Raw genomic sequence first — 120429 nt, 5'->3', positions numbered from 1 at the left:
AGGGGCTGATAAAATCGGGTTTTCACTGTATTCAGAAGAACAAAATATTTGTTTTGTGGTTCCTACAATCAGTAATATCTTAGCAAATAGTTCATGCGATGTATAAAAAATAATTCCGTTCGAAAACAAATATTTCTGTCATGTTTCGATTTAACATAAAATTCGATTCAACGTACATATTTGGATCGGGAAATGTATATTAAATCGAGGTACCTGTAAAACGGAACAACCTAATTTGGAACGTAAGCAAACTGAAACTGACAACCACAGCAAAAAGTTCATAATGCTCTAATCCAGCATCACACAAGGACAACTGTCCTTGCCGATTTAGAGCCCAGAGTCGTACGAAATACTAGATTATACACTGCTATAGAGAGACTCTCAATACCCCAAATTTTCTAGATCATAGAACAGTTGTCTCCAGTGGGGGTATTAAAAACGTCATATATCACGGCGTCTTGTGTTTTACCATCTTTTGACATCAAGGTGACCTAGGGTTTGGAATTTTGCTATCATTATCCTCCAATCTCAGTTTTTCAAGAAGCAATTTAATCGTAATCATGATACTAAAACTTGAAAATTGTCTGAAGACTATATATTTGATATATATAAAGCAATTATCGCAGATCAAAAATTTCGCCAATTCCAACAACCAGAGTTAAAAGTTTTAGTTCATGTTCATGTTTGCATAAATATTGTTTCATTAAACTTCACTTGTGCATTCTCGTGATATTGTTTTTATTCCCGCCAAAACCCAGTGCATGCGCATTGCATGCTCATAGCTGCAAAACTATGGAAATACAAAGCCCTAAACATTTAGACTTATTACAAATAACATTTTATATTCATCATCCTCAATTGTTGCGATACAAATATTTAATAAAATGCAACCAACGCTGGATAAAACTACAACCATCGCAACAAACCATTCCACCCGGAATCGCTCCCCATCAATCGATTTATCCAGCTTGTCCCGCTTCAAGAACCTCTCACTCTCCGGACTGCGAACGTCGGACGAAAGTTCACTGCAGCAAAACTCCGACAACCCGAAGGACAGTGGCAATGAAAGTGAAAACGAAATCGAACTAGTAGGTTACCGCCGGATCCGGACCGTGGGGCAGGGTTCCTTCGGGATGGCTGTTCTCTACGAACGCTTGCTCGACGGTCAGTTGGTGGTCATGAAACAAATCAACCTGTCGGATTTAACCAAAACCGAACGGGATCTGGCGATGAACGAGGTTGACATTTTCTCCAAACTACATCATCCGAACATCATTGCGTACTTTGGAAGTTTCACTCGAGGTGACTGTCTGTTCATTGAAATGGAGTACGCTGATGGAGGGACACTTTCGCAAGTACTCATCGAGAAGAGCCACGGCGAGCGGCTACCGGAACGGTTTATATTGAATATGCTCGAACAGATCGCGAGTGCCATCAACTATATGCACTCGCAGAATATTTTACATCGAGATTTAAAGACGGCCAATGTGTTTCTGAATAAACGGGGCATCGTCAAGATTGGTGATTTTGGAATTTCAAAGATCATGAGCACGCGGAATCAGGCACAAACTGTTCTAGGGACACCGTACTATTTTAGCCCAGAAATGGTAACAAAGATTGTTTAGTTCATGGTTAGTACATCAATCAATTCTTCTTTCAGTGCGAGGGAAAACAATATGACGAAAAGAGTGATGTGTGGGCTTTGGGGTGTATTTTGGGTGAAATGTGCTGTTTCAAGAAGGCGTTTTCAGCTTCTAATTTGTCTGAGTTAGTTTCCAAGATTATATCGGCAAAATATGCTCCCATCCCTGAAGGTTACTCAGATGCCCTCAAACACTTGTTGAGTCTAATGTTACAGATTGATCCCCATAATAGACCCTCAGCGTCGGAGATTATGCAGTATTGGATTCCTCTAATCTACAGAAATTTAGGAAAGAACGATGGGTGAGTTCCGTTTATCAAAATGCAACAAATTTATGATTAATTCAAATCTTAACAGGTTTAAATATATCTCAAATGATCCAAATGAAGGATTGGCATCCTATGATAAACAATCGGTAGCCAGTACGACGATTGGAACAGCTACTAGAAACTACATGGAAGCCTCAACTGCCACTACAAACAATCTGCCATTGACAGAACGTTCCGTTCTGTATCAACTCAAATCATTCGGATCATCGACGAATTTGAGTCCCTTGCAATTGCCTCCAACGGCTAGGATAAGACAGCTGGCTACAAGCGGAACACACTTCGTTGTGGTGATGTACGGTAAGAATTTGTTTAAGTTAATATGTTACTATGTTTCAATTCCCGAAAGGTTCTACTATATCGATTTTGTTGGCTATTTTCGGAAAATTTAAGACTAGGAGAAACGAAAACAATGAAATTGAAAGATGAATAGGAATTCTAGGGCGAATCAGTTATAAACTTAGAACGAAAAACTAAAACTAACCTCGACAGTGAAACATGATGATGATTTATGTTCTATCAACGACTTGGGTGAAAAGGTTTGAAATGTTCAAGGCAAAAATTGTTGGGTTCGATTTATTCAAAACCCGAACCCGACCCGTACCCGATAATGCCAAACTCGAAAAACCCAAAATTTCTAAAACCCGAACCCGACCCAAACCCGAGAATTTTAAATTTGTAAAAACGCTGACCCGACCCGAATCCAAGAATTTTAAATTAAAAGCACTAAAACCCGACCGGAAAACCACTGGGTTGGGGCCGGATCTGGGTTTCGGATCCAAAAACTCGAACCTAACCTTGGCCATGGCGGAAAGTTTTGCTATGGAAAACAACAAGCTATACGTCGTTGAGCAGGACAATGTTGAAATGAAGATACCCGTTTATATGCACGATGATAAGATTGATGTGCATCTGCACGATCTATCTCCGCGTATCACCGATAAATTCATTACAACCATCATGTTGCAATACGGAGCGGTGAAATCCGGTAATTTTGAAGCATGGAGAAATTTTCAACGCCGTCCATGTCAGGGCCGTCTTAAGAACAGTCGAGGCCCCTGGGCACAACTGAGCTGAGGGGCCCCTATAATTGAACAGGTATAAACTGCTGTAGAGTAGGAATACTAAAAAATGATCCCCAGCATCAGGAAGCCATTTCTGCTACTTAAAGATTTTTTTTAATTTAAGCCAAATCGTTCAACCATGTGAAAGTATTGAAAGGTTTGTTTGAATCAAAATGGAATGATGATTTTGAATGATCTTAAAGATCGTGACCAATCTGACCGAAAGTGGCAAAGGGCCTAACACACTATATGCGGTTGTGGGAGTTCAGGTAGGCTGTGTACAGTAAAATGGACTTATCAAGCGCAGCTATTCCCTCCCCGTATGATATAGTCTATCTTCATAGTTGTAAGACATTGTTTGCGGCCGAAGCGTGTATCCGTCAATAATGAGAAAGAATGGTGTAAGGCGGCTTTAACATCCACTCTGCAATGTCGACGATTCATTCAATAATTATCCTTACGCTATGACAATATAGGAAAAATATTTAGCAATATGCCAATAATACTTGTTAATAGATGACGACTACGTGATTTACAAAAGTTTTATTAATTCGTACAATGTTGTTCTTGATTTCTTACTGTTCCTGATATGATGAAACTGGAAAAGGCCAATTTCCAGTTTTAAAAAAGCCAAATTTTTTTCAATCATAATTTAACTAGATTTACAGATGACAATATTGAATATTGCAACCATAGAAATCAATCGATATTGAGTCGAATATAAGTGCGCGATGCGAGGTTCATTCATTTTAGATAATCGCATTTTTCGTAGCAGGAATGGAATAATTCTTTGAAATCGTGTCTCTTCATGTACAAATTGTTGGTTTGGAGGATTTTGGTTATATAGTCTGGCAGAAGTTTTGTGTTTTCTTTTATAGTGAACGGTTCGGAGAGGTGAAGATAGCAAGCAAGTGCATTATAAGTTAATATTTTCATATTCAATGAATTAGTATCTGAAAGACTGTGCCGGTAGTTAAGTGGCAAGTCTGGGGCCGTACACTAATTACGTAAGGCTTTTTTAGAGCTTTTCAACCTCCCCCTCCCCCCAGATAAGAGTTCGTAAGATTTTGGTGAACTCCCCTTCCCCCTACATAAGATCTTATCATGATTATCGTAATTAAAAAATCGAATTGTTAATTCATCAAATAATAAGATAGCGAAACCGATATGCATAGAATTATTACAAGAAAACTCATGATTAAATTTAACTGTAATCATCTGCAGAATTTTAATTGCATGCCAATCTCGCCTGTAGAAAGAATAACTGTTGTCAGATATTCAGTAACTCCAATTTGGTCCACATGCTCTGCTTTACTTTATTCCAGTTCCTTTGAATCTATTTTCTTGTGATGTAGAATTTAAGAGAGTTTATAACCTCTTCTGGCATGAATTTATTCTGAGTTCCAGCTGTGACGCTTATCGTACGCATAGCCCCGAGTCAACCATCTTCGAATTTTCTTGAATTAAAATACAGTTCACACTCTGGAAATATTCGACATTCAAGATCTTTGACAATCGCATGTTACAATATTTTCCAGATACCTTGCGGGTTTGAATCGAACGTTTGAAAAGAACAAAGTCGGTCTAACAACACGAGGGTATCAACACTTCTTAACTTGTAAGGTATATTGTGACTCCCGACAGAACAATGTACAACCAAGAGCCAAAAAATCACTCATATTGTTTGATATACAAGGATTATATGGTACAAATGAAAATAGTTCCCTTTTCTTATTAAAAAGAATATTTTCCTTATGAATTTAATTTTTTAAACTCATTATGATATTACGTAAGAAAGGACAAACCCTCCCTCCCCCTCAGATAAGAATTTGTAAGATATTTTGAAACTCCCCCTCCCCCCATATGCCCTTACGTAATTAGTGTATGATTCTGATTCATTGTTATGTAAACAAACATTTTCACTTACAGTGATAATACAATACATGCAGTTCCACCTAGCGACAAAAATGCGAGTTAGTAGGTTTTCTCCATGTAAATTGTTCAAAAATCCCATACAAACTTCAGGCACGTTGATCCGGTATTGCTTCAAATTTGATGCAAGTACTCTTGGTGGGACTAGGAATCGAATCAGGTGTGGGCCGATTGCGTTGTCAAAAATTCATTATTTTTCTGGGCAGTCTACTGCAATATTTTACAAAATGTAAACCCAAACATAAATGAATAAAAATTTAAGTTAAAAAAATTTATTTCAATACCAGTCATGTAAAACAGTCGAAATAGGAAAGACATCGAATGCTGCCGTGAGGCATAAATCCTCGACTACCTACGAGATACGTTCTATTTGAACCAGTATATTCTGATTTCTAATTCTGACAGACTAAATATTTTTGTAAGACGGGTTGTCGCACAAAAATAGTATAATTTTTTCTGTTCCATACTACGACGGCATAGTGGAAAATGCCTAATATGGCCACGAAAGTATCGTGAGACCTCAAGGTGTCCAAGAGTCATTTTTAGAGGTTTTTATGTAGATTTGTCCATTCACAATCCCTGATGTGATGAAAAAATGAAAATTTTCCACATGTGCGGATCGCTTGCCAAACAAGGATTGTGAACCGAATTTCGATATCTTCTTCTTCCACTTTCTGTACAGCTTGCTTGTGCAAATATTGCCACATTGTTGGTTGTCGCTCCTGCTTGGTGCCTTTCGAACCTTCAATGCGTGTTATAGAAAACATTTTATTGTTTTTGCTCGAAATGAATTGAAACTTGAATCGAAATGTGGGATTGACGTTCGAATTGGTCCAATACCATCCTGATTATGTTGTGCCTTGTTTCCTACTGCTACAATCACTTCGCTTGATTTTCTGATACTCTTTAACCCTCCGGAAGTCGCGCGACTTTGGCCTACCGAACGAGTAGCCGCCGGTGCCCTCAGACGATTTCGCTAGGTTTTCAGAGCAGCGTGCAGTCAGTGCACTAGCGCGACTGCCAGAAGGTTAAGCGTCACATGGGATAAGGTGCAATGTGTGAATACGAACAACTGATCCATTGCTACCTACACAATAGGGTGGCACTATTTTTTGGAACAAAGTTTTCAGAATGATTCTATATTCATCCAAAGTTTGAGGCCCCTAAAAGCCCGAGGCCCCTGGCACTGGCCCAGTGTGCCTATGCGTAAAGACGGTACTGGTCCATGTTGTAAGAATGCGACAGATGAAACCTATTCCTTGTAACCTGAACTTTCAATACGGAACAGAAGGCGTCACCAAATCTCAAATCCCGCTGTGCACATATGAAGGACAGACCCCTGCTTGCCAGTTCTGTAACAAGAAGACGCACTACTGTAAACCATGCACAAAACCTCTAACTAAACAACATTAACTGCAAGCAAACACAACGTACAGCCCTCATCAACAGCAACTTAATCACAAACAAGCGGGGTTGTTGCTCAGGCACCAACGAATGCTGGAACAACAGAACCTACGCGCAGCGCGTCCAAGCATTGTGATACGACTGCTACTTCCAAAGTGCGCATGTGTGCGAGATGAACTACTTCCAAAGAAACTGAAAGTACCACCGACCATAAAGTAAATATCAAAAAATACGGACACGATCGTGACCCGTAGGACGAATCAAAATCCAAACCAGTTAATCATGTACGCATCAATAGTGAGGGTAGCGTGGATGAAAACGATAAACCGAGAAAAAGCGAACTAAGTGACTCCCAAGCAACAGCAGGCGACGCAGCTAATGGATCTTCAACAAGACAGAACTTTAAACGAAATAACAAATCGCGTAAACAAGATCCGATAATTATATTCGACTTAAAAGATCCACGGCTCAGTTAAGCTAGTACACTAAGGACCGATTTCTTCACCCTCGCTTAACTTTTATACTAGGTTCACCAGTACGTTTAAACCTAGCTTAAGCGTTAAGCAAGGGGGAAGAAATCGGCCCTAAGTCGTATCAAATAAGCAAAAAAAAAGTTTCATGCTGCAGCATTAGCTTTTTTTGTATCTCGTCGATTACTTTGAAAGTAATTAGACGTTATATTGAAAAAATACTCGAAAAGTATTTTAAATTTACGTTGAAACGGCCAGGCTTACGTCAATAGCATCTTCAAAATATATATTGCAAATGCCAAGCCCTTTAATTTGGTGCTGTGTTATCAGTGATTAATCCCCTTTAAAGTGGTATTTTTAAATGAATTTTTAAACAGATATAATGAGTCAACTTCTTCAGCAATGCCGTGGAGATTTCTTTTGCAAACAACTTTGCAGAAGACACCAAATCTTGTCTATGTCTTCGATCTTATTGTTTCATATGTGTGTATCAGAAAAACTGTTCGCAAAAACAAGCTCTGCGACGTTGATTAATTTGTTTACAATTGTTTATCCTACATTAAAGTTCTTTTTCAATAATTACTCCAAAATTTCAGATGGATCTGTCTATACCTGGGGCGAAGGTAACAAAGGTCAACTCGGTCATAATGCACTGGAAACATGGCGCCATTATCCTACTAAAGTCGAGGCAATACGGAACTATAACATCGTTGGGTTTGTACATTTTTACCAAAACTTGTGAACGGGATGAACAATCTGAAATACCACAATTTCAGAGCTGCCACCGGAGCTGGTTTCACTGTATTCTACACAAGTCTAGGGGTGGTCCTAAGCTGCGGTGATAACAGTGAGGGGTGTTTAGGACATGGCGATAGAAATTCACTGCTAGTGCCTAAAATAGTTCAAAGTTTGAACAATATCACGATAGTACAAATCGCTTGTGGAGAGCACCACGTGGTGGCACTTTCGAACGAAGGAGATTTGTACACCTGGGGTTCAAGTGCTGAAGGAGCACTAGGTCATGGAAAGCAGGCGGTGACCAGTACCGAACCCAGAAGATTGATAATTTCACGCATGATTCCCGATATCAATGCAATACACTGTGGGCCAGATTGTACCGTAGTTTTGACCGAAAGTGGGTTGTGTTACTGCTGTGGCAGTAATAGTTTCAACAAACTTGGGTTTGGCTTGAAAGTGACGCAATTGTTCGGCTTACAGAAATTAGCGTATATTAGGCATAGAATTGTAGGCGTAAGTATTTCACAATCGTGGGTAGCTTTTTTGATCGAGGGTGGATACGTCGTGACATCCGGGGACAACTCCAATGGCCAGCGTGGGCTTGGTCACACAAACCAACATGTGGAACCTTCTGTACTGAAAAGTATGACCTCGCGTTTTATCACGGTCAGTTCGTGGGATTCATGGCGAGTTTATATGATTTTATACTTTTTTATTATTATTCAGAGCATCAAATGCTTTCCTACATATGCCGTTGCAACTACAGACGACAACTGCGTGGTGTTCTGGGGCACGAGACTAGGAATCCCTGAAACAGATATCAACGTATCGTCTAATCCAAACTCAAGCAATAGGGTAAACTGTTGAACTTCAGATCACAGTAACAGCCATATGAATTTATGTTCATTGCTTTTGTTTGCAGGTAACGGAAAACACCTCTATCGGTAACAGTACAGCTGCCTTCACTAATTTTCTGACGTCAGTGCATAGATACGAGTCGATATTGGACCCAATCGATATATTGGCGTATGACCACAGATCATTACGATTGAAATAAAACATTAAATAAGTTGACTTTAATTTTAGGTTGCATTCGTCGAAGGAACAACAAGCGAAGGGAAGCTTCGTCAAATTAGCTTGTATACAGCCACTTCTACATAGCGTTTTAATCGTTGTCGACACAACATGTTCACTGGTTTGAGTAAAAATCAGAGTAAAATTATTTTTAAAGTATATTTCCATAAAATGAAACAGGAAGAACTGCTTTATTCCAATACAACTCATTTAATAAATATTTACAGCTCAACTCGAAATCAAGTCAGTTCATAGGGTTAAAGCTTACATCTGGAAGCACTTTCCACCGCCAAAATTCCACTAAAGATCCTCATTGGACTTCTTATTTCGCTGTCGTCTTTTGGATTTGATCTTACTAAGTACTTCATAAGCCTGCTGAATTTCCATGAACTTCTCCTGAGCTGCTCGACGCAACGATTCATCTTTCACTTTATCCGGGTGATTCTCACGTGACAACTTCCTCCAAACAGAGGTGATCTCTGTTTGGGAAGCTGTTGGACTTACTCCTAAAACCTTGTATGCATTCTGCTCCCCATCGGCATCCATCGAATCTATGATCTGCTTCCATACCTCGGCCCATCCGTTATGTTTAGCAAATTGGATCGTGTCGGATATGGTTTGCTTCAGGTCGGTCCACCACGGGGATTTGATAAAATTGTGGATTGCCTCGTGCACTGGCACCTCATCGCCATCTGAATCAGTAATCGTTCCATTAAAATAGAAGAAACATCCCCACAACGATAGATACAGCAGGACACAGGGTACGATGATCGCTGCACGTCTGTGAATAAAACCTCTTAGTAAAAGCTCTAAATCGTATCGTTCCTATACCTACTTCAAAGGTTTCTCGCGCTTCGGAACGTCCAGATTCCACTCCTTAGAAAAGTGGTCGAAAGCAAACGCCGAAGCAAATGCCATCAGTGTAAACCAGTAAGCCTCGTCCATCACAAAGTATCGCAGCGGGTACGAAATGTAAGCTCCAACTAGACTGTGCCAGAACACCCCCTTCTCGCGACCAGTATTACCAACCGTCCACACACCTGCAAATACAAAACCATTTATCGCCTCTACCAAAACAAACTTTTGAGAAACGCTTACCGATCGCTACGCCTAGCGGAATACACCAATGCAAGAAACTCCAATCAACCCCGGCAAACACTTCCTGCGGTATCGAAATCATAATCACCTGACCGAACAGAAACCCAACCATGATGGCCATCAGGAATCGAGACGTTGAAAACGGTGGCTTCTTGTGCACACGTATCTTCTCCCGAAACTCCTCGACAAACCTTGGATCTTCGTTACAATCCCGTACCATCGCCGGAATTTGGTAGATCTCGGACAGCCATCCTACGCCAAAGTATCCTCCCAGTGTACACCACCACACGAAAGCTCGACGATCCTGGTGCAGGTATAGGTGGTGCAGCCCGAAGAACCCACCAAACAGCCACAGCACGTATGCCACTACAACGGATTTCTGCTCCGGACGTTGAACCCCTCCGACGAACTGAGGTGGAGGTGAACCGAACAATTGGTTTAGCTTTTCCTCCCTACTTTTGCGCTTCGGTGGGGTCTTCTCTTTGGCTGGTTTCTGACCATTCTGTTTGCCAGGGGATGTCCTCCGGGGTGCGGTAGATGTAGATGGGGATATTTTTTCGCCCATTGTTCACTAAAAATAAATAAGATAGATGGTATGGGTAATGCATTTACAGCTGTTAATATTGTCTGGAAGGGAATAACCGGTATCACATCACTATGCGCTGTGTCTAAACTGTTTGAACTTGTAATCGTAGAGCATTTTTTACACATTACAAAACTACCTGAGCAATGACCAACGCCGTTTCATGCCCGAATACTCGTCTACTATAAATTTACTATGTCTTTTGTCATGCATAACTGAGGGCATGGTAAAACAAAATCAAATGGATGTTATGTACACTGATGATGTTGCAACGTTGCTGAGACTAGGACCACATGATTTGTTCCTAAATGGGACCAACTGTTATATTAAAGATCAGTGTACATTATTCCGGAATGAAAATTTAGCGAGAATTTTACGTTTAGCTTAACCTAGATAGAATGCCCGTAATTACAATACGTGATTGACTGAATGAGTTAAAATACACAATGAACCAAAATACTTAACACTTGAACATACCCAACACTTTCATAAAATGGTCAATAATGACACCGTCCACGACCAATGCTGTTTTACTGGGGAAGGCAAGGAATGTTAGTTTGACACTCGCTGTTGATAGAGACCGAGACTACCTATGCATCTCCACGAGCATCACGGGAAAGAAATTGTGTTAGTTGTAAAGGGAAAAGATCAGGAGGTATGTCTTGGTAGACAATATGATCTTAGCAATGTGTACGAAAGTCGTTCGCGATCAATTTCCGGCAATTTTAAACGAGCAACTTGAGCTCCGGACAGCCGGCCATCGGGAGTGTTGTTTCTTATTTACACTTCAATGATCATTTCAAGTTTTTTTTAAATTTCGTTAAGCTTGAGCTTGAACTTCACGTTAAATAGCGAGAAAATGTCTTGAAACACACTAAATTGATATTTTTTAAATATTTTTCACAGAGGGAAAACTAACAAAGAAAAAGAAGGAAATAGTCTCGAAAAATGTATCAAGAGTAGTAAACTAAGTGAAGCTACAACAGAAAACTCGATTTTATTTGTGAAGAGAATATGAAATAAGTTTGAGCGGCCCAAAATGAGCATTAATTGTACTGAAAGCTTTACTTTGTAAGTTCAAATACATTAACAGTTTCATGCATCGTTTGTTCCCCTTCCCTGTCAGCATACGACACACGAATCTTCACTAATGCAGCCAAGGATGCAAAATGCCCACCTTTTCTGCGGCTGTAATTTTTCTGCCTACATTCTCATTTCTCTTTCGACGCTGCTGTCGTTCGCTAGTGCAGGACGCCCAGCGCTGTACGGCAGTCTATAAGCAAAGCAGTAACATGACAAAAAATACTGTCCCCAGTACAGCCACCAGACGCGAGCGGTACAGCTTCTCTTTCCTTATTTTACACTTTTTAATATGTTTAATCTATTCAATATTTTTAATCACAAACGACGACAACGAATGCGGTTCGTTTACGCCACGACCGGCATCAACGCTTTCGTGTGCGGGCCTCCCTTTGACTACGCAGAGAAAAGTGTACAAAGCGAGAGAACAAACTTTACTACGCCACACTCTCACCGAGCAGTCCTAGCACAGCAGCAAAACAAAAATGTATTCTACTACTGTACGGCAAAATGTACTCGGTATGGCTACCGTTCTGGCAAGAGCTGTAGTGATGCGTCACTGTAGCGGGCTGTACGGCTTGTGCAAATGTAAATATACCGAAAAATAGTTTATCATTACCTTTGGCATCCCTGAATGTAGCTCCCGCCCGAAGCGAAACTGAGTCAGGCTACAACCCCAACAGCTGTCAAATTGTATGAACTGACAGCGGTTGCGGCTAGAAGTCGACCCAGCCCAGGGTCCAAGCAAAAACGGCTTTAGGTAGGTCGTACCCCGGTTGGTACCGCGGGAAGGTATGGGATTAGACGTTCTGTATCAGAGGTGAATGGCGCCATAGTTTGGCCTCATGTTGCACAAGAATACAGTTTTGCCAACCATATTTCTTGCGGGGGTCACCCTTGACTACGGGTCTGCTCAGGAACACAAATGGTGTCTCCGTTTTTTGAAACTACACACCAAAAAAATATGAATTTTATCGTTGACGTAATTGCAAGCATGATACAATTTAACAAACCGTAATTCACGAAATGACGAAATATAACCGTGCTCCGTTCAGTTTTACATGGAACATATACATTACATGCGCAATGACATAAAATTACACTTACTGCCAACAACCGTTATATGTGGAGTAAAGTTACGTGATTTACAAAATTCAACGTCATGTAAAATTAAAATCAAACTTAAAAGTAAGTAATTTTTGATGCTCGTATATGCCAGGGTCAGAAGACGTAAATTTATACGATTTTTTCTAGGTGTATAGCCAAAGATAAACTCAAGATAGAATGGTCATGACTATTCCATGTACCACTCAAATGTGACCCCTCGATGATTCTGGTTCACTGTCGAATTGACAGCGCGATATTTCAATAATCAGCGTCTTTTGAAGCGTCGTAGACATGACAACTGCCAATTGTTAGCATATAAAGATTACACAAAATGTATCTCGATTCACAATAATTTTCTATGCGTGAAAATTTTCATGTATAGAATTACTGCCTAGAATTTCGTCTACGTAATAAAGAAAACCGAAAAACTATTTTAATCAGCGTCGTTAATAAACGGTTGAATCATTTGATGAACTACTGTCTCCATTTCGCGGTTCAATTTACGAGATCTTATATCAAATTGAGTACTTACGTTTGTAAAACAACATTACGGATATGTTTCCTTACACAATAGATTTGCCCAGATATTTCACCACAGTTGAGTAAACTTTCAAACGCGTACACGTTCTGAAAGAAATCAGTTTTGAGAACATGAATATTCGGTCGAATACCGGGAATGTTTATTGTTTATGCATGGTTTGCTAGTATCCATGGCGTTTCTATGTAGATGTAAAGGCGTTCGAATCCAAGGGGCAAGCAAAAGCACACTATTAATTGGTTCACCGGTTCACAGTGCATGAACCATACATCATAGCTGTTTTATAAGGGACATAGTAATCTTGAGTTTATCTTTGGTATAGCGTCAATCCGACGCTAGATTAGTCCTGTCATTAACTTAGTGTCGGATTCTGATGAGACGAAGTCAAAACGAAAATTCCATATCTAATTTGGGTATTTAAAGTTTTTACGAAAATTAAACAACTTGGCCGTATTGTCTTTCGTAAAGTTATCGTAGTTTGCGGGTAGTTTTTTTACTGATCGCTTATATAAACAATATAAAAAATAAGAAACACTACTTTAAATCCATTGTATAACGTGTTGGGTTACTTCAGATTTTCTAATTATCTTGCGGCTCCAAATCAGTAACAAAAATTTAAAATCTTTTTAGACCTACTAAAACAAAAAGATTAGATTCACAACCTTTTGAAAAACACTGAATCTGCTTTAGCATAACTCAATTTCCTTGCCTACCGTCAACTATAACCTATATTCGAAATATACAGGGTGTTTGGTTCATGAGTAAGAATCTCTCGGGGGGTGATTTACTGTCATATTTGGAGCAAAAACTTGTTCTACACATACCATCAAATCTCAACCGCTACAGAGTTATTGAACTTTTTGTGTAAAAAACTTAAAACACCTCTAACTCAAAAAGTATACCTCGTATTTTAAATCTTTTAGTGCCATTGGAAAGGTGAGAAAATTTTCTATTGAATAATGTCCTCATATCTTTCAGATAATAGTTCTAATTACCTTTTAGTTGTAAAGTAGTTAAAAGTTAGTGTTTTTGATGAGGTTTTTGGTAATTTTCTCAAAATAATGAATTAAGATTATGGCAATATCTATTATCCAAAAGTTGAGTTTGAGGACGATTCATAATTTTTTCTTCAACATAATATTCCTATCTCTTCTCGTTTCCTTGTAATTTGACTTCTAAACTTTTCCTGTAATTGACTTGCAAGTTCTTAAAAGACTCTAATCTAAAAAATATGCTTTATATCGCTATTACCAGGACTTCATTGGAAAGCTGAGAAAATTTCCTTTCGATGTATGAACAGATATCTTTTAGTTAAGTGTACTACATGACTTTTTACTAGTAAAATAACTCAAAATTTGCGTTTTTTGGTGATATTTGTTATTATTCTAATTATTATTCAACTAAATTTATAGTCACTATTGTTCATTTGGTGCCCCTTAATATTATCTACAACTTGTTATTTGACACTTTAGCCCTATCGCTTTTCATTTCGCTGCAATTTAATAGTTAACACAGGATGGCCTCATCACAAATGCAGTGGTTTCGAAATCGTTGTTTTTGTATATGAAACGAGAGGATAAAAATGATTTTGCTTCGAAACTAAAAGAGATAATTGAATGAAGTCAAAGGAAGAATTGTAGAACTTGCTGAGATGCATTAATTCCATGATAATAATGGTGAAGTTTATTATTTACTATTTTAAGAAAATAACGAAAATGCTAATAATAACACTAACTTTAAACTAATTCACTTCTAAAAGAATACTAAATTCACTTAACTGAAATGTATTAATACATTTTTCTCTGCAAAGTTTTCCTGGCTTTCGAATAAAAATAAGAAAAGGTACAATAAGTGCCATACTTTTTCAATAAGAGCTAGTATTAGTGAATATGAGATAAAATATCCAAGTTCAATAACCCAAACCCATGAAAACTAAGATAAGATAAGTGTATCATGTCAAAGAACAAATTATACAACTTTTCAAGACTAACAATTTGAATTATTAATATAGTGATGATAACTATTAAGATTTTCGCGAAGTGAAAGAAAAATCGATTAAAATTGTTAAATTTCAAATAAATTACTGTGAAAAGATTACTTAACCTAATTAGCTGAAACATTTGAGGACATTTTTCAGTGGAAAATTTTCTCACCTATCCAATGGATCTAAAATATTTGAAATACAAAGTATATTTTTTGAGTTAGAGATATTTTAAGACAACTAAGTGTTTAACACAAAAAGTTCAATAACTTAGAAACGGTTGAGATTTCATGGTATGTGTAGAACGATTTTTTCTCCAAATACGACAGTCAATCCTCCCTCGAGAGGTTCTTAACCATGAACCAAACACCCTGTATGTCTGTAACATGTCTGTCAATAGGCTTATTACCCTACGTGCCTACAAACCGTCGAAAACATATTGGCAAGACACTAGATAAGGCCATCATTTTCATTTCCGATGGGTGGCATACACACACGAAAAGCCGATTTTAAATCATCTGACCGAAGCTCGTTCGTGATTGGTTCCCGCTAATTTCATGCATCGAGCCGCAAATCTTGAACAGAAAGAATAATGATTTCAATTGGATTCGGCAAGCCAACCAATCTTGTCAGATGTTCGGAGACTGTCTGTCAACACCGGGAGAGACGGTGATTATTAGGATTCGTCTCCGTGGATTAGTTTGTGCAGCTCCGTGATAGTAACCAGGGCCATTTCGAACAAAATACTCCCATCCGGAGTATATCTTCTTTGGCAAACAAATTACCCCGTAACAGTTCTATCAAACCACTCAAAGCAATTAAATTTGAAAATCTTTTTCTTCGCTAACTATTGTTTTTATTTTCGATGAGTGGAAAGAAGCATACATATGGGAAAAAACCCTTCACTTCACCAAATATTATCGTTTTGATTCGCCTTGAACTGAATGAACAAATGTCTGCGCTGTCTGATTGGAAAACAAAGTTTTAACTAATTCCGTAGAATGTACAATTATTGAAAATAACGGAAATAATAGTTTTGGTGAAAGAATTTATTATCTATCTATCGATCAACGGACCACGCGACAAAACTAGTTTTCGTTCGAAGCTCACCTCTTTGACGATGAAAGTGGCATCATTCGTATGTTACACTCGTGCTACACTACACATACGCTCGATATGCCTGGAAGCGGTAAAAAGGAAGGTTTAAGGGAAAACCAAAATCTCGCTCGTTTCGTGTCGGTCTCCAGTTGCCTGTCGGTCGAATCCACCGGCTGTTGAGAAAGGCCTACTATGCCGAGTGTGTCGGTGCCGGAGAATCCGTCTAGTTGGCGGCCGTAATGGAATATCTCTCCGCCAAAATATTGGAGCTGACAGAAAGCGCAGCTTTTTGGAAACAAAAAGACCTGAGTTATCCCCCTCAGCTGCAGCTGGCTATTCGAAATTGCGAAGAGCTACACAATATGTCAAAGACATTACCCATCCAGCCTTTATTAATTATTTTTCTCTACAAACATAAGATTTGGGCGTATAAGCAAACTGTCAAAATTTACTTTGAGTGGGTATTCCAGTCAAACCATTACTCATCAATCACAGATGTAGGTAGTAAACAAAAGAGAAGTTTTCTCTTTCATTATCTGTTGTAAACTATGTTCGACCAGGAATGGGTTGTCCGGAATTTCCTTTCATAGAGAATTTTGACAGTTTTTCGCCGTAATCATATGTTTGTCGAGAATTATAAATATTTAAAAGACACACTGCTCCGTTAAGCTCAGTGAGCCATGCCAAATAAATTAATTATAAAAAAACAAGTTTACAGGTTCGTTTTGAACTGACACAGATTTTGCCTATTAAGCAAACATGTTTTTATTTTAAGAAATTTTGCGTGAAATTTTGTTGGAATATTTTTCCATAATTTATTTGCATCAACTAAATTTGATTGAGGTATTTTATATAAAACATTGTGGAAACAGCAATAACCATAATATTTGTTATTCTAACATTCTTTGTGGAAAAAATACTAATATGAATTTTTATCCAGCTCACCTCTTCGTTCCCATGTTCTTCATAAACAACATTTTTAAACAGTTATAAATTTTGGACATTTACAAATATGATCACAATAACTTAAGTCATTGCAATTAGTCTGATTGTACCCACTGATGCAGTGCTGACAGATACAGTTGTAGTTAACGGTGAAAAATAATGTTTTTTGCATCTTTGTTGTCCAAATTTGTTTATGTGTCTTTATTGAAAAGAAAACCTATAAAAGCTATCAAATAAATTATAGAATTGTACTGAGCATCGAAATAGACAGCTTCTAGTACTTTTTTAAGAAAACATACATTCTTCAAATATGTTGAAGTTACGCTAATAGTATAGCCTTGAAAGCCAATGGTTTAGTACTTATAAATATGAAGAAAGGAAAGAAACTCGTTTACTAATTAAAAGCAACAATAATTTGATATATGTTATAACAGATCTAGTACAACAGAAAAGGAAGAAAGGACTACTTTTCTTACCTCTTCCGCAATGCACAGTGGTCCAGAATGCAAATTTAGCGGGAATTTTGAGATTTTACTAAAACTAAACAACTTAACCTTATTAAGTCTTTGGAGAAGTTTTCGTAGTTTATGAGCCCTCTATTTTTGTTAAAACAACAGTTATGGTGGTTCTAATTTTACCAAGATCAAAAAATTAACTTAACTAGCTAGAGCTAAACGACCTTCAGCGAAGTTGTATAACGACAAAAATTTGGAAAAGTTTGCTGAAGACATGTAAGCTCTATCTGTCATACTTTTTATTTTACAACAAATTTAAAGTCGGAGCTTAGGGTGTTTCTTCGAAATACAGTTTCATTCCAATAACTTTTGCTGTATTCATTTAAAACTGAAGTAGTCTTCGGACAACTTTAAGATTGTTTCAAGGCGAATAATTTGTTTCATGGCACCGTATATCTAGCTATTTCCGTTGAAAAGTTATGAGCACTTTTTCGCCAAAAATGGGGTTGTTTGGAATAACTTTATCACTCATTTGGGGTAAATAAAAGATAATTCTTTTTGAACTATTAATGAGGTCATGATTAGAGTTATAATTGAGCAAAAAATAGCGAATACGATATTTTTTTAAATTTCATAAAATTGATTTAAAAAAATATATTTTTGAAAGATTAAGTGCTTATATCTTTTGGACAATAAAAGCTAGAGTTTTGATGTATTAGAAAAAAAGGTTCGTCTTCAAAAACTGAAAAACATCTGAAGGATAGGTTGGAAAAACATGAAAACTGAAAAAGTTATATTAAAAATTTGGTTTTTCATGAATTGACTCTTTGTAGTATGTTTAAATTACTTTCACGGTGAACAAAATAGTAGTTTCGTTTTCATGATAAAATATTGCACTTTACAATACTTTTCTATTATTTTAAATAGTGGGTAGGGTGGTTCAAATTTTTTTAAAATCAGAAAATTAACTTTTTAATGGTTCGAGATAGTTTCACTGTCTTCCACAAAATTGAAGAAAATTTAATTTAAAAAACTTTGTCAAAGACGCTGAAACTCTATGTCGTGTACTTTTCATTTTACAATAATTTACCAAAAAAATTTAGGGTGTTTCTTAAAAAAACTGTTTTCTTTGTATAACTTTTGCAGTTTTGATTTTTCATTAAGTTCACTTTAGAAATACTTTCAGATATTTTGAAGGAGAAGAATTTGTCTTAATATATTGAACATCTAGCTTCGCTTGTTAGAAAATTATATATACTTTTTACTAAAAATAAACTACTTTTTGAATAAATATTGCAAGATATAAAACAATCGTATTTGCCATTTTTTGGTGATCTATACTACAAAGCATGCTATTTCATATGAAAGCATCATTATTTAATGTTCAGTGCCCGAATCGAAGATATTTCTATTTGAAAAAGTTATATTTTTTATATAAAAGTTCTTATAACTTTAAAACGAAAAAAGCTAAGTAGTTGGTGTTTTAAAGCAAATTATGCGCCCTAAAATAATCTTCAAGTTGTCCAAAGGGTACTTTAACGTAAAATAAAAACGTCAAAAGTTAGAAAAAAACGTTTTTAAAGAACACCCTAAAGCTTATATTTTAATTTCTCGTACAATGGAAAATATATAAGCTAGAGCTTGTATGTCTTCAGCAAATTTGTCTAAAATATGTTGCTCTACAACTTCATCGAAGACAATAAAGCTCTATCTCAAATCGTTAAAAAGTTCTATTTTAAATATTGCTAAATTTGGAACCCCCTAGCATCGGTTTAAACAAAAAGAAGGGCCTAGCAGTCATTTAATTTTAGCAAAAAGTTAAAATTCCTGCTAAATTCGCATTCTCTGTGCAAGGGAAGCGGGAGCTATAGTAATATCAAGCACACCTAGTGGACTCCAGCGCCTATGAATGCATGGAAAGGTCCAAATTACGTGCCAAGCAAATATGTAGGTATAAATAAATGTGTTAAAATCTAGTTTTAAATAGTCAAACATTGACAACGAAAAACGATGAAATACTTGCGGTTAAAAATGCATTAATTAACAAAAACACAACGGCTCTTTTACACTCAATGCACCAATGCATCTTGGCATAAAACGTTCTTCAAACACCTGGAGTACCGCAAGTCACAACTTACGACGTTGTCACACATGCATCGTCGCAACTTTCACTTATGTCTCGAAACTGTGTCAGCGTGGTGCCCCATATCCCTATGGCGTACTTGTTCAATTGATTGATGATTTTCATCGAAATCTTTTCAGTCACCAGCTAGCTTAGATAAACCGACTTATAAAGTTTCAACGCAAAACAATCCATTCCACCATTTTAGGTACCAAGACATTCTTTCTACCCGAGTGATTCAATAAATTGCAGAAGGAATTGCAAGGCAAAAGCGAAGGAATACCGTTAGGTTCACTTTTTCATTCATAACATTATTTGCGACTTACCTGCTTTTTCTGAGTGAACTAGCGATGGCGATATTAAAACTTTCGTTACAGAAGAATTCGTTCTACTTATTTTTTTAATCGCAAATCATCCGAATATCAAAGTCGATGCCAATTTTCTCCAACGAACCTTTCCTCGATAAGAAAGTAGTTCAAACGATCCTACACGCTTCGTTTTCTGACTGGTACTGATCTTCAGCAATGTCAATGCCAGAGAGCGACGGAGAGCATCCGAGCCAACTCTCCGATTGAGTGTGCGTGAGACGGCGGTGATCGAGCAATGATCGCTCGCGAATCCCGACAGCCAACCGCCGGAGACTACGTCATGTTTTATGTTTCTCAGCCACCAGTACAAAACAATCGAATTAAAAACATAAAATCTACGCTCTTGCAGGTACTGAACTTCACCGGTTTTATTTTGGTTTGTTCCTTCGTGTACGCGGCTGAAAATATAAAGATACGGGTGGAAGAAGTGAAATGTCAGAAGACCCGTTGTTATAGTGCAGTTCGTTGTGAATGTAATTCAGGCGGGTTTCGTGCTTACTGAAGAATCGAAGTCTCTATATCAAACGCTCGTTCGTCTTTTGTTTTACTAATGCTGGTTTCGTTTTTGGTTTTGTGTTAGGGTAGGTTCGCTTGAAGCAATCAGTTTTTAATACTTTCGAGCGAACCTATTCTGACTCGGATCATCCAAAATCGAAATCAATATAAAATTTATGTCCAACTACATAGAATGACTACACAACCGCATTCCTCCAGTTTTCACCGTTAAGTAAAAAAGAGGTAAATAATACAAACGCCAGTTTTGGTACATTACCACGATATTTATTTTGAAATACTTGAAACTACTAATCAGATTGTAGTTCCACTTCTTTCTCCTAGTTTAATACGCATGTTGCTCTCGATTTTCTAACCTTTGTTTTCGTTTTCAAAATCTAAATTTAAACCTTTTTAGAAGTTATATGACAAACGCATGTTTTGTTTGGAAAACGTACAATTGTCTCTTTTAAAATTTCATTTATACTGCTTATCCGTCTATTATGGTTCGATGGATTGGTGAGAAAACGTTGTTGATTGTTTGCGAAAATAATACCAAACGCTTCGTAACATTGAACACTTTGCTAAACAAATCGGACAGATCAATAAACCGAAACCCGTGTTTCAATATCCTTGGAATAAGTTGCTTTTGGGACTGAAGAAGCCTTTTGGCAGTGCTGGCAAATATTTATTTTTCGTACACAAGCCTGCCAATCATCTATTTTGTGAACATCAGTGTGTGCAGCACAGTATAACCAAAGGCTTCAAGTCTTCTAAACCTGATAACAACATGCTAAGCGGTTGAAGATCAGTATTATCTAATTATTTTCCTTTTTCGAACGGAGCTATTTTAAATGCGCAGCCAACAAGCGAACAAATGCGGCTGCTGAAAGACAGTATAATGTTCAGTTTTTTTTGTTTGCGGAAAACTATGTACTTACTTGTTAAGAACGTTATGCTAAGTTAAGATTTACGATTTTGGTAATAGACACGTATCCCTAATGTGCTATTGAAATTCGTTATGAGAATTGAAAATCGGTTCTAACCAATGCGTTTAACTGATCGAAATCTACTACACTATGATGAAATATTGTATAGGTAAATATGACCAATTGGCCAAAGGACAAAAACAATGTATGTAATACAAATCCAACCATTTCGGCACCAGTAGAGGTAACCCAAGTCGTAAAAGTAAGTTGGATAAATTATGTAATTGTACTTCGAAGCCACTTGATCTTGACTAATATTTTAACCTAACACATTTGGTATACAAAAACACTAAAGCAAGGGTCGCAATGTAGAACAGATTGGGTGAACTTTTTATAAATTAGAGCTATGAATTCTATATCTTCATTTAGTATTCTTTGCTACTTTATATGATATGAGAACTTTCCCCTCATTACCACACTAAACTGGCCACTACAGAGACTTCTCTTATAAAATGATTCAATCTGTGTAAATTTGTGCACTTGCCAGCTGCATCCGCATAGTTTTCATCACATAAATTATGAACCGATAACCGTTTAGTAATTCGTTCTAACAAATGATACTCATTACAAACGGAAACGTGGGTATATCTGTGTTAAAAAGTTTGAGTCTTTTCATGCTATGTCTTTTTTATTCCGTTTCGTAGCTATTGAGGACAGATCCGTCAACATCTTAGCAGGAACATCGACCTCCCTCGCCTCCGCTGCCTAACGTGAACGGTCCCAGCCCATTCGAGCCGGGTCCGTTCTTGATCATATCCTGGAGGCCCTTCTGGCGGTCACCATCGTCGAAGTTTTCACCCTGCAAAAAGATATGGGATCAGTAAAGTACGGGTAGGAATATATGGGTATTTCAGCTTAAAAAAAACATACTCGATGTTCTCGTTGTTCACGTATTTTTCGAGCCAGTGTCAGGAACGCATCTTCTATGTTGATGTTCTGCTTGCAGGACACTTCGAAGAATGGCATGTCGAAATTTTCTGCAATCTGAGAAGGAAAGAAATAGCATTTTAGTTTCATTAGATAGCAGTTTAACTGAAAATATATAGTTTAAAAATCATCGTAACGAAACTTCAAAATATGCTGGTAAAATACATTGTTTAAAATATATAATAAAGTAATTCGGTTTAAATGATTATTTCGGAAAAAAAAATTATAAACAAATAATGCCATCTGGATTTTCAACGCTGTTTCGTCATTATTTCATATAGAGATTGTGAATGTAGAACTAAAAAATTGTACCTTTTTGGGGCATTTTTACGCCAAAAGGAAGTTCTTTTACTCCTTCAAATTATTGCTTGGTTCTTGGCGAGAGCCTGCCGCCTGCGAGTAAGTCTAAAGTTCTTTACCACATTGGATAAGGAACTTTAGTATGTCTCTGAGTATCAGTCGTCCAAGCACGGTGTCGTCTATGTAAGAACGACCGAAAACTCCGTAGTCGGATTCACAAAGATCAGATGAGAATGACTCGGCGCGCTGAATAGTTACAATGTAATGATTGTATTTGCAATGGAGCTTCGAAAAATGTAAATTTTTCGAAATCACTGGGCACAGTTGTTATACGAATGCCTTTGTTTGGCGACACGTTTGTAGATTTCTCCAATAATTGCGGAGCTCGTACAAAACCCAGGGCCGTCCAGCTTGTCGAAATCGGCAGGACGGACATAGGGCAAACGAAATCAATCGCTGCACATGCCCTGGCCAATTCGTCAGCCCATTCATTTCCAGTAATACTGGAATGTCCGGACACCCAGACAAGGTACGGTAAAGTGTCTATTTTCGCCATATTAAGGGCAGTGCTTCACTAATTCATCAATTACTCGGGCTACAATTAATGATTAATGAAGATATTAACACAAATGCCCTGATCACGGTGAAATACTCGTGTTTAAGCGCAATGAGCACTCGAATCAAGTACTCCGATCGTTGCGCCACCATTTGACTCATTACGTTGAACAAAGATGGCAACAACCAATGGCTTAAAATGGGTAGAGTGATGATAGAAACATGGCGAAAATAGCCTCATCACCCTAGAGAGAATTGACAATGCTTAGTTCTTCGATTTGGGTTCGGCACGCGAACACTAGCTTCCTGAGCAAATTATCATGGCCTCAGACGCCTTACGACCCCTTGAACAGGCCACGATCATGCCAAGTTTCTCAACCACCAAAACACCATACCTCAATAACCCATAAATAGATCAAAATATGGTTTTTATATGGGATCTACCGAATTACTTTTAGGGTTTTTTCATGGATTGAAAATTTCTGCTTGGAATATCGTACAGTATCTAACTAGCGAGTGAGATTGCTCCAATCTCACTTCACGATAGTAGACACCAGCCTCAGTACGTCCCTTAATTTTACTGTAAATTACTACTAAAAATTCACGATTATTTTCCTATGTTCAAAAAATGTTTCCATGAAATTTAGTCGCAAAGTTAGATTTAGGAATACGATATGTTTCTACATTGAGGGATTTATGGTTTATGATCTATTAGAAACGGTTCAGTTCCATTTGGAACCTGTCAGTTTTCCAAGTTTATGCGAAATTCTTTCAGAGCAAAGCGTTATGTCTAACACCTCCTCTCTCCCAGACCTCGCAAAAGTTGGTCGGTTTCCCACATTCAGAATATAGAGATTTGTACTAAGTGTAAGTATCTACTCCCTCAGTTCAAAGCCTCTCAGATTAATGTCTGAGCTGTCTCAAATGATGTGCATCACTGCTAAGCATTGCGTTTATCCGACTTGAGATACATGTAGATACCCCATGACACAGTGTGAAAAGCGCCCTCAATATATACAAATACACCCGCACATCGGGTTGGATGTTTTTCCACAACACATATAATAAGTGGCCGTTCTGAACTGTTTCACCTGATTGTACAAAATACATTTGTAAAAAAAAAGATTTTGCTATCAACCCGCTTAAGACATATTTGTAAAAATAAAACACACTTAAAATCAAATTTGGCAAACATGTTAAAATTATCAACAAAGTTATTCAAATGCCCTGTTAAATTAAACTAGTTGTGCTCAAAACGGATTAAAATTGAAAGAGCAACATGTTTTTGAAGTGATGATAGTGTGATTTCGAAAATGAATTTCATTTGAATTTTTTGGCACAGTGACGTTTAAATTGCTATTAAAAATCAAATTCTCACTCGGCGGTCACAAAATTTGGAGAATATGTCATTCAATACATAAGAAACCTAGGAAAAATAAAAAATATCAATATTTGAAACATAGGTTTTGTTTAGCTTCCGGGCACTGTGCGCCAACGAGTCCGAATCATCAGAATGAGATCTGTGAACATTGTACAGAAGAGGCAGATGACCATAAGGTTAAAACCTCTATAATCAAAATTAAAAAAAAAAAACATTGTTCAGCTCCGGATCGATACAACCTGAAAAGTGTGCGTCGAAGAGACAATCAAAAGCATCTTAAATTAAGTTTTATTTTTTGTGTTTCAAATTAATCTCGTCAGTAACTAGCACCATCTGGGTGTCTAGTTAGACGATGTATCTAAACTAGTACCCAAATTAGCACTAGTACCCAGATGGTGCTAGTTACTGATGAGATGAATTCGAAACACGAAAAATAAAACTTAATTGAAGTTGGGTTTTGTGCCCTTAATGCACAAAGTGATTCAGTCCAATTTTCCCTTATGGGAATTTAAGATTGCGTAAAAGCATTTCTTTGTCCGTCACATAAACACCATCTCTGGTTTGAAAATTCATTTGAAAATCTTGATATTGAGAGAATTTTATTAATCCTCCTAACTCATTCAGACCAGAGGCATTAATGCATAGGTTTTGCCGGCCAGCCCACTCTGCAGATCTAAAACATTTCTTATATTCCCTACTAGCTGACCTGAAAGCCATGGACTCATCACCCTGACGCCGGTTCAAAACTCTTCTCATGTCCTTCTTTCAAGCTCAGACCTCCACCAAGGGGTTAGTCGATTTAACAGTACAAAGTGGACAAGCTTCTTCGTAGGATGCTACTATGAACGAATTTGTCGTATCCACGATGTCATCGAAGTCGTCCAGTTGAATTATTGTTGGAAAATATCCAATTTCAATAAGAGGTCCTAGTTTGTAGATTTAGGATTACGATACGTTACTACATTGAGGGTGACATCTAGATGATTGAAAAATGTATATTTATGATCGGTTAGAAATGGTTTGGTTTCTTTCATTTCAGTTTCTTTCAGAGCAAAGCGTTATGTCTAACACCTCCTCTCTCCCAGACCTCGCAAAAGTTGGTCGGTTTCCCACATTCAGAATATAGAGATTTATACTACTTATGTACTCCCTCAGTTCAAAGCCTCTCAGACTAATGTCTGAGCTGTCCCAAATGACTGCTGATAATGAGCGGAAGCCCATTTCTGTTACAATATGATAAAACGGTTTTGAAATCGTCAGAAAGAGATGAACCATTGTTGATTTAAAACTGTATATTTCATTTCCAACCAGTGTTTCAAAAATCACTCCAATCAGCATGCGTTGAAAAAACCATAGTTTGACAAATCATTAAAATCCATGATTTCGTCACTCATGGTTTTTTTGGCTCCTGAGGAGTGAAAACCGCCAAGGAGTGAAAACAGGTTACTATACTATAATTGCAGCATACAGTTTAAAAGCCCGAGCTCAATTTAGCTTTTCAATTTTCATTTTATCGAGCACAAAAGCAAAACAGATCCTTGGTACAGTTCATGACGAAAGCTTCTTTTCGATAGACCTCGAAGATCAGCATTTAATGGTTAGCGTACTAGGCTAGGCTTAGGCCATTACAGTAATAAATAGTACACCTGTTTTACATCCTTCCACTATGCATTTGAACTTTTGGATTTCATCACTTCAGCCGAAACATTTTTGCACCGGATTTGAGATTTGCCCGTGATAATTGTTAGAAATATATATTTGTTAAAGAAAATTAAATTGAAAACAAATGACTTGCTTCAATATATACGAGGTGCGCCATCGCGATGTATCCTATTTCAACATTGAACAACTCCGCCATTTTCCAGCCGATTTTGACAGATGAAAAAAATTCTGAAACCATTTTGGGTATAAGTCGATTACACCAAAACAACGCGCTGAAATCGTAGCGCTTTACATTGAAAACGATTGTTCAATAGTGAAAACTGCGTGCTTATCGTAAAAAATATGGCAGGCCCGCTTCACCCTTTCCGGCGGAGTAAATTGTAGAATTTGGGGGACACAGAATCCACACGTCATACATCAAACACCACTGCACGACCAGAATGTAACTGTTTGGGCCGGAGTGTGCTCCAAAACAATCATTGGTCCTTATTTTTTAAAGAGAGAGAGAGACCATCGACATCGCACGCTACCGCTGGATTTTAGCGCACTTTGTCTGTCCACAAATGCAGAAAAAAGGTCTGAAAAACTTCTATTTTCAACAAGACGGGGCATCTTGCCACACCGCAATCAAGTTCTTGCAGAGCAAATTCCCAGGATGCGCTGTTTCAAAAAATGGTGATTTGGAATGGCCTCCTCGTTCTCCGGATTTAACGGTGCCAGACTTTTTCTGTAGGGTTACTTGAAAAGTAAAGTGTATTCTAGCAAACCTAAGTACCTTGACGAACTCAAACCTAATATACGAGCTGAAATTGCAGCGATTATGCCCAAAATGTTATCCAATGTCATGCAAAATGGCCGCAAAAGAGCTGCTTTTTGTGTTTCAAATGGGGGTGGTGATTTAATCAACGTTATTTTCTAAACCTGGCTTATAATAAATGGCATAAAATATCCTAAAAAGACTTGTTTACTTGTGAAAACGGCTAAAAATGGCGGAGTTGTTCAATGTTGAAAAAGGATACATCCAGCTGGCGCACCCTGTACCTTCTGCTGGGATAATTGAGGAATTAAGCATACAAATTTTGAAGACCTGTTATCAAAGTTTGTAATTAAATTCGATCTATAAGAGGCGACAGAACAAGAATCACAAACCGGAGTGGACAGGAGGAGCCAAAACCAGGAGTGAAAACCTAAGAGTCAAAACCCACTTTGATTGCTTTGATTGTTATACTCACTCCCAGAAACGTGCATAACAATGATTGGTTTCCACCGCTCCTTTGGAAACAGGCTCCTTGGTGTGAAATGTGTGGTTTATTTGAAACACTGTTTCCAACACATATTGCACAACAACTATAGAAAACCAAGCATATTGGAATGTAAAAGCGTGTAACGGGCCATATTAGGTTTAAATGGGTCACAATCATTTGATTCCCACAATTTGCGAAGAAAATAACGGTCCGCTATGTCAGAGATTCGCAAAACACAGTAAAGGCCAAACCCAAAATGCTCCGTGCGCGACTTCGTCGAATGATGCCGCTCTTGCATACGAGCCCTGGCTTTGCACTTGATTCAATTTATTGTTCGAAGCCAAAGAGCCGGCCGTCGAACAAAAATAGTTTATTTTCATCGTCAAAGAGGTGGAGCTTCGAACGAAAACTAGTCTGGCTCGCTTGTAATCGAATTGTACGGACCAATCATGGTGCATATAATAACAGCTTTGACAAAATCCATTACTTCCGTTACTTTTAGTAATTGTAATTTTTACAGAATTAGTTACAAAATACGTATTTTCAATCATATAGCATATTCTAAACCGCCAAAATTCTACTTCTACCTGAGTCAGAGCAAACAGAGCTGGAGATGAAAATGGAGCTTAGGCTTAGGAAAGTCACATATCTTCATCACCATCACCTCCGCAATGCAGTACTGATATCATTTAACAGTCAGTCTAAGCCGAAAGCTTTGCTTTGCAACACAGCTTTAAATACGTGGTTGAACGTGACAAACGTTGGATAAATATTCCCGTGTATATGCAAAATTACGGTATACAGGCAAGGCTATGTGATGCAAGAAAATCAGTAAACCGTTCGCGAAAGAATTTTTTTCACCCGCATGCAAATCGTATCGCGTCATAGAAAAACTGATGCATATACATACATCATTCGACCGTCTCAACGGATCTCCTAAGGTTCCTGGAAAACGATTTTTACCGTTATAAAGACAGCACGATCAAAAACAGTTCTTTTGGACTAATTTGGCGTCATGCAACTATTTCAAAATCGTACAGGAGCGGTATACGGATAATTCGGTGGATTTTGTGGCATGAACCTACCAAACTATCCTGAACTCCATCCGATCGAAACCTGCTGGTCATGATTAGGCGTAAGCTTCGAAAGACCAAAGAAATGGCGAAGTACGTCAATCACAAATGTCCAGCATTCTACTCAACCTCATTCTAAAGTTCAATGAACGTATATAAGCAGAAATTAATGTATATATATATATATATATATATATATATATATATATATATATATATATATATATATATATATATATATATATATATATATATATATATATATATATATATATATATATATATATATATATATATATATATATATATATATATATATATATATATATATATATATATATATGAATCACCCTTTATTAGTGGTTCGCGATCATATGGTCCTAATTGCTTCTTGCATTTACAGGTTATGAGTGTGAACCCGTCAAGTTTCATAAATGATCCCTCATTTATGATGCGTGCTGTTGATGTTGAGGTACTGCATGCGGCTTTTGCGGTCATTATGGCCTGAACGAGTTTTTCTTAACGGTATCTGAACATGGTTGTGCCATCTGATTACACAATTGGTACTTACGTAATACATTGTATTCTAAATGTGCAAAGAGTTGTCTGTCTAACGGTACCACATTGTGTTTTTTTTCCTGGATCACGTAGGATGGAATATAATCCAGAATACGTTTTCCAAAAATAGTAACTTGCGAGGATTGTTTTTATAAAACTGCCATCATGATTTTAAGTTAAAAGGGTTAAATTTATCGTGAAAAATTATCGTTTCTATCAACACTGCAAATGTTCGAGTACCCAGTAAGTTCAGCCAGAATTTTGGCTGGATCTAGTTAGTATTCTGGTTCCAGCGACACAAACGATTCTAATTGGAATCGATTGTGTCACTAGAGCCAGAATACTAATTTTGCTTGATAACAGCTACCTTTCAACCCTAAATATCACTGTAAATAGTTTGTTCATAGCAGAAAGTTGAAATATTCGAAAGAGCTTTTCAGAATGATTTTTTGAATTATATAAACGTAGTTGGGAAATCGAAAAACTTATATACTTCATCTAATAGTGAGATTGAATCATTCTGATACTCATTCATTGCGTATGTTACTTCCATTTGATCAATCAATTACCATGATCTGTTGATACTAGTCCCATAAATAAGCAATTAACACGTTAATCATTTTTATGAAAAGCCTAAATGCTTCTAATACTTCAAATCCTTTCTTATCCAGTTCGACACTTTCATTTGTCCCGTAATGCCGCCAAGAAATCGTTTTTGGGCTCATTATCTTGTTAGCTGTAGTCTAGTGCTAGTTCATAGTTATTAAGATTGTGCTGTTAGTTTTAACTGTAGTTGTAAGTGTCGAATTTTGGATATTTGTTATCTGTTGATATGCCTGTTGATAAGATGAGGAGGTTTTATGCCTGTTGGATTCAGCTCCAGCGGGCTTTTCCCTGCTCCCAAATAAATAAACCAAAAAATAAATGAATAAACAAATGACAGCTTATTTACGTGTCTTGTATCTCCAGCCAATTCGTGCTAAATTATACCCGAATGGTGCAATTTCAATGTTTCATGGTGAATTTAATCGGTTTCTAGCGCTACGTCCAATAGATTCAGAAAATTTTTCTGAAAAATTCATTTGAAGACACCAAGTCTCTGCGATGATCATAAAATCAAAGGTATTCACAACATTAGTTCAAATTTCAGGAATTTATATAATTCGTTCCAATTATTAAATTTTTTCTATGAGGTAAATGAATATAAATATATTAAAAATGTTGTTTTTTTCGCTTGAGGTTTTTAAATGTTTCTTCAATCTCCGCACACATATATTTTTATTATCAGGTAAACATGTTGAGGTCGCGGGCCCGGGATCAGTTATCCGCTGACTCCCCTCCCCCTTTCTCGTTGGGCCTGCTATCAAGCATACGACGCTATGAACCCATGGGAGCTAATTCCTACGTGCATGTACCACTGATAACTATACATACAAGTCAAGTTTTCAATGTGTGTAAGAAAAATAACTGTCGTGTTCAAATAACAGCAGCAAGTAGATACTTGCCGCTAGTCGGCGCTACGATCGGTCAGCAGACTTCCAGCAATCGGTATACGGACCTTGCGTGCAAACTTGGATACGATGGTTATTCACGTATGCGAAATTGTGTACAATGGTGATTTGTAACGTATTTTCATTCGAATGTTTACGAATTGTTGTGCATATACTGTGATCAAACAGCACACCATGGACAACCTTACACAGAAGATGTAGAGGATAATGCATCTCAACCGACTTCCTACCCACCAACGGGAAACCAATACAAAGCAAAGCATTCAATATAAATACCCGAATTACAAACGATTGTCAAATTTGTGGCAACTATTCAGGCCATGATGACAACAGCAAAAGCAGCATCTAGCACCCCAAAATCAACTGATAGCATCATCGACGAGGAAAATAATAACATGAAGAAGGGTTCACACTGGCCACCGGCAAGTGCAAGAAGCAAAGAAAAACAGTTGACCACGGGTACCAAAACAAATTTTACGATGATGGCCTTGACGTGAAAGTGATGCAGTAGGTGAGCTGTCAAATCTTTCCCCGTCGCGAAAGAAGATCTCCACGCGCAATAGAAATTTGTTTTTTGGTCTAGTTACTCCGCGCTTTTTTGGTCTAGTTACTCCGTCAATTCTATTATCTGCCACCGTTCGATGCGCTTCAATGAATCGTGTACCTCTCTTAGAATATCAAGAAGCTAATTTGTAAATAACCTAAGTAAAGAAATGCCTTGGGTACACTACAGCCCATAGTATTTCCGAGTCACCAAGCAATGCACTCATTCTACCAGCCAAAGCTAACCGTATAACGCCAGCGTTAGGTTGACGCAAAGAAAATTTTACAAAAATGTTCATTCGCCGCCGTTATAGAAATCAAAGCTTCATAAATATTCCGTGCGTCGCCTGTTTGTCTGGAGAAATATTCATTCCGTACAATGCATTGGACAGAAAAGTGGGTTACCAGTAATATTCCACCTCAATACACAACGTGTATTGATTTCAAGCTTCACGCCATATTTCCAGAAATGTTAAAATTGTAGCAACACACATTTCAAAATAATCGTATATGTGTGCATTTATAGAATTACGCTTGCCATTGAAGAAAAGTGGCAATCATTTAGGTTGGCGACTAGCAGTCGTGCTATGCATTTATGTATGCATTAATTTAAAATGGACTCCAGCAATTATGACGATTCGCCGCGTAGTTGTTTTTATTTCATGACTGCCTTTTTCCACAACAACAACCTAAAGCTTGATGCTTACCTTGTCTCCCCGTTCTTTGTCCACCGCTCGCTGGGGTGGATTGCACTCGCATTTGTTACCCGCCAGTACCTTTACCACGTCCGGTGCAGCGTTCTGCGGAAGTAATAATTTTAGCAATTATATTTTCGTCTTAACATAAAAGACCACAAAATCACTCATATACATACCTCCTGAATGTTCCGTAGCCAGTAGGACAGATTGTTGAACGATTCCAGACTGGTTACATCGTACATTAGCAGGATACCCATGGCACCCCGGTAGTAGGCAGTGGTCAGTGTGCGAAACCGTTCCTGGCCGGCGGTGTCCCAGATTTGCAGCTTGATTGGCACTCCGTCCAGGTTGATTAACTTCTGCTTAAAATCTATGCCTGTTGATGGAGATATGGTTATGGAATTAGGAGAGAAGTTATATAAATTATTAGGTACGATGCGCATGAATAATTGTGTGGATAATCAATTTAGGGGCCATTGTTGTTTAAGTCTTGATTCCATTTTCACTAATGTCCCACATTATTCAAAGCTAGCCCAAAATTACCCAAACTGATGTAAAACTCGTATTAGTAGAACCGCCGATGCTCCACTAGAAGCTTAATGTACAAAAAAAAACGATTTTTTCTTTCGACAAGTTCTGACAGCATTACTTTGTCTCTTGGACGAATGAAAAGGAGACTAGAAGTAACACCGAAACTAAAAATTTCTTATTCTGAATTTTGAATTGCGTTTCCAATTTATAATTTTATGGCAATAAATGTAGAATGCCAAATCTCCTCTTCGAATTCGTGAAACACAAATTGCTTGCCTCAAAAATCTGAATGATTTAAACAGAGCTTTTTATTCCGGTCAGGAACCGAACAAATGGAACATTCTTTTAGAAACCAAAAAAACTACGCCACATCCACCGTATATATACGATCAGTTTTACCATCACAAGCAGTACTCCCAGGCAACGAGTTCAGACTGTTATTTATTTTATTACAGTTCTTTTTCCCACAGCTCGAAATGCCCGATTAAAATGTTTACATTTGAGTCACCAAACTGGTAGAAGACAGCAACAGCAGCAGAATTTACCAGCCAGCAGCGAAATCGTGTAGCTCACATTTTCCCTATATTTACGACAATTTTCATTGCTTTTCCTTCTCCTGCTGGTTTCAACCAGCAGCCAACGGCGCAGCTCAGCATTTGCCGGTGCCAGCCGATGATGGTCCAGCCCAATCATCATGTCCTACCATAAATTTGTCGTGTCTGATGTGAATTTTTTGTACCGGAGGATGTGGCCGCATGGTGTCGCGTATGAAAAATAGGAGATCATAAAACAGGGTGGAACATCAAACGGAAGGAAATGGTGATTCAGCCATGTTCAATGTGCTATAGGTAGCTTTAATGTGAAACTTGAAATTATGCATTCGTGGATATAGGAAAGTTCTCAGTAATGTATACAATTAATGCGCGAAAAAAGGCTACGTATCAGGAGGGGACGAGTCTTGCGTTAATGGCTGTCTGAGTGGTTTTCTGCGTTCTGGCTGCAAATTCGAGTTGGAATTATCAACAACAAGTGCATGCATTATACAGCGAGTGATTATAAGAGGACCATGAAAGGGAAATTGTAGCCTGCTGAACTATATGAAAATGCTGTTTTTTTCTGAGACACGGACATGTTTGAATTTCACTTCACAAAACGTTCACAGTATCTTAGATTTCAACAGCAGAATAGTACAGGAAAGTCAAATATTAAAATTATAGTAAATCAAAACAATATTGAAATCTCAATTTGACTTCAGTTTAAGATTGCTAAATATCAAATTTTGTTTTTATTTCGATAAGCTTACAATGCATTCCATAAATATTTGTATTTGTTTTCATTTGCTTGATTTTAATATCAAATCGAATGCTTGTTTTGTTAGCAACCAGAAATTATCCAGTATTTGTAGAAAAAATATGCTCCCCGTCAGAATCACTCACTACAATTGCAGACGAGACGAGAAATACCACCCACTAAAACACTGCTTAACACCTTCATGCCCGTGTTGTTTGTGGACAACAACGTTTTTAAACAGCTATAACTTTTGATTGAGGCAACAAAGTAATAAATGTGACTATTGCCTTTCATTTGAGTATTAACAGTTACAATGATCTGCTATAGAACTGAAGTTATTGCAATTAGTCTGATTGGATTCCGATGGAGCAATGCTGCCAGGGACAGTTTACGTTGACGACGGAAAACGAATTTTTCATATTCCTTTGGTATGCTGCATTATTACTAGAAACTGATAAAACTTTAGACTGTCTTTAGCTACGTTTTCCACTATTGTAAATATTCTAGGAGAATTGTATTGAGCATTGGAAAGTTAAAATTGAGCAGCTTCAAACACTGCGAGGGAAGCACCTATATTTACGAAAAAAGGCGTGTTCCTTGACCCCACCGTTTTCAAAGAAAAAAATTTATGAAACCCTACATGCACTAGAAAGAAGTTGGGCATGAAAGGGTTTAGGTCAATTGCAGCGGGCCGTGATTCTGAATGTGCTATTCATTGGAAGAACTTAACGATTGCGTGTATCATCGCGAAGAGCTCAAGCGTATGTACGTCCATCGCGTATGCTAACGTGAATGTATATAAATTCGATTTTATACCCATGTGTCCATTCGCATATTCGCGTGTGTTCGTGTATGGTCGAGTGCGGATCGTGAACCTGATACTTAGTTTTGTACGGTTCAGATACTAGAAGAGAGAGTGATCAGTATTAGTATTAGTGGTACCCGGCAGAACAGAGAGCGGCACAAGTAAGCAAGAGGAGCCGAAAAAAGAATTCACCGCAGAAAGAAAAAGCAGTATTAGGAGAACGTCATTACTGAAGCATTATGCGGAAATTTTATTAAACTGTCAATGGCGTAAGGAGAAAAACAGCGCCGTCTCCCGTCATGTGCAATGACCGTGAAGGTAACTTGCTGACAGATAAAACTATGGTAGCAGTCAGGTGGAGAGAGCACTTTGAGATATTGTTGGATGGAGAGAATGTTAGCGCGTCAACGAACAGAATAAGTAAAAGTGACGATGGATAAGCTGTGTAGCCTCCGACGCTAGAAGAGGTGAAAATGGCAATCAAAGAGCTGAAAAACTGTAAGGCTACTGGAAAGGACGAGCTCTCTGCGGAATTTTTGAAGGTATCGGAAGAAGAAGAACTACCTTCTGCCTGGCTAGAGGGCCTCATTTGTCCCTTATACAAAAAAGAACACAGACTGGAGTGCGCCAATTATGGAGGAATATCGCTCCTCAATTCGGCGTACAAAATTATGTCACGTATTCTGTTCAACAGATTGAGGCCGTTGAAGGAGTCTTTCGTCCGCGAATATCAAGGTGGTTTTCATTAAGGCCGATCAACAACGGATCAAATGTTTACCCTTCGACAGATCTAGATAAGTTCCGGGAAGGGTCTACTTTCTACTTCTGCCCAAGTCAGACGTACAATCGAACCAAGTGAACAACAACTAGCAACCTGTCGATCTAGTGTGCATTGTCTCGAGAACAAAGGAAACTTTTAATTTATTCTTGCCATCATGAGTAAAGTTGACGAAAAATCTCTGCTCCGACCCAACACAGTTGTCGTTGACTTTAAATTCTGTTCAATAAGATTGAGTTTTCGTGAAGTGGAATATCTGCTGAAGGTGAAGATGCAGCTAAAACTCAAGGAGGTTATGTATCTACAGTATCATCATCTTCGCAATGTAGTGCTCATATCATTCAACACGTTAGCACAAGCCGAACGTTTCGTTTTGCAGAACAACTTGAAGCACGTGGCTGAAAGTGAAAAAGTTGGAATTAAGATTCCCGTTTATATAGAAAAAGACTATGTAGATGTAAAATTACATGACCTATCACCACGTATCCCTCCTGATCTAATCGCAAAATACATGTCGCAATACGGAGAAGTAGAATCCGTTACACGTGATACGTGGAGAAATTTCTTCCCGGGTACACCTAACGGTGTTCTTGTGGTGAGGATGCGGATCGAAAGACCTATCCCCTCCCACTTGACTATAAAACTCAAAACCCACGAAGCTACTATTAATCAAACTACGTTATGCACCCATGAAGGGAAAACTCCTACGTGCAAGTATTGTAATCAGACAGCGCACCACGGACAACCTTGCGCGGAAGATACAGAGGAGAATGCATCTCTACCGATTACCAACGCATCCACTGCAAACCAACCCAAAAAAGAATTTTCAATACCAATACCTGAACAACTGCCAAAGCAGCATCCAGCACCCCTGAAACAACTGTAAGTAACATCGGTGATGAAAATAATAAGAATGACGACGGATTTACATTGGTCACCCGTAAGTGCAAGAAGCAGGAAAGAACATCTGGTCGCGAGCACCAAGTCACTTTTAACGATGATGACCTTGATGTGAAGGACAGGAGAGAATTGAACGGTCTCCATGACGCAGTAGGCGAGCCGCGAAAGAAGGTCTCCGCTCGCAATAAAAAGTTGCGCGCACGAGATCCAATGGATAATCAATAATATTTGTTTTTATTTTTATTTTTATTTTTTACATTTTGTAAACACATGAAAGATCCACGGCTCCGTTAAGCTACCGCTATGAGCCGTGTCAAATAAACGAAATAATAAAAAAAATCCGGGAATACAGCTTGCAGACACACCATCTGTTTATTGATTTCAAAGCGGCGTACGATTCAGTGAAAAGAAACGAGTTATGGCAGATAATGGTAGAACGTGGTTTTCCGACGAAACTGATTAGGCTGATTCGTGCAACTCTGGATGGATCGAAATCAAGTGTTCGGGTTGCGGATGAGATTTCGACGTCCTTCGTAACCTTAGACGGATTGAAGCACGGTGATGAGCTATCAAACTTGCTGTTCAACATTGCTCTTGAAGGTGCCATCAGGAGAGCAGGCGTGCAAAGGAACGGTACCATCGTCACTCGGTCGCATATGCTCCTAAGGATTTGCGGACGATATTGATATCATTGGAATCGACCGCCGAGCCGTGGAAGAGGCATTCGTGCCTTTTAAAAGAGAGACAGCAAGAATTGGCCTCACAATCAACACCAGCAAGACAAAGTCCATGATAGCTGGAAGAATACGTGGGTCCAAAAGTGATGTTAGTGGTGAAATGGTGTTAGGTGGTGATAAATTTGAAGTAGTGGAAGAATTTGTGTACCTTGGAACTCTAGTGACGTGCGATAATGATGTTACCCGCGAGGTGAAAAGGCGCTTCGCAGCTGCATATAGGGCTTTTTACAGACTTCGTAGCCAGCTGAAGTCCCGTAGTTTGCAGACGAAGACAAAATTCGCGTTGTACAAGACATTGAGAGTTCCGGTTGCCTTGTACGGCCATGAAATGTGGACGTTAAAGGTAGTTCATCGTAGATCGTTTGGTGTCTTCGAACGTAAGGTGCTGCGAACAATACTCGGTGGTAAAGAAGAAAATGGCGTCTGGCGGCGTCGCATGAATCACGAGTTATACCAGGTATGTAAAGGAGTGGATATTGTCAAGCTATTAAAAAATGGCAGGCTGAGGTGGCCTGGTCATGTGGCACGAATGCCGGAAGAACGACAGGCGAAGATAATATTCAGTAGAGAACCGGGAACAGGCCGACGACTCAGTGGCAGGCCGCGTACGCGATGGCTGTTTACAGTGGAAGAGGACCTAAACGCACTCAATGTCCAGGGTGACTGGAAGAGATTGGCCCAGGACCGGGTCCAGTGGAGGAGACCGGGTCCAGTGCAGGAGCATTCTTCTGTCAGCGTGAATTCAACGAAGCGAATTGTTGCCCATCAAGTATCAAGTAAGTATCCCGGATTCCATTTAAAATAACTACTTCGGGCGGAGGGAGGGCGGTCCTCGTGGACTTCACTTGCTTCCAGGTCTAACTGATCGTGCTAGTTCGCTGGTCTCATTACCGCCATATCAGTCCTGCGCGGCATGATATTGTACATGCGCTACTCTCTGCATTGACCAGTTAGATCACGTGGTCGATCCAGAAATTCCGGTTGGAGCATGGCTTCCGGTTTACTGATGCCCCGACGACCCTATACGGGTAGTTTGTCGCGTTCAGTACTACTCGGCGAAGTCCCCAACGGTAGAGCAAGCCTACCTCAGCGAAGACTTTCCCCGACGAAAGTATGTCTCCCAAAACCGTTGACGGACGCGTTATTCTTCCTTCGATGCAATCAAGCAGAATGCCGCGGTCTGTCCAACGATTCCGGATGGAAGATTTGTGTCCGGTTCACTGATGCCCCGATGATTCAAGCCGGCAATTTGCTAAGGACTACTGCAAATACTCCCCGACGGTGGATCTTTTCTACTCCGACGAAGATTTCCCCTGCAGTGGAAGATCTTCCGAAACCGATGCTACCCGGGCAGATGCCGAAGTCGGTCCTGCGATTGTAGGTGGATGGTGACTTCCAATTGAAAGGCACCCGACGACCATTTGCCGGTACTACTTTACAATCTACTCGTACTAATCCCCGGCGGTGAGCCTAGTCTACTCCGACGGAGATATTTATTGACGTCGAAACCGTAATCTCAATACTGGTCGGTTAAATGCCGAGCTCAGTCCTGCGATTTCAGGGGGAGGATGACTTAAAGTTCTCAGGTGCCCCGACGACTTACGATGCGTGCGCTCAGTCTAGTCCCCGGCAGTGGATCTAGCTTACTCCGCTCGCGCCCACTGGTCTCATTTATCTCTCTTCAGCAGACTGACTTGTCGAGATACAAGATCAGTACGGCGATTCCAGTTGGAGTGTTCATCGGTGCCTTGACGACCCAAAGCCCCGTCCGGCTACGTTGCTGGTCGTTACTCCTCTCGCCATCTTCATTGCAACGCTGACATGATCTAAACGATTGTTCTGTTCATCGCGCCCCATTTTTCTTTGTCAGTACACATTCTTTGGACGATACTGTTCAAGTTGACGCCCTCACCAACAATGATTCTCATTTCGTTTTGCTCGAGCTCGAATTGTGAGCACTTGAAGACCACGTGCTCAGGTGTTTCCTCTGCACCACCGCATGCGATCTAGAACGGCAATCCCGCTTGGTCAAACCCGTTTGGATACTTCTTGAAACAGCCATAACCAGACAAGAACTGCACCATGTGGAAGTTCACTGCACCGTGCGCTCTATTCACCGACACCGACAGGCACGGAATTAGTCGATGGGTCCATCTACGGTTTACTTACAGCGTTATCCCACTGATGTTGCCACTTGCTGAAGGTATCAGATCGGGCTCGTTTACGGACTCCTCTCGTGCCTCGATCTCTATAACACTTGTTATCTTCTTCGAGTAGAAGGTTTATGGGAATCATACCACACACCTAGAAAAAATCGTGTAAAATTACATCTTCTGACCCTGACATATACGAGCATCAAAAATGACTTAGTTTTACGTTTGATTCCAATTTTACATGACGTTGAATTTCGTAAAGCACGTAATTTTACTTCATATGTGGCGTATGTTCTGAATGATAGTAAGTGTAATTTTATTTCATTGAGCATGTAAAATATGTTTCATGTAAAATTAAGCGGAACACGGTTATTTTTCGTTAATTAGTGAATTACTTGTTAAATTGTGTCATGTTTGAAATTACGTCAACGATAAAATTCAGAATTTTTTGGTATGCAGCTATCACGAAGGCTGCCTCTGATGAGATAGTTCGATACGCGCTGGACACCCGCATGACCATCAACCTGAACGTGCTGTTCATCTGAGATGTGTTCCTCTTCGTCTGCGTCACCCATGCAGGTCCTGCGTATCTGAGCACTGATGTGGAGACATTCACCAGTAGTCTCCTTCCTTCCTACTGCTTCTGATCGCCGAATTTTTGGGCATGATGTGAGATGGTATTACTTCCACATGCGTGATCGATGTGGCTATCAAAATTCGTCGAATTCCACCAGAAGATTCGCACGCTCTTACTAATGCCGTTATCACTTCATCCGCAGTAAAATACAGGCCCTGACTCTCTTCTCGAACTTCGTTGTTTTACTCGTCCGCTCGTTTGTTGGGTCACACGCACTTCCGACTTGTATACCGGACCCTCGCACACTCTCCGATTCAATCTTTCTGCCAGCTCAAGGCTGCAAAAGGTTCCGTCAATAACTGATTCTCGATCTTCCCGGCGGTAGGTGCTGGTTGTACCGTCGCTGGCAACATCTACGTTCACCTTTGCAAAGGTCTCAAGTAGACTACTCCCCCTTGAGTTAATAAAGCGATTGCCCAAGTGTTGAAATTGCCGGCAATAACGACTGGTCTCCGATCAATAAACTTATCAAGCATGTCTATGAATCGATCGAACGTCCACCGCAGAGGTGCGTAGCAGCTGCAGAAGAAGACTCAATTAGTTTTGACGATTACAAAGTCTTCATCTGCGCGATAAACCACAAATTGAAATGGATATCTTTCCGTCGTCTAAATCGCCACTGATTTTGCGTTATCTGATATCCAGTTTCCATCGCTGGCCGGGATACGGTATGGCTCCAACATGATAGCTACCTCGCACTTGGTCTTCGCTACAGATTGCCGCAGCAAAGGTTGCGCTGTGTCACAGTGGTTGAGGTTGATTTGCGTTAGCTCTACTGTAACTTCGTTACAGTCGTCTGTTTGACGCCAGGACATTGAGGTCCTCCTGTAACGTGGTTGTTACCTTCTTTGCTTGTACAGATCAGACATCTCTTCTGATGTATGTATGTATGTGTCAAATGATCTCACCCATTTTTCTCAAAACTGTCTGGGCCAATTTTAACAATTTTATATTAAAATGAAAGGTGTAACATCACCATATTGCTATTGAATCATAGGCTGTGTAATTCTGTAGCTCACTCCCAATTAAACCCTCTTTGGTGACTTTGGCCACCAATGATGGAACTAGAAGCATCGAGAAAGTGACAAAGTCCCTGAAATAAAGGGACACTGTTTTCTCCAGCGTGGCCAACTCACAAACTTAGTTTCAAATGAAAGATATGGCATCCTTATCAACTGCTGTCGAATTTCATTTAATCGAAGTTCTAGTTCAGGAGTTATGAGTAGAAGAGTCCCGTTACCTTTTTTAACCATTCGACTCAGTTCGTCGAGATCAGAAAACATATGTATGTGTGTGCGTGTGTATATGTGGATTTATGTGAGTATGTGACAAATAATCTCACTCATTTCACTCAGAAATAGCTAGGCCGATTTTAACAACATAAAAATGAAAATAAAAAGTCGTCGCCCTAATTTTATTTGGATTAGAGCTCTGGTCCGGAGTTACGCGTTAAAGAGTGCGATCACACATCAAATGCCAATATAAACCGGTATAACTATCTAAATGATGCAAAAATTTTAAAAAATATTTTATAAATTGTTGGGATTTGTAATTCTGGCTCAATGACGTCAAATTAAACTTTTTTTGACCCCGTTAGTCACTTACAACGGAGCCGGATGCTTCGAGGATGTGACAAAGTCCCTGAGTTTAATACACATCTCTTGCTTATCGACGGCTAACTATATTTTCATAAACTTTATTTTCAAACAAAAGGTATAATCTCTTCATTGACTACAGAGCTGATTGTCATTTGCTATTCGATTCAATTGAAACTTAGTTCCCAATATACGTTATACCGCTCCCATAGTCTGATTTTGAATTTTTAGTTGTTCGGATTTCGGTTCCAGAGTTACGGGTTGAAGTCACATAGCAAATTCTTATATAAACTGGCACCACCATGATGTCCAAATAATGCAATACATATTAAAATGAATGTAACATTTCTTAGATTTCCGGGTCTAGATCACTAATGACCAATCAAAGTAGATTTGGCCACCTTGGCTCCCTATGACGGTTTTATTTTCACAAACTTGATTTCAAATACAAGGTACAAAACTCTCATTGACTGTTATTGAATTTCATACAGATCTGATTTTTGGTCTCGAAGATTATTACTGTGATCACATAGGAATTATCAATATAAAATTCCATATATTTATTTGGACATCAAATTACTTCGATTTGCTAGTCTACATAACTGACAGCCAACTAACAAACAAACAAGTGCACACTCAACAAATTTTTTTTTAAATGTATTAAGGTTCAATAAAGCTTGCCAGAGAAACTACACCAAATAAAATGATACTAGTCGGAAAATCTCAGGAAAGTAATGGGATTGGTTTCATTTTATGCAGAAGAGTGGAAGTGGAAGATTCACAACCTTAAGTGCAAATAACTACAAAACTGCTCAAGATATCAATAAATAATAACTAGAACTTTGTTTATTTTAACTAAATCATTCAAGTAATCAACGTGTATGGCTCTTAAAATGACCGAATAGTATTTATTGACAGTTCCAGAACAATAAAATGGCCAGGGATAGTATTTCGAAATCATCAATAATTTATTTAAAACTTCCTTCAACTTGATTTTTCAGATACTGTTACAAATGCTTTCTCTTGCATTGCGAATATAGAATATTTACAACTAAATAATTCAGTTTAACGACCCACAATTCCCAACACAAAATACCAATATCCAAATTCCAACTCAGGATTTTTTCCCCAATCCGACCCGATTCCTATTGACTATAGCTGTAAATTTTCCCCCCTACGCACCGGGAACATACGTACTTACCTATAGTGGAAATGTATGTGTCATAATATCTTTCATCACAATAACGATGCACAATGCAAGTTTTGCCAACGTTGGAATCGCCCAACACCAGCACTTTGTATGTCGCCGCAAAATCCAAAGCCATTCTGTATCGTCCCTTCGTGCAGCTCAGCCAAGCTTCAGAGATATTTTCCTGATTGAAATAAACGAAGGATGTTTTCTCGTTTTTTTCACCCTCGTATCGAGTATCCTTTTAAAAAAATCTTTTGCGTCTATATACTGCTCCTTCAATTCGTGCCAACAGAAAGACTAATTGAATCACAATTGGCTGGATCTTTGTTTGATTCCAGATTTTTTTTATATCACTAACTGCAAAATCGATAGCCAAACTCCAATGATTGGCAATCTGCCAGATAATACGGCTTCAATATCAGCAACACTTTGTGAGTCACAATTTTTCACTTTTCACTAACAAAACTTGCAAATTTTTCCGATTCTCTTGGTTACATGTTGCTACTCTTTTCCTTTATCCCAGCTATGATAACTGCACTAGGTACGCACTTTCCAACGGGTGCAATTCTTTCCGAAGTGATGCTGTCTGTTAAAGATGGTGAAACGCAAAAGATTCCGACTGGCAAATTTGTCGTCAGGTGAGACTCGGAGGTTTTCAAATGACCTGAGCACAACCAGACACCAGTCTGAGTCTCGGCTAGCTCCGCTCCTGACAATGCAATAACACGGAAGGGTATGATTCAACAAACAACTTACAGGAAAAATCGATACCTATTGGGCGCATGCGTTACATCATCTGTTTGGCTGCTGTTTGCTAACAGCCTTTTATTTCTGCGAATATTGCCTCCCACACAGTGTGGGTGGCAAAACAAACCTTTTGTGTAAGACTTTTCGTGTGTTTTTATTTTTTTATGGAGAACCTAAATTCCGAAATATTGTGAAAATAAAGTGTCATTTAATTATTTGTTTCTTCTGGGACTTGTCGCAGTTAAGATTATGTTATCACCAACCAACCATCGTATGTTAAGCGGACCCTACACGAGCAGAAATGTTGACAATAAATCATATGTTGATCAATATATTGATGGTGTAAGGTGATCTTGAAAATATTGATTCTGTAGAATTTAAATGGGATTGATGGATTGAAGCAGTCTTGTCAATATATTTATTGACAATATTGCTGTATCGTGTAGGGTCCGCTTTATAAGTCTAAGCCCCAAGGGTCTGTAAGATCGTTGTACTAACTAGCGCTGGCTCCAGTTAGGGGAACCAGACCAGAAGCTGTTTTGGTAAAAAGATATTTGCATTTCCCTACTTCAATACGTTAATATTTTAGAAGCGATCAACAAGGTGATCGATTTGTTTTTGCCTTTCTCATAATAAAGAAAGGCTATGCAATCACTGAAAAAGTCGACTGTTCAACCGAGGCCCGGAGGGCTGATTGTCATATACCATTCGATTCAGTTCGTCGAGATCGGAGAATGTTTGTATGTATGTATAAATGTGTGTATGTGTGTGTCATTTAAACTCACACAATTTTCTCAGAGATGGCTAAACCGATTTTCACAAACTTAGTTTCATCTGAAAGGTTTTACGCTCCCATAAGCTGCTATTGAATTTTTAGTTGATCCGACTTCCGGCTCCGGAGTTACGGGTTGAAGAGTGCAGTCACACAGCAAATTCTCTTATATACTGGTTCAATCATGATGTTCAAATGATGTAAAACATATTAGAATAGGTGCAACATGACTCTAGTTTGCGGGTCTGGATCACTAATGATTAATCAAAGCAGCTTTGACCACATTGGCCACTTATGACGGTTCATAATGCCTCCGGGGAACTCACCAAATTCCTACGCTACTATCACACCTATTCCCCAGCGAATTCTCGACCGATTTTTACAAACTTTATTTCAAATGAAAGATACAGTAATACCATTGACTGCTGCTGAATTTTATTTGGTTCTGACTCTTGGTTTCGAAATTACAGGTTGGTTAGTAAGGTTACACTGGAATTTGCCATTTAGAAGAACATGGGGAGACTTGACTAAGGGCAAAATTCTATTATTTGCTATGACGTGTTCTATTAGGCTCTTAAAATTTTTTCAAGAATATTTTTATACTTAATTAAGTTTTGTTTTTTTTTGTGTTTCGAATTCATCTCGTCAGTAACTAGCACCATCTGGGTGTCTAGTTAGACGATGTATCTAAACTAGTACCCAAATTAGCACTAGTTAGACACAAAAAATTCCAAACAGTTCTCACGACATATGTGAACGCCTAAAGCCACATATCCCGAGTGATGTCCCGGGAAGCAAATATAGCTCTGGTTTGCTGATGAGAAAGCGAAGACGAACTCTTGTCTTTTGGTTCAAGAAACCAAACGCCTGGTATTATGCAATAAAAATTGGACTAAACCGTTTTGCGCGTTAAGGGCACAAGACCTAATTTTAATTAAGTTTTGTTTTTTTTTGTGTTTCGAATTCATCTCGTCAGTAACTAGCACCATCTGGGTGTCTAGTTAGACGATGTATCTAAACTAGTACCCAAATTAGCACTAGTTAGACACAAAAAAATGGGGGACATCACTCGGGACATGTGGCTTTAGGCGTTCACATATGTAGTGAGAACTGTTTGGAATTTTTTGTGTCTAACTAGTGCTAATTTGGGTACTAGTTTAGATACATCGTCTAACTAGACACCCAGATGGTGCTAGTTACTGACGAGATGAATTCGAAACACAAAAAAAAACAAAACTTAATTAAAATTAGGTCTTGTGCCCTTAACGCGCAAAACGGTTTAGTCCAATTTTTATTGCATAATTTTTATACTTGTTTCGACCCCTTAAGGTAGTTTTAAAAGTTTGGAATGAAAAATACTTTCCTTAAAGAAAATATTCCGTAATTAATAAATTTGTGTTAAATGATGTAATTTTTTATCAAACTTTGCATGGACAGGACATATCTACTCGACTAATAATTACATTTTAAATACTCATATATCATCTTATTCCTTATGAAGTGATGAAATGGTTTTGCATAAATCGGAACATTGGAGTAGTTATTACTAACATTTGCACGACTTTTTACGCAATAACTAATGTTGGGGAGACTTGACCACGATTTTATAGGGAGTCTTGACCAAGTGGAAATAAGCTGAAGCAGCTGAAGCTCTAAATTTCTGATATTTGCTGTGCTGTGGTACTTACAGTTAGTGTTAAACACGTCACAAAAAAATCCCACCTCAAACATCAGTCTATATCTTTTAGTACTAGTAAACAAAGTTAGCTGTAATATGGCTGATTTCGTGACGTATAAACATGCAATGTAAGCAGGACAGTTAATCCTTAGAAGGAAATGCATAAAAAATCGAAATATTTGAAATGCAATCCTTTTATATTTTTTACTGCTACTTAAGGATCTCGACAACATGTAAAAATATGAAGACAGCATGTTTTAATTTATTATTTTGATTTTACAAAATTCTCTTGGTCAAGTTTCCCCAGGCCTTGGTCAAGTCTCCCCACGGTGGGGAGACTTCACCAAAAAAACTTGTCTCTGAAAAACTTTTATCACTTTGGAATAGGTAAACCAAAAATTCTGCAAAAAATTATGAATATGCACAATACTGCTGCGCATTAAATTTAAATGAGTGTTGAAGGATTGAAAACATTTTTAGACATTTACGTAGGTGCAACTGAAAACCTGGTCAAGTCTCCCCATGTTCCCCTGAATCGGTACATTCGTAATACCGCAGAGGCTGAAAACTATTGAAATGGTCGCCAAATTACTTTGATTCGCACGTCTAGATCACTGATTGCCAATCAAACATTCTTTGGATATATTGTCCACTATCGACGATTCCGGAAGTCTCGGATTCCGGGCATATTCCACAATTAAAGTCACATCGGTTCTTCGGTGATGACTGAACCGATTTTCTCAAACCAAGCTTCAAATGAAAGGCAACATTTGCAGTTGAGTATTGCGTCTACACCCCCCCCCCCCCCGCGCCGTTGCCCTCACACCTCCCTCCATCATCACTCCTCTCCCCTTGGACCACCCTCACATCCGCATTTTCTTCATCACCCCACCCGTACACCGAAATAAGATGAAGGATTTTTTATGCATCCCCCACTCCCACTCTACTAAATCCCCACCCCCTCCACTTCCAAACCCATTCCACCAACATTTCAAATTATAATCACATGAAGATAACATTGAAGTCATGCTGATTAAGCTAATTAAATATTTGGGGAACCCGTTGTTGCCGGTTGGGGTAAGTTGGTGGAATCCTCTTTGCTCCGTTTCTAATAGACATATACTGCCGTTCTACGCATAATTATCCCATGTATATAGGAAATCCTATAGAACATGGGACAAATATGCTTGTAACGGCAGTATAGCACTACCTCTCATCTTGTACCTCGAGTTATGTAAAACCCATTATCCAATGTGTTTTTGTTAAAAACATTTTGTTTTGTAGAAGTTGTGGGCGATATTGTGTTTTCGAGCATTCCAAGTAAAATATCTAAATTTTAAGTACTTTGTGTTATTGGGTGATTTTCAATCTATTTCCCAATTGATTATATTTTTCGATAGTGCGTAAAAGAGCTTTTAGTATCCGTATAGATATTAAATCTATCCATGAATTAAAGTTATTTAAAGCTTTTTTTGTAAAATATGCGGTTGGGGCAAGTTAGCGGCACTATTTACAGTGCGAATATAGACATAAAATATTTTTATTTTTGGAATTCACTCCAAAGTAAAACTTTGTGTATCTCGGCAATGCAGGGGATATTTACTTCGGCCAACGCCTGAAAAATTTCGAAAATATGCTTTTGGATATGGAATACGCGTCAAAGTAAAATGCCAGGGTATTGAGACTGAAATATATTGGCATTTGTCGGTTAATAACCAATTTTATTGAAAAGACATTCAGCACGTGTGTAATTAAATCGCCATTTTCTGGCGAATTCATACCGGGGCCGGGGTAAATTGGCGGGTTTCCCGCGTCACACATTTTTGTCAATAAAAACAAAGACAATGCAACAAACACTTTGATAAAATGCAGGCATGTTGCCAACAGTCTGCTCTTTCATGCCACATGTTCTATTTTGCAAGATCTATCTACACCAAAGTGGTAAAAAAAGGAAACTGAAAACACCGCAAACTAACCCCGGTCTCCCCCATCCTTTTTTATTTAAAGTGAGTCAGCGTCTACTTTCGTGGTAGTCGTGGGATACGTGCTAAGTGAAATAAGAACGTAATAGGCATTTCCACAATTTTATTGAACAAAACCAGCTAATGAATCATAGTTTGAATAAATGAGAAAAGCGCAATTACACCACTAGGTGGATTGACAGGTTTTTTAGTTAATAATACCAAAACTATTGAAAAAAAAACAGATTTTAGTTTGTGTCTTTTTAAGACAGTAACATATCCAAACCCATTGAGTTCTTGTCGCTCGGTCTCACGAACACTTCTGCAGCTTCCTGGTTGAAAACAATCCCATTTGATTTTGCCGTCTTTGTTTATTATTTTACACCAGCTAGTGATGTAGTGTTTGTGTCATGTGACGTGTACGTACGTGAGCCGTAGAAAAGTCTATGAGACTAGTACGACTTTATAGGTATAGAGTACTTGACAATCTGTAACTGTATTAGTGTGTTCAACGATTTGTTTTCCTCCACCTGTCATAATTTCTGATAGCTGGAAGAAAAATCGAAAAAAGCTTTTCGGTCGGACTATTTGCATGGTGGATCAAACCCAAGCGGTATTGTAGTCTCCGGAATAAGTTTCACGGTGACACAGAGCATTTAAACACTATTATAAAAACTTTAGGCAAGCAATTTAAAACGTTTAAATTGATTGAAAGCTTTACATATGACAGCTGGCGGAAAACAAACCCCCAAGTAGTGTGAGTAAAATCATTTGTATAGAACTCTATAACCTCACCAGATCTACTACTGTTAACTAAATGCACAGACTAACAGACATAACACTATTAGGAAATTCTAATAAAAAAATACCGATTCGACAATTTTCTCAGCACACTAGCTTCACCTTTTATACACGGTCCTAAACAATAATTTTTTGAAGGGTTACCCCTCAAGCTTGGGAACAATTTTACGCTAGTGGTCTATCCCTCGCATTCTTATTCAGATGACAGTGGCGCCCTCATTGCGGTCAAAGCCCCAACTACAAATACATATATTTAAAATGACCATTAAAGCGGGCGAAGCTTTGTTCTCGAGTATTATGTCAGATAGTCTGTGGTAAAGCGTTATTAGTCCAGGACGACAATGCATTATGCTGCTATTACACCGTAGAAATTTACACAATCCCACAATTGGAAATGTATTCATGAATTCAACTTTATCAGAGTATTAAAACAATCCTGTACTAATACATGCTGTTCTTCAAGGATGCATAATTTATATATGGTGTTGGGCGTGAACTAAATTATGCTAATAACCTGAATATATACTTTTTGTTTTTTTTTTCCTTTTATATTTCTATTATTGTAGCCATAGTACTCAAGTGAGAGCAAGGATGTTAAATATACAGATCGGAATCCTACAAGTGGCAGGGTAATAAGAAACAGACCTAAAATCTTACGGACTAATCTTTTGCCTTCTGCTGGCAGGAGTCGAGCTTAGGCAGCATGTCTCACGGCAAAGACACACTTGTCCCTTTTTACCATGAGAACCGACAAAAGAGAAGTCACGTATGATAACCACTGAAAAACTGTCGACGATTCACACCATCAAAAAAAATGCTTCTGTTCATCTCTGCTTTTGGAATGCCGCGGTAGATTTCTATTACGCTATTGAAAAATCCGCAAATCTGCAAAAAATTGGGACAACATACATGTTTTACAAATTTGCGCAAGACTTTCCCTAACACAGACTTCATCTCGACACATTTCATCGCTTGAAATAGAAGGAATGTTTCTGACCGAATGTCTTCATTACCATGTTTACTCTGCTATTACTTTTTACAAAATCTTCCTGAATGTGTTGGCTTTGCGGCTTTCGGTCGCTTGTTCAATTCAGGTGTTCTTTAGGATATGTTTTCTTGTATCTTCATTGTATGTTGATTTATAAATACTAGGTATCGTCATCGTATGATGTACATTAGACGATGATTATACAGTTGTTGCTGATTGTTCAACATAGCATTTAAAAGTGATGCAAATGAACGAAACCATTATTCAGAGACCTCATGTGCTTCTATGCTTCGCGTACCGCTTTAACATCATTGGAGTCGATCGCAGAGCTGTGGAAGTGAAGCCCTGATACTACATTGCGCTACGAAACATAACCTTCTGTTTCGATAGAGTTCGCATTTTCGGCATTGGAAATGAAAAAACCGGTAAACACCAGTATTTTGAGGAAAAAAAGAATAAGAAAAACAAGTGGTATTCACAACGCGGTCATATTAAAGGGGGAAGTATTCACCATTTGAGGGCCATTGATACGTGTCGCATGCCAGAACTCCCAATTTGCTATATCTGTGCAGTCTTACTCTGACTGTTGGTAACACATATAGGAAGTATACCTTCTGATGCTTTCAAAAGCGTTGTATCATATAGGACCTTCGCTGATCATGGGTAGTGATGTGAGTGCTCATCACATCATTTGGAGCAGTTCAGATATCAATCTGAGAGGCTCTGAGCTGATGGAGTATACAAATAGTACAAATCTACATATTCCCACTTTTGCGAGGTCCGATTATCCTGAAGGCATGGTGAGAAATAGCTGTTAGATTTATTACCAAAGTTGATCGCTCTATGAAGAAGCAGATTGTTAGGCCTGGCAACTTAAGCTCATTACTCCTAAAATTTTGGATCGGATAGTCGATCATCACATCGAGAACATTAACATAGTTGAGTATTCGAACTAAGACGTATATCTCTAAAACCGTTACTGCAACATTAATTTCTTGCCCAAATAATTCATCTCATTTAAATGACTAGGATTTATTTACACTTCAAATTATTTTATGTTTTAACTACGTTTTACTTTTTCTATCTCCGCATTTTTTACTTCTTGGAGGTGGTAGTTCTGCATTTGGATCAAACATGACATTGTCCAGTTTCTTCGTATCGTCAGTGATTATGGCGTCTAAAAACATAACAAATATTTTAAACAAAATATACGAGATAAATTTTTAATTCTTATACTGACGGTAGACATTTTTCTCGATTTGAACGGCTTGTACTACGGAGCTACGAAGTTCGATATCTACGTCTTTAGCTATATTAATTTTCTGAAATGGGCAAACAGCAATTTAAACCTTATTATCAAACTTACGTGATATGGAAAAAGTAAACTCACCTCTTTGATATCTTTCTCGTCGGATAGATCTTTATTTTTCAAAAATTCGTCTCGGATTCTTTGCCGTGCAGCCTCAATGGTTGTTCGATCGCCGGCAAACACTTTGTCCTTGGTGCGCTGAAGAGTTTTGAACCACATCAACGCCTGAAATGGTGGCCAGGTTTAGTTTAGAAAACGACATATATTTTTTAATTCTACCTCCCGTCGTAGTGTGCTCATTATTGCAGGATTTGAAAACTAGGAAACTAATCTCACGGTGCTTACAAAATATGAATTTAACTTCCGATAATTTGAGATGTTTTGGTTTTTACATTGTTTTGTTATTGCATAACTGTCAAAAGTAATCTCAGAAAGCAAGCGGGCTAACATAGGGCAAAGCTACCAATTGTATTGTACAGATTTTTAGTGCAAATACTGAATTATTATAATTTTTTTAAACATATTAATCAGAATTCATTAAGAAAAAGGCAACTTTTTGACGGACCCTTCCCCCAGCCATTTTCAAATGAATTATGCTGTTTTCGGTTTTAGAATCGAGTCGCCCTAGGTTCGCTCTAATGTTTACAATATCAATACAAAAGTGACAGTTCCGAGCGAACCTAGAGCAACTCTGATCTAAAAACGAAATCAGCATTAGAAGAATGAATTGAATAAGAACGTAAGTAATATAGAAAGAAACTAGTCTCAAAAATAACGCAGTAACGTGATGTAGCTATGAGACCATTTTCGTAAAACAATTACAATTGCAATTTTCGTAAAAGTTAATAAAGTGTTGATTTGAGCCTTTAAGTGTTTAAAATAATCATTTATAAATAATTAAAAATATATATAGTATTTTAGTTCAGAACCGATATTCTGCTTCGATTTATGATCGACAATATGAAGTTCAAGAATTTATGTGGTTTGCCAGCCAATAGTCGGGGGTACTTTCTGGAAAACCTCCTCTTTCCCCGTTATATTCCGCACCACAATAAATAGATGTTTCAGCATCCAATGAAGGTTTTCGTTGGACCACGCCAAACAGACGTTCGCAGATTCCTATTATATTTGTCTTGTGCACACTTCATTGAGCTATTGATATCTCGGTAAAATAATATATACTTACTGAATTGCATCAAAATATCTTCCGAGTCTCAGCAAACAATATTATATCTATTACAGGAGACAGGGATATTGTCAATAAAAATATTGGCAAAACTGTTTCAATAAGCGAACCCTACATGATGCAAGAATATTGTCGATAAAAATGTTTACAAAACTACTTCAATATGTCAATCCCATTTGATTTCTACATGAACAATATTTTCAAGATGCCCTTGCACAATGAATATATTGATCAATAATCGATTTATTGACAATATTTCTGCTCGTGTAGGGTCCTCTATACGTCAACCCCATTTGAATTCGATAGAATCAATATTTTCAAAATGACCTTAACCATCAATATGTAGATCAATATTAGGTTTATTGACAATATTCTGGTTGCAGTTGAAAATCGAAATAGTGAACTTGCGCCTTTTGGTTTTTCTCCTCTTTTCAGCGTACGCAACTGAAGCGCAACTGGTGTAGACTATGCGCAACTTGATTCTCTAAAGCGGACCCTACACCTACAGAAATATTGTCAATAAATCGATTATTGATCAATATATTGATCGTGTAAGGGTATCTTGAAAATATTGATCATGTGGAAATCAAATGGGATTGACGTATTGAAACAGTCTTGACAATACTTTTATTGACAATATTCTCGTCCCGTGTAGGGTCCGCTTAACATGTACACATGATGCACATTAGTTGCCCACTAGGGTGACAGATAAAAATGACCCCCATCGGCCCACCCCTGAGTCGATTCCTAGTCCCACCAGGAGTGTCTGCTCCAAATTTGAGCCAAATCGTCTAGCTATCGGACCAACGTTCCTGAAATTCGTATGGGATTTTTCGACAATTTACATGGAGAAAACCCACTTTCGCACATTTTCCCCGCTAGGTGGCACTTCGAATGATTCATAAAAGATTATACGGTGGTTGTATCCGTTCTCATCAACTTTCTTCCAAAAACTGAAGCTTGATAATCTGTCACCGCAACCACGGCCTGCTCATCTATGATCGTTCATAATATTTGATTCCATAACATCTATAAAATTACAGGACGCAGATTAAGGAAATTTTTGTATGGAATGCTACAAGTATGCTACAAAGCATACAGATCAATATGTTATTATTATATTTATTTTTTTCTACTCGCCTATCTGCTATATACACCCCAACAAGCGATTCCAAAATAGATTTCTAAAAAAACAAATTATTCGGAGTAATTACCAAAGATGGTAACTCAGTATTCAGAAAATGGGTAATCAAGTTTTGCAATTTTTTGAGTGAAATTCATTTTGGTTACTTTCGATAATCGGGATATGGCGGGATTCGATTTACTACACCGTCCACTCCCCCGTCACATGAAAAAGTCACATCTGTCAATCTGTTCGCCGTGCTTCTTGCAGTGTGGGAATTCTGGATACATAAAATAATTTACAGAATTTCTCGTAAATTTCCTTAATTTTCACTAGTAAAATGGCAGATTTGGGCGCTCCTGTACGCGTATCTCCACTGATCAAGGTAAGAGTATGACCATTTTTACTTATTTCGCTACACAACGGTGAAATATGGTATCTGGCCAGCATTATGTAATGTTGGCTCATTAATCTCAATTCTGGAACACTTTTCGATGGAACCCTTCAACCAACAGGTCCATTCAGATTATTAAAATGAACACCCTAGTTCTAATGTAACGTTCTTTTCGATGCAGTTCGGACGCTGGTCCTTCCTGGCCGTTGGGGTCGCGTACGGTGCCTACCATCAGCAGCGCTTGGCCAAGCGGGAAGTCGGCATCCGGGAAATTGAAGCCCAACAGAAGGCCATCCGAGACGCTAAACTGGCCGAGGAGAAGAAACGTAGCTCAGAAGGTACGCTTTAGGGTTAGCTTATCATTGGAACAACATTAACTTTTTTATTGTGTTCTTTCAGCCGAAAACAAAGCTTTGGCCGAATTGTCTGGCCCGGCGAAGAAGTGAGCAGTTGAATAGTTTGCTTAGTCCTTTCTTTTTTAATTCTAACAAATTAATCAGTTGTAAATTATTCGGTCGTTCTACCAAGATCCAAAAGTCGTACATCATGGAATAAAGAAATTTTTGGTGACCATATTTTTAGTCAAATCTGGGAGAAAGTTGATCAGCTATCTTGAATGAAAGACATCATAAAATCACTAGTATTTATTGGGCCTTTAAGGTTCAAGTTACCTTTTTTGAGAAGGTGTTAGATTTGAACGCTGTGTAGTATGGGTGGGAAAAATTGTTTTCAGCTTTGCCACCAGATTATCCATTTAAATCTTTTCAAAACTCTAAAAGAAGAATATCAACCGATTTATTAGATCACAACGATTCAAATCATACAAAATAGCTGCTGGAAAAATTGTCACACTACCACACCGTGCTGGGGTACGCAACACAACTGCGCAATGAAAAAATCACAGCCACTTTTTCAAAAGCTCCATTCAGCTAAGCCGATGGTTTTTCCAGCAGATATTTTGCATGAATTGATTCGTGATGATCTAATAAATCGACTGATATTCTTCTTTTAGAGTTTTGAAAAGGATTAAATGGATAATCTGGCGGCAAAACTGAACACAATTTTTCTTACGCACACTACCAAGCCTTGGGGTAACTTGAGCCTTAACCTCGATGGGTCATTCACCCTTACAAAAGAGATTATAGCTACTAGAGGTCGCAGTTCGCTGTTAATTAGGCAATCCATGTGACGTTTCTGATCAGCTGATTATTTCTTGTTTACTAGTTTCTGACGTTACTCCGAGGGGTGTGACGACCGAAAATATCGTTGATACGGTCCAACATCAAACGAATCGGACTAACGAAAGATGCTTGTCGGACGAGTTTTACTGTTCGCAGGAGTAGTTGACAGAACCCACCGCTGAATTGTCAAACAAACGTCTAATGGATTGCCTAATACGGATAATTTATCATCTCGCTCTTACATATTCTAGGCCCATTAGTTTAACGCATATTGCCCCCTAAGAGTTGCCCCAGGTACACACATGTCAAAGTAATGGGATACAATATGGTAGAGCGAGACCCCATGTTTCAGTCTGTGAATACATGGAGACAGTAGCGCTTTGCTCGCTCTAGTAGTTATAATCTCTTTTGCCCTCCCGGATAGAATTTTACAATGGCATTTACCCTACAAACAATCATAAAACAATAAATATTATTGTTATTACTGTTTCAACATTGTTCGATGTCAAGTTCTCACAGTAGATTTACAATAAAATTTCATGTAACAATAAATTTCACTGTTCAGCAAAAACTGATACAGTGCATTCACATTAAATTTTACTGTTTTCGAGAAAAAAAATGTATGGAGAAAAATTGATTTTTTAAATGTTAAGATACATAAGTCTATTTTACATTGAAATTTACTGTAAAAATGTTAAAGTTTATTGTCTTTGTATTGTAGCATAGCACTAAAACTTACTGTAAATTATTGTAAAATTACTGTACTGTCACAGTGAAAATCATGGTTTTGTTACTGTACATTTCTATTCGGGCTAACATCAGTAGTAGTTCCACTGAAAGAAAGCGATAGACAAGACGCTGGGGGAGGACGGACGTATGATTATTCCAACTGCATTGGCTAATGCTATTAGCAGTGCATTCTTCGAGGTTATTCATCTACAAGATTTCTCCCAATTCAAAGCAATATGGATGCCTTCTCCACCTTACCAAAAAATTCTGGGAAATGGTTATTGTAGCGTTGACATTAGTGCTGGTTGCCATCTGCTGATGCCAGCATGCTGGAAACCAGCATGCTACCAGCAAAATGTAAACGTATGCCATCTGCTGGTACCAGCTGCTGACAAGCCTTGACATTATTGCCCAGTTTACATTATAAACACTCATAGTAATAGACTCGCGGATGTAAAAACCGCAAAACTGGCAACTAGAAAAACAAGCATGTTAAACTGGCATCACCCAAAAATGTGCAAGCTCGAACGTGCTCGACTGTATTCGATCATCTGTTTTTATCAAAATAATTTTTCAAGTGGTTCAATATATGAATCAAAAGAGAAGTTCTATGTTTGATACTGAGCAACAAGAAATTGAGAAAAGAAAGAAAAAATCCAATTTCTTCAGAAACACAAAATTGATGAAAAAGAGCATAAGTAAAATGCTTTTTATGTAGTTATATTGAACACAATAAATATCTTTCTAAATAACATTGTGAAATACTAATACGAACACGAAAAGTGAAGCCTACTGTGAATAACAAAATATATTTTTTTAAATATAATCGCAATACTTGTTCTGCTTGTTTGCATTGAGTGACGTCATGCTCGTTTGGCTCCGGATTTTGACAGTTCGTTTGGCTCGATAAAAGTACCTTCGCTGGTCTATTACTATGAGTGTCTATAGTTTACATTAGTGCTGGTTGCCATCCGCTGGTGTCAGCATGCTGGCAACCAGCATGCTAGCAGCATAATGTCAACGCTTGTCAGCAGCTGGTACCAGCATAATGTCAACGCTTGTCAGCAGCTGGTAGCGTACTGGTTGCCAGTATGCTGGCACCAGCAGATGGCAACCAGCACTAATGTAAACGCTTGCCAGCAGCTGGCACCAGCAGATGGCATGCGTTTACATTATGCTGGTAGCATGCTGGTTGCCAGCATACTGGCATCAGCAGATGGCAACTAGCACTAATGTCAACGCTACATAATGTAAACTGGGCATATATGTGGGGATTGAACTTCTGCACGGATACGAAAAACTACCAAAAGTTGAGCTCTTTTGACTCAATCTCGGGGTATCGTGGAATAAGGTAAAATTAGCTAAACCGTGTTGAAGGTAGTTTCCCTTTAACCACGGCAAAAACCACAACTCAACTGAGTATAAAAAAACCTGTCAACCACAATTGACAGGTTTTTTTATACTCAACCTTGAGTTAAATATGCCTTAATTTAAGTTGAATTTACCTAATTTTGAGTATACTTCAAACAACTCAAAAGTACCTTATTCCATGGAAGGCCTCGACTGAGTCGAATCTCTGTATGTTTTTGACAACACTAATAAGTGCGAAAGCGACGCAAGACTCAAAACTACCTATATTTAAGTTAGAAGAACTTATTCTTCGGGTTGTTTTATTTTTCCGTGTGGGCATTAGTTCATTCCGGGTAAAGCTTTTCTGGAAAAGCGTACATGCTGGAATATTGTTTTCTAGGAATTGGTGCTTTTGAGGAAATGGTTTTCAGGAGAAAAAACTTCGGTGTTTTAGTTTCTGGGTAATATACATATATTCCTTGTTTTGGCGTGTCATGTTTTGCCTTTTTTTTAATGTTTTAGGAACGTGTCCTATGGGAAATAAACAGAGAGAGGATGAGCGAAACGGTGACAAGTAGAATCATGTAAATGTTAGGAAACGTCAAAAAACAATAATTCAAACTGGAATGTTCATAGAAATGCGTTATCTTTCGATAAAAAATAAGAAAACGGGGGGCTAGGTCTGACGAGAAAGGTCTATTCACTTGTTATCTAATTTTAGCTCCAGTGGATCATGTTCAGATTTGTGATATTATCACTGTATGCTTCCCATTAGCTATCTCAGTCACCGCCAGACTTATAGGGAATGATTTTCAGAGAATGTCGTAGAACCCTCGAAAACATTATTAATCCAATAAATTCGCGTTCCACAGCTCTACTCATAGCAACTTGTTTTAGTACCATAGCTGCATTGGAATGTACCAAAAACAGATTATGGCCGCAATGCTGTTATGTAAATTTGTTTCAAAATGACAAGTCGTCGGATAATAGGGAACTTTAATTTGGAAAAATTGTCAGTTTTTCATATGTACTGATAGCGGGTGTTCTTATGAATACACTCACATCATTTTTAAACCTTAATTATTCTTTTCTGATTTTTAAATCAAGAAAAAACAAAATTAAATTCAGCCAGCAAACTGACAGTTGTCCTACTAAATGACGTATCTGCAAATAACTCGTTCGCCTCATTGTTAACCGGGACAACACCCCACACAGCATGAACTGGTACTTTTGCAATCCGATAGCAGCCTTCCATCCAAAATTTTATCTGCAAGCTATGGTAGATCTGATGAGGCAGCCTATAGAATCGTGTAAGTAGCATGGGTTTGGATGTGATATTGTCCTAAAAGGAAACAAACTAATTTTTTTTTTCAATAGTTTCAGGTTTAAAAATAGAAAAAAAAATTGAGATATTAACTCACGGTGCCAATCTGCATCAGAAAATGTCTTAACCCGCACACCCCTAAAGATCCCTATTTGGACATCGTAGGATTTAAGAGCCTAACGACCTGTTCAGTGTATCATCCAAACAATAAGTGGAATCGTTGCACTATATGGGTTATAATTCGCGTATAATTTAATAGGATGACCCGATAGGGTAAACACACGGGACGCCCCTCTTAATCCATTTTTGTTATTATTAGTGATGTCTTTTTTACTCGATTAACGCAAATAATCGATTAATTTCCAAAATAATCGAAAAATCAATAATCGTTTACAAGCTTTCGGTATAATCGAGCAAATCGAGTAGCTGCTATCAATTAATCGAGAGCATAATTAATGAAGGGTGGCATTGAAAATGAAGGTCGCAGAGCAAAAACAATATGACCAGACTTCTCCAAATTTTTCAAAATATGTCGAGCGACCTTTTTTTTTTGGTTGACAAATTAGGATTTACTAAGTAATCGATTATTGATTTTAATAAATTATCTTGTTCGATTAATCGAATGAATTCCATATTAAATTTGCAAAAGGGCGAATAAGATTTGTAAACAAACTTATTTTGATGGTTTCTCTTAATTTACAATTTCGAAGCAGAAAACAATTGAAATTACTTCTACGAAGGGTAAAAATTTACATAACCGCATATTTTTCATGAAATTCCACTCTGCAGCAGACTAATGAGCGAAACAAGTTTGTTTACAAAAAACAATTTCGCCCTTTTGACGAATTAATATTGAATTAATCATGCTCCCAAAAATTACTCGATTAAAGGATAATCGATTATTTGCACACATCACTACCCACTGAGACGTCCAAAAAATTGTTTCAAAATCGTTCAACACGGGTCCAACGATGGACGTTCGTTGAACGGTTATTTGGACGATGTCAACGTCCTTCATTGAACGATTTTGAAACCAACCGTTCTTAGAGGGTAGTTATTGTTTAGCTCTAGTTTAGGCCCACCCATTTATACCATCATTGCACAGAGACAGCTGTCAAATAACGACCGTTGGATTTTTCTCTCTTCCCCGCCAGGAGCTTGTGACATATTCGAGAGAGGGAGAGTATATACGAACGCCATCAAACGTCCCGCACACCGACAAAGCAAGCGTCGTTCCGCACTCAGCACCAGCTGCACATCAAGTTTACCTCACAGCCAGCAGTTTAGTGTTTACTCCGTCGTGGCTAAAATCGATTGCTGTTTTGTCTTGTTGTGTGTGCAGTAAAACGTACTTAAATCTATTGTCAGATTGAATCAATTTTAATACAATTCGTCGCATATCACAATTATTAAAAGCATCGCAGTAATGATAGTGTGAAAATTCTGAATGCAGTTTAGTGCGTTTCAAATTTAGTGCTGGTCAAATTAATGCTCTCGGGTAGTAAGCCAAGGAAGAGTAGGCAAAGCCACAGAAGAGCAAATATTTTGGGTGCCTGAAATATTTGGAGTGAAAGTGTAGTGCAGAAATAATACACAGGCGTGCATATAATCCTTGCCTGTTCCGTCGTTGCTGGGAAGAGAAAGGCACCAGTTACAACATTATGTGAATTTACAGCGAAAGTAGATTCAGTGGAAAATAATTCATTGCAAGTGCCGAACCGAAAGGAGCCACAATTTTTCTCGACACAAACCACCCGGCAGCCTCGTTGTTTCTCCCGGTTGCCGAAATGGATGAGGAGGAGGAAGTAGCCGACATTCGGGAGCAGATATTTCACAATACGGTTCGGGAGCATATCGTAAGTTTCGATTTTCTGCGCGATGCATTCAAATCACATCAATCCAATTCAGCACACGGTGTGTGTGTGTAGAGATAGAGGGGTCGTTTATCGCTTAAAATAGGTTACCGGGTCTTGGTAGTGTTACCATTGCGATTTCTCCCCTTTGGCTCTTCGTTTGTTTCACCACGGTGCATAATTCCTAATAGAATGCATTTGTATCGACCTATTTGGAATTCTTTCAGATTTACGCAAGCTGTCATTATTATTCAGTAACTTGGTTGAAGAAAGCATCAACAGTTATAGCATGGACTTGTCCTCGTTTTGTTTTACTCACGAAGAATAGTAAAACGTTCCAAAACTTGTCATTACCTGGGTCATTATCTAACATTTTTTTCATTCGTGAAAAAATTCAAAGATTGGATTTGTTAAACTTGTTCCTCTTTTCAGAAGTAGAATATATTATAGTCATTAACGAACAATCCAGGTAATTCGAATCATGACCGAAATGATTTTAGGTTTCAAAGAGTGAAAAATTAATACGGTACAAAATATGTCATAATTACAGTGAATGCACGTTTTGCATGCCTCCGATTTTGTTAGGAAACAACTCAAATAAAAATGCGTCTTATCTTTGGTCCTATCGTTTAAATGCGCGATTAAAGCAGTGCAATGAACACAAATACATAACTCAATATAATTTTCATCAAAGCAACCGTTAGTTGACAAAGCAAGTCAAAATCGATTGAATCCTTACTTGACCTTATCTAGAATTAATTAAATATAATGTTATATAAATATATGTTCAAACATCAATTCAATGCATGCACGACATTGAAGGAAATCATTTTATCGTCAGGTGCTTGTTCTGGATATTGCACGCGACTAGACTCTGATGCGTAATAAGGGTCGCATTGTTATTCGATTCTCCCCAGCCCGCTGGCATGCGTTCAAGCAACCCATCCCTATAACCACTCATTGCTGTGCACTATACATAATTACATACGGAAAGCGTCTGCCTAGAGTTGCTGTTCAGCTCAGATCAACTTACGAGTACACTAGTATCGTTCTATAGACTACCGTGTATACGAATGCGGCAATGGTGACAGCACAATCGGCATAATAGCTTGAACGACCTGTAATCAAGTTTTGTTTCATGGTTTGCCCCAGCAAAACGCGGCCACAGCTGCAGCCTCTGCCGGAGATGAGATCTAGTTTGTGGTTAATGCATATAGTTTATGGGAAGTACTTGTATTTGTTATTCTCGTACATGTATTCCTATACCCGCACTTATCTAGCGTTTTATTGTTACAAACCAAGTGGCCCAAATACTGTGCCATACTAACAGATAAGCGCGGAGGCAACCAATTACGGATACGTGTCCATTCGGGACTGGGCGTAACGATCGGTGTTGCTTTCGAAGTGCATCTCGAGAAGGGGCAATGAATTAAAGTAACGCACGTGAAGATAAGCATCGGGTTGCGGGTGTTCTTTTTCTTATCGAGTACTTTGTGTTGCAATGTTTAATCTGAACCCAAGCAGATTACATTTAAGACTTGAACTAGCACTGATAATATTGTTCGAAATGAGTACAGTAGGATTCCGTTTTTGGCAACATTTTTTTTCAGTTGCCAAAACTGGAACCGTGCCAAAAATAGAACCTTAAAAAGCTTTTATTTTGATTTTATGACATCATAGATATTACAAGAACAATAATTATATAAGAATGTGTGAAATGGAATGTAATTATAGAAAAATCAGTTAATTTAATTTTATTTGCTTTGCCCGCTCGCATAAAATATAGTAAATATGACTCTCATGTTTGGAAATAAAGTAAAAAAATATCAATTGTAACAATAAAATGTATATTGAGCATTTTTGTATATATTTACTATGTACAACAACAATGTGCCAAAAACAGAACTTTTTTGTTGTCAAAAATGGAGCATGCCAAAAACGGAATCTTACTGTTTAATATCTGTGCGATTATACTTGAATGGTGTAATGAATTTCTGAGGTTCAGGAATTAATGGTTGTGTACGAAAATATCATTTAGATAGCCGGGATTTTTTTTTTCATCTGTATGATGTTCTTTGTCGTTTAATTTCGTTTTCAAATATTTTAAATAACAAATAAAGATACGAAACGCCAACACGCATGACTCAGTTGACGTTTAAAACGGCTCAAGTAACTAGTGTTAACAGTCATTGATGTCACATTTTATAACTGATCATTGTTGCATTCTAAATTCATTAATTACTTAAACTACAAAATGCAAACAAAAAGTACCGCAAAGCGGAGAGTTGGGAATTGGGACTTATACGAGCTATAACTACATGAAACAAATACAGCCTATTAATGTTTGCACTACAACGTCTGAATACAATAACTGGCAAAAGCGATTTGTAGAATATTTCTTCGTTATTCATCTTCGTTTCGAAAATATTGGGGAACGCGTAAAAGGTATTGCAGACTCGATTATCCGGGGATTCGATTATCCGAGAAAAATGATTCGATTATCCGGGTGTCATTGCAGTCAACAACACTTTTTTCGGGGGTCTAGGGTTATTCTTCTCACAATTTTTGGCCCACCTCAAAAATAGCTTATATATGGGTTATTCCGCACAAAGTGACCAAAAACACCACTGGAACACTCCTAATTTCAACAAATTGTTTTAAAAATTATTGTTCTTCGGATTATAAATTATCTCTCTGATTGGTTCTACTGTAAACAACACTAGAACCAATCAGAGAGATGATTTTTGAAGGATTTGTACAATGAATCTGGAAAAATGCTAGTTTTTGCGGCAGAGTTGCCAAATATGCAAACTTTTAAGTTTTAAACTTAAAGTGCATTTTTCTCGTTATACACATATAGGTTACTGCAGGCCTTTTTTACCTATAAATTGTGATTATACTTACTCGGTCGGTTTCTGGCACTCTCTTGGAATAATGGTGACATACTTTTCAGGATTTTGCTTGAATTCCTTCTATGATCCTGATCGAAGTTTTCTTAGCATTCCTATGGAATCTATTTCAAAATTTCGATTGAATCCTTATCCGCATTTCTATGGTTTTATCTCTGAACTATCGTAAACCGGGATGACTTTGATAACCTGCATGTTCACCCACATTAGGGGCCATACACAAATGACGTAGCTTTTTTCTGGCGATTTTCGACCCCTCCCTCCCCCCTTGTAGCATTTGGTCACAAAATTCTAACCTCCCCCTTGTAAATGACGTAGGATATCTCTAACCCCCCCCCCCCCCCCCACGCAACGTGACCGGGAGATGAAAAAATTACATATGTTTTTCAATTCTTTTAAATATATGTCCTTACAAAATGTTTGACGACTTTTATCAACATTTTCATTATAACAGCAAATTGCCTACAAAAGAAGCCCATGTCATGACAAATATAGTGTGGATAGTTTTGTTTAGAATTTTACATGTCATAAAGCCTGAAGAAAAGTTCACAATCCGGCAGCTGCCAACGATTTTAGGAAGCATAAGCTCAACTAAATTACTAAATTTTCTTTGATTGAATCCGAAAGAAAATTTAATTCTACTACCAAAATAAGTCTACTAGTTAGCAATATTAGCTAACTAATGTGGAAATTTAAATCCGCATGAAAAATCTATCCTTTTCTTTGCGAGCCTGCCATTCCGCGAACAGTAAAATTTACAAAATGAAAAACCGCGTGAAAATCAACTTAGGAATGGAGTAACATTAAATTGTCTTCTCTAATTAATGGGTTTTGATGCCCGCCAAAAAATATAAACTTAATGCTACGTCGCACAACTTCTGACCCTACCCTCCCCCTCGTCACACTTCGTCACAAATTTGGTGTACTCCCCCTACCCCCTAAAATGCTACGTCATTTATGCATGACCCCTTAAATTATTGATGTCAATGTTTTTCATTATTTGAATGAACTATGTTTAAACTAATTCTGGAAAGATACTCATTGTTAAATAGATGTTAATTGGTATTATACAAAGTATTTCAATATGCTGTAAAATTCGAGTAAGCAAAATCCGTATAATTTGTATCCAACTAGAATAAAAGATTCTGAAAACCTTCAAAACTGCTAAAATTGTATTGAGTGCTTTATCAATGTACAAAAAGTTTCATCCATTTTTACACGTTGGACTATTGAACGATAAAAAATATTGCGAATTTTAGCTTGAAATAATTGTCAACTAGTTTCACAAAAAAATTGTGTTTAAAATAAGCAAACTATTAAAAATAAATTTGGCATATCCCACTCTAAAGGAAAATAAAAACTCGCTTGTAATTTATTACTCTTGCTCAAATCTGAGATTTATTTTATAAAAAATAGACACTTTACGAAGCTTCATAAAAATAACGTAAAGTCAAATTTCGATTTTTTGTAGCTTTTGTACCCAAAAACTGAACAATATACTCAAAAAGTATAACAAATCAGTATTTTATAAGTTTAGAGTAAAAATCAATTCAAATTCAAAAAATTCTATGGACTATTCTGGTTCAATAAGCGATCTACGAAAAAAGTTTCAAGTGATCAAAGTCACCCCGATGATCAAAGTCACCCCGGTTTACGGTACTATACAGGAGTCTAGAGAAAAGTTTCTCAAAGGTCTGGTAGAATCCTGCTCAAAATAGCATTCTGCTGAAGATTATGATTTTTTCTTAGATGCTGATAAAATCATGTTCCTATTTTCAGTGAAATCCGGTGTAAAATTCTGATGAATATCCTGCTCTGGGTTCCAGTGTACCTTGACACAATATTGCTCTTCTTCCATTATCCCTTTCAAGAATTGACTCCTGCTTAGAATTCCAATGGCATCTTTAACCTTTTATAAGGCGGTGGCAACTATATTGCAACCTTTTCGTTTCGTTTATAACGCAGGAATACGAAGGGAGAAGTGTTCCAATCTTATGAAATCTACTTGTTAGGAGTCAACTCTTCTTATTAGCTTATAAAATTAGCTCGATTTTGAAAAAAAATTCTACAAGTTGGTGATGCAAATTTGTAAAAACAACTATTTTTAATCCGAAAATTTGGTTTATGAGTGGTAAAAATAGCAAAGAAAAAAATAAAATTAATAAATGAATGTCTGTAATCCGTGGTCTACTTTTTTAGTTTATCCTCAGAATCAGGGATGCTAAGTGTTTTTCCAAAAAATCTGTAATATTTTTTTAAAAAGTCTGGATTTGTCTGGATGACCCAAATTCTTTAGGAAAAAAGATGCATTCCTCACCGATGGGCTATATTTGTTACGTTTTACTAATGAAACATGTTTGTGTATTGGTAAATATATCGGCTTACTAAAAATTCAGTGAATGCGCTGCCAATCTGGAAATGTCCAATGCTTGATTTTCAGCATAGAGCACATTGATTAAATTTGAATCTCAGAGTTTCCAGAATCTTGGACTGCTGGAACTTCTAGATGATACAATTCGCCAAAAAAATTGTTGACTTTCAGCGAAAAAACTGTGTTATGTTGTGTTCCCAGCTTTCTCTATAAGTAGCTTATGAATCAAGGAAGAGTTCTTGAAACTTATTTTGTTATTTTTCAAAATGTCTGGATAAATCTGGACAAATTCCCTGAAATCTGGATCAGACAAACATAAATCTGTATGTCTGGACGTGGCTTGAAAATCCAATAAATCTGGAAGGCTGGCACCCCTGCTTAGAATCCAGGGGTTATTTACTGTTAATCAGGTAATAACCAGTATCCCACCTTAATTTCTTTCTGAATTTCTGATCCAGCTCGATTTGCACCAATCTCGTTGCAAATACATCAAGTATATTTTCAAAACAGTTTTTATTGCGAAATAAATGTAAATATATTCTAAACTAAGTGAAAGAACCGCGTGTCTATTAATATAACTTTCTTTAATAGCCCCAAATTCTGAGCCTTATAAAGGGTTAACCCATTCATGCTGATGTTGTTGATAAATAACCACGTTTTTAAACCACTATAACTTTTGGTTAACACAACGTATGTTTACAACGACAAGTAAGGCTAATAACTGGGAATAACATCCTTCATTCGAGCTCTAACAGTTATAAATATTATGAGTAGAACAGAAATTATTACAATTAATCTGATTGGGTTCCGCTGAAACTAATATATGTAAATATTATTGAAAACTAATAACTTTCTAACTTAGACTGCCTTCAACTACCTTTTTCAAGAAATTGGGCTTGATCGGAAGGTAAATATTGAGCAGCTTGTAGCCAACGACGTTGTTCTAGCACTGCGAAAAAAAAACACCTATCTTTATTAAACCAGGGTTTTCGTGATGCCAACAGTTCTACGAAAAAATAGTTTAGGAACATTATTTTCGGTAGAAAAAGGTGGTCGAGAAATGGTTAACAAGATTCTGATAAGGGACCCGGCAGTCACTGGAGGCGATTTCGATTCTTGGGAAGCTCCAGCAAAAATGGATGATGTCAGTACTGCTCGCTGAGACCGCCGGGAACTCATCATGTACGTAACCTTTTGTAGTTCCTCGCCGGTGACAAACATGAGTGGGAGAGTTTGCGAAGACTACATACGTGGTTATCACCTGACAATCCGCTACGACATTGGTCAATTCAATGATGCAAATTCCCATGTGGGAAAATTTTGGACAATAACAATTTTTTTCTGCATAAGGACACGATACCTTACGTAAGGTATGGCTTTTGATTTAGTGTTTCGGATTCTCCTCGTCAGTAACTAGCACCAACTGCGTGTCTAGTTAGACGATGTATCTAAACTAGTGCCCAAATTAGCACTAGTTAGACACTAAAATCCAAAAAGTCTAAACACTAAACAACTGACTTATACCGAATGATATGATATAGTAAGCACAGAAGTTCTGTTTGCCGACGAAGAATATGAACCGAAACTGTTCTATGGTTTGAAGACCCAAACGCCTGGAATTATGCAAATTCCTAAATGGGCGTTTGGGTCTGTGTTTTAAGTGGAGGTAAGCGGTGAGCGGTTAATTCAGAATAAAATTTCCTAGCGGGTCCGAAATTTCGATTTCGAAATGAACACAATACGTGATACGTAATAACCGCATTCAATAAAAACCAGTAGAAATTTGGTTTGAAATGATTTTTAGTTTAAAACTACTTTAAAATTTAAACTAAATTAAAATTTCTTAACAGGTTGAAATTTTTTGGCGAAGTCCTGACTATCCCCCTGGCTGATTTCGAGTTTTTCGGCGTCGACACATAGCATCTCAACTTCGTGGCACATTTCCACCATTATATTGAACATAACTAGCCATGGGATTGTAGTTTGGACAAATAAGAAAGGCACAATTGCACCACTAGGTGGCTTAAAACAGATTTTCTCATATTGTGTTAAGAGCAGGTTTCCTCCCTTGGGTTGATGGGTTTGACGGTATTGTAAAAAGCATCATGCATAGTTCCTGCATCAGTTTAAAAAAAACATCTGACAGACAATTGCGTTAAACTGGTTATTGCATTACGCTTCGATTGTGGTGCATCGAGGAGACCGTGAGGGCTTATGGGCCTTTTTTTGTTTTGTGTTTTTTCATACTCTGCACCAGCTCTTACTAACGCTTAACCATTAGCCTGTGCGTGCTAGCGTCGCCGACTGGCGGGAAAATGTGTATTGCCTTTTCTGTGGGCTGTAATTGCAAACATTATTCAACAGCTTAATGGTAGTGTTTGTGCACACGGATCGCAATGGGAGTCATTGTGCGCAGATTTATCGGTCGACGTGCAAATTCGTACAAATGATTTGCACGTGTCACCGTGCAAAGGCAAATTAAGAGAGGAGTACTGTTCATGATCGCTAATCAGCCCCAAAAATATAGAAAATGGGACAAATATGCGATCATGGGCAGTATAGGGATAGAAGCCTGTTAGTGGTTGTGTGATAATATTTGTAGTTTTTAGTACAAGTGTGCAATTGTTATGCGGTAATTTCGTGCAAAAAACGTCAAAACGAAGTGAATTTCGCGTGAATTAACAATATAATAATTTAAGGTGCTGTTGAAATAAACGAAAAAGAGAAGGAAATAAAATACTCAGATGCCCAATAAAAATGCTCAGATGCCCAAAACTTGATCCTAGAGATGCAGCGGATTCCTTGGTCTCTAGTAGCCATATGTATTGGACTAACATTCCTTCCCTACCCAGCAGATCTACGTTCGGACGTGGCCGGCGTCGGTATTGATCAGCATGTCATATGTCATGGTATTCCCAAGCATGTTGTTCTTAAGAACATTTTGCAATCTCAGTAGTAGGGCGGGAATAAAGTCTGGATTCACCTTGATACGTGACACGTGCAGCTCTCAGAAGTGTTATTATTTAACGCTTTGGGCAGCCGGCTGCCAAAAAATGATGACAGATTTATCTTTTGTTGTATTAGATCGGCCATTTTTAGTTTGTCAAAAATGCAATAACAACTCTAGACAACCGACATATTGTAGAAAATCCCAAACACGATTGTTTATATAAACAAAATTTACACAATTACTCCAATAATCGGCTTTTCAACCGTAGTCCAGTAGGGCCAAAATTTATATACCATTCGATTCAATTTGTCATGATCGGAAAATGTCTGTGTGTATGTATGTATATTTTGGTCATTTAAACTCACACAAATTTCCTAGAGATGGTTGAACCGATTTACGCAAACTTATTTTTAAATGAACGGTATTACGCCTCCATTTTCTGCTATTGAGTTTTTAGTTGATAAAATTTCCGGGTCCAGAGTTGTGGGTTGTAGAGTGCGGTCACACAGCGAACCCTAAATAAACTGGTACCCCCACAGTGTCCAAATGATGTAATATATCTTAAAATGCGGGCAACATTAATTGCGGGTCTTAATCACTAATGATCTTTCAAATGGGCTATGACCACATTGGCCACCTATAACGGTTCCTGATGCCCCCTGATGGGGACTTGCCAAGCTCCTAAGTTAATATCACACCTACCTTTCAGCGAATTTTTGACCGATATTTACGTACTTGATTTCAAATGAAAGTACTTCTATTGATTGCTATTGAATTTTATTCAGATCTGAGTTTTGGTTCCGGAGTTACAGGTTGGTTATTGCGGTCGCATAGGAATTTCCCGTTTAAACCAGTACAATCGTAACTTTTCAAAGGTAGAAAATGGATTTCAGATTACTTCGATTTGCAGGTTTAGATCATTCATGGGTAATCAAAGATTATTTGGTTCCCCGGGTTTTGGGCATATTTCAGAACTAAAGTCATATCGATTCTTCGGTGATGACGGAACTAATTTTCACTAATCTAATTTCAAATGGATGATATAATATATATGGTTGGGTATTGTACAATTTATACACGCGAAGTTACATACACGCAACCACACGCGACATAATTGCCTGTAACATGGTAGGTGGAACATCAAACATACAATATGTAATATGCAATGATACTGTGAATAAAAAACTGTATCAGGTAAATCAGTATCTGTATTTACCGATTCCCCCGTCTCCAATTGACATTCTGTTATTGTGGAGAATAACGGAATCGACATAAAATCCAACCACATATTAGCCCTTCGCCACAAACTTCGCCAAAAATAACGCAGGAGAAAGAGAGTCAACTAACTACATGTAAAACTTGTTTTGGCTAAATGATACGCAATACATTCCAGTTTGTTTTCTCTTCCTTCTTTTTTCGGTAACCGGCCGTTTCGGTGTTCGCCCTAGTATTATGAGAACTCAGATAGTGTTCCAATGCTATCAACATAAAGTGAAATGCTTAAAAATCAGTTGACTCTACCATAAGCCACGGTAATTTCATCAGTCACAGAAGATACCATAGCACATGTCATGAATAACAATCAATAACATACTTATAGTTGTTAGCTGATGAATCAAACTATGACTTTGGACACTTTGTATCTACCCTGTTGAATATCATATTTTAATTAATGATTAATCTTCAGCATTTTGTTTTCCTCGCTATACTGGTCTCAAAGATAATTCATTTTACCACCGATGCTATCGCTCCAAACCAGCAATTGCGCTTGAAGAGTAATTATCGTATTCCATCCAAATTCGCCCCATTTGTAATGGCTATTGCTATGAACAAATTAGGAAAATTGAAAAGATAGTGAAAAATATACCCACTCAAATAATTAGGGTAAAATGTATTTATTTGGTTTTCTATGTCGAGTATTGGTGTATTGCTTTGGTTTGAATGCAGCCAAGCATCATAAATACATATTTTACCTTACGATAATTCTGAACTATAATTCCTATACCCGGTGGTAGCATATGTGTATCTTCAAGCAGCAACCAAATTTAAATGACCTTCACCAGAAGATTGATCCATTACGACCGGGATCTGTTTCTTGTCTTTCTTTTTCTTCTGTTCATTTTGGTTAAAAAATCCCATTTTTACTTCACTGCTTCAGGTATCGAATTGACCATATTTTTCCACTGATTCTTCCATCCGCAAATGCCACACCTTTCCCCCACCCATTGCGCAAATCATTAATTAAAAAATGCCTGCAAACCAGTCAATAGAAGTGCATCGCAAAAAAGTAGCAAAACATCTGCTGTTCTGCAACTTCCCTTCTAAACACGTTGACCCGCTAGCTTTTTCCTGTCCATGTAGGTTGCGAAGAATGTGCGTTTCGTTTGTGCTGCACGTTCGTTAACTACATGTATCATACTGCAGTAGATATCTAATTGCAGTAGCTTGTTGCTTTTAAGATAAGGCCCCCTCGTATGCCAATGCCATTCGTGTTCCGACCACGGCTGTAGCTATCGTTCCACTTTATGTTGCAAGCAAGCGTTGCCCATACCCAACTAACTGCAATCTTCTTGTAATGTGTTCTATTTGTCACAGATTATTCCGAACAAATACAACGTTTAGATTTGCCGAAGTGTTTGTGTGGATGTGTATGCAGAGATACAGTGCACGCTGTACAGTAGAATGCTACTAATGGGACATTGTCGATCGCCGCCGACCGGTAATCAATCTTTTTTTCGAACTTTCCTTATCTGTTTGTTTTCGTTTCTTCGCGCTTAGCTACGTCGTAGTACATGTTTCAGTAAATCTTACTAACTATGCATGCTACCAGTTATCATTCCATGAGAAAGTTCATTTCAACAAATTATCACGAAATAAGAGGTTGAACTATAAGACTTTTTCAACGATGTGCTATATCATTTTTTTTAAAACATCGTACCTGTAAATGAGAGCCTCTCTGTGTTTAATTTCTCTTCCTTTGGTAACTAGATTGCTTCTGCGTTTACTGCACAACTTTTGCATAATATACTACCAAACGATAGTCTTCCGATGTTGTTTCATAAAAAATGCATTCATTTTAGATATTTATTTCTACTTATGAGTGCCATCAGATGGCATTTCATGAAATTTTTTCCGCGTTTTTCTTTTTTTTTCGAAAAAAACGTCTTTCTTCGAAAAATTGAGGAACATGGGTCGCGCAAAGTAACCGACAAAATGAACCTACCTTTACGGATTTGAGCCAACTTTGGAGAAATTGTTCATCTAAGGCTAATATATAAAAATCCAAAATTCTATGTTGATTGAACCACCCATCGACCCATGGGAGTACTTCCCGTTTTGACAAATTGTCGATAACTTTGATTTGATAATATCTTTACAGTAGTATCGACTCCGGTACAATCCGCTAGATGATTTTTGAATGGATTTTTGAAGGAATCTAGAAAAAAACATTAATTTTTAGCGACAGTGCATAATGGTCCAGGAAGTGAAATAGAAGTAAACAATTGTTCACGCTTTTATCTTTAGATTTGATGTTATAGAAACTTTTATTGTGCGTGATAATCTGCTTCCTTTGACTGAAACAGTTTGAAGGTGAAAGGTTGAGAACCGCTGTTCTAGAGGAATCAATTCTGAATTATTTTGTTGAAGATATCAAATTTGTATTTCAAATCGTTCTCATTTTAGACTAATATCCAAAACATTACATAGGGTGCTTCTCAAAACACAGCTTTTTCCGTACAGATTTTTAATGTGATTTTTTCCCTAAATGTTATTGTCTGATCATCTCAAGAGCGTAATTAAGGGCAACTTTTGCCGAAAGAAAAAATAAATTTTATATTAACGACATAAGTTTATAGGCAAAATGTTAAATTTGATTTGAAAAAGATAAAAAAAATTAATACATTAAAGACAAAAGTACACCTATAAAAAAATTAAATCAAAATTATCCGTTTTCGTTTGCCCTCTTTTGAGATATCATTTGAAAAGAGTGTATTTTCAGTGGAAATCATGTATAACTTTTGAACCAGACACGATAAAAAATTCTTCTTCTAGAAAAAGTTTCCCCTAATTACACTCGTGAATTGCTCAGAACATCACTTTTATGAGAAAAATAACATTAAAAAACCGTGCGGAAAAACTGTTCTTTTGATATGCACCCTTTGTTAAGTTTTAGAAATCACTCTAAAATTAGAACGATTTGAGATACAAATTTGACACCTTCGACGAAGTTGTTCAGAATTGATTGTTCATTGAATTCATTGCCGGAAAAAGTATCGTTCTGTTTCAACTAAAGTTTGAAATAATTTTTGAAACTGATTTTTAGGACCAATATAAATAAATAAATAAAATAAATCGAAGCTCCAAATCCAAAGATAAAAGAATGAACAATAGTTTCCTGCTAATATCGCTTCCTGGACCACTATGCAGTGCTGCCAAATATGCGATTTTTTGCAGTTAAAAATCAGAGGTTTACACCAGAGATAATGTTTATAGAGATGCGCGAAGACTGAAACCAGAAGTTCCAATCGAACCCAAAACAACGGTTCCAAACGAGCAATGTAAACAAATATATGAAGGCGGATATATGAAGTAGAGCGTGGATAGTACTGTGATTGAATTAAAACGAAATTCTTGTGCAAACTTTTTATACATACATACTAAATGATTTTCATGATGCAAATAAAATACGAGTAAATTTAAACACATTAAAAATTACAAAGTCGATTGACTATCTAGTCCCTCATTTTGTATAGCTGGTAGATGCAAATTCTGAACTTTAAAATTTATCGACTAATTTTCTTCTAATATTGTGTCTTTATATTTAAAGTATCGCCTTTGGTTTACACCACTGTAGATCACAAAAAGAGTCATATTTCGTAATGTTTCGCAGTAAAGAGAAGAATCACGATGTGATGAAATAAGATTTTTGCCCTTTGATGCCAATACAGTGAAGACCCGTTTTTATCAGCACCTTGGCGAATTTTGAGCTGATAAAACAGTGACATTGATAAAATGGGGACATATATTTTTTCTGTCTTTTTAATAAACCGAATCTCTTAAAATATTCTTCTTTAGTCCTTAGATATAGCCTCGCAACTTCGTCTGATTATTTACTTTACGTTCCCCTTAAGGGGGGCTGAAAGCGCAGAATTAAAAAAATAATTGTTTTTGCATTTTTCGGATCTCTAAGATAAATATATGTACAAGAAAGGATTTACTCGAATTCAACTTGGTTCGTCTGCTAGAGCCCATCAAACTACCAACTATAAATTTTCATATGAAGCTGATAAAATCTAGTTGAAAAGCTGATAAAATCGGGTCTTCGCTGTAGTGAAACACATAAAATATTTACATGTTTAATTTATTAGAACATGGCGGTCATACAGCATTTTCTGTCTCCTAAGCTGAATGGATTGACGGTATCAAAAATATCTTCAAGCAATATTACATTTATTATTTTGAATAACCTGCACTAATCAATTACACGATACTACAGTGTTTTTGTACATTTCAAGTGACCTAGTATAGGTTTCAGATCTCATTAAATGCAACGCAAAACAATATTTGAAAAATGCTGTATACCCTAAAAATATTGATTTGGACAGAACACGGTTTTTTTGAGTTCTTAGCTGTGGAATTTATTGTTTTAGTTACAGGTTTTGTGCTCTTCATGCGGAAATATGGCTTTATCCAATTTTCTCTTTAGTGAACAAAGATTGGTTTTCACCCAAATTTGTCTCTAGAGAGAAATATAACATGTAACATACAAACGCTCGAGCGTTCCGCGATAATACAAACCCGGTATCAAACGCGATAATTTACGCATACCATGATCTTGCATGATGTTTATACCATGCGATTGAGTCAATGTGTTAGCACGTACGAATATATAATCGCTGTTTCAAGCGCCAACATACAAACGCCTACTCTCACAAGTACTTGTCCGGGAGTCTATTTTTAAATACGGAACTTCTATACACTAGAGAACGATTCTCAGGGTACCATAGTTGGAAAAATAAGCTGGTGGAGCTAACTTTCTTCCTTCAATTAAACCATACACTCAAAATTAAATAATGACGGCCGGCGCATACAGCATACAAATGCCCACGCGAATATACAAACGACTACACAGTTATATAAACGACTTCAAATAAGCTTTCATATGAAAATGTTTATGCGATCAAAAACATTAACACAGTGCCACTTGTGCCCTTCGCGGTAATAGAAATCTGATCACCCATGCGAACATACAATTGCGCACAGCTACGCCCGCGATCTCCCATGCATAAAAATATACAATTATATTGATAATGTCAATATAATAGAAGTAACGAAGTTATAAACGCGGTCTCAAGTGCGACTATTCAAACGAACGTTTCCAATCACGATCCTAAATCAATCACGTCCATAAACTCCTACTATTGAACCTTGCAGCCTAGTTTATATGCGCTGAAGTCTCTATGCGCCATGATCGAATACTCTAGTGATATAGAACTAGTGATGTAGAACTCATTCTCTTCTAGATCTGGGACGAAATTATGGAACCAATTCGAATTGACTTTTTCATGCAAGCTTGCATACAATAAACCTTTCGTTTCGAGATGCACAATGCCACCCCTGGTTCATGCACTCAAAACCGCGTTTCCCACGAATACTTTAGAGCCGCCCACGTCATCAAACCTCCGCAAGTCGCGCAAATGGCTCACTGAACGAGCAGCCGCAGCTGCTCTAAGACGATTTCGCTAGATTTTCAGAGCAACGTGCACTCAGTGCAGTAGCGCGACTTCCGGAAGGTTAAGTAAGCAATTTGGCACCTATAAATTTATAAACATGATCTCAAACGCGAACATATAAACGCTCATTCCCACGCGATCATGACGCCTTCGCGCCACCACATCTGAACCGTACACTCAATCACGGCCCGCTGCATGTAGCTTTAAGGGGGGAGTAAGGGCTTCAACGTGAAAAAAACACTGCGAATTTCTTTGGAACTTTGCGTGAAGCGAATTGATCAAAACTTTGGTACATTATAGTGTATCATTTCAATAACACGCTGTAATTTTTCTATGCAAAAATATCGGCAAACGACCTGGTGACGAAGCTTTTTGTAGAACGTCTCTGGAAAAACATGATTTGCGGTGTTACCTGCTATTCCTAAACTACTTAACCGATTTCCTTCAAACTTTGCATACACATTCTAAGTAAAAAAATACGCAAAAACTACGCGCTACGTAGTTTTTGAGATAAATATTCAATCTAGGAGTTTTTTTTAAACATCTTACATAAAATTACTATTTTTCACACAAAATTCCGCCTTTTATGAGTAAACACCCCCTTAAATAAAAAAATTATCTCAAAAACTCAACGTAGGGGTTGGGTATTTTTAACATAGAATGCGTATGCTAAGTTTGAAAGAAATCGGTTAAGTAGTTTTTGAATGGCAGGTAACATTGCAAATCATGTATTTCCAGAGACATTCTACAAAAAGCTACATCACCGAGTGGTCTATCTATATTTTTGCATTGAAAAATTACAGCGTATAACACGATAGATACATTATAATGTACAAAAGCTTTGATAAATTTGCTTAACGCAAAATTCTAAATAAATTCTCCAAAAAAGTGTTTTTTTTTCGCGCTGAAGCCCTTTGACTTTTTTTCGGAACAAAATATGAACTTTTTCCGATAGTTCTAGCTCACCCACAAAAGGTATGAAGTTTCTATAATAATATATATGAAAACTCGGAAATAAAAACATAAAATTACATAAAAATTCCACAGTAACCTGCATACTGCATACCTCAAATATTTTGGCCACGTAGCTTATTTTATAGCGAACAGCTTTGTTGAAGGTTGCATATTGATTGAAGGTTCCCCGAAAAAGTTATTTAACTTCGAAGACCAACCGATTTTTTTAAAATTGCCTATTCTAAGCATGTACGAGAAAGACAAGCACATAATTTTTTATGAAAATATCTTTTTACTGCAGAATCGGATCAATTTGCAGTCTTCGGCAATGTTGATCCTTACACCTTAAGCTATATATCTGCAGATTATGGGATACACAAGATGATACTGGCATTTTTTAATGAATTTGTTTTTGCCTATTTTTTATATATATATATTACCATACAAACTTGAAAACTCTTATGAGTGCACTAGAGTTTCCAGAAAAAGCTCATATTTGACAAATGGTATGTGAAGCCCGTTTGATTTAACTGTGATTCGAAAAAAGTTCCCGTTTGATTTAGCTGTGTTCCGAAAAAAAAGTCAAAATTGTTGCCGGTCTAATACACAAACATTTACCGAACTCGATGAAGTAAGTCGAATGAAATAAGAACTTCGGCCTTCTCTGAAAATTCGGTTTTCAGGATGATTGCATAACCTTTTTCCACAAGAAAGGCAAAAAGGTTTATATAGGAAAGACACGTATGATCGGATTCTTTTACACATAACTCTGGAACCAATATTTCGTTCAATTGAAAATCGGTAGCAATCAATGTGAGTACTATAACCTTCGTTTAATACTAAGTTGGTAAGAATCGAGTCAGCAATATATGAGAAACAGGTGTAAATCTAATTTCAGGATATAGTCATTCCCTCGCATCTTCCGGAATTCTCAACAGTGCTCAATGTGGTCAAAGAGTCTTTGATTTGCAGTTATTGATCAGAATCAACAATTTTAAGCAATTTTGAACTCATTTCAACTAGTTTTGCATCATATAGTTATTATGATCATACCGGTTTATATGGGAAATTCGCATGTGACCGCATACTTCAACCCGTACCACAGGAACCAGAACTCCGATTCCAATGGAATTTAATAGCAGTCAACAGGGATGCTGTAGCTTTCATTTGAGACTGATTTATGAACATCGAGACAGACATTTCTGAGAAGCAGATGTGAATTCAATTCAGGAACTCCAACCACTTTCCCTAAGCTTCCTGATCCGCCAAAGATGCCCAAAATGGTCAACGCGGGTTCGATTGGGCACCAGTAGGCTGATTCTATTTTTACCATTTTTTTGTTAACCATTTTTGTTAACGACCTATTGAGTCAATTTGTCAACAGTTTTTTCGGCATTTAATTAGCAAGGGACTGGAAGGTGAAGTATATTTTTCTTAGAGCTCACCGGCGACTTAACCTTTTGTCTGCTACCGTAGGAGTCAGGGTCTTTTGGCATTAAAAATGCGAATCACCTGAGTCTACGGCATGTCAGGACAAGCGTAAAGCAACTTGTTACTTCATGCTGTCGGTTCCGACAGCATGAAGTAACAAGTTACTTTACGCTTGTCCGGACATGCCGTAGACTCAGGTGGTTCGCATTTCTAATGCCAAAAGACCCTGACTCCTACGGTAGCAGACAAAAGGTTAAGTCGCCGGTGAGCTCTAAGCTTGCATATATGATCCTTCCACGCTTTTCTAAACTTTCTCCCTTCAACACCTTGCTCTCCCTTGAGTACTATGGCTCTAAATATTGAAAAATATACTTCACCTTCCAGTCCCTTGCTAATTAAATGCCGAAAAAACTGTTGACAGTAGGCTGAAGCTATAAATCCAAGTAATCTAGAACACATTTTATGAAGTTTAGATAACACATTGATTCCGATTTATATGGGAATATCAGGCGTGGTCGCACTCTACAATTCGTTATTTCGGAACTGGAAGTCGGAATTAAATGAAATTCAATAGCAGTTTATGGGAGCGCTGTACCTGTCCTTTGATAGCTTTGATAGAATCGGTTCGGCCATTTCCGAGTGACCGGCGTGCATTTGTTGGTCACATACACGCACACACAGGCATTTGTCGAACTCGACGAACTGTGTCGAATAGTATACGAGACGCAGCCCTCTGGGCCTCGGTTATAAGGTTGATTTTCAGAGTAGTTGCATAGCTTTTCTATAGGAAAAAGTTAAAAATTAGCCACACAAGACTGTGGCCTCAAATGTTTCCTTGGGATGAGTATATACTTGCTCCCAATGATCTTACCCTTACATGTAGTTTTCTCTTTGAAACTTCCAATGTGGGAATTTCTCCTGTCGAGGAATGGTTGTCTGGCTGTATGGAGCGACAACTTGACGAACACTTAGTTTGTTACACTGGCGGTTCTTTGTTGAAGGGTCGAGCAGGTGCTGGTGTTTATTGTCGTGAAATGAGATTCGACCAATCTCATTCACTTGGTAGATACTGTTCCGTATTCCAAGTAGAAATCTGCGATTCTGTGTAGCGTACAATCGGCAGTTCAACAGGGAATTTGGGGTTAAAGTTTCTATTTTTGTTCTGATATTCCTAAGAGCACTTAGTTCGGCAGATTTAAAATCGAAATTAGTAATCACATGTCGACCTCAAATCGAAGAACGTAGCAATTCAAATGCTATCTACCTTTTAGGGATCATTCCGGTATTACTGAAAATGAATGGGTGGACGAATTGGCTAGAGCGGGCGCTACGACTTACTTCGTTGATCCAGAACCGGACATGACAACCATTACAAACTTGCGCTCAAACAAAAACTTTCTGTCGGATGTCAATCCGAAAAAGTCAAAAAATTGCTGCATTTTTCCAAGCACACTTGCAGTATTTTGTCAGTGCACTGACTGGACATTGCAAACTCAATCATCACATCGCTACTATTCAGCCTACTGAGTATTATTCATGTGATCTTTGTGATTCCGATTACGGAATTTCATATTTTTTGATATGCAACTGCCTTGCAGTAATGTAATTGCGTATCCGCATAATTGGTTCTCCATACATAGATAAAGCTGTACATGGAGCTGAAACTCAAGAAGATGATTTTGTTCCTTACCCCGCTGGTAAAAAGCTATAGGTTTTATCAGTAAGGCTCATTATTCCTTCGGGAGTGAAGAATTCAGGCTGTTGCTTGTTTTGTGTTGTTGTAATTGTATTGTGTTGCTATTTTCTATATCCCCACTTCCCTTTCCCTTTCCATTAGGACAGTGAAGAGATGACATAGCAAGGCACAAATCTCGGAATAACATAGGGAACGTGTCAATCGAGCTAATATATTCTGATGGACATTCAACAATTTCGCCAACTTGGTGGACGAGCAGTCGGATTTTCGCGATGCTCGAGCAAAATTTTACTTCTTTTCTCCTCTTGCTTCGAAGCCTTTTGCACAACTGAAAAGCAATTGTCAAAATCAAAAGTAACATAATGGTACCCACACATATTTAAGATGTAGTAAAGAACATTCAATGTTTTATCCTCAGTTTCTACACAGTAGCACGAGAATCAGGTATCTCCTATCGTCTACTGCGATGTGCTTGCAAATTTCCGCGATGTTATCATCATAAACCGAATACCTTTTGCTTTCCGAAGATGTTATGAAACAACCTGCTATACGGACAACAAATGTGCATTCACGGTGTTCCTAAAACCGTTATTAACTAAAAAAATGACCATAAATTTGGCATACGGCATTCGAAAGATACAGTATCCAAGCATCTTCTCAGTGAATTTCAAAATGATCCATCGAGGGATTCGAGAGATATGATGATTTGAAGTTTTATGATCCGTTTCATAAGGCTACCAGCAAACACCCACGGGTTTGGTCCAATCTCTATAAACAAAAAAATATTTGTCTACTTATTTAATACATTCGAAAAATATAGTAATCAAGTATATCCCTTGCAAGTTTGAAAATATTTCATTGACGGAATCGAAAGTTATAACGGTTTGGATGTGGTCATAAATGGGTTTTCTACCAGACTTCAAGCGTGAATCCATGTTTGTCCATTGACTATTTAGATCGTTTATACGTGTTGCGATTTTTAAAGGAAACCCTTGCGATTTAATTACATAAATATAATGTACAAATGGTGTTATTTATATGGTGCACTGAAAAAATATGAAAATAGGGTTGTCTACCAATCGTTAAGTATAATGTGTAAATTAAAAAAAAAATAGATGAAAGTTGGAATGTTTACTTCAAAAGGCCATATCTCAATGGTATGTTGACTGATTCTAATTATTTTTTCATTATTGAACAAGTAGACGTTTCATCGTTAATTTTCATCAAGAAGAATATAAAATAGAGTTGTCTGCATAAATAAATAGACAATATAATTGGTCTCAACTATATGTATTATAATTATTTAGTGATTATATTTGTATTAAAAATAGCGGCCTATCAATTTTTTTATACTAGTTGATTGCAATTGCTGTTTACTACAAATTATGGATATATGAAATATTAAAACTAACACAGTCGTGATTCGCTGGTCGTTCAATTTTTAACAGGAGCCGCTTTTTAGTTGGACCTCCGCTAGTTGGTCCATTGTCGACATCAGAATGTCAAATTCTCATGTAAAATTCAATTCGACAATAAAACTGACAATAGTTAGAGATATGAGCAGATGAACTTGTACTAATAACATCCCCTTTGATCCCCCTACTAATAACATCCCCCAGTTTTAACATCTGTCAACCCAACCAGCGAATCACGATTGTACAAAATTTCCAACAAAAACCGTATCATAACATAAATTGATCTGAATCAGCAAATACCTTCATATTTTTGAATATATGTATTGAATTCATGGTTTTATTTTTCCACGATTTGTAGTTTGCGTTCATTGCATTCAACTAATATATAGAAATTGATAGGTCGTCGTTTTGAATATAAAGATATTTACTAAATAATGATAATACATATAGTTGAGGATAATTAAGTTGTCTATTGTTTGAAGTAGCCAACTCTATTTTATATTCCTCTTGATGAAAATTAACGATGAAACGTCTACCTGTTCAATAATGAAAAAATAATTAGAATCAGTCAACATACCATTGAGATATGGCCTTTTGAAGTAAACATTCAAACTTTCATCTATTTTTTAAATTACACATTATATTTAACGTTTGGTAGACAACCCTATTTTCATATTTTTTCGGTACACCATATAAATAACACCTTTTGTACATTATATTTATGTAATTAAAAGGTAAGGTTTTCCTTTAAAAACCGCGACACGTATAAACGATCTAAATCGTCAATGGACAAACATGGATTCACGCTTGAAGTCTGGTAGAAAACCCATCTATGACCGCATACCACATCCAAACCGTTATAACTTTCGATTCCGTCAATGAAATATTTCCAAACTTGCAGGGAATATACTTGATTACTATATCTTTTCAATGCCATGTACTAAATAAGTAGACAAATATTTTTTGTTTATAGAGATTGGACCAAACCCGTGGGTGTTTGCTGGTAGCCTTATGAAACGTATCATAAAACTTCAAATCACCATATCTCTCGAATCCCTCGATGGATCATTTTGAAATTCACTGAGAAGATGCTTGGATACTGTATCTTTCGAATGCCGTATGCCAAATTTATGGTCATTTTTTTTAGTTAATAACGGTTTTAGGAACACCGTGCATTTGTTCCTTCATTTTCATCGCATCAAAAGGAATGCAATAGAGGTGTGTCGTCAATGGCAATTGAAAATTTTAAACATTCCTCGTTTGAACGCCTCTAAACATGTTAATGAACCACAAACACCCACAGCTAAGATGATGGATCAGGTAGATGTAGCAAATACCTACTTGAAAATATTTATTATAAACAATCCACCCTGTTGCGCCAGATGCAAAGACACACCCCTGTCGCACTAGCTTTGTTTGCAGTCCACTATCCTACTTTCAAGGCGGAGAAGCGGAAGGTAAACGATTCGTCTTATTTTCACTAATCGAACTGCTGAAACACGTACGTCAACGAACGGTTGACCACGACACGAGCATAAACAATTGATCGTTGGTAATGAGAAGGTGGTATCCGGTTTTTTCGGTTAATGGATTTCTTCGGCGTGTAGACAGAACGGGTATAACGAAATGAAAAGTGTGAGAGAGAAATTTTTCAAGCGCATGGTGGATAAAATTAGTTTCAGATAAATGCTAAATTTACGTTAGGACGCCTACGATGCGGCTATTTTTGAACGACCAAGTAGCAAAAACCATGAAAGATTTCTGTCAACAGTTACTTGGAGACGACAGTGTACGCACAGTTAACAAGTAAACATGAAGAAAAATAGACTGTAAAATGACCTGTCTTGTTTGCTTTATTTTTTATGGACGAGGTAACCTATTTGGTAGATTATTTCATTCGACCTGGACTCAATCCCCAACATATGTAAACTAAGATCATTGTGTTCCGAAAAATGAACGAATCGTTATGATTTTCAAGCCTTTGTAGTAAAGAAAAAATGAAATCATCGTTTCAAACCGATAAAATATCACTATACACTTTTAATTGGTTACCGACCGACAAACGTTCCATAAAAATCTTCAATCTTCCTGACAAAAGTAAAGACTCGAAAAGCAACAGATCACCTTGGTTTGCTTTGTGAATTTTAAGAGCAAATACAATACGGCTCGCACATTAGTGCTGTTAATAGATTGTTTATTTGGCTGGTAACATGTGTTCCCCGGTGGAAGTTTGCCGATGATGTTGGAAATGCATTTCGATCTTTCTGAAAAGTTAACATGAACTGAAGGTGCACAAAAGAGAAATGTTCGTGTCTGTTCCAACAACGCAAGATTCCAACGGTCGTCACGAGAGAAATTTTGCGAACTGAAAGTCACACAGAAAGTAGCTACTTTTTTGCTTGAAGGGAAAAGCACTTATCCGGTTGCTGTATTTTTGTTGGCCCACATTTGCAGTGCAGAGCGATTCGTTTTCTGAATGTGTCAAACATGCATATAATAGATAATATTATTATGTGATAAATTCCAAAATCAATTTTCTATTCAAACAAAGAAGCATTGTGCATACTGAAATTGCTATTCATCTTACTAGAAATTCCCTTCGAATTCAGAGGAATAAAAAGTCAGCTACTGCAATGGGTTGTTTACTACACCCAAGAAGAACTGCATAAGCGTATATTTAGTTCTTTATTTGGAAACTAAGTTTAAGCGTACCTATACAACTGAACGCTAATTCCTGTTTGGTTTTGGTTTTAAAAATAAATAATAGTGACACTACTATTCTACAATTTTCAGAAAACACGTTAATTAACGCGTCTGTTTTAATGTTGCATGACATGCTGTTCTGTGCAATTTTTACAACTCTTCGGTGCGGCTTTTTACAAATCATCGTCATACAGGGTGCTCTGCCTGTTTTGACTAAATTACGGAGAGTATCAAACTATTTCGATTAGTAACTCGGACTACAATCAATTGAACGTATATAATTTGGTAGACACATCTTTACTTCGTTCCTTAAGATGCTTTATGCGAAGCAAAAATTGCGAATCCAGAACCCTTGCTTTGAACCCACTATTCTAACTAGTGTGTTGACCAAAAATGGCAAACGCAGCTCTAACCAATGGCTTCCAATGAAAAGAATCATCAATAGTATGAACATGGGCTCAACACACTACATATTTTCACAAACCATTTACCGTAAGTTCAAAACCGGCGTCTACAGCCAGGGGAGATGAACGAAGCAAGTTACCCAGCGTGAATACGTGATGTTGAGCAGATGAATTTAATTACCGCTGTACAGTGGGCTGAGGTGGAACATATTTGTTGCTGTATTGTTTTTTTTTAATTAAGATTAATTGACAACTGAGTTGACACATTGTCGTCATTTTTTTGCTTCAGTTTTTATTGCCATTTCATCATGCGAAAATTTATGCTTGAGTAACGCCTTAGAATTTTGCAATTTTACATAAAAAATTAGCGTTTGGTCCTAATAATCATTTGTCCATCTTTCTTTTTTGGGTATGGAAACAAACAAAGTGGTTTGTTAGGTGTGATGAATAACCGTAGATTTTAGGGACTCCATTGCATCCAAACAAGGAACTGTATGGTGCGGTTTGTTGGCGAATGGTATCCTTGTCCCATTTTTCTTAAAATACTTAAATCATACTGAATTTATTTTTGAATTAAATTGCGTGTCATTCGTTATCAAAATAAACAAAACAATTGAATTTGCTCTAATTTAAAAAATGTTTAGAAAACACCCTTTATAAAAAAAAAGTCCTCTTGCGAAAACAGGTTTATAGCGTATAGATGGGCAAGTGAATCACGAATCGATCAAAAGAATCGAATCTAGAAAAAAGAGAGAGTGAGCCACGATTCATTTTTGAAAAGTTGTGATTCTTATAAAAACAATAAAAATAAAAATCTGCTTTTGAGGGGAATGTATAATTACAACATTTAGAACAGAATAATTTATGTAAAAGTTGCTAATTTCTGGGTGCATTTACGGAAGTCAGCATTCAGTTTCAACGCCACCTTCATTTATTCACTTCCAAGCTTGCTGAAGTTTCACACAGAATCGAAAGCCTTCAGTTCAGAGGAAATATAAATTAATTCAAAACCAAAAGCATTTATTAGTTATATGTGAAGGAAGAACGTGATATCTTGTAAATTTTAGAGCATAAGAGAACTGTCGTAACGTAAACCTTATCTGAGGCATTTTTGCTCGATAATCCCACTTAGAACCAGTACAGAATCAAAATACAGTTTGACACTGAAATTAAATTTGAACCGAAAATAACTGAATGAATGCGCTACACCGAACTTATGAAGCACGATAAGCTTAGTTTTAGCTTAGCTTAGTTGAGCGCCCATGAGTTTCCCGAGATTGATAAAAGCCTGTTGAGATTGCATATTGAACTAATTGTATGATACTTGGGAGTAGTACACCATACTCAACGTGCAACCTAAAGAGACTAAGACTATAGTATGACTAATAACGTAGATGGTTACGCCCATGCAGGACAATTGTGGGATGGGAAGGAATGTTAGTTCAACACTTGTGACTATCATGACCGAGGAATTCTCTACATCATCCACAAGTGTCGCTGGGTAGGATTGGTGTTAGTATGTAGGGAAATGAATCAGGATATATCTTGGAAGATATTGTGATTTAGCTAAGTACTCACGCGCTTTGTCTTTTCATTTTAGATAAATATTTTCAGTTGCGCGACCTCCAGTAGAAATATAAATGCCGTTCGAATAGGCATTTGAGTAATTATTCTTCCGCGCGACGTTACACAAAAGGATAAAGCCGCGTGGAAAATAATAGGGATATTTATTCATCTATAGACACTATGATCTTAACAATATGTACGAAAGTCACTCGCGATCAATTTCCGATAATGCGAAACGAGCAATTTGAACTCCGAACAGCCGGCCAATCGGGAGTATTGCTACTTATTAACACTTCAATGATTATTTCCAAAGTTTGCAGTACAAAGCAAGCACACAAAAAGTGTAAAAGATATCCCAAATGAATGTGAAGAAATTCACTGCGAAATGTTAATGACAAGTTGGCATCTCCATTCTCCTTATCAGACACGTTTCCATTATTGGGTTAAATCCCAAATTGCAAACGACATGCGTAGTAAATATAATAAACACAACGACAACTTTTAATCCATCGGCGGCCCAGAAGACTGGATGCCCGAGCAAATACTCATGGGTTCAAACACCATACAGCCCCTGGAAAAGACCATGAACATGGTCCATGCCCACTTTCACAACCATTAAAACACCATAAAATGGTATCAAAAACCCATAAATATACCAACGTATGGTTTTGCCTTTCTCATATAGAAAGGTTATGCAATCACTCTAAAAATTGTCAACCTAATCCCTGCCCGGAGGGCCGAATGTCATATGCCATTCGACTCAGTTCGTCGAGATCGGAAAATGTCTGTGTGTGTATGTATGTGTGTGTGCGTATGTGTGTATGTGGAAAAAATGTCACCTCTGTTTCTCAGAGATGGCTGGACCGATTTGCACAAATGAAAGGTACAACCTTCCCATCGGCTGCTACTGAATTTTTTATTGATTGGACTTCTGGTTCCGGAATTAAGGGTTGAAGAGTGCGACCACACAGCATATTCCCATATAAACTGGATTGAAAAATTCTCATGGGAAAATGGGAAAATTTCCAAATCGAATTTGTATTTTCGATGCCAAATGTCTTTAAAATGCATGAAACGTCGAGATTTGATGTAATATCGAAAAAAAATTTTTTGTCGAAGATTGACTTTTTTGGACTTTGGCACCTTTTGCCTTTCTCATATAGAAAGGTTATGCAATCACTCTAAAAATCGTCAACCTAATTCCGATTTTGTTTTGACTTATTTAGGCGTAGGTAGGAGTATCCAGTGAGGGGTTGCTACTTTAAAACTGAAACTAGTGTCGACATATAGCCTCTCAAGATCGTGGCTGTCGATCCATTGTAGGTATGTGCAAATCGTACTGAATATGTAATATACATTTCCACCGTTGTATTGAACATAACCAGCCATGGAATCGTAGTTTGGACAAATGAGAAAGGCACAATTGCACCACTAGGTGGATTAAAACAGGTTTTTCTATGGGATCTACCGGACCATGACGATGGTGTTTTCGTGGGTTGAACCCATTTCAAACACCCATGCCCAACCCCATGAGTATGGGGGTATTATGGACTTTACGTTTGCTCGGGTGGGAGAAGAGCAATAGTGGCAAAGACCGACTACCATATGAGCGGTTCAAACTCGAAAGAGTGATGCACGGGATGATTTTGAAGAAAGAAGCAGGAGTGCAATTTTACGAAGTTTTAGCTTCCGATGGCCCTACATTTTCTGACAAAGTGAAGTTCTGGAGTGTTCAAATATTTACCACTGTTTAGGAAAGCAAAAGTAGTACAAAGCTTCATGAGACCTCAAGAAGTCTCTTTTGGAGATACTGTGAAGACCCGTTTTTATCGGCCTCTTGGTGAATTTTAGGCTGATAAAATGGAGACATAGATAAAATCGGGACATATATTTTTCTTTCTTTTTAAGAAACCGAAGCTCTTAAAATATTCTTCGTTAATCCCTAGATATAGCCTCATAACCTTTCCTGATTATTTAGCTTAAACTTCCCTTAAGAGGGTCTGACAGCGCAAAATTTAAAAAAAAATGTTCTGCATGTTTCGGATCTCTAAGAGAAGAAAAATATGCTCAAGCAAGGATTTACACGAATTCAACTTGGTTTGTCTGCTAGAGCCTATCAAACTACCAACTATCAATTTTCATAGCTGATAAAATCGGGAGTAGATGAAATCGGGGGCTGATAAAATTGGGTGCTGATAAAAATCGGGTCTTCACTGTACTCGTCAATGTAGATCGGTAGACGGTTCCAGATTAAAAAAAACTAGCTTATTTTGACAAATTTACAGATCGCTTTCCACATAAAAAACGTGTTGTGTAATTCAACAGCTTCATCTTAGGCCAATTCAAAAAAAAATCCTACTTGAAAGCTTGCCTTTTTAAAATACGATTTTTAAACCAAAGTTTTGAAATTTATACCTTGGCGTGGAAAAGTCGGTATATTAATACATGCTGTTACTTAGTGTAGCATTGTACTTCATCATTTACGGATATTGTACAACCGCCAGAAGAAATCTAAAATGTTTGTAAACATCAGAAAAGGTGACTATATGTCAGTGATTCACTCAATATAGAATGGATAAAGGCTATGACGCAAAACTTTAAGGTCCGTCTAGGTTAAGTCTTCGGTACGGATCAATATCTTGACCTAGGAACTCCTAACATGTTGTTAGTCGCCTCTATTCTTGGCTAAAATAATGCAAAAACAATTTTAGCCAGCAGGACACCACACGGTTTCACCAATGGTAAAGACCTAACGTAACTCAAACTGATATCAGCTTGAAGAATGGGTATGATATTTTACACGGAGAAATATTCTGAAGAACACTTGGAGAAACTTGGAAGTTAACGTTCTCATAGACGATTACAGACACACAGGTAACTGAACCATGTATAAGCACACAACAAACAAAGCACGACACGGTGGAGATAACCTGAAGGCAAATATTGAAGTGGTTGTGGGTTGTGTTGCCTTTCTGAAAGACGAAAGTGTCAGACTAAATTAAAGCAATAATACACAAGGTGATCGAAATTAACTGAAAACAAGACAAATAACACAAAATATCTACTCTAGATCCAAATTAAACAGATATTTTTTTTTAATCTTCCCAAATAAATGACTGAACCGATCAAGAGTCCATTATTTTTTTTTCGACCGAATCGGACTCGATTCGCTCACTAAACTGAATCGGTTTGTACATCTATTATAACGGGTGTTCGATAAAAAATGAGAATGATTTCAATACCTTTCTGTAATTAAAGTAAAAAGCGTAAATTTTTTTCACCAAACGAATTGCTCTATGGACACCCTAGAAATGAGTGACATGTTTCTTTTCGCTCGGGTGCTGTCAATTCAATAGAAGATGGCTTCGAAACAGCAAGCACTCCGCGCTTGTTGTACGGTTTTACGAAACGCATGGTCATTGTGGAAAAAAGTTTACAGTTTCGAGACGAAAACATACCCGTGAGTGCAGTTCACTGTATCCTGGCATCCCTAAGTGTGGAGCGAAAGGCCGGTAGCGGCCGTCCGGCGAAGATAATGACGATGAAGGAGTAGGAAGCGTTGAAAAAGCTGTTCAACAACAAGGACGGAACGAGTTTGTGTGACACTGGGCGAAAATATCACTGCTCCCATACCTTGATTCACCGAAACCCCAAGATGGAGTACATCATCTGTCGGAAGAAGACTCGGTCCCCCGAGTACACGGCCGAGCAGATAGCGATCGTGAAATCGCAGTGCCGGTGGATGACGAAGAACTACCGCGGGACGTCGTTCGTGCTGGACGACGAAAGTTACTTTCCGCTCTCGAAGATCCACATTCAAGGAAATGACAGCTACTATTCCAGCGACAAGTCGGCCACACCCCCGAAGTAAAATATAAGTTTAAGCAAAAATTTGAAAAAAAAAGTTATGCTGTACATCGCCATATCGGACAGAGGGATTTCAAAGCCGTGGTTCAAGCTGAGCGGTCTGGCCATCAATCAACAAGTGTACCAGGAGGAGTATTTTGAGAAAAATCTTCCGCCGTTCTTAAAGTAGCATCATGCAGATGTTAAGTACGTCTTCTGGCCGGACAAGGCGTCTTCCCATTACGCCAAGAAGACGCTGGAGTATCTTGAGCAGAAGAAGATACCGTTCGTGCCGAAAGAAAGGAACCCGACCAACTTGCCCTAGTGCCATCCCATTGAGGATTTTTTCTGCTCCCTTAGTGCCCTAGTGTGCAAAAATAATTGGCGGGATGTCGATCTGTTTCGGAGTAAAAACATCCTGAAGTCCTTCCTCAGGCCCCTGCTAACCACATCATCAACTTAATTTCCCCAAAAGCTACGCCAGGTAATATTTTAGGGTGTCACTAAATCTCAACTTACAGCTTGGAAAGGAACACTGGAATTTCTTGGATTGAAATCTGAAATAATACCCGGGTACTATTCGTCCCACTGTGTGCAATAGTCATAAGAATAATACATTAATATTAAAACGAAACGCACACATCTTCCGCACTCAACTCGTCGATCATGAACCTGAATCGGCTCAGCTGTTTGGGTTTTATTCGCGGCTCCACTGTGCCTGGTTGTATCCGTACATAATCGTTTCTGCAAGATTCAAGAATGTCTCGTTTATTATACACAGTTAATTCATACTGTTAAACACAGCTGAAACATCAAACTCTATATTTTTGTTTTTTTGGGTAAACAGGCACCTTCCACCCCCTTCTACATCTACATAGGTTATTAGTTGATGGTACTTATTTCGCGTGATGATGTAGTGGGTACACCAATAAAACGGAATCCCGTCAATAAATTATAACATTAGTGCACAAATAGAAGTAGTATAAAATGCCATAAGCAACGCCGACTGTGTACCATTGCAGTATGAACGGGTTGTTGAACCGTGCAATAACTGGCTCGCGCTTTGGATGCAATCAGGCAAATGAATTTTATACTATAATAATGTTTAGCGGCAATTACATGCTAAGCCGGTGTACATCGTGTGCGATATAGGTATGCTGATGGGATTTACGGAGAAAGACAGTTAGACATCATCTGGTAATAAGCCAGCGAAAGGGAATGAGCTGAACATTTTAATATAATAACATATGTGTTTGTGGTGGTATAACACAGTTTTGTGACTGATTACTGTAAGATATTGCTCTGAGATTTTACATGACGTTGATCGTAAATCTACAGTTGTAAGAAAGAAACTTGCGAATTGTTTATGTTTGACTGCTTGTATGTAAAAAGTAAAAGTGCTTCAAACATAAGTACAAATAATTCAAAGTTGATTGTGCTTGCGTAAACAATGGAAAAACGCTCGAGATACCCGCTCATAAAATACACTGGCAATTTTGTCATTCTCTAACAAACAATTGCTTAGTTTGAATCATAACGAACGAGGCTTCGTGTCGGACTCTTGCAACAAGTCAATCCACGTCGGCAATAAGTGATAACGGTTGAGCTCAAAAGCAGGTGAAACGAATAAACCATTCATGTTTCCATTATTGGTGAGGTGAACACCGGTGTGAGTCTCGTGAGTCACGCGAACTAGAAAGATGACTGGACTTCTCGTTTCACCGTGTCATTCGCAAGAGGTCTGGCAGTCATCCCGCAAACAACGACCATTTGAGTTGAACAGTGCTCTACCTATGCACAATACATATTTCTAGTCGCGCCTACTGACGACGATCCGAAATTTACAGTTAGTGGAGGTGTGTCTGCTGTATTTTGGGGTTTGGTTATTTTTCACCATTTACGGTATATATTTTTACGATACAAGGAAAGTCAATCGGGTTAGCTGTTAGTTTACTTCGTTAGTAAATTGGAGTAAGATTAACGTAGCTCATACATTCATATATTTCATTAGAGGTTAGTGTCAATCAAAATAGTCGCTAGCTAAGTAAATCCTCCAAAGAATGTTTGTGGTTCCTTGGTAGGTACTTAGGTATTATTTTTATTATTATTTATTTATTACTTTTTAAAAAAAATTTCTAGGAGTGGGAAAATTTCATTTAAATCTCTTCTCAAAAAGGCATAAAAACCTACTTGTCTTTTCCAAAATATGTATATACAAAAACTGTATTGTAGGTCGTATACTAATTGGGTAAGGCATCTCATAAATTGTTTGTCCTTCCCTTCCCTCCCATATGTTGATGAACTCACCGTGGATGTTTCGGATCTTTCGAATATTTCAAAATGTTAAAAACTATTTCAGAAAAACAAAAAATGCTGTGCGCATATGGGAGACCTAAATTTTATGCAAAATTGTTATTGTAGCAGTTCCGTCTTTACGCATGGGTGCTAGACTGCTTAGAAAAAAACGAATTTTTAAAAACCATCGGCCTACCCCTGAGTCGATTCCGAGTCCCGTCAAGAGTTCCTGATCCAAATTTGAATCAAATCGGACAAATCAAGCTACCGAACTAACGTGTTCGAAGTTTGTATGGGATTTTTCGACAATTTAGACAGAGAAAGCGCATTAAGTTGCATTTTCACCGCTATCATCAGTTTATCACTGTGAGTGGAAATAAGGATAATTTTAATGTCTACAACTTTGTCGAAGGCTGCAAGACAATCCAACTTCCTCAGGAGAAGTTACTTTTTTCGAGAGTTGTCCTACTGGAGCTGTAGAGCTAGATTCTTGGAAGGGCTCCCCGTCATAATCACACACTACAATTGCAGACGAGACAGGCAATGGCGCCCTCTAAAACACTGATTTGGGCCAATTGAAGCGGGCCGAGATTCTGAATGTGATATTTGTTGTACGGTTGAGGTATGTGCGGGCGTAGGGACTTCGCGATCGCGTGTATCATCGCAACGGGCTCGAGCATTTGCACGTTAACGTGTTCGATCGTGTGTGCGTTTGTATGTCGCGTGTGCTAACGTGTATGTAACTTCACGTGTAGAAATTCTATACCAAAACCGTTTGCCGTTCGCATATTCGCGTGTGTTCTAGAATGAGCGCGCGGACCGTGAATCTGATACATAATTTTTCGTGCGCGGTTCAGATTCCAGAACAAAGTGGGTTATTCCATATCACGAGAGTTCCCAGTCATATCGCCATGGAACGTGTTGTCTAGTGGATATGAGCTTTATTTTTTTTTTGTTGATTGGTATAACTGAATGTATGGACCTAAGTTGCTAGAATGGAGGATAAAGGACGTGACCGATTCATGATCGCGCGTGTTTGCGGGTTCGCTGCGTTGTAGGTGTGAGTAGATGATCGCGAATAGCTTAAGCCTTCGTATGTTGCCGTGTTTGTCGCGTGTGCTCGCGTGTATGTAACTTCGCGTGAATAAATTCGATTTTGTAACCCTGTGGCCGAAAACACCTTCGCGTGCGTTTTTGGGTTGGCCTCGCGGACCGTCATTTTGATATTTAGTTTTCGGTGTACGGTGTTTCACATTCTGGCAGTTAATCCATATCACTAGAGTTCCCAGTCATGTCACCATGGAACGTGTTGTCCAGTGGATATGAGAGCTTTCATTTTAATTGATTCAATTGAAGGCATGGACCTAGACTTCTGGAATCGAGGATAGAGACTTCCGGACGTGCCCGATTCATGATCGCGCGAGTGCGGGGGATTGTAGATTCACGCTTGAGACCGTGTTTGAATGTTTATAAGTGCTGAGACATTCATATTGTCACCGGGATGTTACCATATCTGCGAGAGCGCGGGTGTTGTGTGGATAATCGCAAAGGGCTCAAGTATTTGTATGATCGTTTGTCGCGTGTATGTGACTTCGTGTGTATAAAAACGTTTTTTTTGTCGCCATGGAGCGTGTAGTTTAGCGGGTATGAGCATCATCTTTTTTATTGGTCCACTTGAAGGCATTGGACTTATGCTACTAGGGCCGAGAGTAGGGGTTTCCGGACGAAGCCGATTCATGATCGCGCGAACACGGGCGTTTGGAAGTTCACTTTTGAGACCACGTTTGTGAGTTTATAAGTGCTAAACCGTTCACTTAGTCACCAGGGTTTTATCCTGTTTGCGAGATTGTGAATGTGGCTGTGCGTGGAGCGCATCAAACTGGCTGGCTACGCACTTTTTCTTTGCGTGGTTTATCTTCCACCGGACCGCACTCGCGATTCGACATTGATTGATTCACATACTGAGTCACTGGAACGGATTTCCGCTCAAGCAAGCCCGGTTGATGAGATCCTGATTGTTGGTGATTTCAATTTCTCCGGATTAAAATGGCGCTCTGCTTCTGACGGATTTATGTTCGCTAATCCCGAACTGTCATCTTTTCATGCTGGTATCACCAGTTTGCTTGACTGCTACAGTCTAAATCTGCTGCGCCAAACGAATAATGTGGTGAACGAGAACAACAGAATCCTTGATCTCTGTTTTTCGAGCAAATCTGACTACGCGCCAAATGTTACCGCAGCACCGTTCCCCCTGGTAAAGACTGTTAGACACCACCCTCCCCTGCATATATTGCTTGAAGCGATTCGAGTGAAGCATGACTGCAATGCTTCTGACACCGACAGCTATAATTTTAGAAAAGCGAACTATAATAGCATTATTGACTTCCTGCCGAATATCCACTGGATTGAAATTCTCGACAATGATTATGTCAACGTTGCAGTGCAGACCTTCTCCAATGTTATGAGCTATGCTATCGATCGCTATGTACCCAAAAGAAGTGGCCTTCAATCTAAGCACCCAGCGTGGCACACTGCCGAGCTGAGACGGTTAAAAGCGACTAAAAGAGCCGCTCTGAAGAAGTACTCCAAGTTTGGGGGCTACGTGCTGCGACAACACTACGTTCATGTTAACCAAGTCTATAAAAAGACATCGAAGCGTTGCCATGCCGATTACTTGCGAAACGTGCAACGTAAGTTGAAGTCCGAACCTAAAACATTCTGGAAGCATGTAAACGAGCAAAGAAAGGAATCCGCTATGGAGGACGTATGAGCTCTAGTTTACAGGAGATCTGCCAACTATTCTCTGAAAAGTTCGCGAGTATTTTCTCCAACGAGAAACTGACACCGACCCAGGCTTCACGCGCGGCTCTCAATGTACCTCAATCATACCAGTCTTTGAACTCTATCAATATCGACAATAATATGGTACAACTGGCGATTAGCAAAATAAAGGCTTCAACCTCGGCAGGCCCAGATGGTATACCAACTATTATTCTAAAAAATGCTCTGCCGGTCTAATTGAACCTCTTTGTCATCTGTTTCAATTGTCGCTAACAACCGGAGTATTTTCCGAACTCTGGAAATCCTCCTTCATGTTTCCAGTTCACAAAAAAGGTGATAAAAAGGTAGTTGACAACCGTGGTATTACAACGCTAAGCGCAGTTCCTAAGCTGTTTGAAATGGCTGTGTTGGAACCCATCTCCAGCCACTGCAAACAGTATATCTCCGAGACTCAGCATGGATTTATGCCGAAAGGTTCAACATCTACGAATCTTCTGTCGTTCACAACATATGTTACAGATGCTATGTCGGACGGCCTTCAAACTGACGTTATCTACACGGACCTTTCAGCTGCTTTTGACAAGATAAATCACGCTATTGCAGTGGCAAAATTGGATAGACTTGGCTTTGGTACTAATATTCTCCGTTGGATGCAATCGTATCTCAGTGATTGTCGTCTAGCAGTCAAGATAGGTGATTGTGTATCCGAAGAGTTCTTTGCTTCATCTGGTATTCCGCAAGGCAGCCATCTCGATCCATTAATTTTTCTTCTGTATTTCAACGACGTTAACTTTTGTTTAGAAGGACCACGGTTGTCTTTCGCCGACGACCTCAAGTTATAGCTTTCCTTCAACGCCAACTGGAAACCTTTGCGGAATGGTGCGAGATCAACCGAATGAACCTAAGCCCCAAGAAATGTACGGTCATTATGTTCTTGAGGAAAAAACGCCTATTCGATTCGATTACTGTCTAGCTGAATCTATAATTGACAGAGCGAATTGCGTCAAAGATCTCGGAGTTTTTCTCGATGAACAACTGACGTTTAAACAGCATATCAGCTATATTGTCGCAAACGCATCACGCTGTTTGGGGTTCATAATGAGAATATCTAAGCACTTTTCAGATATTTACTGCTTGAAATCTCTCTACTGCTCACTCGTTCGATCAACTCTGGAATATTGTTCAGTTGTGTGGAACCCTCATTATCTTAACGGTGTCCATCGAATTGAGACAGTACAGCGCAGATTTGTTCGGTTTGCCCTTCGTCGATTGCCTTGGAGCAACTCCCACCAGCTGCCAAGTTACGAAAGCCGGGGTTTGCTTATTGGACTCGATACATTGCAAGTGCGGCGGGATCAATTCCGTGCTATGACGATTTCGGATATTTTGCAAGATCGAATTGACTGCCCCGAGCTTCTCAGTGCGATAAACATGAACGTTCGCTCTCGCGCCCTTCCCAATAATTTATTCCTCCGATTACCTCTTCGCCGGACTAACTATGGATTAAACGGTGCCATCATTGGTTTGCAGCGGACCTTCAACAGAGTGTCATCCGAGTTCGATCTTCACATTCCACGTAGCAGACTACAATTTGACTTTTTAAATAGATTAAGAAATTATCATTAGGACCACACTGTGTCTGTTGATATTAATTAATTATAAATAAATAAATAATCGCGAAGGACTCGAGCGTTTGCATGTTGACGTTTTTTTCGCGTTGCTAGTGTGTATGTACATCCGCGTAAAAAAACGCATAAAAATACCGCCCAAAAACCGCATAAAAAACCTGAGTGTACATTAAAAATAAAAAAATATTGATACATTATGTAGATTCTTCCCAAGTAACCACGACGCTTCAAATTATATAAAGTTAACAGTCTTAAATGAGTCGTTTTTAGAATGCGATAAAATGCTTCATTGCTGCAAATGCAACACCAATGCTTTCATAAAGTGGAAAAGGGCGATTAAGCGACAGATGTAAGAGCTGTCAAAGAAAGCATTTATTTTACATTAGTAACGCTCTTATAAAGCGTCTGCTAAAAGCATTACTAGATGCTGCAATAATGTTTGTTTCGTTTTGGCAGATCGATGTTATATAACACAACATAAATAATGTATAATGTCAAAATAAAAATAATTGACATCAGTTTTTCGAAATTCAAAATCAAGAGAAATAAGTTGTGTGATCTATACACGCCATTATTGCCGCGAGTGCCCCTTTTCAACCAATTTGATATGTTTACAAGAGACAAAACACGCGCACGCGACAGACTTGCATGGCAAGCTCCGGAATACTAACTATTCAGATACGCTACAAGCAGACGCAGTTCAGACACGGCAGCTGTGGCGCCCTCTACACATCAAGCCGTGAAATACGTTCTCAAGACCTGCACACATGTACAGTGCAACGCGAAGCATTCTGGGAACGTTCATAATGCCATGAAAAGGATTCTAATTGAGGCGCGCGTCTCGAGATAAAGCGTGTAATGGCGGCTAGGACACCGCTTTGAATAATTGCCTGTAAAAATTTGTTGATGCTCGGATCGAAAAATTCGTTTAACAAGTGAATAAGTTATACTTTCAAAAAAACGCAAAGAAAAAAATCTAATCTTTGAAAAATTTGAATCAGAACCTTCCCTTAATTGTTGTTCTGTTTGACTAAAATTTGGAAAAGTCTTAAAATGGCATGGTTACCATAAGCATTAAACCACTGCACAATATTGGTCATTAAACTTCCATTAAAGCAGGTGAAAACTATTTGCTATACTTAACCAACTTAATAGTGCCCGCTTAAAGCTTGTCTGGGGTACAAATGGTCGGTGTTAAGTCAGACCGGACTAAGTGACAAAATATTGATTTCGAGAAAAGCGGGATAAAGGTTGAATCGCAGCATCCTCTACGTTATAATTTTAAATTATTTTTTGCCATAATTCTTGTTTATAGTTACATATTTCAAATCTGGCAAAAGTTGTATGTAGCTGAAGAAATTCTTTAACCAGTGTTGTCATTATCTCATTTTTTTATGCTTTGCGACTCCGGTCTGACTTAACACCGACCAAATGTACCCCCATAAAACCGTTTACATTAGTGTTTTGTCATGTGTACATGATTCGGAAAATGTATTATACCTTTTTCTAAAAGCAAAATATCAATAAAAAGTAAGCGAGAAACTTTTGTGAAAGTGTATAAACTTCAACATTGCCGAACAATAGAATCTGTTATTTGATATAATAAAGCTACTATAGCAAAGTAACTATGATGAAAGAGGCAAAACACATTCGTGAAAATGATTTGTATATAGGGTGGATGTACCAATAGTCGCATACTTAAGGAAAACTTTTGCTAAAAAATCGATGAATAGACCTATGGGCAATGTTAATACATTAAATAAAAGCTTTCAATCGAAGCCAACTTCATAGAAAAAATATAAAGATGGTTTCATAATCAATTTATGTATTCAAAACCGCTTGTACCACTATGGGAACACATGTACCAATAGTGGTGCAATCGCTAATTTCGGTTCCTATTGTAAATCCCATTGATTTCTTATGGGACTTGCAACTATAAGTACATTAGATCAACTATATGTGCAAGGAAGCTCCAAATCCATAGAAAATCATTTTTTTCAATAGTTGTTTGAACAAATTTCAAGGATAACAGTTTTATTGTCGCATAATTTTATTGCGATGAATCGATAAAAAAAATATTGGTTGATAGTTGGTACCTTAATTAGGCGAATATTCCTCTACTGCAACTATAGGTACACCTAAACTATAAGAGCACCCACCCTAATATACACCACGCACCACTCGATTTGTTTTCTTCTGTAGCCCAGGCTCTGGAACATACTTACTTTGTATACGGCGCTACCTGTCCATGCGACGCCTTCCTGTTTTATCTCCGTTACTGCATATTGTTGTGCTTTTACTGTTTGTATTGGCGTATGGTGTTCCAATATGCGTCGTAATAAATTTACTTTTTGATCGGTTTTTGAATAATTGACTACTTGTTCAACATGCAATTTAATAATCTTCACAACACCGTGTAGATGGTCAAAATCGGTTATAAACTACCGGAGTTATAGCAATATTAAGGAAAAAAAGGGAATTTTGAAGTATTTTAAAGACTTGTTCCATAAAAAATGAAACAATACATAATAAAATAGACAAAACATGAATATTTTTGAACAGGATACTTTACGAATGATTTTAAAATAAAACTATCCAATTTAATTATAAATCTAAAAAAATTCAGGCATATGTAGGAGCGATTTTAGTTCTGGGGTACAAATGTACCCCTCAAAACCGTTTACGTATAGAAAAAGTCACGAAACCGTTGTAGGGTTAAGTCTGCTTTATATGTAGATCTAATGCAGATATTAGGCTACGTGATAATGCTTATTGGTTACTTGGTTACTACAACACATCTGTTTATATCTGTTCAATTTTAGAAGATCTAAATTTCGTGCTCGCCTTTTAGCACAAAACAATATGATGAGATTGAGAGTAAGAAAATAATGATAAGAGGCTTGAGTATCAACTCTTGGCCGCCGAATGTCACGACCTCCTGGCTGGTTTTGTCCGAAGAAAGATAATAGCATTATCAATTTTCAGGTTGCGTTCAGCCCATTGATTACTTAATCATCAGTTGAATAACAGTACAATAGCACTTCAAACCAAAACAGACAACTGTTGGCCATTCTATTTCTAAACACAGTAATCTCTGTATTATTACGAATTATAATTTTGTATTCATTAACCCCTTTTAGGTTAGTATTTACGCTTTTGCAAACAATTTTTCAATGTTCGTTGAATTAAGACTCAAAAATAGTATCCTGCGATTCCACGATTCCGATAGACCGGTACTAACGAAAGACTACTGTCCATTCTTTGGATGCCATTAGACCGTTATAATCACTATCCTCTACGTCGCTTGCATTGACTGTTATCTCAGTGAGAGTGAATGCTCGTAAACTATAATTTTAGCATACATAAATAGACGGTACCATTCGACTCATTCACTAAATGCCATTGTCATTCATCGTACTTTGTTTCGAAAACCCCACTGTTGAACTTTGAGTTGTACCATAAATAGATTGGTTTCGATTGATGAGGTGAATGGCGCCGGTTGACGCAACAGATTACCGTTGGTTTATCGAGATACTTGATACAATTATGCATGACTTATGGTGGGAACTTCACAGGAAAGTGTCCGTGATAAAAAATATCCGCATGAAATTATCTCTTCTCTTCGTTACCCTCCGTTACGCATAAATAATCCTAAGCAATCTGTAATAAACATTACATTTTTACAACATTCTCATGCTTACTAACAAACCATTTATTTTTCTTGTTCTGTTTTTTTTCTATCCACAGATATTTCTGCTGCTGTTTCTGTTGCTTTACCTTGGTAGTTTTGCGCTGATCGGCCGCTTCAGGCGGCGCGACCGGGAGGATTTATTTTCTACCGACGACGACGAGATTACAGTTTATAGAATTAGGTAGGTGCATTCCGCTGTCACAATATTGCGAAATTCGGAAAATTTGCTACAAGCCATCAGTCATTCCTATTTTGAGACAAAATTCACATTGTTTTGACTGCAAAAAGACCTAACCCCTGCCTGACCGACGTTGACAATTGATGGCAATAAAATCAAATCGGCTTCAATTTGATTGTTTAGTTTTATTGTTATCGGTACTATTGTTATTCATTGCAGTCTATGGTTATGCACATTTTCATTGGCCGTAGCCGTGGGTGCAGCACTGCTTCTGCCAATATCGATTGCCAGCAACGAGGTTCTGATACTGTACCCCAACAGCTACTATGTAAAGTGGCTCAACAGTTCACTGATTCAAGGTGGGTATCGCTGATATTCGCTTCGCTAAGCACAACTAATCAAAAAATTCTGTTCCAGGTCTATGGAATCACGTGTTCCTGTTCTCCAATCTAGCGCTGTTCGTACTGCTGCCGTTTGCCTACCTATTCACGGAGTCGTCCGGCTTCAGTGGCCATAAGAAGGGCGTGATGGCGCGAGTCTACGAAACATTTACCGTGTTCTCGCTGCTCGCGTTCATCGTGTTCGGCATGACATATGTCATCTCGGCACTCCGTGATCCCGAACGGAGTACCTTTCAAGCGTTGTTTAGTGAGTGGTTTTTCTTTCATCTCCTGGCATCATACTGTTGACGGGCCAATTAACGTGCGCAATCATTTTTTTTTTCACTTTCAGACCTAGGGAAATATCATCTGCCATTTTTATACTCATGCGTATCATTTCTGGGAGTGCTATTATTGCTAGGTAAGCAGATTTTTTACATGTTTTAGTATGTAGTTAAGATTATCATACAATGTATAATTGCACATCATCCCTTGCGGGCTTTCCCTTTATGTAAAAAAAACTCATTTACTCATTTTTTAATTTCATTTACGATCGAATATAAATTTAATTAATGCTGGAATTTTATAATGCATAGAAGTTCTATGTGGAATCATATATTCACTTTGATGATTTCAACATCTCCAAGGTCAAAAGTCAAAGGTTTCAAACACGCAAGGCATGCCTTTGCTAGTCAGTTCAACGTTCTATGTGAAACGTTCCGCCAGAAGTTGCACATGTTATGCATGTTTTACAATAATCCCAACATGTATCCTGAAGTCAACCACATCAACCGTCTTGCATGCGGTTTAGCTGTTTCCTTGCAACTACACTTTTTCCGTCTCGCCCTATCCTCTGAAAGTAAAAACTTAACCCCGGGGAAAGTTTTGTCAATAAAACTGCACAAAGGCGATAAAGCCCATGTAATAAACGAGCTCATTTGTCAGCGGTTAGGTTTGATGAAAGTCATAGCTTTATTTAGTCACGAAGTAACCTGTCGGATTATAATAGCGGCGTTTTATGAATCATTCGATGAAATCGATTGTACGTCGTCCATTGGTAAGGGTCGTTCGGTACCATCTACTCCTCCACCAGCGCCTTCCAATCCTTCAATTTCGATTCCTTCCATTCCAGCCTTTCCTTCAATCTCCAGCACAATCCGATCAATATAGTCCAAATCTTTAGGATTGTTTTTCTTCGCCTCAGCGATGCTTTTCTCGTAAACCCTAGTTTCACCCAGTAGATAGTAACCCTGGGCTCTGTAGATCCACGATCGAAGGTTCTTCTCGTCCAGCTTACTGATCACAAAATCACAATCGATTATCGCTCGCTTGTACAGCTGAATTTTGATGTAGGCTAATGCCCTATTATTATACAGTATGGGATTGTCCCGAATGTAATCAATCGCTTTCGTGTACATGCTGATTGCCTTCTCGTATTCTGCCTGCCGGAAGGCGCGGTTACCCGCCCTTCTCAATCCCTGCGCCGTCTGTTCACGTTCTTTCCGTTCTGCCGCACGGCGTGCTGCATCCCGTTCCACTCCGGCCATGAATGCAAACTTATCCGGGTTCTCCAAGGAATCGTTGTCTTTCTTATTAATCACCGTTCGCTCTTGATTGACCCGAACTATGAAGTTGTCGACATCGATTTTCTCCAGTTCCTTTTTGTCTTCGCCAAGAAATCTAAATTAAAGCACACTCAACGAATATGCAACTGAGGTAAATGCGGATCACTCACCGTTCCGCGAAGGCAACTCCCATCTGTTCCTTGTCCTTTTCTCCACTGGTCATCATGCTGAGGATACGCATCACTTCGTCCACCTTGCTCATTGACGCTTCGAAGTCGTCATCATCCATTTTACTGGACATTCTTGGCAAAACCTGCACCCGATGCTCGATTTAATTACAGGTTGATTCCGCGGTACGGATGCTACGCCCTGTCTGCTCAGTCAGCCAACTCTATCTGCTGTGCTTAGTTGACGATGTAGACCGTATTCCGACGCAAATTGTTTACATAAGGGTGTGTAGTTATTGTTGCCATTAGCTACCAAAGCAAATATAAACGATTGTAGTTGTTAAGGATACGCAACCGTTAACTGTTTTATATTGGCTTCGATTTGACACGGTGTCCTTTTCTAAGATCTGGGGTTAATAAATTATTTAGTATTTTTTATTGAGATAACTTATTTGGTACGGCACGTACGCCGGATTATTTATGTTTCAATTTTGTTAAACTAACTACATTTTGGTATTTTCTCAAAACGAAGGTGAACGATATAATATTTTTTAAATTAATTATACAATTTGATAATTTTTTTAGGCTAAGGTAAATGGATCCGTTTTGACAAAAGACCGTTATGCCAAATGATCTTCAGTGTAATCAATTCTCAAAATTATGAATATATATATATATATATATATATATATATATATATATATATATATATATATATATATATATATATATATATATATATATATATATATATATATATATATATATATATATATATATATATATATATATATATATATATATATATATATATATATATATATATATATATATATATATATATATATATATATATATATATATATATATATATATATATATATATATATATATATATATATATATATATATATATATATATATATATACCTTAAACTAAAGCTAATGGATTAAATAAATTACAGTATTTTAGCTGCCATGTCTGCACTAAAAATACGGTGTTTGTTCTGACTAGGGTTCGCAGTACCGACCCTTTTTGGCGAGAACCGGTACTACGGTACTGAAGCCCTCAGTACCGGTAAAGTACCGGTACTCGAATTTTTTTAAAAAAATCGAAAAAGCTTCAAACTGATGATCTTATTCTCATATGATTGATTTGTGCTGATCAAAAAACATGTTTATTGTTTTTAATTGCTTCGGAATGGCAAGATTCATTTCACAAAAGATATTTTTCGTATAGGGCACCTTCTTTTATTTCGAAATCTAGGCCACTTTGAAATCAATAACTGCTAAGTGGTGCGACTTTCTTCGACTTGGACAGATGGTAAATGTATGAAACCCTATTAACAACAGTAAATCAAAGCGAAAATGGCATTAAATCCGAGCAAGTTAATCGCATTTCCTTTCTTGCTTTTCTGAAAACTGGTTTCGACCTTTATGTCGTTTGCCTACTATTCTCTAATGCATGTCAAGGCTCCTTGCTTTCCTGTAAACTATGGAGTTTTGCTGAATTTTCCGATCACCAATAATTACAAATCACCCCATTTGAAGCAGTTCACCAAGTCTAAAACTACTAAATCGCTGTTCGTTCTTTTATAGATAAAGGTTTAAGAGCAAACCAAATACAGACATGACTTAGACCATAGTCTTGTTACGCGCCACCCAGTGAATAATGGAAACCAATCAGAATGTCGCTAAAATAAATTTTAACTTCTAGAATTATTATTATGATGGCCTCACCTCATTCCCACACAAAGGTGTTATCTCAACGATTTATCTAGAAGGAAAATTAATATAAATAAACGTTATCTTGCAGACCGATATTTTGAAACAGATCCCCCTGCAGAGTTAACATATTTGCCATAAAAAATTGTACGAAAATACCGGTACTGGCTTTTGTTCAGTACCGGTATTACGGTACCAAAAATGGGTCGGTATTCCCGGGATTTTCGGTACCGGTATTACCGGTACCACAACCCTAGTTCTGACCATCGGGAATAATTTTTTTTAATGTCATACACCACAATCTACATATTTTGTTATAGAGAATTACTGTTTTGGTACGCATGTTAAAAATATCAAAACAAACGATTTTACCGAACTAATAATTCATTTCGAATTTTGACAGTTGGCTTTTACAGCGTAATTATATATTTGTCGAGATATGTTCTTTCTGGGACGTCATAATTTCTCAGGGATAGCATAAAAGTCAGCACATTATGCCGGTGTCTCAAAGGTTGCGGGCTCGAATCCTGCCTCTGAGGGAATTTTTTCACCTACTGGATACCACCAAAAAGTCTTAATTTTCCGAAAAAAAATTGTGTCTCAAAGTAGAACTGATCTAGATCAGTTGCTGTTTATCTAGATCAAAACCAATGTAGTCAAAATAATGCACATTTCCATCCAATATACTTTGCTGAAAACACTAATCCTTTAGGACAGTGATTCTCAATCTGGGGTCCGCGGACCCCTAGGGGGCCGCGAAGTTGTTGCGAATAAAACTATATTTTCCGAGTGCATATTGAAATTTCAAGTCTTGTTTCCTAACAAACAATCGATGTTTATCCGTGGGGGTCCGCAGCAACCCAGTGTGATTTCTAAGGAGTCCGTGGTACGAGAAAGCTGCTAGGATACATACTACATACTCAGGGCGCTAGATGTTTTGAATGTCGAAAGAAGCATTCTGCCCCACTGTACCACGATGACTACTGTATACTTCGGCAGCAGGATCGCCAGATTAAGGAGCGACAACGGTTGTGAAGACATTTATACCAGTTTTATTAGTTACTGTGAGGAATCAGAAATCGTGATGGAGCCAGCCGTACCGTATAGTCTCAACAGAATGGCGTGGCAGAACAAATGAATAGGACTATGATGGAACGTGCATGATCAATGTTAGATGATGAGTGCTTCAAAAGGTCAATGTAGAGCGAGGCGGTTATAGCTGCAATATACTTAATTAAAAGAAGACCTACAACTGCCTTGGCTGAGAACAAAACGCTTTACGCGATCTAGTTCGGGTACAAGCCAAATGTGGCCAGACTTCGCATCTTCGGAAGTAAAGCAGTTTGCTGCGTACTCAAGGAAATGCGGAAGAAGATCGATGGGAGAGGCCATGTTTGCTACTTGGCCGAGTACGGAATAAACGGATATCACATGTGGGATCCTGTTCAACGGAAAATTCTTATCGTACGTGACGTAGTCATAGAAGAATCGAGTTCGACGCGACGAAAGTGACGACCACCCAGGGTATGATTATCCGGAACCAACAAATGCAGCACTAAATCGGAATAACTAAACAAATTGTGATTCAGTTCCGGAACCATGCTTCGAACAGTCTGAGAATGGAGCTCTAGGTGGCTACGACACATCAACCGAAGAATTTGAAAGTGCTGAAGATGACGATTTTGCGATTGACGATTATGCTTGCGATTATGTTATTTTGCGCTGAATGCAGAGAATTATGTAGAAACTGTGCCGGACGACATCGAAGCAATCCAGATGTTTGACGATTGGCCGGAATGGAAGCGTGCAATTGACGTAGAAATGCATGCGCTCGAGAAGAATAATACATGGGACTTCGTGGATATCCCAGTTGGTGCTCGGCCGGTTCCCTGCAAGTGGGTATTCAAAATAATATACAATAATAACGGCAAGACTTGTAGCCAAAGAATGTTCACAACGTAGAGGCTACGACTAACAGGAAACATATGCTCCGGTCGTCCGCATGGCAACCATCCGGATCCTGTTGGCGTTAACGTAACAAAAAAAAACCTTCACCTGCTCCAGATGGACGTTCGTACGGCCTTTCTCCACGGAACGATATGCGGCAGCTACCAGGACTTGAAAGGGGGCAAATTGTGCAAGCTAAACAAATCCCTGTACGGCATAAAAAGACCGCGTAATTGGAATGGAATGAGCGATTCAACTGCTATATAAAAACTCGGATTCCAGCGCTCACAATATGACAGTTGTATGTATACAAGGAAGGTCAACGGCGTGTTAGCATACCCAATCTTGTACGTTGATGATATCGCCTTGGCTTAAGTTTCCTGGAAGAAATTCAACGTATTAAACGACGTTTGGCAAACGAGTTTGAGATGGACGAAATGCAGGAGTTGAAAAGTTTTCTGGGGAAGTGGATTCAGTACAACAAGCAGAAAGGTAAGTTCTTATTGGATGAATTAAAATAGATCTCAACTCTGTTGAAGCACTTTGGAATGGACGCCTGCAGGTCGGTGTCGACACCACTGGAGGCCAATCTCAAGCTGGAGAGAAAGAAAGATGGCGAAGGAATCAATACGCATACCGAGAACTTGTAGGACTTGGCGTACTTAATGTTATCGTCTCGTCCCGACATAAGCATTGCAGTCAATTATTCAAGTGTTTGGTAACCCCGTCTCGTGGAGAACACGAAAGCAGTCAGTGATGTCGTTGTCATCGACGGCAGCGGAATATGCCAGTCTTCGAGCGAGGTAATTTGGTTGAGAAACCTGCTCACCGAATTCGGAGTGAACTTGTACGCCCGTTTGGTGATCTACGAGGACAACCAATTCTGCATACACATCGCTGAAGAACCATGCGACCAGAAACTGATGCAGCATTTGGACATCCGTCACGACTATATTAAAGAGTGTATCCTGAATGATGTCATTAAATTGAAATATATTCCAACTGAAAATCAATTGGTTGACATCGTCATGTAGAGCCTGCATACAGTTGCTTTTTTGAAGCATCGATCCACACTGAGTCTAAGCTCAACACGGAGAAGAACCGGCATTAAACGAGACCCTTCTTGCACGGACGTGTCGAAGAACACAGTGGAATTAAAGGTATCTTTTTGGATTTTCGATTGATGTGTACAGGTGTAGTGGAGTGCAGTGGTTTTGCAGAAGTGCCAATGGAACATACCCAGTTTTCTGCACTTCTGCTAGAAAGGGCAAAAGTGGTGCAAAACCAGTGCACTTCACTACACCGGTGTCAATCAATCGTAAATTCGATTTGAGAATGACACAGATTGAAACATATCTAGATGAATTATTATCCTCCTGACTAGCAATTTGCAACCAGTTTTCAACTAAAATTCCATGCATTTCTTGTTACAAACTGGTTGTAAAGTGGTTGCCGAAACAAAAACTGCTACTCGTGCTGCGCAATGTGATTGAAGCACACTGTTTGCGAGCGAAACCCGACAAGGCTTTCAGCGGATTCATAACCTCACAGCGGATGAGCAGACGGGAAGAAAGATCCCAGAAACCTATACCAATTTGTTCATATGAGTGTTCGCGACAGAACGGGATCAGAAACATCCATATTTAATCACCGTTGTTTGATATCATTTTATTAGATCTCCTCGGTGGACATCCCACCAAGATCGCGTTATTGCACAAAAAAAAATACTTTATTTGCATTTAGTTATCAGATACCTTATGAGCCCTTCCCAAGTATCTTTAGAGTCTAACCAGAGTCCGAGGTATTTAAATGTAAAAACTACGTTATCATTCTACCTTGAAACAGAAGCTGAAGTTGAGTTGGTTCACGTTTCCTGGAAAAAAACGATTAGCTGTACAGAAGGGGGCTTAAATATTACACTTGTGGAAGACCTATGTCGCCTATTCGAGAAGTGAGAGAAGTTCACGTGTTTTTTTGCAACAAATTGTACAAATAGTTGTTCAGAATTGGTGAAAATCCGTGTTGATAAAGTTTATCCGAGAGAAGCACGATTGACATAGAATCAAAGGCCCCCTTAATGTCATAGAATACAGATACCTTTCGCTCTTGAGGAGCGTATGCCAGTTGAATTTCTGATTAAAGCAGCACAAGACTTTCAATTATCCCTTTGCCGTTGGCGAAAGCTAAATTTGTTATCTGATAATAAACCGTTAACCTCAATCCAATTATCGAGCCGTACTAAAATCATTTTCTCCATCAATTCCCGGATACAGGAATGCATTTTAATCGGCCAATGCAAATTGGGGTCGGAGGTTGGGTTTCCCGGTTTAAGAGTAGCAATTACTCTTGCTCATCTCTAGTAACGCGTTCTGCTCAAGACACCTTTTTAAAAAATTCAACGAACATCTTTTTGCAGCGTCAGGAAGATTCTTCAATAAGTTGAATTTTATTTTTTCTGGGCCAGGTGCATTATTATAACATGACATGAGTGTAACTGAGAATTTCATCACCAAAAAGGAGAGTCAATTTCGTAATCTCCTGGCAATACGTCGCTCGCTTTTTTTATAGGGACAGAGGCTGGGCATACCTTTTTATGCAAAGTAAAAAAAACCGTCCAATATTCCTCGCATTCGTTCTATAAATTTCGACTACGAATTTATTTAGCTGTGTTAAATAAAGAGCTCATCGCTGTCACGCTCGATAGACCTTCGTCAAACCGGCGCCAATAAACGCCTTTTTTCGAGCGGAGCAAACTTTTAAACTTGCTGACAAAAACCGTATAACGCTCTTAGCTTTTTGGTATTCCTCTGCCACGCTTCCGAAATTCTTTACATGCTTTCATTAGCAATAAAAAATAAAGTGCCAATTCGAATTTACTACTAAATATGCTAAGTCTACCTGCTCTATAATGCATTCGTTTCTACAGTTCACTATATTTCTATCGGAACATATTTGTTTAGTTCGCAAAACATTTCTAATTCGAATGTGCAGTATTTTTATCTCTATTTTAATTTTATTCGTTATTTAGTCTTGAGGTATAATTTGTATTCGCACTTTACAATATCGGGTTTGGCATATATTATATACTAATTTAAATAAATTAAAACGCTTGCCATGCGGATTGGAACTTATTTGTATTTTTCTAGTGTACACTAATGCCATTAATCTTTGGAAGAAAATATTTCTTGTACTCACTTAGATAAACAAATTTTTCTTCTAATCCTATTCCAGTATGCACTCCAATGGGCTTTGTGAGACTGTTCGGTGTCGTCGGTCAGGTACTGGTCAAACCGAATCTGCTGCGTGATGTGAACGAAGAATTCCATGCCTTCAACCTGGAGGAGGCAACCGTGCGACGGAAGCTAGCTAACGCTAACATCAACATCGGTAAGAAAGGGAGAGATTAGTGTAAACGATTTTAGCAAACCTCAGATATTTGATTAAATCCGTTCTCTTATTTTGCAGAACTTAAAAGCGTTACGACGATCGACTATGCCCCATCAAAGCTAGTCTCGGGACTGGAGGATTTGTATCAAATCCGACCCACCAACGGTGGCTTCACCGAGTCGGCAAAACTTTTCGAAAGACTGAGAGCGCTCGAGACCGAGCGGAAAATGCTAGGTAATGTTGTTTGTGATTGAACATTCTAATGGATCACTAACTGAGGTGCACTTCCAGATAAGCAACGAAGCTCATCAGCACTACAAAGAAATCTTGTGTATCCGGTTGCAATGTTACTATTGCTTCTACTAACCGGTATCACTGTTCTGCTAGTGGTACAGAACACATTGGAACTGCTAATTGGAATCAAAGCAGTGCCGTTGAGTACACGGGTAAGCGAAATGAACTGAAAACTTTTGAAAACATCTACAATTAATCGGAATACTTTTCAGCAATTCACTCTGGGAATCACATCCCTATCGAAGTTAGGCCCGCTGGGGGCAGCCCTAGAGGTGTGTATCATCATGTATTTAGGCGTGACGTCGACGGTCGGTCTCTATACAATGCCATTCATGCGGAACGTCCGTCCCCAGCGACGAAAGACGTCGCTGTCGCAGTTAATTTCCAACTGTGCGCTTGTGCTGATTCTAAGTTCTGCGCTGCCATTGCTAACCCGTATTCTAGGTAAGTCAATTCGTCCTTACGATCGACACCAACCAAATGATATCTAATTACTTTATTATCAATAACAGGGATCACAAACTTCGATCTTCTGGGCGACTTTGGCCAAATCGAGTGGCTCGGCAACTTTATGATCGTGCTGCTGTACAACGTGATCTTCGGTACAGCGGCCACGCTCTGTCTGGTGAATAAATTCACCGCAACCGTGCGGCGGGAGCTGTGCGCACGGTTAGTGGAAAATTATTTCATTTTCACAAGCTACCTCTCGTTTATCATCAATTAGCTAGCAAGCGTTTAGCATGGGTGTGTCTGCACGGCGCCTGCCAGCAGTGTAACACTGTGTTTAGATACGCTTTATGCTTTAGGTTGTAGGTTGTCAATGCACAATGAACTGAGCGGCTCGGTGAATGAGTTTCCGAATGTGATAGTGCGAGAGAGAGAGAGAAAGAGAGCCATGGACTAAATTTGTGAGATAAATTATAATGCACAAGATTGTCGAAATGATTGCACTTTTTAAAATAATTTATTATTTTTAATTTATTGTTTACTATTTTGGAAACTATTCATGTAAAGTTATATGTCAGGGATTTAATGCGTGTTCCGAGAAAGTGAAGCAAAGCTGTATAGGAAAAATGGAAAAGCTTGTTTGCCACTGCAGAACCATTGTGAACCTAAATTATTCAAACATTAAAAAGCTGTTCACAACACAATAACATGGCCGAAGGAAAACTACACACCATTTGAGGGATCTTTTCAGAACCACTGGAAAATTATCAAACGATCTCAATTAAAAATGTTAAATTATTTTCGATGTTTCTGCTGAATATATTTTTAATGACTTTAGTTTGAATTGCTTTGCAGATCTAAAATTTTCCATCACATATATTACTGCCCATAAAAGCATAAGAGTCCCATATCGAAAAGCAAGCCGAGAAAAAGGCTGTTCAAGACAACCGTGTTTTGATTTTTTTTTTTTCGATATTTTCTAAACAAACCTGGTAACATTAACTGTGCATCATGATTCAGGGGTGATACAGAATACAAACCAACAGTTAACTCATTTTAGACGAAAATCTATATGGGACTCTTACGCTTTTATGGGCAGTATAGTCGCTGTTAAGTCAAACCGAGCTAAGTCGAAAAATCTCAAAAAATGAGATAATGATAGCATTGGATAAAGAATTTCTTCAGTTATATTCGGCTCTTACCAGATTTGAAATATGTTATAATTAGCAAGAATAATGGCAAAAAATTAATTTCGATTAATAGCGTAAAGTATGCTGCGATTCAAACTTAAACATCTTTTTCTCGAAATCAATACAATGTCACTTAGTCCGGTCTGACTTAACACCGACCATACATCAATCGCCTTTACTGTAGTATTTGTAAGAAGCATACAAAAATGCATTTTGCATGCCTCATGTAATTTATTTCCGTTTAAATGGTGACGGCATTTCGTGTATAGTGAACAATCCGCCTTTTTGAACTGAAAAACCCTTCAATAACAAAGATTACAATCTAGAAACCCATTGTAGTTTCTTGGTTTATCCAAATAGAGATTAATTACTAAATCACACTCAAACAAGACAGTTTTGTTTGTTTTCCCAATTACTTGATTGGAACATTTTATGAGGTGTTATGTATGAGATACATAGAGCTTAAACCCCTAGTCTTTTACGATTGAAACATAATAAATGTTACTACAATAAGAACTATAAGAAATTAAGATACACTCAACAACATGCTCCCAGTGCAATCAGTTAGTCGCGTACCAATTTATTGTAATGTTTAACATTTTATTGATTGAAATGCTCGTATAATTTTTCAAGTGATGTACACTTACAAGGCTTGCATTCCACTGAAAAAAAATCAAAGGAGCAAAACAATTACTAATTTTTTATGACCAGTTCCCCACGCCCCGTACGAAATGTGATTCATACAGTGAATTCAATTTCATTCAATTTCAATATGAATATCTCCTCACCTATAGGGTACAGATGAAAGGGTTCAAGTTGATAAAGTTGCTGATTTCCTTCCATCTCGACCGGAATTTAGCGGATGGAAGCAATACACTCTAAAGAGAAACATTTGGTTCATTTCGGTCAAGTATGAAAAAAAGTTACGTTAGCTTGCCTTGAAAGTGTCGCAACATTTATCGACTCATCCTTTAACTAATTTTAAATGCAACAGAATTTTTTTATATTCTTTGGGTAATTGCAATCAACGAGATGCTTTTAAATCATTGAGTATATAAAGGCCGTTGCATGATCCAAGTTCCTTCATGGAAATACATTAATTTGGGCGATGTTAAGGAATTGATCACAATAATACCGTCCATTAGCGGGTTTGGCGAAGCATTTCTACTAGTGTGTAAACCGTACTATGTGAAGCATACTGTAGCGCGTGCTAGACGCGCCAGTGGTTTTAGTCTGTAAACTTGTTCCTCAAAAGGACCGCTTGCCACCTGACAAGAGTCTTAGTCTTAACCACAGGGTGGAATCATTCAAAGAACCCGAAATAATTACTGAACATCTCGAAAGATCGTCCCAAGCAACCCTAATTTGGAGTAAGCACTAGCAAACGTCCGAACGAACGACGTAACACTTTTTCTTAACCTAGTCAACCTTTATTACGAGGAACACTAATAACTAACTGTGTGGCGGTTCAAGTGGAATTCGCGGCGCGGCAATAAAGAATTCGAATCGGTTTTCGGGATTAAAACTTTTTATTTGCTCGTAACGTGTAGCGCGTTCTACGTATTAAATTACTCTTATGGTTTTCTCTCTAGTGTTGCGTGTGTGTCTTTGTGTGTTCCTCGATGCCGAGAGAATGTCCGATGCCACAGGGACCCCCCAGTTACACCAAGAATCGTACACGATGACCGGTTGGGATAACTATCGTTCTGCTGCCATCTGATGGAAGTTGATCTTCGTTTAGATAGACGTAAGCTGTTTCGAGGCGATCTAGTGAAATTCTTTGGCTTTTTCCTCTAACGCTGACATCCATATACTTGTCGCTTCGTGACAACACTTCGAATGGTCCATCGTATGGCCTCCGCAATGATTTCATAAGGGCATCGAATCGGTCGAAATTATGAGTGCACTTTTTCAGATCCTTATGAACAAAAAAAATTCCCTTGGAATGGGATATATAGAGGTTTTAACCTTAAAATCACTCGCCTCTTCGTGTTAGAAAAATCTTTTAAGAACAATCTCTCTGGGATTCGAACCCGGGTGAGCTGCGTACAAGGCAATCGATTTACCATCTACGCAATGCCCGCCCCCAGCAAATCTTTTTAAAATCTTAACAATATGGCTATTTTTGGAACGGGCGTGACAAGTAGGTGACGGAAATCGACGAGTGACATCATTTTGGAATCCAATATGGCGACTTCCGGTTATGCAAAATTTGCTAAAACCCTTTCAATATGGGTATTTTTGGAACGGGTTTGTTGAGTAGAAAGCAATTGAAAGTCGCCATTTTAAATTTTCAAGTTATGTCATATATTGACTTGCAGATTCCGGAATCTACTGAGCTAGTTTAGAAGTACCCATATTGCTAGGGCCATAGAAAATTTTACTTTACCAGATGGCGCATTTTAAGATTATAAGATGGCATCGAAAAAAAAACTTACTGACATTAATTCTTTCAGCCCATTCCAAAAATACTAATCTTGTTAGGCATATCAATAATTTTGCTCAATCGGAAGTCGCCATCTCATACATCGAAATGTGTTTAACGGCATCGATTTCTGTTATTTATTCGCTAAGTTTCTTCCGAAAATCTTCATTTTGTTTGTTTTTGTGAGAATTGATGGCATACAGTAAAGACCTAATTTGTCTACCCCCGAAGGGCTCTGGCAAACTAACCAAGTAAAATTCGAGTACATAAATGTTTTCTTAGACACATTTATCTTACCTTAAAGATTCAAAAGTAAAAATACCATTTTTTTATTTTGTGCTGGAAATTTATGATTAATCGTCAAAAGGGTTATGAGCCTTTGTCTATTTCAAAATGGCCAAAAACATCGATTTCCGCCATCTCGTCAATTGGGTCATTAAGCCATATGATGGTTTTGACCTTTTCCGATGCAGCTGACGTTAAAGATACGTAATCGAACTTTTTTTTCGCTTTTTTGTACAAAAAATAAAGTTGAATTATCACGACCACACCTTCCATTGAACTACTTTGATCCCTATCCTTTTGCTGGGATAACTGTCAAAAATGCTAACCCCTGTGGTAAAATTCACTATCAAGGAAGATCGATAGTGTCAAACGAGGATGCGTTTACCTTTTTTTTATAAAATAATAAAAAATCATTCTGAAGTTTTAAAGGTTGAATATATTGTTATATTTAGAAAGATGAGTTGAGATGAGAAATAAAAGAATTATTTTATTTTTATTCCTCGTTTAATGACCCAATTCCATTCCCAAAATACCCATATTATTGAGGTTATGCAGCGTTTTTTAAAACGAAAGTCGCCATCTTGGATTTCAAAACGGTCTACACATCGCTATCCGTCATGTACTCGTCAATCCCATTCCGGAAAAAATCATTGCTCAGGTTACAGTTTTCTAAACCGGAAGTCGCTATGCTTGATTTCAATATGCCCTAAAACATTGAATCGTCAATCCCATTCCGCAAATATATTGTTGAGGTTATAGAGTTTTTTGAACCGGAATTTCAAATCTATAGCATGTTAGAAAAATATTTTTGTAGGTTTATGCGCATAGCGTGTCTAAATTGCTTTGAAGGTTTTTTTTATTATAAAAATTCTAACCTTGGTTGGAAATCAAACCCAGGTGAGCGGCGTACTAAGCAATCAATTTAACAACTACGCTATGCCCGCCCTTTGTTGTTTGAAAGTGTTGTACTTAAAAGCTGTCGTGTTTTTACATAACCACCCATAGTTCAAAAAGTAAATAACACATCCAAAAATAAAACTAATAGCGTGAAATGGTCACACTATGCCATTCATTTCAAAGTGGAACCGGACGAAGTTGACAAGCACGTTTCGCCTAATAGTTGTTCAAATCGCGAGCGCGTATAGAACGATATCATCGGAGGCGGTATGCGTAATTGCCGGGAGGATCTCCATCTGCATTCTGACTGAGGACGTGGAATGCACCAGACGAGGAATGTACGAAATGCAAGGAGACTTGTCAGAGCGGACGCGTTTGCTAAGTGACAGCAAGAGTGGTGCAACACGGGGAAAGGAATGTGGAGCCACCGACTCATCCCAAATGTGTCAGTGTGGGTGCGTAGGAAGCATGACGAGTTGAAGAACTTCCGTTTGACACAGTTTTTGTCCGGGCACGGATGCTTCCGGAAGTACCTACATCGGTTTGAGCACCCCTTTGCACAGAGTACGTGAACGTGCAAGAAACACCGGAACACGTGATCTTCGAATGCCCTAGGTTCGGAAAAGTTCGAAAGAATATGCCTGGTGTGACAGTTGACCATATCGTCGACGTGATATGCCACGACGAGTATATCTGAGATGCTGTCAACAGAGTGGTTACGAGTATACTCTCCGAGCTGCCAAGAAATTGGCGAAGGGACCAACAAAGTAGCACCGTCGGTTAGAAAGCCGCCGTGAAACTACAAATCGGGTTTCGAGAGAAATTTTGGGGCCGGGAAACTCGGTTGGTGTAGGCTATGTCCACCGCCGGGCCCCATTTGAGTAGAACGCGTCGTAGCACTGAGCTCGGATCATCGGGGCGCCAGTGAATCGGATTTTAGGCTTCACCGGAATCGCCGGAACGACCTCGACACCCTACCGGGTAGCTCGTGAGTAGGTTAGATCCAACGCCAGGGATTAGAGTGAGTAGTTCGCGTCGAATAGCTAACAGTGCGGCGCCAGTAAACCGGAAAGTGCTCTTCACCCGGAATCGCTAGACAGCACCTACTGGCTGACCCGCTGAGTAGATCGTGACGACGCTGGGAGCTAAATGGCTCAGGGAAACGAACATCGGTATCGGGAGAAATCTACTACCGGGGAATTCACTGTAGGGTAGATTCATCGCCATGGACTATCCGACTATATCGTGACAAAAATGGGAGCGAATTGGCTCACGAAAAACGGACATCGCTACCGAGAGTCGAAGTAGGATGAGTTCACCGCCGGGGACTATCCGAGTAGATCGTGATAAAGTTGGGAGCTGAATGATTCACGGAAACTGGAGCTAAATGGCTCATGGAATCAGCATCTAAACGGCTCACTGGGACGAGAGCTAAATGGCGACGTAATAGATGGAGAAAAGAAGTAAGAGAGAAGTCGAGAGTTAAATCAAAACTTAAAGGTCGAGTCATTTCATGGACCCAGTCAGGCTCCGAGATAGAGCAGAAGAAAGAGGTGCGACGAAAGCACAACGAACACCCCCCCCCCCCCCCCCCCGGGAAGTATTACCTCGATGTAGTTCCTTGGGGAATAAGGGTGAAAAAAGAGTAAGGAGTGTTTTAGTTGTTAAGCACGAAAGTGAGCCGTGAGTCCAACACATTGAGAATACACTACAGGACAGGCTTTTGAAGTTTTTTTTTTAAATTTACCATAAAAAACAAATTGTCGAGCTGAGTCGATTGGTATACGAAGCTTGGACCTCCGGGCCTCGGAAAAAGCTTTCAAAGCGGAAGCGAACCCATTTCTTTTGTAAGAAATGTAAATCTAAACAAAACTAGACACATTGTAACATTTTGTGACATATGAGGCAGAGGGAATAAAATAGAATTTGACGTAAAATGTTTGACTAAAGAATGAAGTTTGTGATAATTTATGACATGGGGAATCAATCTTGGGCGATTTTTGCATAATATAATTTATTATTATTATTATTATAGCTTGCAAATTATTCACAACTTTTCTTATTTATGCTTATCTCGTGGTATCGAAGTAAGTTACTGCTCTCGTAAACCAGTCATGTTAGAGTCAGTGAAATTAAATATCACGTACTCTAGCAATCTGCTACGAAATCTGTCGAAATAATGGGTCAAGTGTCACAAAGAGATCTATCACTACAGTTTTGCTTTGCTTTTTTTGTTTTCACGATCAAATTGGAAATATGTTTAAGTAATCTTAATCTTTTTTAAAATTTAAATCTAGTCGCCTAAGTATGGTCTGTCGAAATCCACATACCGACACCAAGAAGACTGTTTAAACGTAGTAGCGAGAGATTAGAATTGCGCACACAAAACAGCGGATCTTTTCTTTTGTTATTTTATTTTGTTTTATGAAATAATAACTAAGAAGCCAATCAGATCAAATGCATTTAATTCCTTCGGTCACTGTCGTTGAACGGTTGTTATTACCATTTTCCTCAAATGAAGAGACTTAAGCAAGAATGCGAACATATCTTATTCTTATTTTTAGATTTATTGTTCTTAAATTATCGCTAGGTTAATGATTATCTTCCAAGTGAGACGCAAACTGATATTTTTATATATAAGAAAAAACACATTTGCCAGCACGGAATGAAATTAAACGCTGTGGTTTTTTAGTATGAGAGAGTAAAGATTTTGCGTTATTAATATAATTTTACCGTGATTTTTTTTTTTATTTAATGATGACCCTTTCCTTACCTTTTCAATTGGCTTTCTGGTTTTATGTGTGCAATTTAACCATCCGAGTGTTTCCATCCCATTCATAGTTCTAGCGATTTTACATTAAAACATCAAATACTTACATCTAAGTACTTTAACCAACGTACTCTGGATCGACATCGGTCTTTTTCTCTTCGGTCACAGATTGAAGGCTTTGTTCGACTACAGCAGCCATTTGGAATCCAGCATTTATCATAGTTCATTGACGCATCTGGCCAACCACAGCCATCCACATCAGAATAGTATCGTCCAGGTCAGCCAACAAAATCTCATGGCGAATGAGTCCAACGAAACGCACATCTCACAGCATGGATCGAACGTAAATGCCGCTGTTTCTTCGATGTCCAGTGGAACGGAGGAGAAGAAAACTATCTGAAAAGACAACGTCTGCCTTATGCGACTGATATTATCAATCTGAACTAATAGAGTATTGAAGAGTGGTACAAGTGAAATTATCAACTTCAGTATTGTAAAAGAATACCAAATAAAACAGCTAGTTGCATACAAGTTTGACAAAATTATATTTCCGTTCATTTCTCATCCGAAAATTCCAAGAACATTTCGTCGTATGTTATCCTTTATCCAGTCATAATAATGAGACACTCTGCTAAATCCATCTGGCAGGCCAGCAGCACAGGTTTTGTAAGGACGATAACCTAGTCCGAAACTAGCAACACCAATCGCCTTGCCTTCACTCACCAATGGACTGCCCGAATCACCCTGCAAAGGTTAATTTAGCAAAGTACAATAACTGTAACATTGTCATCAACCTATACCAACCCCACAAATACCCTCCCCCTCCTTGGTAAAAGTACAGATATGACCGTCTCCAATGAAGTCCAGTTTCGACCTGCACTGTTCCTCCCCAATAACCCGTAGTAAAATAAATTGTAACTTATCAGATAACTGTGCTCCACTCTGCTTAGTACCACCCCAACCACTCAGTATCGCTTCCTTGCCGCCGGCCACATAATCTTTAGAGATGCCAATCCGTTCTACCAACTTTGGGATCCACAAAAATATCCCCCAAATCCTAACCAGGCCAATGTCGTTGATCACTCTTTCCCTATCGTAATGCGGATGCTGAATCAATTTATTCACGTTGAATCGAAAGCCTCCCCTGCTCAGTTGGGTGGTCCCAACTACGACCTTCAGTTCACTAGGAAGCACACTGAAAAGAATGTGAAATGCATACAAATTGTTTCATTATCTAGAATGCACCGTAATTTACTTCAAATCGGGACACGAAACTTTGAATAACTTAGAATAACACATTTTCCACCATTCACCATAGAAATCATTCTAAAAATATTCCTCACTCAGCTAAACAATGTGCAGCCGTTAGGATCCACCGTCGATCAATGATAGCACCTCCGCAAAAGTGTCCATGCCTCTGGAGAGATGCCTGATATGGAGTCGGACCAGCATCACCTCCACCTACCACGTGATGCCGAATACTTCCACTAAAACCGTCAGCACTGGTAGAAGTCGTCACATTTTTCGCAAGTACACATGCTAAATCAGTGATCAACAGAATGCTAACCACCAGGATCATCGTTTCACGGTGGAATGAAACACTAAGATAGAACCACAAATAAAAGGCTAGGTTAAAGCTTTTATACGGAGGAACAAATACTTTCCATAATTCTTATACTATTGTAAAAGACATCCTCTGCTATAAGTCATTAGTACAGGTGCAACTTAAAATACAGTGAATAGACTGTGGTACAACATTTGCCATTTTGAAATTCAAAACCTATTAAACAAATAGTATCAATCTTATTTACAGTAGGGTGACCGAGAGCAAGTTTTATTTACAATCGAACGGAAGTTGCTATGGAATATTTTACAGTAGATGGACTGTAAATGATAGGGCAAACAGCTTTTGGATCACGAATTATCACAGCTGTTTACAGTCGTACGCACAGGGAGCGTTGATCGACCATTTTGAGCTGAACATGTCGGGATGCCGGAGCGTTTGTCTGATTCAGCAGTTGAATGAATAAGACAAGCTCAGCGGCCAAGGTAAATTGATCATGATAGAAGCGATCTGAGATGGCTTTGTCTTATTGTGGACATTTTGCCATGGATATTATGCGCTAATATCCATCGTTTTCAATGCCTTTGTACGCAGTTTTCACGACGCCACCCGCGTTACGGTTTCGCTTGGTCTATTTTGTGCCGAAGAGGGTCCGGTAGTCTGGTGTGTTTTTAAAAGTCACATCGCTAACGTTAGCGATAATTCGGTGAGATCTAACTTGTTTATCTGTTTAATTCTTTGTATAGGGTAATTTAGAGAGAGATGCCGCATCGGGTGAGATACCGCACTTTCTATATCTCGTATATAGGGTCACTTTTATACGGTAATATGATATTGCGAGTTTGTCTTTCGAAGAATTACAACACTGGAGATGTAAAATGATACTCATGATTAACTTATGACAATTTTATTAACGTTTATGTGCGTCCAGTGTCATCACGGAGTGCCGAAAGTTTTTCAGTATCACATTAAAATTTCGTTTTTGAAATCGTTCAATTTTTTTTTTTTGGTAAATCATGTATCGATTGAATAGCTGGGACCTTTTAGAAGGTATTCTGATCATGAGCACGGTCATCCATAATTTCAGAGGAAAATGTCGTCGTGCGGCATCTCTCCCATACAATTGGGAGAGATGCCACATCAAAATTGCGGGTGAGATGCCACACTCGATGGTGCAGGATACGTAGTTAAAATGTATTTTTTCACCTCGGAATATCATTAAATGATCATTTGGGGACACCAGCGGCTGCTCGTTCAGTGGGTCATAAGCGCGACTTCCGGAGGGTTAAGGAACCCCTACCAACTCATAGATATATATCGCTCGTACAAACATAAATAATTAGTACCCAACTTAACCGTTGCACAAGGTTGCAAAAGAAAAATATTTTTGAAATGTTGAATAAAAAAATGTTTCTAGAAATGGTATTACATCCTTAAGAAAAATGAAGGTGCTGGCCGATTTATAGGTGTAATCAAACATCATGAAACTGAAGATTCCTAATCACAAAAACTTCAACGATAGCTGAAAAATACTTTTGTTCACCATTTTTCAGTTTGTGACCATGGTGCGGCGTCTCACCCGCACATGCGGCATCTCTTCCGCAGTGAACTTTTTTTTAAATGTTCATGGAAATTTGATGGATTTTTTTCATGAAAAAACCATTTCTCAGTATTTTAGAAACTTGTCGCAATTGATAATAATGATTTCATCAAATATTGAATGGTTTATTTTGATGCAGGATCGATTTTAAAAAAATGTGCGACATCTCTCCCCAAATTACCCTACGCTGCAGAAGAGTTAGAGTCCATCTAAATGATGATACCTGGAATGCTCATTCTGAAACCGATTCGGGATCCTAAAT

General features: G+C 38.2%; 7 protein-coding genes across 8 annotated transcripts; 3 read left to right on the top strand and 4 right to left on the bottom strand.

Annotated features, from left to right (window-relative positions):
• The first annotated feature begins 884 nt into the window (after positions 1-884).
• LOC131688254 (serine/threonine-protein kinase Nek8) lies at positions 885-8893 on the top strand. Its single transcript, XM_058972442.1, has 8 exons — positions 885-1607; positions 1661-1944; positions 2000-2268; positions 7435-7552; positions 7615-8242; positions 8303-8431; positions 8499-8602; positions 8663-8893. The coding sequence occupies exons 1-8, from the start codon at positions 885-887 to the stop codon at positions 8775-8777; spliced, it is 2370 nt and encodes a 789-aa protein (XP_058828425.1). The 3' UTR covers positions 8778-8893.
• On the bottom strand, positions 8791-20620 carry LOC131694142 (dnaJ homolog subfamily C member 22). Of its 2 annotated transcripts, none has more exons than XM_058982589.1 (4): positions 19984-20620; positions 9749-10319; positions 9486-9690; positions 8791-9431 (listed from the first exon to the last, which is right to left on the bottom strand). In XM_058982589.1, exons 2-4 carry the CDS (start codon positions 10311-10313, stop codon positions 8951-8953), a joined length of 1251 nt encoding a protein of 416 aa, XP_058838572.1. In that variant the 5' UTR covers positions 10314-10319; positions 19984-20620; the 3' UTR covers positions 8791-8950. The 2 variants fall into 2 exon arrangements, with proteins under 2 accessions (XP_058838572.1, XP_058838573.1); XM_058982590.1 differs by lacking the exon at positions 19984-20620 and adding an exon at positions 13051-13318.
• Positions 20621-20783: 163 nt separating this feature from the next.
• LOC131694144 (ras-related protein Rab-8A) lies at positions 20784-43324 on the bottom strand. The gene is made up of 5 exons (XM_058982592.1): positions 42586-43324; positions 32135-32334; positions 31968-32060; positions 22377-22490; positions 20784-22305 (listed from the first exon to the last, which is right to left on the bottom strand). Exons 1-5 carry the CDS (start codon positions 42707-42709, stop codon positions 22177-22179), a joined length of 660 nt encoding a protein of 219 aa, XP_058838575.1. The 5' UTR covers positions 42710-43324; the 3' UTR covers positions 20784-22176.
• A 7215-nt stretch (positions 43325-50539) lies between these two features.
• Positions 50540-51241, bottom strand: LOC131694145 (complex III assembly factor LYRM7). The gene is made up of 4 exons (XM_058982593.1): positions 51112-51241; positions 50914-51057; positions 50764-50845; positions 50540-50700 (listed from the first exon to the last, which is right to left on the bottom strand). Exons 1-4 carry the CDS (start codon positions 51130-51132, stop codon positions 50588-50590), a joined length of 360 nt encoding a protein of 119 aa, XP_058838576.1. The 5' UTR covers positions 51133-51241; the 3' UTR covers positions 50540-50587.
• A 2125-nt stretch (positions 51242-53366) lies between these two features.
• Positions 53367-54110, top strand: LOC131694148 (ATP synthase subunit e, mitochondrial). The gene is made up of 3 exons (XM_058982596.1): positions 53367-53526; positions 53717-53873; positions 53935-54110. Exons 1-3 carry the CDS (start codon positions 53482-53484, stop codon positions 53979-53981), a joined length of 249 nt encoding a protein of 82 aa, XP_058838579.1. The 5' UTR covers positions 53367-53481; the 3' UTR covers positions 53982-54110.
• Positions 54111-59351: 5241 nt separating this feature from the next.
• On the top strand, positions 59352-117545 carry LOC131694138 (protein Lilipod). Its single transcript, XM_058982584.1, has 11 exons — positions 59352-59975; positions 99403-99527; positions 99744-99883; positions 99942-100172; positions 100257-100325; positions 108540-108695; positions 108774-108929; positions 108987-109141; positions 109202-109433; positions 109502-109658; positions 117172-117545. Exons 1-11 carry the CDS (start codon positions 59907-59909, stop codon positions 117401-117403), a joined length of 1722 nt encoding a protein of 573 aa, XP_058838567.1. The 5' UTR covers positions 59352-59906; the 3' UTR covers positions 117404-117545.
• On the bottom strand, positions 117530-119152 carry LOC131694143 (chymotrypsin-2-like). Its single transcript, XM_058982591.1, has 3 exons — positions 118347-119152; positions 117808-118198; positions 117530-117747 (listed from the first exon to the last, which is right to left on the bottom strand). The coding sequence occupies exons 1-3, from the start codon at positions 118580-118582 to the stop codon at positions 117565-117567; spliced, it is 810 nt and encodes a 269-aa protein (XP_058838574.1). The 5' UTR covers positions 118583-119152; the 3' UTR covers positions 117530-117564.
• Positions 119153-120429: the final 1277 nt, after the last annotated feature.

The sequence above is a fragment of the Topomyia yanbarensis genome, chromosome 3 (assembly GCF_030247195.1).
Source record: "Topomyia yanbarensis strain Yona2022 chromosome 3, ASM3024719v1, whole genome shotgun sequence".
NCBI lineage: Eukaryota > Metazoa > Arthropoda > Insecta > Diptera > Culicidae > Topomyia > Topomyia yanbarensis.
Note: the sequence above shows the minus strand (reverse complement) of the source record. Positions and strands in the feature narration are given on the sequence as shown.

Bases quoted from the DNA above. Each gene is read 5' to 3' on its own strand.
- LOC131694142 (XM_058982589.1), bottom strand. From the start codon at position 10,313: ATGGGCGAAAAAATATCCCCATCTACATCTACCGCACCCCGGAGGACA. The intron at 9,691-9,748 runs GTAAGCGTTTCT...TTGTATTTGCAG, and splicing joins TCCGCTAGGCGTAGCGATCG to GTGTGTGGACGGTTGGTAAT. The intron at 9,432-9,485 runs GTAGGTATAGGA...TTTTATTCACAG, and splicing joins AAGCGCGAGAAACCTTTGAA to ACGTGCAGCGATCATCGTAC.
- LOC131694145 (XM_058982593.1), bottom strand. From the start codon at position 51,132: ATGAGCACACTACGACGGGAG. The intron at 51,058-51,111 runs GTAGAATTAAAA...CCACCATTTCAG, and splicing joins TGAGCACACTACGACGGGAG to GCGTTGATGTGGTTCAAAAC. The intron at 50,846-50,913 runs GTGAGTTTACTT...TGCCCATTTCAG, and splicing joins ACGAGAAAGATATCAAAGAG to AAAATTAATATAGCTAAAGA.
- LOC131694138 (XM_058982584.1), top strand. From the start codon at position 59,907: ATGGATGAGGAGGAGGAAGTAGCCGACATTCGGGAGCAGATATTTCAC. The intron at 99,884-99,941 runs GTGGGTATCGCT...ATTCTGTTCCAG, and splicing joins CAACAGTTCACTGATTCAAG to GTCTATGGAATCACGTGTTC. The intron at 100,326-108,539 runs GTAAGCAGATTT...ATCCTATTCCAG, and splicing joins GGGAGTGCTATTATTGCTAG to TATGCACTCCAATGGGCTTT.
- LOC131694144 (XM_058982592.1), bottom strand. From the start codon at position 42,709: ATGGCTTTGGATTTTGCGGCGACATACAAAGTGCTGGTGTTGGGCGAT. The intron at 32,335-42,585 runs GTAAGTACGTAT...CTCCATCAACAG, and splicing joins CACATACATTTCCACTATAG to GCATAGATTTTAAGCAGAAG. The intron at 22,491-31,967 runs GTAAGCATCAAG...TTTCCTTCTCAG, and splicing joins ACAAAGAACGGGGAGACAAG to ATTGCAGAAAATTTCGACAT.
- LOC131688254 (XM_058972442.1), top strand. From the start codon at position 885: ATGCAACCAACGCTGGATAAAACTACAACCATCGCAACAAACCATTCC. The intron at 1,608-1,660 runs GTAACAAAGATT...TTCTTCTTTCAG, and splicing joins ACTATTTTAGCCCAGAAATG to TGCGAGGGAAAACAATATGA. The intron at 8,432-8,498 runs GTAAACTGTTGA...TTTTGTTTGCAG, and splicing joins ATCCAAACTCAAGCAATAGG to GTAACGGAAAACACCTCTAT.
- LOC131694148 (XM_058982596.1), top strand. From the start codon at position 53,482: ATGGCAGATTTGGGCGCTCCTGTACGCGTATCTCCACTGATCAAG. The intron at 53,527-53,716 runs GTAAGAGTATGA...TTTTCGATGCAG, and splicing joins GCGTATCTCCACTGATCAAG to TTCGGACGCTGGTCCTTCCT. The intron at 53,874-53,934 runs GTACGCTTTAGG...GTGTTCTTTCAG, and splicing joins GAAGAAACGTAGCTCAGAAG to CCGAAAACAAAGCTTTGGCC.
- LOC131694143 (XM_058982591.1), bottom strand. From the start codon at position 118,582: ATGATCCTGGTGGTTAGCATTCTGTTGATCACTGATTTAGCATGTGTA. The intron at 118,199-118,346 runs GTGAGGAATATT...CATTCTTTTCAG, and splicing joins GCTGCACATTGTTTAGCTGA to TGTGCTTCCTAGTGAACTGA. The intron at 117,748-117,807 runs GTTGGTATAGGT...TAACCTTTGCAG, and splicing joins AGGGGGAGGGTATTTGTGGG to GGTGATTCGGGCAGTCCATT.